At 34.8% G+C, this 144,179-nt stretch overlaps 3 protein-coding genes, 1 non-coding gene and 1 pseudogene across 4 annotated transcripts; 4 read left to right on the top strand and 1 right to left on the bottom strand.

The window, feature by feature from the left end:
• Positions 1-63,169: 63,169 nt before the first annotated feature.
• Positions 63,170-85,813, top strand: LOC131170695 (cysteine-rich receptor-like protein kinase 10; annotated as a pseudogene).
• Positions 85,814-97,575: 11,762 nt separating this feature from the next.
• Positions 97,576-99,344, top strand: LOC131170367 (cysteine-rich receptor-like protein kinase 10). The gene is made up of 5 exons (XM_058129418.1): positions 97,576-98,377; positions 98,506-98,640; positions 98,724-98,887; positions 98,995-99,216; positions 99,294-99,344. Exons 1-5 carry the CDS (start codon positions 97,576-97,578, stop codon positions 99,342-99,344), a joined length of 1,374 nt encoding a protein of 457 aa, XP_057985401.1.
• On the top strand, positions 98,967-100,938 carry LOC131170697 (cysteine-rich receptor-like protein kinase 10). The gene is made up of 3 exons (XM_058130396.1): positions 98,967-99,531; positions 100,037-100,187; positions 100,292-100,938. The coding sequence occupies exons 1-3, from the start codon at positions 99,443-99,445 to the stop codon at positions 100,622-100,624; spliced, it is 573 nt and encodes a 190-aa protein (XP_057986379.1). The 5' UTR covers positions 98,967-99,442; the 3' UTR covers positions 100,625-100,938.
• Positions 100,939-102,490: 1,552 nt separating this feature from the next.
• On the top strand, positions 102,491-104,608 carry LOC131170699 (cysteine-rich receptor-like protein kinase 10). Its single transcript, XM_058130399.1, has 5 exons — positions 102,491-103,306; positions 103,498-103,635; positions 103,755-103,876; positions 103,988-104,198; positions 104,370-104,608. The coding sequence occupies exons 1-5, from the start codon at positions 102,514-102,516 to the stop codon at positions 104,606-104,608; spliced, it is 1,503 nt and encodes a 500-aa protein (XP_057986382.1). The 5' UTR covers positions 102,491-102,513.
• A 17,143-nt stretch (positions 104,609-121,751) lies between these two features.
• LOC131170872 (small nucleolar RNA R71) lies at positions 121,752-121,858 on the bottom strand. Its single transcript, XR_009141637.1, has one exon. It is a non-coding gene; the product is annotated as a small nucleolar RNA R71 (small nucleolar RNA).
• Between the last annotated feature and the right edge of the window lie 22,321 nt (positions 121,859-144,179).

Below are 144,179 nucleotides of genomic sequence, written 5' to 3'. Positions count from 1 at the left end.
TCATGAAAAAGAACTGTTAAGTCAGTCAAATAATTAGGTCAGGGAACCAGAAGAAATATTGGATTATTTGCAAACCGGGATGAACCGGCGAGGGGTGATTTGGTCAATTGACCCCGAGAGCTGACTCCTGACCTAACTGTCAAATAAAATCGGAGAAAAGAAAATTTCGGAATCGAGAATTAAATTAAAGAACTAATAAAAAAAAATAAATAGAAAAAAAAAGAAAGAAGATGGAAAAGTCAAAGTGATGACATCATGCATGATGTCATAAAGGCTTAATTGATTTATTTTGTTAATTTGGGAATTTTGGTCTTCCTAAGACATAAAAGAAAAGAAAAGAAAAAAAATATATATAATAAAGTCATCTTCTTCATCAAAAACGTGACTCTCTCTCCCTTACCCTCTCCCTCACCCAAAACCTCCATTAAAGCTCATTTTGAGCTTGATCAAATCCCTAATTCCACCATAGAAAAATTAGCCACCATAGTTAAAGCTTATCTAGGCAACTTGAGAAGAGGATTGAGCAAGAAAGAAAGAAGGAAAATTTGAAGAAAAGGAGGAAGAAAATTTTGCTCAAGGTTGGTAATACAAGCCTTAATTTTTCTTTGTTTAATTAGTGTTTATATGGCATTAAGAGCTTGTAAATAACCTTAAAATGAAAAAAAAATGTGGGGAAGAACAAACTGAATTTTGGGGCAGCTTGAGAGGAGTATGGTTTGCATGAATATGATGCAATTGAATGAGTTTAGAAACCTTACTTAGTTAAATGATTAACATTAAAATCATTAGAAGTAGTTAAATGCAAGAGTTAGTGAGATTAGGGTTTCAAAACTAGGGTTTATGAACCAAAATTTGGAGAAATGCATAAATTACATGTTGGACCTATTGTGAAGTGAAATAATGGTCAATTATGACCAAATAACTTGTGTGGGAATGATAGGAATGAAAACTAAATTCGGAGGTAAATGGTCATGCTGCTGGCAGCATGACCAAACCCACTTTGAAGGACCAAAACTCAAATTTTACAAGTCCAATTGATATGCCACCAATTGGAGATGAAAATAGACATAAAAGAGCACAATTTTCATTAAGGAACCATAGCCAAAAACTGACCAAAACTTGGTGAAACAATTGACCAAAGTGAGTTGATAGCAGGCTGCCACTACACTAAGCTGACCAAATGAACAGTAACTGTTCATTTGGTCATAACTCGAGCTAGGTAGGTCAAATTGATCTGAAATTTTACCAGCAATTAGATATGATATAGACCTAAAACTTTCATGAAGAACACCAACCCAAATTAGGCCATTAACTCATTCAAATCATTGAGCAAAGTTAAAATTACTGTACTGAGATTCTGCAGATTTTTCATTGAGCAGCAATGTTTGGATGGCTATAACTCTTTCTAGGAAACTCGGATTTAGGCGATTCTTGAACCGATGGAAACCTAAGACATAGTAGAACATTTCATCTGAAGAAAGTTAGACCAAATTATGAACTTAACTTGATCAAATTACTGACCAAAGTTGGACCAAAAATCTGCCAGCACCTAAATTGCAGTATGAACAGTGCACGTGAACAGTAAACTTATTTTGGCCATAACTTGAGCTACAAAACTCCGATTGGGGTGATCCAAAAATGAGAATACCCTTAAGACAATAAGGAACATTTTCTATGAAGGAAGTTTTGTCAAATTCCAACAGTAGATCGACCAATGGAATAGTGCAACTTCGGATCACAAAACCGAAAATTGGCAATTTTGCCAAAAATGACCTATGCTTTGAAAAAGTGACCAAAACCAACAAGTTTAATGAACAAAATGTGGTATGTGGGTGAAGTTGGAGTTCCCATACCTATTAATCCTTAGAAAGTCAATTATTTGACTTAAATAGTGCAGTGAATAGTAACCCGAAACACAAAATTTCGAGAACGTTGAATTTAACACGTTAGAAATAGGTAAATGCGAAGTTAAAATTTATTTTGGGATTTATGTTAAGTTCTAGTACTGAAACATTGTAAAATTTTGTGTTTCAGTTGAAAAGAATATCGGGAAGGAACCCGAGGAAACGAGTCGAGGCTAAGGGACGACTCGCTTGAGGTTTGTGCACAATAAACCCTATTTAAACATTTTATCCTCGAAAAATTGATTTATTACGCATTATGAATTTATGAACTTTTGTGTTGCCACCTTGTGATCAAATTGTAACTTTGGAAATTGATTTGATTTTTGTATGCAATATTTGAATGAAATGTTTGAAATGGATTTTATGTTCACACTTAGCATGACAGTTACTTATTATTCCTCCTCCATTTATGGGGTTGAGATCGTTTATTTTCCTCCCTCTCTGGCTTGCCAGTTGAGGTTGTAGATCGGATGAGTACTCATTAGCTAGCTAGCCACCTCCCTCATTGGTTTCGATTAATGGGGTTGAGATTGCTTTGTCGTGGTGTACAACACGGCATTGATCGGAAATTTTGTGTCATGGCTTAAGTTGTGTACGACTTTGGCAACACTGTGTTTACGCAATTGTTTGACTAAACTGTTGTTTAATATATTATTTGACAAAATGAGTTGTTATGAGCTTTGATATTTGGGAAATGTGATTGTGAAGTATTCAAATTATGTTTCATCAATAAATGATTTATGTATCGCATTTTAAAGTTTTATTGTGCACCACTGAGTATGTTTATACTCAGCGATAGTTTAATTTCTATCGCAGATAAGAGCAAGGAAAAAGCAGTGAGTCACATCGAGTTGAAGATCACATCAAGCTTTTGTACGGGTATTGTTTTATACCCTTATGGTTATTTTGATGTAAATACTGTAATGTCATAAGTATTAATGTAAATTGAGCAGTTGTAAATAAATTGTAATAATATTATTTTGGGTTTGTTTCTGTAAATTTAATATTTGTAAACATGAATTTTCTACTTTATGTTTTGTAAATGAAGATATTAAATACTTTGAGATGAGAAATCTTGATTTGTATTGTGAAATTATTTGAAGTGCCTTGATTGAGTTGATTTGAGAATTATTGGTGGTTGGGAGTTGTGAAATATGTTTGGAAGTGCTTTTTACAGGTATTTGAAGAACTGGTTTCTCAAAATACAGAGGAAACTCTGTCAAAATTTTTATAAAATTTGCGACAAAATTTGAATGAACAAAAATTTTTACTAGTATTTAAACTTTGAATAAATGGTTTTTAATTCTTACCAAAATGCTCACCACTTCCAAAATGTAAGAAAATTGTTTTAAAATCCCTTGTAGGGTACTTAATGAGTTATCGGTAGGTGAAGTTCGGTAGTTCATTAAGTATTCTACGGGAGCATGCTATGCCTTACAGAGGGGTAAGGTGTGACATGTTTTAGTGGTATCAGAGCCTGGTTTTGCAATAAATTTTGACTATGCATGTGAATATTTCTCTGATAAGTACAACTGCTCAAGTGTCTTTAATTGATACATATGACGTATTTACATCATAAATATGCACTAACGGAGGTCAACCTCCTTGTGTTTGATCTCAGGAAGTAGAAAATTGTGAAAAACGGAATGGAAGGAGGAGATCATTCCGAAGAACAATCTGTTGAGGCTGAGGTTCAAGGGGAAGCCCAAAGACTCTGAGAATGTGAGTGGGTCAGCCACTCCGGCTCATGCTCCAGCACCGCAGTTTCCTGCTCAATTTATGCAGCAGATGGCTGCCTTCTTTCAGCAAATGGCGGGTAATGTGCCACCCCAAGCTCAAATGCCAAGATTGCAAAGACAACCACATTTCTCACTTCTCGGAAGATGAAAAATTGATGAAATTTGGGGCCACCGAGTTTAAAGGTACTGTGGATCCACTGGAAGCAGAACAGTGGTTGGAAAGAATGGAACGAGTTTTTAGGAAGCTGCAGTGTACGGAAGAACTGAAGTTTGAGTATTATGTTTCCTTGTTGCAAGGGGATGCGTTTGAATGGTGGAAGACCATCCCCCACAGCCTGGTTGAGCCACTGTCGACATGGACAGACTTCCCGAGGGAATTCAGCGAAATGGGTTCCGATGCATATGTGGATATGAAGTTGCAAGAATTTTTGAGTTTGAAATAAGGGAACCGAATCAGAAAGGCAGTATGAGAGAGACTTCTCAAGGCTAAGCCACTATCTTTGGAAGCTTAGTCTCCACCCCTGAGACAGATGCAAGAGGTTTGAGTCCGGCTAAGGCAGTCCGAGAATGCAAGTTGTGGGTTTCAGACATCGAATTTTCTTGAATTGATCTCACAAGCCTTGGAATTAGAAAGGATAGAATCTGAAGGGGTGAAGAAGGGTTCACAAGAGAAAGAGAAAATCAAAAGATTATCAACAAACATCCGAAGTGGTTCGGGAAGAGGAAACAGTTTGGGGATCTAGCTCCGTAGAGGCAGAGGCAGATTTTTCGGCCAAAGACCACCCTGCAGTCACAGACCACAGCACCCCGAGGATCTCTATCGGTCCGGTGTGAAACGTGTGGTAGAACACATGGTGGGGTTTGTTTCAAGGCTACTGGTGCATGTTTTAACCGTGGAGGAAGCGGACATTTCGCTAAGGATTGCACTAGTCCGCGCCGGTCTGGATCTTTCACTACATCCAAGGATCACCAAGTCTCTGCACCTGCAGGGTCACGATCACCGCTAGAGGCAGAGGCAGGTAGGGGTCCCGTAACACCCCGAAGTCGAGCACTGTTAACCAGCCAGTATCCAGTGGCGCACCAGTTAGAGTATATACCATGCGTCAAAGGGAAGAGGCTGAAACATCAGATGTTGTAGCTGGTAATTTCTCCATCCTTGACAAAGATGTGCATGTGTTATTTGATCCTCGGCTCCACACATTCGTATGTTAGTGCTAGTGTGATGTGTTCTACTACTATTCCAGTGTGTACCAATGGACTATGATGTGTTAGTAACTAGTCCATTAGGCCGAGGTCGTGGTAAATAGGTGTATAGAGATCGCTTTGGTGATCCAAGGACACACTTTTTGTCGATTTAATTGAAATGCCCTTGAGATTATGACATTATCTTGGGCATGGATTGGTTAGCTGTGCATCACGCCATGATTGGTAGGCGAAGATAGTCACTTTTGGTCTCCCTTTGTATGGTGATGTGGTAATACACGGGAGAGGCATTTATCGCCATCAAACATCATTTAATTTGCACTAGCCGTAAAAATGATTAGAAAAGGGTGTGAGGCGTACTTGGCACATGTGATAGACACCCAAGTGGGGAGTCCAAAGATCAAGGACATTCCTATCAGATGTGACTTTCGGATGTGTTTCTGATGAATTTCGGGATTACCTCGAGAAAGAAAAGTGCGATTTGAAATTGATGTTATGCACGGTGTGGACCCAATCTCCATAACGCCATACGAGAATGGCACCGTGAGAACTAAAAGAATTGAAAGTGCGATTGCAAGAGTTGCTTGATAAGGGCTTCATTCGCCTAGTGTGTCACCTTGGGAGCGCCGGTGTTGTTTGTAAAGAAGAAAGATGGCACTCTCCGCTTGTGTATTGATTATCGGCGGTTGAATAAGGTGACAATAAAACAGATATCCATTGCCCGTATTGATGATTTATTTGATCGGTTGAGGTGCGGTATGTTCTCTAAAATTGACCTGAGATCAGCTTATTATCATCTAAAAGTACAAGAGCAGAGTATTTCTAAAACTGCCTTCAGAACCCGCTATGGCCATTATGAATTCCTAGTCATGCCATTCGGGTTAACCAATGCTCCGGCTGCTTTTATGGATCTGATGAACACTATCTTCAGACCATACCTCGACCAGTTTGTTGTGGTATTTATCGATGATATATTGGTCTATTCGAGGAATGCAGAAGAGCATGATAAACATCTGCGGATTGTACTACAGACTTTGAGGGAGAAACAACTATATGCCAAATTGTCGAAATGTGAATTTTGGCTGAATGAGATATCCTTTTTGGGGCATGTAGTATCAGAAGAGGGCATTAAGGTAGATCCTAGCAAGATTGAAGCTGTCCTTAATTGGAAGCCACCCAGAAATGTCACAGAGATTCGCAGTTTTCTGGGGTTAGCTGGATACTACCGTCGATTTGTGAAGGGATTTTCCATGTTGGCATCTCCATTGACCAAGCTGCTTAGAAAAGATGTGAAATTTCAGTGGACGGACAAATGCCAGCAAAGCTTTAATGAATTGAAAAGATGTTTGACAGAGGCTCCAGTCCTGACTTTACCTACTCCGGGTAAAGAGTACACAGTTTATAGCGATGCTTCTCACAATGGGTTAGGTTGTATGTTGATGCAAGATCGAAATGTTATTGCCTATGCATCACGCCAGCTAAAACCACATGAGAGGAATTATCCAACACATGACTTGGAGCTTGCAGCTATTGTGTTTGCTCTTAAGATCTGGAGACATTATTTGTATGGGGAGAAGTATTACATTTACACAGATCATAAGAGTTTGAAGTATTTGGGCACCCAGAAAGAGTTGAATTTGAGACAGAGGAGATGGTTAGAATTGATAAAAGACTATGATTGTCTGATAGACTATCAGCCAGGGAAAGCTAATGTTGTGGCTGATGCCTTAAGTCGCAAGACTATGGCAAGTCTACGGGTTACTCCTTTGTCTTTGGTACATGAGTTAAGATCATTGCATGCCAGCTTAGAGGTTAATGATGATGGGCAAGCAGCAGTTGCATGGCATGTACAGCCAGTGTTGATTGATCAGATTAGAATGGCTACTCAGAATGATCAGAAGTATCAGAAGCTGTTGGGAGAAGTCCGGCAGGGCAAGAAACCAGAGTTCTCAGTTAGAGATGATGGTTTACTGCTACACCAGGGCAGAATATGTGTTCCTATTGATGTTGAATTGAGGAAGATCATTTTGAAGGAAGCACATGAGTCTCCTTTTGCCATGCACCCTGGTGGCACAAAAATATATAAAGGGTTAAAGGAGCATTACTGGTGGATGGGTATGAAGAGAGATGTGGCAGAGTTTATTTCTAAATACCTAACTTGTCAGCAAGTAAAGGCAGAGCATCAAGTACCCACTGGGTTGTTACATCCGCTACCAGTGCCGGAATGGAAATGGGAAAGAATAACAATGGATTTTGTAATGGGACTTCCGAGGACACAGAAGAGTCATGATGCAGTTTGGGTCATTGTTGACTAACCAAGTCCGCTCATTTTCTGCCGATCAATGGACTACGCTTGGACAGATTGGCCAGTTGTACATCGATGAGATTGTGAGATTGCATGGAGTGCCGGTATCTATCGTATCGCAGCAGATCCTAGGTTCACTTCTAGATTCAGGGTAGTCTTCAGAGAGCCCTAGGAACTAGATTGAACTTCAAGATCGCATTCCATCCACGCATGCATGGCCACCGAGAGGGTAATTCAGATTTTAGAGGATATGCTACGGGCTTGTGTGATTGAGTTTGCGGGCAGTTGGGATACACACTTGCCTTTGATTGAGTTTGCTTACAACAACAGCTACCAATCAAGCATTGGTGTAACACCCTCCCGGTAACCACTCCGTACATCCTACTGTTCCGGTGACCGGTGTCGGTCCGGACAGCTAGAACGTCCGGAAAAATATTTAAACTAAAGTCAGGAACCAAAATTAACTCAAATATTAATAAGAAAAATTTAATAAAAATTTTAGAAATAAAATACAACCAAGTAAACCAAGCGGTGCCCAAGCGATGGGTAATCAGGAGGAAGTTGCTTTCGCAACGAGGAGCCCTAGACCTGGGGGAAAAATTATAAAATAATTTTTGGGACTCCAGAGAAGGGTTATTAAGGTTTCCATGGAATTAGAATGCCAAGAAAATACCTAGAAAAATTTTTCAATCGGTACAGACAATTTTGACCTGTTAAGCCAAACGGAGGGCATTTTGGTCATTTCGCCTTCAGAGGTGATTTTTGGCCGACTTGTCCAGTTAAGTAAATAATTATTATGACCCAAAATATGAATAAATATTGCTAAAAATTAAATTGAAATGTGGTAGAAAAGAAAAGGAAAGAAAAATGAAATAAAAAGCCAATTTTGACATAATGTGATGTCATTAACATACCCCCAACCAATCAAAATTTGACAAGCCTTCTTAAACCACTTAAAAGAGTCAAAATGAAGACCAAAATCACTAAAATTTCCAGCAGCCCTCACCTTCACAAAGAGCTCACCCGTAGCTCTCAAATCCCATAGCCAAACTTCCATTGATTTTCAACCAAAGCTTACTTTCTTCCTTCATTTCACCACTAAACCCTAACCCCTTTCATTAAACCTTGACCATATCACTTGGAGAAGCTCTTGGCAGCCAAGAAGAAGAAGGAAAGTGAGGTTTAGAAGCTTGGAAAAATCTGCCCTAAGTGAGGTTAGTGCATATATGAAGTTTAAAACTCATTAGTTCCATGATCTATGCTTGCAATGAATGAAAAATTGTGAAATAATGAAACAAATCCATGTGTATCTCTACCAAGAATTTAGGCAGCCCTATGGGAGATTGAGGTTGATTGTTTGATAAGCTTAGAATGGTTGGAAATCATGGTTAAAGTATTAACATGCATGGAGACTTAAGTAAGTATGTTAATCAAAGTGTATGAGTAAATTTAGTTGAACATTAGGGTTTAGGATGGTGAAATTGTGAATTAGCCTTGGAAATGGTTAGAGGACTTTTTAATGGTCAATTAGTGACCATTTTAGGTAGGTTGACCCTAATTAGAACTGAAAAATGGGATGGAAAGGTGAAGGTATAAACTGCCCTATGGACAGCAGCATAGGGACTGAAATTTCAGTCCCTTTGCACTGCCATAACTTGGGCAATGGTAGTCCAATTGGTGTTTGGCCATTTGGACATGAAACTAGGCTTATAATGGCACATTTTTTCTGAAGAAAGCATGCCCAAAAGACCAAAGCAAAAGGGTCAAAACCCAGCCACAATCCGGAACCCTGAAACTGAATTCTGCAGAATTTGCCAAATGAACAGTAACTGTTCATTTGGCCATAAGTCACTGTAGATTTGGTCATTTGGTCTGAAATTTTTACAGCAACAAGTTAAGACATAGACAAACAACTTTCATGAAGGAACCTACCCCAAATTATGGCCAGAACCCATTCAACCAAGTGACTCAAGTCACTGTTCATGCACTGTAGATATGGTAAAATTCTGCAGACTGCATATCCGGGCAGCTTGGGTTTTTGAGCCATATCTGGAGCTACAAAACTCCAAATGGAGTGATTCAAAAAAGGAAATTCAACTAGACAAAATAAGGAACAACTTTCATGTTTTACATTTCTTCAAATTCCAACAGTAACAGTGTCCAATGGAACAGTGAATTTAGGGCACCAAAACTGAAATTTTCTGCTAGTGTGGGTTACACTTTGAAATTGCAAAAACACTTAATGCCAACAAGTTTTAAACACCAAATGTGGTATGTTGGGAGTGCCAAAGTTGATGTACACATTTTTATGCTAAAAGTCAACATTTTTGTTGACCAATGATGAATAGTAACACCAAAAAAGTTGAAATTCACAAATTGACGAATTTAAGAGTTTCAAATGCCCTAGTATACCTAACAAGATTGGTTTGGATAGTTTGGCATGCCAATAGGGTTCAGTTAGCAGTACTGCACATGGCAAAAATGCCATTCTGTGATTTCATGGCTTTTAGCCATTCTGACTTTGTATTGAGACTTGGCCTTGTGCCGGATATTATTTACACCTTGTTAGTCGCTACATTTGCCTGGGTGATACATATGTGACCGATGGTGTGACGGCCCGAGGTACTAGGTACCCAGTGCCAGTTTACCCGTTATCCAGTCCAGTCGCCTAGTGTAGGTTACTTGGGCAACCAAATGAATGAAATGAACCAAGTTACTAAATTAATGTATATATAACCATACTAAACAAATGAATCATACACATTCACTATATATTTGTTTTCTTGCTATTTTCTTTTATTTTATTATTGCACCACTAAGCATTATTGCTTAGCGCGTTGCTTTTGCCACGCGTAGGTACTGGAGATCCTGATCGTGAGCCCAGTAGACCACAGACTGGGTGAGTCCATCCTGCAGTTCTGCACAGTGTCCGTGTCACCTCGTCACCTGCAGTGCATTGGTAGGACACTAGATGTCATTTTGTCATTTTGTAATTAAATTTTTATTTCTCATATGTATTTGGGATTTATGTAATGTATTTTGAGCTTTATGTAAATAATAAAGATTTATGGTCATGTATGGTATTAATTTGAGTATTTAATGGTTGTTTATATATGAGAACCCTGAGAAAGGGATGTTTTGAGAAATGAAAAGGTTGTTGAAACCTGAAACTGAAAAATTGTTGAGATCTTGATATTGAGTTTTGTGATGATATTGGAGTTGAGAATGAATGAAATTGTATATTGGAAGTGTTTTTAACAGGTTCCGAAGAACTGTTTTCTCCATTTTTAGCCGGTACTCCGCCGGATTTTCTTTAAAATCTTCGGAACCTCAAATGAATAATACTTTTGATAAATGGCTTAAATAAATCATATTTCATAAATTATCTTCAAAAGCATGATACAAATTAAGTACGGTATATTATAGTGTGCCAGTACACAGTGTGGCCTTACTTACTCGGGTATACTGTACACGGGTAAGGGGTGTCACAATTGGGATGCCTCCATATGAAGCTTTGTATGGCAGAAAATGTAGAACCCCGTTGTGTTGGGATGATGTGGGTGAAAGAAAGATGATCGGACCCGAAATTGTTCAACAGACTGAAGAGAAAATCAGGGTGATCAGAGATCGACTTAAAGCTGCATCAGACCGTCAAAAGTCCTATGTTGATTTGAAAAGAAGGGATATTGAGTATGCAGTGGGTGAGAAGGTTTTCCTCAAAGTTTCTCCTTGGAAGAGAATTATGAGATTCGGCAGAAAGGGGAAACTGAGTCCTCGTTTCATTGGGCCATATGAGGTTCTGGAAAGAGTGGGTCCTTTGGCTTATCGTTTGGCACTACCTCCAGAGTTGGAGAAGATACATAATGTCTTCCATGTGTCTATGTTGAGGAGGTATCGATCAGACCCATCTCATGTACTACCAGTAGAAGAAATAGAAGTGAATCCAGACCTCACATATGAAGAAGAACCCATAAAGATTCTGGCTTATAAGGTGAAGCAGCTACGGAATAAGCAGATACCATTGGTAAAAGTGCTGTGGAACCATCATTGCACTACCGAACTTAGGGGTGTTACAATTCATGTTGAATAGAGGGATTTAATATCCTAGTAAATTATTTCCATGAAAATGTGGTGATTGTGCACTTAAATTGGAGATTGACGAATTGTGGGACACTTTGGCATTGTAGAACATTTCGACAGCCTTGGGACACTTTGATAAATGTATGAGTTCATGAAGGTATTGGCAGAATATTGACATTGAGGATTGATGGATATGTATATAGATTGGTTGTGTAAAGTGTATGTAAGAATGAGTAATATTTAGGTGTATATGTGATTGTACTTAGGCTTTGTAAATTTGAGTTTTAATTGGTGTATTGAGGATAATTGTAATATGCCCAAAGTGACTTTAAAATGAAGTGGTATATGGTTTTGGTAATGTACCAAAACAGAATTGGTAAGGGAAGTGGACATATAGCAATTAAATGTGTAATGGATACATGTATAAGCAAGGTAATTAAGGGCAGTGTGCATTTTAGTCAATAACTCTAAATGTGTAACTCCAATTGGTATGAGACTAATTGGAGGTGAAACTAGGCACAAAATGTGCCAACTTTCATTAAGAAAGCATACCAAAATTCTGCTTGCAAGGTAGCATAAAAAATGACCAATTCGGATTAAGTGCAAGTGAAACCTGAAAACTGACCAATTGGGCAGCAGTTAGTGTTTAGGCCATAACTCACTCAAAACAGGTCCAATTGACCTAAAATTTTGACCATGAATATTTAAGACCCATACCTACAAGTCTTATGAAGACACCAAAGCCCAGAAATGACCATAAGCAAGTCAAACAGCTTGCACAAGTTCGGGTCCAAAAACTGGCCGAACCAAAGTTGACCAAATTGACCTAAAATGACCTAATTTGATGCCATTTGACCAGCAATAGTAAAATGACCATAACTTGGTCTACTTAACTCGGAATGACCTAAAATTTTGGCCCGCGTTCCATAAGACATAGATCTACAAGTTTGTAGTTTCGACTGAAACTCGAAAATCAAGGGAACTAGGTCGTCCGGCTAGGTCAATCTAGTATCCCGGAATCCAGCAAGTTGCATTAAAATGCACTAAACAAGGAAATGAGTTTGGTAAAACGTACCAACCCTAAAATGCCATCGAATGTGACATATTAATAACGTTAAAACCTAATTTACCTAGAACGCATCGAGGGTCGACATATTAGGTTGACTAAGTAAATATTTGAATTCAGTGAATTACTTATCGAACATTATCATTAGAGACAATTTAATTTTGTACTGAAACACTTCAAATTGTGTTTCTCAGTTACCAAAGACTCAGGGAAAGGGAAGGAAACACTGAGTCCAAACCAGGAGACAGTTATCAGAGGTTTGTACACAACTAGTTTTTAACTGATTTTGTTTTGAATATTTCATATGATTAAATGACATATTTTTCTTATGCATTATGTTCAGCAAGCATTGGATTTAATTCAATGATTATTGAAATTGATATAGTATGTATGAATTTAGCTTTGTGAAATGGTATTTCCACAAGTATTAAGCATTGTTATGGATTGAATAAATTATGTTTTGGAAAATTGTGATAGAAAATGTTTTGAATTGTGATGGTAATTTTCATGAAAAAATGCAAATTTATGATTTGAATTGTGATGAGCATAAAAAATTATTGGATATTGAAATTGAATTTGAATCGAATTATATTGTGAATTATGCTCACTAAAAGGATTGTGATATTATTTTATATCTCACTATAGATGCTTGACTAGGTTATTACCCGTCTCTCTCATTTGTTGAGAAGACAATGGAGTTAGTTGTGTTTTGATTACCATGGTACGTGCATAGGCTTAGATTTTCCTCTGATTTGAGGTTAGATCTAAGTTTATTTTATCGTTATGGCCCTTGCGGAAGATTCATTATTGTGATGGTACTGTGCACGATGATTCGACCTCCCCGACCATAGGGAGTTAGAATCACATCGAATATGGCCCTTTCGGATTAGTCTTGCATAGTTAGTGAGATAAAGATTGATTTTTGAGATACAAAATGGTTTTTGAGATACATAATGACTTTTGAGATACAGTATGATTTTTGAGATACATAATGATTTTTGAGATACAGAATGGCTTTTGAATGGTAAAGAATTGTGATTTCAATTATGGTTTATGTATAATTGATTTTGTTGGAATTACTTAAATGGATAGTCAAGATTTGATAAATTGAATTTTGTGATCAAAGTCATTTATACAAAGGATTTACATTATTGGCAATGAATATTTTGAGTTGTGAAATTTGATGAGTATTCAGATTTCTAAATTATTTACTGTAAATTTTGTCAATATATATTGTATTATGTTTTAAATTATAGTTGTGCACCACTGAGTTCACCACTCAGCGATAGCTTTGTATGCTGTCGCAGGTAAGAAGAGCATAGAGCAGTGAGTAAATTTCTTTGAGGACACTTTTAGATCAGCTCGAGGTATATCCTAGGTATACCCATGTACATAGGTTTTGATGTAAGCATGTAATAATATGTATGTAAATTATTTGAGTAGTTGTATAAAAACTCTTGTAAAACATTTTGGTATGTAATTAAATGTAAATTATTGTAAATATAAATTTGAGATTTCATTTACTTGAATAGTTTTGTATTATAAATTTTGAGTCTTGTAATCAATGAAATGTTTCTTTATGATGAGATTAGTTTGAAAATGAATTGATTGTTTATTGAGAATTGAATTGTGAATTGAAATGAAGTTATTGGAGTTGTATTTGAGAAAACATATTAGGAGCATTTCTTTGCAGGTTTTGAAGAACTGTTTTCTCAAAATACAGCCGGCACTTTGCCGAAATTTTGAAAAAGATTTTATAACACCAGATTTTAATCGATTATTTAAATTTCACGAAAATTGTTTTAAAATCTCTTGTAGTATATCTAATGGGTTATCGGTAGGCGAAGTACGGTAATTTATTAGGTGTACTACGGGATCATGTTACATCTTACAGGGGAGTAGGGTGTGACACACAAGGCCAACGGGCAGGCTTTCAAAGCCAGTAATAAAATTAGGCATAATGGCCAATAGACAGGTATATAACTTGTAGAATAATCATATCAGACATATTTTTTCGATCAATGATTATTCATGTAAGCAATACTTGAAGGAGCGGAAGCGTGAAAAACACAAGTTTCTACCATTGAATTCAAAAATTTTCACCTAGGGTCACATGCATCATGCAAAATTTATTTTTATCTATTTGATTTCAATGATAAACAATATATTAAAACTCTTTTAATATGTTTTTGGATCTGTATTTGCCATTTAAGATTTTAGAATTAATCAGATTAATTTTAGAACCCTAGATTAGATCAAGAACAAATACACTAACCTCTTGATACACTGCAGCATATTTGTACCTTTGGGATGCATCTTTAGGACACCAAATGTTGTCCCTTTAGCTTGTCCACACCAAGTTTACCTATGGCAGCCCTTGAACAGCTTCTAAAGCTTTTTCTATTAATTAAAAATCAAGTTTTGCCTTTTAAGATATTAAAGATGTAAACAGGACACTAGAAACAATTTCCAGTATTTTTAATTCAAGAGATTGTTTGCTAATCTCTTGGAATAGATGAGAGAAGATAAAGAGAAGAGAGAGTCTCTTGGGTGGTGGCACCAAGGATATTAGCTGCTGGTTGTGTTATTTTTTTTCATAACAACACTTATATAGGTAGGTCAACACATAAAACCCTTGCCACATGTCACCTTCTGATTGGTTCTAGGTTTAATTGACCCAATCACATTGTGCCAAGTGTCAAACCTATATTTAATCTTAATTTTAATCATCTTAAATGATTAAAAAACATTTGGTAAGCTTATGTGTAGTGCCATGTGTCACCATCTCATGGTGCCACATGTCACCCTGTGAAATGACCAAAATGCCCCTGTGTCTTAATTTTGAGTTCTCAACCCAAAATAATTATTTCTCTTCTTCTAATCAATTTATATCAAATATAAATTAATTAACTAATCTGTATTAATTAATTTCTCATTAATTAAATTCATATTTAAACACTTTAAATATAAATTTAACTTATACTATACATCCAATAACCTAGATTTGGTTTCGAGTCATGCTAGGGACTTTGCAATCTAATTGCAAACCAAACCTATTTAATTAATCAATTAAACTCTTTAATTAATTAATTAAATCATATTTAATTAGGTGATTACTTGTGTATGTGTGTGACTTACTAGGCTCATCACTAATTAGCAATGAGACATGATATCAACTCTTAATATCATCAGAACTCTTTCTTACCATAAATGATTTTTATGCACCTCATAGACCATGGTTAATACCTAGCATAGCATGCCATGGCCACCCAATCAGTAATAAGGTTTACCTTAAATGAACCTTTAAGCATATATTACCATGCACTAGAATTTCTCTATTATAAAATCCCAACTCAAGCTGGAGTCATGGTTTATGTCAAACTCCATTTGCTATGAATATTATGTTCTCTTTTAATTCCAGTTCTTGATTAAAAAGTTTTTCTCATCAGAAACTCTTTCTATATAAATCTATCTATCCTGGCCAGGAACTTGAAACATCAAGAACAATTAAATGAACATAGGATTTTATCTCTATTTACTTAGAGAAACTGATTCCATCTTGATCAACACCTATCTCCATATATAACTAGTAGGAGCCAACACATGCCCATATACCCATACACAGTACAAGTATGAAAGCAGTATCAAACTCAAACCACCTATATATAAGATAACTGTGCTATCTCAGATCTAAAGATTATATGCACTGATATGATTTATGACAATGCATTGATAAGAGTAAACTCTATGTGCTTGTCATAAGTGTCACTGGTTCGGCCTACTTATCATTTATAAGTGCCTATCATGTTTGTCATATGATATGAGACTCACCATTCCATCTTATTTATATCTCATATAAATAACTTGGGAACAAACATGAATACAATCTTTCTGGATAAGTCATGTCCTTATTATGAAGTATCCTCGATTGTGAACTTATTTATGATACTTTGTGCTAGAAATACTGTCACTCATATTCTTAACAACTTAAGAATAGAATTTCTAACAAAATATCAATGGACCTTTTCTATTACACTTAAATATATTATGTAAACGGAAAAGTGGAAATGCCTTTTATTAATAAAACATGTACAAGATACATACTAACTGATATGCTCTAGGGCATACTACTAACAATCTCCCACTAGCACTAGAGCTATTCATTATAATATCTTAGACCCATCTTCTCAAGATGTCGGTCTAGCTGAGTCTGTGACATAGGCTTAGTGAATGGATCAGCTGAATTTTTAGCTGATGCTATTTTCTGCATGGCTACATCGCCTCGCCCAACTATTTCTCTGATAATGTGATAGCGCCTTTCTATGTGTTTGGATTTCTAGTGAGACCAGGATTTCTTATATCCAAACAGCTTCCTTTGCAGCATCTGATGCAACAATATACTCAGCCTCAGTAATGGAATCTGCAGTCGTGCTCTGTTTGGAACTCTTCCAACTGACTACACTTCCATTACAAATGAACATAACCTAGAGATAGACTTTCTATCATCGATATTTGATTGGAAATCAGAATTAGTATAACCATCCAATTGCAAGTCTCCACCTCCATATATCAAGAATAAATCCTTAGTTCTTCTCAAGCACTTAAGGATATTCTTGACAGCTATCCAGTGTTCCAAACTTGGATTGGATTGATATCTGCTAGTCAAACTAATAGCATATGCAATATCCAGCCTAGTACACAACATTGCATGCATTAAACTTCCAATAGCCAAAGCATATGGAATCCTGGCCATCTTATCTCTTTCTTCAGGTGTCTTTGGAGACATCTCTTTAGAAAGATGGATACCATGTCTCACTGGTAACAATCCTCTCTTGGAATCAAGCATGTTAAACCTCTTTAACACCTTTTCCAAGTATAGACTTTGGGATAAACCAATTATTCTTTTCGCTCTATCTCTATAGATGCGAATCCCAAGAATATAGGTTGCCTCCACTAAGTCTTTCATGGAGAATGTATTTGACAATCATATCTTTACAGTTGTCAACATACCTGTGTCATTACCCATCAACAGTATGTCATCCACATATAAGACAAGGAAAGTGATAGCACTGTCATTAACCTTCTTCTATAGACATGGCTCATCCTCATTTTTTATAAAACCAAATGATTTAATGGCTTTATCAAAATGGATGTTCCAACTCCTCGAAGCTTGCTTCAACCCATAAATGGATCGCTTTAGCTTGCATACCTTGGAACCATCTTGGGATTCAAAACCCCTAGGTTGTTCCATAAAAATGTTTTCTTCAATGTATCCATTGAGAAAAGCTGTTTTGACATCCATCTGCCAAATCTCATAATCATAGTATGCAGTTATTGCTAATAGAATCCTAATTAATTTAAGCATGGTAACAGGCGAGAAGTCTCCTTATAGTCGACTCCTTGCCTTTGGCGAAACCCTTTCGCTACTAGCCTTGCCTTATAGGTCTCTACCTTTCCATCAGAACCAATTTTCTTCTTGAAAACCCATTTGTTCCCTATAGGTACAATACCTTCAGGTGGGTCAACAAGATCCCAAACTTGATTCTTATACATGGAATCAATCTCGGATTTCATAGCATCAATCTATTTTGAAGAGTTTATATCTGATGTAGCTTCTTCATAGGTAAGTGGATCATCTCCATGATCTACTTCTTCATGAGTAGACAACTCTTGTTCTTCTTCATGAAGAAAACCATATTTCACTGGTGGCTGAGATACCCTGGTTGTTCTACGAGGAATAGCTATAGATGTTTCATCAACGGGTGTAGGTTGACTAGATGGATCTATATCCATCTGATCTGTTGGTTGGTCAGAATTCTCCAATTCTAACTCTATTTGCCTTCCTTTGCCTCCTTCTTGAACAAATTATTGTTCAATAAATGTAGCATCTCTACTTATCACAACCTTTTGTGACGTGGGCAAATAAAAATAATATCAAAAACTATCTTTTGAATATCTAACAAATCGACTCTTTTCTGATCTGGTTTCCAATTTATCAGTGTTCAGCTTTTTGATATAAGCTGGACAACCCCAAATCTTAACATGCTTAAAACTTGGTTTTCTTCCATGCCATATCTCATAAGGTGTGGAAGATACTGATTTTGTTGGAATCCTATTCAGAATATACAAAGCTGATTCTAATGCAAATCTCCAAAAGGAGATTGGCATATTAGTGTAGCTCATCATACTATGTACCATATCCAATAGGGTACCATTTCTCCTTTTAGATACACCATTCAGCTGTGGCGTTCCTGGAGGAGTCAGCTGGGAAACAATGCCGTGCTCTCTCAAGTATTCATCAAATTCAGTACTCAAATATTCACCTCCACGATCTGATCGAAGAGCTTTAATACTCTTTCCTGTTTGATTTTCTACTTCAGATTTAAATTCTTTGAACTTTTCAAAGGATTTATGTTTGTATTTCATCAAATACAAATACCCAAACCTTGATTTATCATCAGTAAAGGTAATAAAATAATGAAAGCCACCTGTAGCCATTTCTTTAAATGGACCACATACATCACTATGTATTAGCTCTAAAATATTTTCTGTAATACCCCTAAGTTCGGTAGTGCGTTCCACTGCTCCGGTGACCAGTGTCTGTCCGGACAGCTAGAATGCCTAGAACTATATTTAAATATTAGTGAGGGGACATAGAATAATGAAATACAAGAAAAATAAAGGAAAAATAATAGCAATGAAATGTAACCAAATTAAATGAGCCGAGAACCTTAGCGATGGGTGACCGCACCGGAAAGTCACGGCGTGGACCGTTGACTAGCCCAGGACCGCAGGGAACTCTGGAAAATATTTTTAGGACTTAAATAAATGTCTATTGAAGTATAAATATCATTAGAAATATCAAAGAAAAATTAATTAATTAGTACAAAGAAAAATGAGAAATCGAGAAAACGACAAAACTCGGTGTTACCGAAAAATCGGAATACAACCCGAACAGGGGCATTGTGGTCATTTGACACCCCGAGTTGTCTTTTGACCTAAATGTCCATTAAAAATACATGATATTACACTTGGAAAATGTCATGAAAAATTAAATTGGTGGTACATAAATTAAATAGCAAAAATTAGGAGTTAAATGTGGAAATTGAAAACTTAGGATTATTTTAATGTTAATTTAGATTAGTGGAGCACTAAGTGGAGTATAAAATGGTGCTAACGGACAAGAAAGTGCCACCTTCACTTCTTCTTCCTCATTTTCATCTTCAAGCGGAATTCATTCTCAAACAAAAACCTCCATTGCCGTCCATAAGTGAACCTTCATCCACCCATGATCCATCCATGGAAACCTCAAGCTTCCTTCACTAAAAGTTATCCATACACCTTGGGCAGTAGATAGGCAGTAAGAAGATCAAGTTTTGGTGAAGTTTTAAAGAGTTTCCAAAGTGGTAAGTAGGTATTTTTGATGCTTGCTTCATTAAAGTTTGTGTGGGTGTTATGGGTAGTTGAATTGTGGAAGGAATTTTGGAGTTTGATGTTTTAAGGGAGATGTATATTTTTGGCAGCCATGGAAACTCCTTAAGAACAGTTTATCCTTGCTTGTAAATGGTAGATTAAAGGGTTGATTAAGTGTTTGTGTGTGTAGGAATAAATTGGGTGATGTATATTAGATGTATGTGAATGTATACTTGATTTTGGAAGCTTGGAAAGCAAATTGATGAAGACTACAATTCGAAAACTTAAAGTGTATATCAAAAAAATGTTATTTCATGGTTTATGGAATTGTATGGTTGAATCATGGTACTTGTTATGGTAGCTTGTGTATGTGTATAAGGGTTTGAGTTTGGACATGTAAATGAGCTAGGTTATGTGGTTAAATGGTTTGTAATTTGAACTTGGAAAATTATGGACTATAATGTGCATATTGAGTGTGGTTATAAGCTGTTAAAATGACCAAAAATGTGTTGTGAAATGTGTTTATGTTATGGTACAAAACAGAAATGGCATGAATGTGTAACTGAAAAAGTAAGTGTTAAATGTGTCCTTTGATGACTGATGGACAATGTGCAATAGGGCAGTGTGTGTTTTGGCTTAGAACCTTAAGTGTGTGGCTCCAATTGGTATGAGACCAATTGGAGGTGAAACTAGGCACAAAATGTGCCAACTTTCATGAAGGAAGCTTACCAAAATTCTGCTTGGAAGGTAACTTGAAAAATGACCAAATCCGGATTAGTGCATTTAAGGCCTGAAAATTGACTATTTGGGTAGCAGTTAGTGTTTTGGCCATAACTTGCTCAAAACAGGTCCAATTAACCTGAAATTTTTGCCATGAATAGTTGAGACATATATCTACAAGTCTTATGAAGACACCAAAGCCCAGAAATGACCATAAGCAAGTCCAATAGCTTGCACAAGTTCGGGTCCAAAAACTGGCCGAACCTAAAATGACCTAAAATGACCTAAAGTGACCAATTTTGGTACATTATGACCAGCAATAGTAAAATGACCATAACTTGGTCTACATAACTCAGAATGACCTGAAATTTTGCCCCACGTGCAATAAGACATAGATCTACAAGTTTGTAGTTTTGACCAAAACCCAAAAACTGAGGGAACTAAGTCATCCGGCTAGGTCAAATTGGTATACTGAAATCCGACAAATTGCAATAAAATGCAACATACATGAGAATGAATTGGGTAACATGTACCAACACTAAAAGGCTATTAAATGTGACATATTGGTAACATTAAAACCTAAATCACCTAGAATGCATCGAGGGTCAACATCTTAGGTTGACTAAGGAAATGATAGAATTCAATAATTAAGTATTAAGCCTTATTGTTAGAGACGGTTTAAATGAGTACTGAAACACTTCAAATTATGTTTCTCAGTTAGCAAAGACTCAGGGAAGGGAAAGGAAACACTGAGTCAGAGCTAAGAGACAGTTATCAGAGGTTTGTGAGCAATAGTTATTTCTTTTGAATTTTTCAATTGAAATAAATTATGATTATTTGTATGTTATTGTTTTAAATTGTGTTTGTGCACAATAGTTATTTCTTTTGAATTTTTCAATTGAAATAAATTATGATTATTTGTATGTTATTATTTTAAATTGTATTTGTGCACAATAATTTTGATTTCTTATTTTCTACTTAAAAATTTATTTGAATATTATAGTTTTAAATTGTGTCTGTGCACAATACTTTTATATTCACTGCTTGTACTAGAAAATTTATTTGGAGAAATAAGTTATGAATAATTTTTTATTGTTTTGGCTTTGAGAATCTTATTTGGAAATTATTGTGTTGCCTACTTTGCAAATGAAAATTTTGAGATAAAATGGGATTTGGGAATTGTATGAAATATTGTGATTTGGAATTGTTTTGATTCACACTTGGCATGACACTGTTATTATATTCCTCCCTCTTTGACTTATTAGTCTGGGGTGAGTGTGTTTATGTTCCTCCCTCTTTGACTTGTCAGTCTGAGGTGAGTGTGGATGAGTACTCATTATTTAGCTAGTTTCCTTCCTCATTGATTTCGATTATTGGGGTGAGTGTGTCTTGTCGTGGTGTACAACACGGCATGTGTGGAAAATTGTGTCATGGCCTAAATTGTGTTATTGATTGGTAACACTGTGTTATTCAGTTATTTGGACAAATGATGTTATTGATTGGCAAAACTGTATTATTCAGTTATTTGAACAAATGATGTTATTGATTGGCAAAACTGTATTATTCAGTTATTTGATCAAATAGTGTTATTGATTGGCAAAACTGTATTATTCAGTTATTTGATCAAATGGTGTTATATGAACTTTATAAATTGTGAAATGGAATTGTGAATTATTTGATTTATGAATTGTCAATAAAAGATTTATATATCGCATTTCAAATTGTTATTGTGCACCACTGAGTAAATTTTACTCAGTGATAGCTTTTCATTGCTGTCGCAGGTAGACAGACTGACAGGGCAGCAGACTAGGCTGCTAATGCTATATTGAGAGTTCATCGGGTATATTGAGTATACCATATTTTGCATTTTGTATTGTAATGTATATTCACTGTATGTATATAGTATTTTTGGTTTTGAGCAGTTGTAAATTAAAATTGTACATTAAAGTTATAAACTAAATTTGTAAATTATTTTGGTTTGTAAATATTGTGATATATTTCTTTTATCTCAGCTTTTGAAAATACTGAAAAATTACTGTGTATTTGAGTTGAGAAACATATTGAGTTGATTAAATGATGGAGTTTGAGATTGAGAAATATATTTGAAGTGCTTTTTACAGGTTTTTGAAGAACTGCTTTATTCAAAATACAAATGGCACTCCGCCAAAATTTTTACAGAAATTGTTAATTCTTCAAATGTGTTAGCTGTTTCACTTCAGTTCAAAATTTTTTTTACACCTGTAAATAGTGCTCACCACTGTAAAAAGAAGTAAGAAAAGTTTTAAAATCCCTTGTAGTGTATTTAATGGGTTATCAGTAGACGAAGTTGGTAATTCATTAGGTATACTACGGGATCATGTTATGCCTTACAGAGGGGTAGGGTGTGACATTTTCAGCTCTTAGTCCTTGTCCAACAAAGGGTGATTTAGTCATTTTACCCTAAAGGCAGGATTTACAAGTTGGAGTAGGTCCAAAACCCAATGAGGATAGAATCCCCATTTTCTCCAATTTTGCAATCCTATCTTCTGCAACATGACATAACCTTAAGTGCCAAATATATTTTGAACTTGAATTGGTTTTCATCATGGCATTGCATTCTTTTAGATCACTTGCATTCAATTTGTGTTTGTCATTATTATGTAAATAATAAAGACTATCATTCATATAACCCGAACCAACATATTTATTTCCAAAATAAATATTGCAAACATCATTTGTGAATTGAAATTCATAGCCATTTCTAGTCAAACTAGATATAGAAATAATGTTCTTAAAAGCATCAGGTACATATAAAATATTATCCAAACATAAAACATGTCCAAACATGTATAAAGATTTAGATCCTATGACTAAAGCTTCAACAGTTGAGCTTTTGCCAACCCGAAGTCTTATATCTCGTTAGTACAAGCTTCTATTATTGGCTATACTCTGGGCAGTTCCTATTTCTGTGCCCATCATTATGGTAGTGGAAACACTTTCCTTTTGCCTTTGTCAGCTTTGGTCTTCCCTATCTGTTTAGCTTATCTTCTTCGAAGGATTAGGAATCTGAGATTTCTTTTTCTTATTGCCCTTCTTCTTGTTGGACTTTCCAGCAAAAGAAGATGTAATCAAAGCTACCTCTTTTCCTTTATTGCTCGGCATATTCTTTTGGACAATAACCAGCATGTTGAGTAAACTAGCTAAGGTGCATTCCTGTTTAGTCATATGGAAATTTATCACAAAATTCCCAAATGACTCAGGAAGGGACTGAAGGATCAAATCCGCCTGTAGTTGGAAATCCATGTTGAAGTCAAGATGTTCCAACTGCTCAATCAGCCGAATCATCTTGTGGATATGATCCCCAACATTCTGTCCCTTAGACATCCTCATGCGGAACAACTGTCTAGATATATCATACCTAGCATTCCTGCTGTGCTCACTATACAACTCTTGTAGGTGAAGGAGGATCTCACTCGCACTCTGTGTAACATCCTCCCTATACGTGTTCTGTACATTCTATTGCTCCAGTAGTCAAATAATAGTCTAGGCAAGTCAGGATGTCTGGAACTACACTTCGGTGATAGTGAACAGAGATATAATGATGAAATAAATAAAAAGAAAATATAAGAAAAATCAAACAAAAATGAAAGAGAGAAAATGAAGCTAAGTTAAACGAGCCGGCACCACAGCGATGAGTGACCGCACCGGGAAGGCCGTTGCCGACCCCAGGACCACGGGGAACCCTCTGAATTTAATTTTGAGACAAATAAAGGTTTATTGAAATGTAATTGACACTAGAAATATCAAAGAAAAATTAATAAATTAGTACAAAGAAAAATAAAAAATCGAGAAACAGACAAAAATCGGTGTTACCGAAAAATCAGGAATATAACCCGAAGTAGGGTATTTTGGTCATTTGACACCTAGTGTTGCCTTTTGACCTCAATCTCCATTAAAAATTAAATGATATTACACTTTATAAATGTCATGAAAAATTAAATGGTGATACATTATATAAATAGTGAAATAATTGAGCTAAAGGTGCAAATAATGAAAGTTTAACTAATTAAACAATTAATTTAGAGTTAGTGCTCCACTAACTCAAGCCTTGGGACATTTATCTAAGCCATTAGTGGGCAGAAACCACTTCATCTTCAACCTTCCACAAACCAGCCGAATTTCCACCATGGAAGAACTCCATTGCCGCACCTTGCTCTACCTCCATGCAAGCATGTTCTAGCCATCCTTTCCACTTCTTTCCTTCATTAAAGCTTGCATACTCACCCTGGGGAAGATATCGGCAACAAGAAAAGCAAGATTTGGTGAAGTTTTGATAAGCTTCAAAAGTGGTAATTGTCCAAAACCTCTCCCTTGCTTTAGTAAACCTTGTGTTTAGGTTGAGGTGAGTATTTTGATGAAGAGAAATGAAAGAAATAGTGAGAAATGGACTTGTCCATTTTTGGCAGCCATGAACCTTTGTTGAGCTTGAGTTATTTTTACTTCTAATGAATGGAAATGAAGGTTGATTAATTCAAATGAAAGTTGTAGTAAGTTTGTATCTAAGTATGTGCATGTAGTGTTTGAATTAAGGGTGTGAAATGGAACCTTGATGCCTTGAGCAAACTGCCATATTTGGCAGCCCCTAATAGCATGAATTTGTGTGTGAACATGTAGTTATTAATGAAATTTGCTAATGTTAAATTGTGGGCAGCAAGTGTAAGTGATATTGAAGTATGATTATGTTGAAGTGTATGTGTAATATTGACATTGAGATATGTTAAATTTTGGTGGAAGTGAATGTTGAACTTAATGGTGAATTGTGTGCATTGAGCACTTGAATATTCTGCCCAAAATTGTTGCTGGAATTGTGTACAATATATATATATGGAAGTGTTATTGATTGAATATTGAAGTAATGAGGAGGAGAAGGAATATCAAATTGGAAGTGTATGTGCTTTGTGCAGGTTGTATATTGAAGGCAGTACATAAATTAGGCCATAAGTGCCAAACTATGAATCCAATTGGTATGAGGCCAATAGGGGGTGAAACTAGACACCAAATAGGCCAACTTTCATGTAGAAATGTTGCCAAAATTCTGCCTAGAAACTGACCTTAAAAATGACCAAATCCGGATTAGCAACCTTGCAACCCAGATTTTTGACCATATGAACAGTAGTCTTTGGGATGACCATAACTCACTCAAAATAGGTCCAATTGACCTGAAAGTTTTGCCATGGTTAGTTTAGACATAGATCTACAATTCTTATGAAGACACCAAAGCCCAAAAATAGCAAGAACCAAGTCAAATGGCTTGCACAAGTTCGGGTACAAAAACTGCCGAACCAAAAGTGACCTAAAATTGACCAAATTTTGCACTAAAGGTGCAATCTGTCCAGATTTAGTAAATTGACCATATCTTGGTCTATACAACTCAGAATGACCTGAAATTTTGCCCCGCATGCAATAAGACATAGAGCTACAATTTTGCTTCTTTGACCAGAAGCTAAAAACCAAGAGAAATAGGACTTTAAGCTAGACCAATCTAGCATACAAAAATTAAGAATTTGACATTTTACATACAATGATGCTTGAAGCATTTTGGCAATGAATGCCAACTTGTAAAAATGGTAAATTGCACTATATTGGCAGCATATTGAGATATAAATTGTGACATATTGATGCTAGAAACAACTTATCCATATTACCTAAAAAGGTCAATATATGCATTGACTTGTGAATTATATAATAGTTAGTAAACTCCAAAAATTGAAGAATTAAACAATTAATTTATAATGTGCCCTAGTTTGCCTAGTTGACTAGTATGGATAGGTTGGCATGCCAATAGGATTCTGACAGCTGTTCTGTAAATGGCTTCATGCCATACTGTGTTTCTACGGCTTATTATGCCGCACTGTAACTTTAATAGCCTACGGCTATACATATTGTGTATTTATTCTTGGCTTATCGCCAGATTGACTATATGGCTTCTTAGCCACACTAATTGCACACCGGGAGACACTTTGTCACCGATGGTGTGACGGCTCGAGGTACTGGGTACTCAGTGCCAGTATATCCATTTATCTAGTCTGGTCAGTATATAGGCTACACGGGCAGTAATTCAAGCACTATTAAATTCAAATACATAAATCCAGTTTACTAACATACAGCACCACCAAAAATTCGTAAACACTTTATTTACTTTATTTTAGTGTATATTTCTTTATATTTGGCACCACTAAGCAAAATTGCTTAGCGTGTTGCTTTTGTAATGCGTAGTTATTGGAGACACAGCTGGGGAGCCCAGCAGACCTACGACCGGGTGAGACATCAGATCTACACAGGAGTCCAGAGTCATCTGCACTGCATTGCATACATGGTAGGACTTAGGATATCTTGTATTTTGTACTTTTGTTGTATATTTGAAATTCGGCCCTGTATTTTGTAATGTTATGAAAGCTCTAAAGTTTGTAATATTTTGTACATATTAAATAACATGGAGATTTTCTGTATATGTTTGAATTATTATGGACTGTATTATGGAACTGTTTAATGACTGTAAAAGTCTATTAACTTTACTGAGAAATAGAGTCTATGAAATATTTGAGATTTTGATATCATCATATTAAACTGTTTTCAACAGGTTTGGAAGGACAGTTTGTCCTAAATATAGACGGCACCTTGCCAAATTTTTATTACCAGTCTTGAAACACTGATTTTATCAAAGTATGACAATAGTATCAGCATTATATGAATATTACATAAAAGACTTCTTAAAATCAAATTGAGTTTAAGAAATGAAATAATCACAGACTAGGTGTTCCGGCACGCCGTGTAGCACGCCTTGCTCAGCTATACTGTAGACGGGTGAGGGGTGTTACATTTAGTGGTATCAGAGCACGGTTTAGGCATTTCTGGACCTAGATAGATTGCACATCATGCATTGCATTGTAAGTGTTAAGATGACTCTAATGCAGATCTTTTGATTTGTTTTGTTATTTTGATCAGAATATGGACTCCACATCGAAGAGAGCGGTCGATGAGGAAGTGGAAAGTCATGCTCCATCTATGACTGAACCAGGAGACAGGAGGGAACCTGCTCCACCAGTACCAAATGCATCATCCACATTTCAGCAAATGGCTGAGTTCTTTAGACAGATGGCAAGAGTTATGCCACCACCACCACCTCCACATCAAAAATCTCATATGGAGAGACTCAGAAAGTTTGGAGCAGTGGACTTTCTGGGCAAAAGGGAAGATGATTCTGTCATAGCTGAAAACTGGTTGGACAGAACTGGAAGAGTCTTGAAACAACTTCATTGTACTCCAGAGCAGAATTTGGAAGCTGCTGTATCACTACTGCAAGATGATGCATACCAATGGTGGGATACAATAACTAGTGAGGTGCCACGAGCAGATAACTTGGGATTTCTTTCTCACCGAGTTCGTAAAGAAGTATGTGGGCGATGTATACTTGGAAGAGAAGAGAAGGGAGTTTATTACCCTACGCGAGACAAATGACAGGTGGCTAAATATGAAAGAGAATTTGTCGATCGAGCCGCTATGGGCGGGAAATAGTCCCTAATGAGGCAGAGAGATGCAAGAGATTTGAGGAAGGACTCAATGATAACATTAAAGTAATGATTACAGCCTTGGGGATTACAGAGTTTGCCAAGTTAGTGGAAGCTGCACTGAAGGTTGAAAAAGTTAGAATGAATGAGTAGAACAGAAGGGACAGACAGCAGAAAAGAGGTCAGGGTCAGACCGGTACATTTTCTGCCCCTAGTAAGAAATTCAAAGGTTCGCCTACTCAGAGTGTTAGTAGAGCACCAAGTCAGGGTCAGTCACAGAGGCCCAAATCTCAGTTTGCACCAAGGAGAGGCCAGTCCACCCCTTCAATGGCTAGCTCTCTAGGGACAGGGTACAGGAGACCAGCCCCAACAGTATCTGTTGCTTGCCCACATTGCCAAAAATGGCATAAGGGTGAATGTTGGAGGATGATAGGTGCTTGTTTTACGGTGTGGATCTACAGACCACCTAGTCCGAGATTGTCCACGAAGAACTGCTACATCCACTCCGGTATCAACTGATAGGCTCGCCTCCGGCTTCAACGGTAGAAGGTCGTAAGGCCGAGGCGTGATACTTCACGTAAAACCCGTGTTAGAGTGCGTGGAGAGAGCGTATGCGTAAAACCAGCCAAAGCCTATGCTATAAGGGCACAGGAGGAATAGGATGCTCCAGATGTCATCAAGGGTATGTTCCTCCTTTATAATACTTCTTTGCATGCATTAGTGGATCCTGGATCTACTCATTCATATATTTGTATCAAGCTGCCCGTAGAAAAGGGAATACCAGTGGAGGAAAGTGACCAAGACATCCTGGTCATAAATCCGCTAGGCCACAGTGTGGTAGTAAACAAGGTGTATAAGGGCTGTCCATTGAAGATTCAAGGGAAAGAGTTCTTAGCAGACTTAATTGAACTGCCTTTCCATGAGTTTGATGTGATTTTGGGAATGGACTGGTTATCCCATCATCAGGCAATAGTAGATTGTAAATTGAAGAGAATCTCTCTGAAAACTGCTGAAAATGAAGAAATAATAGTAGTGGGTGAAAGGACAGATTTCTTGTCCAATGTCATCTCAGCTACAGTTGCAAGGAGATGGTTGAGAAAAGGGTGTGAAGCCTATCTGGCACACGTGGTTGACACTAGGCAGGGTAAACTTGACTTGTCTGACATACCCACAGTAAGGGATTTCTCTGAGGTATTTCCTGAGGAATTGCCTAGTTTGCCACCAGAAAGGGAAGTTGAATTTGCTATTGAGATTATGCCGGGTATAGCTCTAATTTCAATTGCTCCGTATATGATGGCACCTGCTGAATTGAAAGAGTTAAAAATCCAGCTGCAAGAATTACTAGACAAGGGGTTCATACGCCCCAGTGTGTCACCTTGGAGAGCTCCGGTACTGTTTGTAAAGAAGAAAGATGGGACACTGAGGTTATGTATTGACTACCGGCAGTTAAACAGAGTAACAGTGAAGAACAAGTATCCGTTGCCTAGAATTTGGTTTGGTTCTGGGCAATATGGTTCTGGGCAGTTTTGTAACCTAATTTAGGCCAACAATTTGGTTTGGTTTAAGGCATTTCTGGGCTCTGTAGTCTTCATGAAAGTTGTAGTCCTATATCTAAGCTTTCCAATGGCATAAAAGTCAGGTCATTTGGACCTCTCTAGAGGGAGTTATGGCCAAATGAATATGTACTATTCATTTGGTCATTTTTCTAGGTTCATCATTTGGTCATCCAGATTGGGACAACAATTTGGTCAAGTTCTGGATAGAATTTGGGCATGGTCTCTTCATGAAAAATGAAGCATTTTAGGTCTAGTTTCATCTCCAATTAGCCTTATATCAATTGGAGCAACACGAATTCAGTTATGGCTCAAAATATACATGTAACACCCATTTGTATAGCCTAGTATATTTCACTGTTTCGGTGACCGGTGTCAGTCTGGACAATTAAGGGGATTAGAACCACACTTAAGACAACTAGATAAACCATAAACACAAATAATTAGTAATGTCCAATTAGTTAAGTATAAACAAGAAAAATAGAACATAAGAAGTTAAACGAGCCGAGAGTCACAGCGATGGGTGGCCTTCTCGGGAAGGACTGCGAATTCATTTTAAACTCAAATTTCGAACCGTAAAATGTGACGCTGCGGTCCTTAGGACCCTTATGAACACAGTGGAAAAGAGAAAATCATGAAAAAGAACTGTTAAGTCAGTCAAATAATTAGGTCAGGGAGCCGAAAGAAATATTGAATTATTTGCAAACCGGGTTAAACCGGCGAAGGGCAATTTGGTCAATTGACCTTGAGAGCTGACTCCTAACCTAACTGTCAAATAAAATCAGAGAAAAGAAAATTTTGGGATCAAGAATTAAATTAAAGAACTATTGAAAAATTAAAGAAAAAGAAAAAGAATAAAAATGAGACTTATTACATCATGATGATGACATCATATACGATGTCAAAATTAATTTTAATTTTCCAACCTTTTTGACCAAGTCAAATAGCTAAATAATTACAAAAAAAAAAACAAAAGGAAAAGAAAATAGGATTATGACATCACCCAAATGACATCATGCATGACATTAAAAATAAATTCTATTTAATTTAATCTTTGACCAAGTCAATTATGTGGCATAAAAACAAAAATTCAAAAAGATTTTTTTTCACTTCTTCTTTTTCTTATTCCCGTAGCTCTCTCCTCTTCCTCTCTTCTTATTTTGTTCCACCATTAAAGCTTAGATTTAAGCTTCTTAAACTTTAGATTTCACCCCCTAATCCTTGAGAATAATTATAGAAACCATTAAATTGACCCTCAAGAAGAAGATTTGGAGCAAGAAATTAAAAGAATTTGAAGATTTGAGGGAGATTGAAAAAGCTTCAATTAAGGTAAGTTTCCTCTTTTAATTTGAATTTGAATTGAATTTTTAGTGTGAAATTGTGGTTAAACAAGATTTTAATTGCATAAAAACATGAAAAATTTTCATGTAGAGGGACTAAACTGATTTTAGGCCAGCTTGGTTATGAGGATGATTTGCATGAATTGAATGGTTTGAAAGGGGTATATAAACCTTAGTTAGTTGAATGACTATGGTTAAAAGCATGGAATCAAGTAAATGCAAAAATTAGTGTGAATTAGGGTTTGGACATTAGGGTTTAGGGACCAAAAATGTGAAGAAGTGCTAAATGATGTCTTTGACATAGTTTAAGGAAAGAAATGGCCATTTGTGACCTAATTAAGTGTGTTAGAAGTGTTTGAATCAAAGTCAAATTCGGATTGGGTATGCACCATGACCAAAAGTCAACTTTGAGAGCCCAAAAATGAAATTTTACAAGTCCAATTGATATGAGACTAATTGGGGATGAAAATAGGCACTAAATGACACAATTTTCATTTAGGAAGCATGCTCAAAAAGTGACTAAAACCTAGTGAACAAATTGATCAAAGTTGAAAAATTGCAGGCTGCCTCTGCACAAACTGACCAAATGAACAGTGTTTGTTCATTTGGTCATAACTCGAGCTAGGCAGGTCAAAATGACCTGAACTTTTACCAGTGATTAGATGAGATATAGACCTAAAACTTTCATGAAGAACACAAACCCAAATTATGCCATTAACCCACTCAAATTACTGAGCCAATTTGGTGACCTGAATCTGCAGAACTGCAGATTTGCCATATGAACAGTAAAGTTTCAATGGCTATAACTCTCTCTAGAAAACTCCGATTTAGGTGATTCTTGAACCGATGGAAACCTAAGACATAGTAGAACATTTCATATGAAGAAAATTAGACCAAATTATGGACTTAACTTGATCAAATTGCTGAACGAAGTTGGAATCAATAATCTGCCAGAACAAAATTTTGCAGCATGAACAGTAACCGTAATTTGGATATAACTTGAGCTACAAAACTCCAATTGGAGTGATTCAAAAAGGAGAATAAACTTAAGACAATAGGGAACATTTTCTATGAAGAAAGTTTTACCAAATTCTAACAGTAAAAGGACCAATGAAACAGTACAACTTAGGACTCCAAAATTGAAAATTTGGCAATTTTGCCTAAAAGACCTAAGTTTTGAGAAAATGACCAAAACTAACTAGTTTGGTAACCAAAATGTGGTATGTGGGTGAAGTTGGAATTCCCATACCTATTAAGCCTTAGAAAGTCAACAATTTGACTTGAATAGTGTAGTGAATAGTAACCCGAAACACAAAATTTCAAGAACGTCGAGTTAAGAACGTTAGAGCTAGGTAAAAGTAAAGCTAAATTTATTTTGGATTTATTTTAAGTTCTAATACTGAAACATTATAAAATTGTGTGTTTCAGTTGGAAAGAATACCAGGAAAGAACCCGAGGAACCGAGTCGAGGCCAAGAGGCGACTCGCTTGAGGTTTGTGCACAACGTGTAATTTTTGTAAATTATTTACTGCATATTGTTTTGAATGATTTGAAAAAGTGAATTGAGACATTATTTATGATGCTTTAATCGAAATTGTTGAAAGTTATTTTGTATATTTGAAATGACAATGTTTAGAAAATTGTTAAGATAAGTTTTGAAACTACAGTGTCATGACCATATATTTGAACACCTCACTAGCATGACTAGTGGGGGTAATTAGTTTCGAATTTTGATTCCTTCTCTGGAGAAGTGTTAAGGTGTGCTAGTTGAAGAGGATGTGAATGGATATCCATATATTTGAGCTAGCTAGCCTTGTGATATGATTTCTCTTTAGCCCCTGGCTATTGAGATTCTATTTGTTTCGAATGGCATGAACTAACTGTGGGTTTTATGAAATGTGATTTGATATTTCAAAATGAAATTGTTTGGGATTAAAATCTCATAAATTATGTTTTGTGTTTAACTCGCATGCTCAGTTCAAATTTTGAATAAATGTGATTTTATTTCTGCATAAAGATTATTTTAGTATGTTGTGCACCACTGAGTCCTAGTACTCAGTGATAGCTTCTATTGCTGTCGCAGATACAGAGACTAGAAGAGCAGCAGACTGAGCTGCTAAGGATTAAAGATCATTCAGCTTGAAGTTATCGGGTATAATTTATACCCTAATTATAAATATTTCTTTTGATGTATGTATTTCATATAAATGTATAGACATGTAAATGGATCTTGAGCAGCTTGTACAAAATTTATATGAAGTTTGTAATAAAGTTTAGTTTGTATTTCTTTTGATGTAAATTTTGTAAGAACGTATATAAATTGTTTTGTCTCTAATGAAATATGAGTGCAACTATTTTATTTAATTTAAATGAAATGTATTGCTAGTATTCTGAGGATTATTGAATTTTGGAAATTGAGAAATGTTGATTGTGAAATCTTGAGATTTGAGATTGATTGAGAATTTGAAGTAGTTATTGAGAAAATATTTTTAGAAGTGCTTTTTATAGGTATTTGAAGAACTGTTTTCTCAAAATACAGACAGAGCTCTGTCAAAATTTTTATAAAATTTGCGGAAAAATAAAATGGGCCAAAATTTCCAACTAGCTTTCAACTTAATTACATGTTTTAAATACTTATTAGAAATGCTCACCACTTATCAAAAATAAGAAAATTGTTTTAAAATCCCTTGTAGGGTACTTAATGAGTTATCGGTAGGTGAAGTTTGGTAGTTCATTAGGTATTCTACGGGATCATGTTATGCCTTACAGAGGGGTAAGGTGTGACAATACACTAGATTTTTAAAGTCTTAACCTGCATGGAAAATATACACTTCCAATTTTCATTTCCTCTAACTCCCAAACTACAAATTGACATTCATGGCACTTCTAACATCATCAATTCATCTCAACACAATCAAATTCCAGCAATTACACAAAGTCTCCAATAATTAAACTAAAACCCTAACTCCAATTTGTCAACCACAGTATACACATGCTATCACATTCTAATACATGAAACTTCATCATTCAATATATAACTTATATCTATTTACTCATCAACATCAAAAATTACCATTTACATGCGCAAAAGCATCAATCTTCCATATTTTCAAAATTGCCGAAATGAGGATTCTAAAATTTCTTACCATTGGCTTTCAATTTCATGTTATACTCACTCATTTCAACCTCAATTCAAGACTTAACAAAGAAAGGAGAAGAAAACTTGCACAAACCTTGAATGGAAAATTCTTTAAGTTGCTAAAACTTCACCAATCCTTTCTTTCTTGGCTGTCTATAGTCTTCCCAAGGTGTGGTGACTAATTTTTGTGAAGAAACTTATGAGGATTATGGTGAGAATGGGAGGGATTTAGAGCTTGGAAGAGAAAATTCCATGGAGGAAGAATGGAAGAAGAATTCGGCCATGAGAGAGAGCTTAGGAAGAAGATGAAGTTAGTGGATTAGATTTTGTCATCTTATGCTATTTATACTCTACTAAGATTTAATTTATTAATTTCAATCCTTAAAGTTTTAATAATTCTAATAATTCCCCCTTATGTTTCCTTTAATTACATTTCATATAGTTTCGTGTTTTCATGGGGATTTTCAAAATTTAAATATCACTCATTTTAATGGACATTTAGGTCAAAAGTCGACTCTAGGTGCCAAATGATTAAAATGCCCCTCTTTGGGTTATAGTCAAACTTTTCGGTAATACCGACTAAATCCCTGACCCAACGGTTCCTTTAATTTTTTATTATCTATTTCATTTTTATTTTTACCTGTACCAATTAACTAAATTTTTCTTTGACATTTTTAATGTCATTTGTACCTTAGTAAGCCTTTAATTAAGTCCCAGAAATTATTTCATAGGGTTCCTCGAGGTTTGAGATCGTCAACTGCCTATACAGTGATTTCCCGGTACGGTCACCCATCGTCGTGGTTCCATCTCCTTTAACCTAGTTACATTCATTTCTTTTATTTTCTCTTAATTTTTCTTTGTTTTTATTTCATCAATTTATGTCTCCTCACCCTAGTTTAAGCGTAGTTTTAGACATTCTGATTGTTCGAACAGACGTTAATCATCGAAATAGTAGAACGTACAGGCTACCTACTGTGAGGGCGTTACAAAGAGATACCTGAAGTGAACTAGATTAGCTATAAAATTTTATTTATTATGAAATGATCTAAAACATGAGAAAATGTGAAATAAAGAGATAAAAAGATTAGTAAAATAAATTGAACTTAAATAAATATTACAAATGCATCTTCTATGATACTACGAATATAAGTTTCAATATTTTAATTAATTTTGTATAATATATATATATATATATATATATATTACTGTGAAATTAAGAGATTAGTGCTTCCAAGAATGTCAAGAATGACAAAACATATTTAGTATTAAAATTCTATATGAAATCAAAATAATTTTTTATTACATGAATTAGGCTTTTTCATTTTCATCTTTATTTGTATATTATTTTCTTATTGTATTATTGCACCATTAAGCAGAAATGCTTAGCGCGATGGATTGTTTGCTGGCGTAGGTACTGAAGATAAAGTCCAGTGGACATTAGACTGGGATTTTGAAGTTTGAATCTGTAAAGTGTTCAAGGTTATCACCTCCTCAATAATGCATGTAAATAGGGCCCATATAGGTCATATCATGTATTTTGTATGTTATAAATATTTTGTATATTATAAATATTTTGTATATTATAATGTAAACTAGAAATTTGTACTTAATATGTATGTGATGTAAAATAATAGATTAGCTCTTTCATATGTAATTAAATTGTAAATAATGTAATTTAATGAAATATATATGAATTGAACATAAATGGAAATGCATGGAAATGAATATGAAATTGAAATATATATACGATATTCGAAATGATGAGATGAGTAAGATGAGTATGGTTGATATTTTTATTGTAAAATATTATTGAAATTTTCAAGCAGGTGAATAGTAAAATACGCCAAATGGCAATAGAATAGTGGAAACTCCATCAGTTTTTTCTTTGAAAAATAATTGATATTAAAATATAATGAGTTCAAAATTATTAAAAGAATAATGTAAGATAAGATAGAGTGCTCCGGTACCGAATGTAGCATACCTTGCTTGGCTACACTATAGACCGGGTAAGGGGTGTTACACATAGCACTCTAATAGTCAAAAAATCATCTCAATATCATCAATTTCAAGTCATCTACAAGATTCCCAAAGTTAGGTCAAAACCCTAACTTCAATGTTCATAACTCATGTAATTTCATACAATTTGATTTCTATCATATACAAACTCATCAATAACACTAACAAACCAATTAACTTCATAAAAAATCATCAAATCCCAACTCAATTCATGGCTGTCGAAATTTAGGGTTCCCACTTCTTAATGATCTTCTTTTGATTTCATGCAATTTTCACCTAATTTAGCATGCTTACCATACTTAGAAAAGAAGGGAAGTATAATTAGTGCACTAACCTTATGTTGACCCAACTTGGACTTGCCCAAAACTTCAATTTTCTAGCTTTTCTTGGCAGCCAATCACTTCTCCTAGGTGTGAGAATAATTTTTTGTGAAGGCACTTAGGATTTTTAGGGTGAGAATGGAGAGGAATTTAAGCTTAAAAGCTTGAAAATGGTGGAAGGAGTCTTCCAATGGTGGTTCAGCCAAGGTTAGGGAGGAAGAAGAAGACTTTGATAAATGTTAATTTGTCCTTAGTGTTTATATTTATCCTATGGTAATTCACAAAAATTTTTATGAGGTAATTTTAGCATCATGCTTAGGTTAGCATGAGATCATGCTTACATCATAAATTTATTCCTTTTTCTTTTCTTTTCTTTTCCCATTTCCATTGCATTTTTCATAATTTTAATTCATTTTTTGTGTTTTAACCTTTCTCACTTTAATTGATATTTAGGTTAAAATTCAACACTGAGGGTGAAATGACCAAAATGCGCTTCATTGTGCTTATCGGGTTATATTTATCTGTACTGATTGACTTAATTTTCTTAAATTTTGTTGACATTTTTAATGTCATTTAATCCTCATGAAACTTTCAATTTAATCCAAAATATTTATTTCACAGGGTTCCTCACGGGTCTGGGGTCGACAACTGTCTTCACAGTTGCTTCCCGATACGGTCACTCATCGCCGGAACCTCGGCTCTTTTAACCTATTGTCATTTCGTTTCTTTTATTTTTCCTCAATTTTTCTTGATCTTTATTCAGTCAATTTATGTCTCCTCACTCTAGTCTAAATGTAGTTCCAGACATCTTAGTTGTCCGAACAGACGTTAGTCATCGGAACAGTAGAATGTACAGACTACCTAAAGTGAAGGCGTTACAATTCTTTCCCTCTAAATAAAAATTTCGTCATCGAAATTTACCTGACATGAAGAGCTGAGGGAACTGCTGCCTCATCGTCTCCTCGCTCTCCCATATCGCCTCTTCTATGATGTGGTGTCTCCACAAGACTTTCACCAGTGGAATCCTTTTATTTCTGAGTTCTTTGATCTCTCGTGCCAAGAATCTGATTAGTTCTTCTTCATATGTCAAATCAGGTTGTACAATTATCTCTTCTGCTGAGATGACATGTGAAGGATCTAATCTGTATCTTCTGAGCATCGACACATGAAATACATTGTGGATCTTATCCAGCTCAGGTGGTAAGGCTAGCCTGTAAGCTACTGGACCCACACGTTCAATGACCTTGTATGGACTAATAAACCTAGGACTTAACTTACCCTTCTTGCATTATCTTAGCACTTTCTTCCAGGGCGACACTTTGAGGAACACCTTATCGCCAACCTTATACTCTATGTCTTTTCTCTTCAAATCAGCATATGACTTTTATCTATCTGAGGCAGCTTTCAAGTTATCTCTGATGAGCTTTACCTTTTCTTCAGGCTGTCTCACCAAGTCTAGGCCCACTATTTTATCCTCACCTAACTCTATCCAGCATAAGGGAGTCCTGCATCTCCTCCCATATAACGCTTCATATATAGCCATCTTTATACTGGCTTGGTAGCTATTATTGTAGGCAAATTCTACCAGAGGAAGATACTTCTCCCAACTTCCTTTAAAATCAATGATGCAGCGCCGAAGCATATCCTCAGCACCTATCATATAATTCATGTCATGTCATTACTATCATTTCTTTAACATCCATAACAAGTTATTGAGTTTTAAGAGTTACCTGAATCACCCGTTCTGACTGTCCATCTGTCTGAGGATGAAAAGCCATACTAAAGTGCAATTGAGTGCCTAATGACTCCTGTAGTTTCTTTCAAAACCTTTAAGTAAATCTCGAGTCTTGGTCACATATGATCGATGCTAGCACTCCATGTAGCCAGACTATCTCAGCTATGTAGATCCCTGTTAACCTCTCCAGTGAGTAATCGGCTCTAATTAATAGGAAGTGAGCTAATTTTGTTAATCTATCCACAATCACCCATATAGTACCATGCTTCTTCTGTGTCAATGGCAGCCCAGTGACAAAATTCATGGTGATGTGGTCCCATTTCCACTAAGGTATGGATATAGGTTGCAACAATCCTGATGGAACCTGATGCTTAGCCTTAACCTGCTGGCATGTCAAACATTTTGCCACAAATCACGAATCTCTTTCTTCATTCCAGGCCACCAATAATGTGCCTTCAAATCATGATACATCTTAGTACTTTCTAGGTGGATAGCATGGAAGCTACTGTGTGCTTCTTTCAGAATATTCTTCTTTAGTTGTTCATCTCCTGGTACACATATTCTACCTTTATAATGTAAGCACCCATCTCCTTTCAACTCATAATCAGTCTCCTTCCCCTCTTTAATTCTGCTCATAATAGTCATCAGCTTTTCATCCCTTATTTGTGCTTCCTGAATTTGCTGTAGCAAACTTGGCTTTACATGCAACGCAGCCAAAATAGTTCCATCTGGAGCTAAGGACAAGTGAACATTTAGTGCTCTCAAAGCCATTATGGACTTCCTGCTTAGTGCATCAGCCACTACATTTGCCTTCCCAGGGTAGTAGTCTATCACACAATCATAATCCTTAAGGAATTTAATCCATCTCCTCTATCTCAAATTGAGTTCCTTCTGGGTTGGCAAGTACTTCAGACTCTTGTGATCCATGTAGATGTAGCATTTCTCTCCATATAAGTAATGCCTCCATATCTTCAATGCAAATATGATTGCCGTCAATTCCAAATCATGAGTTGGGTAGTTCTTTTCGTGTGGCCTTAGCTATCTAGAAGCATAAGCAACTACTTTCCCTTCCTGCATCAGAACACACCCAAGCCCATTATGAGAGGCATCACTATAGATCACATAGTCCTTCCCTGATTTTAGCCATGTCAACACTGGTGCCTCTATAAGCATAGCCTTTAGCTTCTCACAACTGGCTTGACATTTGTCATTCCAGTCAAATTTGGCATTCTTATGTAGCAACTTGGTCAGTGGAGTAGCTATAAGGAAGAATCCCTTCATAAACCTCCTATAATATCCAGCTAACCCCAAGAAGCTTCTGACCTCTGTTACATTTCTGGGAGGCTTCCATTCAACTATTGCTTCAATCTTCTTTGGATTTACCCTGATCCCATCTGCTCATACAATGCGTCCAAGGAAAGATGTCTCATCTAACCAGAAATCACACTTGGACAGCTTGGCATATAACTGCTTTTCTTGCAGTGTCTATAATACCACTCTCAGGTCTTCATCATGTTTCTCCCGATTCTTAGAATACACCAAGATATCATCTATGAAGACCACGATGAACCGATCTAAGTAGGGATGAAAGATGCAGTTCATTAGGTCCATAAAAGCTACTAGTGCATTCGTCAGCCCAAATGGCATCACTAGAAACTCATAGTATCCATATTGGGTCCTGAAAGCAGTTTTAGGCACATCTGCCTCCTTTACCCTCAGCTGGTGATAATCTGATTTGAGATCTTGCTTGGAGAATACACCGGCTCCTTCAGTTGATCAAACAGATCATCTATCCGTGATAAAGCATATTTGTTCTTCACAGTCACCCTATTTAGCTGTCGGTAATCAATACAAAGTCGAAATGTACCATCCTTCTTTTTCACAAACAGCACCGGTGCTCCCCAGGGTGACACACTAGGGCGTATGAAACCCTTATCCAGTAACTCCTGTAATTGAACTTTTAATTCTCTCAGTTCAGTAGGTGCCATCCTATATGGAGTAATAGAAATGGGTGCAGTACCAGGCATAACCTCTATAACAAACTCCACCTCTCTTTCTAGCGACAAACCCAACAACTCTTCTGGAAATACATCCGAAAAATCACATACAGTGGGGATGTCCTGTAAACTCGGGCTAGTCTTCTTAGTGTCAACCACATGTGCTAAGAAAGCCTCATAGCCCTTCCTGATCATTTGCCTGGCTGCAGTGGCTGATATGATAATGGAAAGACAACCCGTTCCTTCAGCTACAACTGTAATCTCATCCCCATCTACTATCTGTAATGTAATCCTCTTCAGTCGATAATCTACCATCGCCTGATGATGTGATAACCAATTCATTCCCAGTATCACATCAAATTCGGGGAATGGTAGTTCAATTAAGTCAGCCGAAAACTCATAACCCTGTACCCTCAGAGGACAACCCTTATAGACCTTCTTCACCGTGACACTATGGCCTCAAGGGTTAGTGACTAATATGTCCAACTCTAACTCCTCTATCTGTACTCCTCTATCAACTGGTGGTGTAATGCACACATAAGAGTACGTGGAACTAGGATCAATCAAAGCATAAACAGATAAATCATAAAGAGAAAAAGTACCCCAAATGACATATGCAGGATCTGGCTACTCTCGAGCTTTCATACCATAAGCACGGGGTGCTACCCTGGCCTCCTGCCTCTCAACAGTCTCTGTAGTAGGCCTCTGTGATGTACCAGTTATATCGGGCCTCGTAGGTCTTCTACCCCTCTGTGTTGCTAGGGTATACCTCTCTGTTGGGGATGGAGCAGTGGGAACACTCCTCTGTGGACAATCCTTTAAAAAGTGATATGTAGATCCATATCTGAAACATCCCATAGTTAATAATCTTCACTCTCCTCGGTGGCTCCTCCCATAGTGTGTACAGGCAGGTATCAGGGCTGATCCTCGTGTCGCTGCACCCAGAGAACTACCAATTAATACACTTGACTGTCCTCCTCTCCTCAGAGTAAACCGAGATCTCTGCCTCTTACCTCAACCTTGGGTCTGACCTTGAGACCCCTTAGACTTCTTACTATCAGTAGCTAATACACTAGACTGGCCCTATCCAGAACCCCTCTTACACTGTCGGTCTCTCCTGGACTGCTCCTCATCTCTAACTCTCTCCACATCAAGAGCTGATGCTACTAACAAGGAGAAGTATGTGAAGCGGTGAGATATAACTATTAGTCGAATATTGTCATGTAGTCCATCCTCAAACCTCCTGCATTTATCAACCTCTGTGGGCATTATCTCCTTTGCATATCTACTAAGTCTCATGAATTCCCACTCATATTCGAAGACTGTAAGCTGCCTTTGTCTCAATGCCAGGAATTCTCTCCTTCTGGCCTCTAAGTACACATGGCTAATATATTTCTTTCTGAACTCAGCCAAAAAGAGATTCTAGGTGATCTGTGTAGGCTGTACCACTCTCGACACTATCACCCATCACTGATACGCATCCTCCTGAAGTAGTGACAGAGCACACTCCAACTGCTGCTCTGGGGTGCAGTGTAGCTGCTGCAATACCCTCTCTATCCTCTCCAGCCAGTACTCCATAGCGGCTATGTCATCCTCCTTCTTACCCTTAAAATCAACGGCCCCATATTTCATTAGTTTCTCCAGTGGGGACCTCTGTACTGACTGTGGCTGTGGAGGTGGTGGTGGTGGCTGTGGCTATACAGGTGGTGGTGGCTGTGGCTGTGGCTGTGGAGGTGGAGGTGGCTGTAGCTGAGGTATGGCTCCAGTAATCTAGCGGAGCATTTGAGTCATTTGCTCTAGGAAGGCCTGCTGTGCTCTACCCACAGCACCACATGATGACTCTACTCTACTACGTCACTCCTGACTAGGAGCAGGTGCGGGCGTATGAGACTCTACCTCCTCCTCAATCGGTCTAGGAGACCCGTGCTCTGAGGGATCGAATGCCATCGATCCTATAAAACAGATAAGACAAAAGATCTGCATTAGTGTCACCTCGACTCTAATTAAAGGCCCATGCATGTTGTGCACACTATCTCTTTTTCTCTATCTAGGTCTAGGACCGCATAAACCTTTGCTCTGATACCACTAAATGTGACACCCCTTACCCGTCTACAGTGTAGCTGAGTAAAATTTGCCACATTCAATGCCAGAGCACCCTATCTTATATTGTCATGTACATTGTTAATTTAAACTCCATTTATTCATGTTATCCATATTGTGGAATTTTTTTTTTATAATTTTTAATCAACTTATTTATTTTTATGGAGACCCGAACAGAGTCTCCCCTGTTTTATTAACGTTTGGTGGGTTCCACTGTTTACCTGTTAAAAATCAGTTTCATATTCAATCTCATATATTCATGTGTCACATCATAGCTCATATAATTTCCAAGAAAATATTTTTCATTTCATTCACATAAAATTCATATAGAAGGATTTACAACTTATTTACAATCTCAAAATTTAATTACAATTCTCATTATGTACAATAATCAAAAGTACAAAATCTAAATACATGGGCCCTACCAAAATGTTGACTAAAGAGGTGACTCTCAGACTATGGCAGATCTGATTAACTCTCAATTAGAGCACTACTGCGGCTGTTGCGGCTGCTGCTTCTGCTGCTACTGGTGGTGGTCCCTAGTACCTACTGAAGGAACGGAAGAGTGAAAAACACAAGATTATACCATTGAATTCAAAAATTTTCACCTAGGGTCACATGCACCATGCAAGATTTATTTTTATCTATTTGATTTCAATGATAAACAACATATTAAAACTCTTTTAATATGTTTTTAGATCTGTATTTGCCATTTAATTTTAGAACCCTAGATTAAATTAAGAACGATTACACTAACCTCTTGATGTGCTGCAGCGTGTCTGCGCCTTTGAGATTCGTCTTCAGGACACCAGATGTTGTCCCTCTAGCTTGTCCACACCAAGAACACCTATGGCAGCCCTTGAACAGCTTCTAAAGCCTTTTCTATTAATTAGAAATTCAAGTTCTGCCTTTTAAGAGATTAGAGATGTAAACAGGACACTAGAAACAATTTCTAGTGTTCTTAATTCAAGAGATTGATGGCTAATCTCTTTGAATTGATGAGAGATGAAGAGAAATAGCTTGAGAGGCTCAAAGTGGCGTGACAATTGAGAGGAGAGGCTGCTGGTTTTGTTTTCTTTTCATAACCACACTTAAATAGCCAGGTTAACACATTAAACCCTAGCCACATGTCACCTTTTGATTAGCTCTAGGTTTAAGTGACCCAATCACATTGTGCCAAGTGTCAAACCTATATTTAATCTTGATTTTAATCATCTTACATGATTAAAAAACATTTGGCAAGCTTATGTGTTATGCCATGTGTCACCATCTCATGGTGCCACGTGTCACACTGTGAAATGACCAAAATGCCCCTGTGTCTTAATTTTGAGTTCTTAACCCAAAATAATTATTTTCTTCTTCTAATTAATTTAAATCAAATATAAATTAATTAATTAATCTCTATTAATTAATTTCTCATCAATTAAATTCATATTTAAATACTTTAAATATAAATTTAATTTATACTACACATCCAATAATCTAGATTTGGTTTCAAGTCATGCTAGGAACTTTGCAATCTAATTGCAAACCAAACCTATTTAATTAATCAATTAAACTCTTTAATTAATTAATTAAATCATATTTAAATAGGTGATAACTTGTGTATGTGTGTGACTTACTAGGCTCATCACTAATTGGCAATGAGACATGATATCAACTCTTAATATCATCAGAACTCTTTCTTACCATAAATGATTTCTCTAAATCATTTTATGAACCTCATAGACCATGGTTAACACCTAGCATAGCATGCCATGGCCACCCAATTAGTAATAAGATTTACCTTAAATGAACCTATAATCATATGTTACCATGCACTAGAATCTCTCTACAAAAATCCCAATTCAAGCCGGAGTCATGGTTTATTTCAAACTCCATTTGCTATGAATATTATGTTCTCTTTAATTCCAGTTCTTGATTAAAAGATTTTTCTCATCGTAAACTCTTTCAATAAATCTATCTGTCTGGCCAGAACTTGAAACATCAAGAACAATTAAATGAACATAGGATTTTGTCTCTATTTACTTAGAGGAACATTCCTTCTTGATCAATACCTACCTCCATATATAACTAGCAGAGCCAACACATGCCCATATACCCATACATAGTACAAGTATGAAAGCAAGATCAAACTCAAACTACCTATATACAAGATAACTGCTATCTCGTGTCTAAAGATTATATGCATCGATATGATTTATGACAAAACATTGACAAGAGTAAACTCCATGTGCTTGACATAAGTGTCACTGGTTCCGCCTACTTATCATTAATAAGTGCCTATCATGTTTGTTATATGGCATGAGACTCACCATTCCATCTTATTTATATCTCATATAAATAACTTGGGAACAAACATGAATACAATCTTTCTGAATAAGTCATGTCCTTATTATGAAGTATCCTCGATTGTGAACCTATTTATGATACTTTGTGCTAGAAATATTGTCACTCATATTCTTAACAACTTAAGAATAATATTTCTAACAAAATATCAATGGACCTTTTCTATTACACATAAATATATTATGTAAACGGAAAAGTGGAAATGCCTTTTATTATTAAAAATATGTACAAGATACATACTAAATGATATGCTCTAGGGCATACTACTAACAATCTCCCACTAGCACTAGAGCCATTCATTACAATACCTTAGACCCATCTTCTCAAGATGTCAGTCTAACTGAGCTTATGACAAAGGCTTAGTGAATGGATCAGCTAAATTTTTCAGCTGATGTTATTTTTCTGCATGACTATATCGCCTTGCCCAACTATATCTCTGATAATGTGATAGTGCCTTTCTATGTGTTTGGATTTTGGGTGAGACCTTAGTTCCTTAGCTCAGATGATCGCTCCATTATTGTCACAAAGGTAGTGGAACCGCGACTCAATGGAAGGAACTACTGTAAGTTCCTCACGAACTTCTTTATCCAAACAGCTTCTTTTGCAAAGATTCGATGCAAAGAATATACTCAAATTTCGATGAGTGGAATCTGCAATGTGCTCGCTTGGAACTCTTCCAACCGATCGCACCTCCATTACAAATGAACACATATCCAGAGGTAGACTTTCTATCATCGATATCTGATTGGAAATCAGAATCAGTATAACCATCCAATTGCAAGTCTCCACCTCCATAAATCAAGAATAAATCCTTAGTTCTTCTCAAGTACTTAAGGATATTCTTGACAGCTATCCAGAGTTCCAAACCTGGATTGGATTGATACCTGCTAGTCAAACTAACAGCATATGCGATATCCGGCCTAGTACACAACATTGCATACATTAAACTTCCAATAGCCAAAGCATATGGAATCCTGGCCATCTTATCTCTTTCTTCTTGTGTCTTTGGAGACATCTCTTTAGAAAGATTGATACCATGTCTCACTGGTAACAATCCTCTCTTGGAATCAAGCATGTTAAACCTCTTTAACACCTTTTCCAAGTATAGACTTTGGGATAAACCAATTATTCTTTTCGCTCTATCTCTATAGATGCGAATCCCAAGAATATAGGTTGCCTCCCCTAAGTCTTTCATGGAGAATGTATTTGACAACCATACCTTTATAGTCGTCAACATACCTGTATCATTACCCATCAACAGTATGTCATCCACATATAAGACAAGGAAAGTGATAGCACTGTCACTAACCTTCTTATATACACATGGCTCATCCTTATTTTTGATAAAACCAAAAGATTTAATGGCTTCATCAAAACGGATGTTCCAACTCCTCGAAGCTTGTTTCAACCCATAAATGGATCGCTTTAGCTTGCATACCTTGGAACCATCTTGGGATTCAAATCCCCTAGGTTGTTCCATGAAAATGTTTTCTTCAATGTATCCATTGAGAAAAGTCGCTTTGACATCCATCTGCCAAATCTCATAATCATAGTATGCAGCTATTGCTAATAAAATCCTAATTGATTTAAGCATGGCAACAGGCGAGAAAATCTCCTCATAGTCTATTCCTTGCCTTTGGCGAAACCCTTTCGCTACTAGCCTTGCCTTATAGGTCTCTACCTTTCCATCAGAACCAATTTTCTTCTTGAAAACCCATTTGTTCCCTATAGGTACAATACCTTCTGTGTGGGTCAACAAGATCCCAAACTTGATTCTAATACATGGAATCAATCTCTGATTTCATAGCATCAATCCATTTTGAAGAGTCTATATCCGATATAGCTTCTTCATAGGTAAGTGGATCATCTCCATGATCTACTTCTTCATGAGTAGACAACTCTTGTTCTTCTTCATGAAGAAAACCATATCTTCTTGGTGGGTGAGATACCTCGTTGTTCTACGAGGAACAGTGTAGATGTTTCATCAATGGGTATAGGTTGACTAGATGGATCTATATCCATCCGATCTGCTGGTTGGTCGAATTCTCCAATTCTAACTCTATTTGCCTTCCTTTGCCTCCTTCTTGAACAAACTTGTTCAAGAAATGTGGCATCTCTACTTATCACAACCTTTGTGAAGTAGGCAAATAAAAATAATATCCAAAACTATCTTTTGGATATCCAACAAATCGACCTCTTCTCGATCCGTCTCCAATTTATCGTTGTTCACTTTTTGATATAAGTCGACAACCCCAAATCTTAACATGCTTAAGACTTGGTTTTCTTCCATGCCATATCTCATAAGGTGTGGAAGAAACTGATTTTGATGGAATCCTATTCAGAATATATAAAGCTGATTCTAATGCAAATCCCCAAAAGGAGATTGGCATATCAGTATAGCTCATCATACTACGTACCATATCCAATAGGGTACGATTTCTCCTTTCAGATACACCATTCAATTGTATGCCTCGGAGGAGTCACCGAGAAACAATGCCATGCTCTCTCAAGTATTCATCAAATTCAAGACTCAAATATTCACCTCCACGATCCGATCGAAGAGCTTTAATATTTTTCCCGCTTGATTTTCTACTTGTTTAAATTCTTTGAACTTTTCAAAGGATTCATGTTTGTATTTCATCAAATACAAATACCCAAACCTTGATTTATCATCAGTAAAGGTAATAAAATAATGAAAACCCCCTCTAGCCATTTCTTTAAACGGACCACATACATCACTATGTATTAGTTTCAAAATATTTTCAGCTCTTAGCCCTTGTCCAACAAAGGGTGATCTAGTCATTTTGCCTTGAAGGCAAGATTCACAAGTTGGAGTAGGCTCAGAGCCCAATGAGGATAGAATTCCCATTTTCTCCAATTTTGCAATCCTATCTTCTGCAACATGACATAACCTTAAGTGCCAAATATATTTTGAACTTGAGTTGGTTTTCACCATGGCATTGTATTCTTTTAGATCACTTGCATTCAATTTGTGTTTGTCATTATTATCCAAATAATAAAGACCATTATTCATATAATCCGAACCAACATATTTATTTCCAAAATAAATATTGCAAACATCATCTGTGAACTGAAATTCATAGCCATTTCTAGTCAAACTAGATATAGAAATGATGTTCTTAAAAGCATCAGGTACATATAAAATATTATCCAAACACAAAACATGTCCAAACATGTAAAAAGATTTAGATCCTATGGCTAAAGCTTCAACAGTTGAGCCATTGCTAATCCGGACTCTAATATCTTGAGAACGCAAGTCGCCATCGCTTGCTAGTTCCCGCATATCATTAGAAATGTGAGAACTGGCACCAAGATCTAAAACCCAAGTCAGATGAACTATAAGTATCATCGAATCTAAATAACAAGATATGGACATACCTTCCGAAGGTGTATCCTTCTTGTCCTTCGTAAAAGCAAGATACTCGGGCGGTTCCTTTTCCAAAGGCCCATCCTTTTGGCAGTGGAAACACTTTCCTTTGCCTCCATCGCCTTTAGTCTTCCTTTCTGCTTAGCTATTTTCTTGAAGGACCAGAACTGAGGTTTCTTTTTCTTATTGCCCTTCTTCTTGTTGGACTTTCCAGCAGAAGAAGATGCAACCAAAGCTACCTCTTTTCCTTTATTGCCTGGCATATTCTTTTTGGGCAATAACCAGCATGTTGAGTAAACCAAATTAAGGTGCATTCTGTTTAGTCATATGGAAATTTGTCACAAAATTCCCAAAAGACTCGTGAAGGGATCAAGGATCAAATCCGTTTGTAGTTGGAAATCCATGTTGAAGTCAAGATGTTCCAACTGCTCAATCAGCCGAATCATCTTGTGGACATGATCCCCAACATTCTGTCCCTCAGACATCCTCATACGGAATAGCTGTCTAGATATCTCATACCTAGCATTCCTGCTTTGCTCACCATACAACTCTTATAGGTGAAGGAGGATCTCACTCGCACTCTGCATGTTCTCATGTTGCTTCAGAACTCATTACTCATGGAAGCAAGCATGTAACACTTAGCTCTCATATCATGCTCCTTCCACTTGTCCAAAGTTTCATGTTCCTCTTGTGTGGCCTCTGGAGGTAAGGGATTAGGAACATTTGAATCTAGAACATATCCTATATGTTCAAGGTTCAAGACAAGTTTCAAATTTCTTAGCCAATCGATGATTAGGTCCTGTCAACCTATTGTGATCAAGTATGCTTGCAAGGATATTGGATGGTGGTGGTTGTTTTGTGCTCATTTTTATCAGAAAATTAACTGCAGAAAATAACTAGATTAATTAGTAAATGTATCATGTAATTAACCAAAATGATTATGGTCTTTTAATCAAATTGGTCCTCCCACTAACTTAGCGAATCCTACACTTCCAAAGTAGAAAACGGAAATCCTAGTTGGATGGATTTCTAGTGGGTGATTGAATTCTTATAATTCTATTGATCATCCTCAGGTACATCCATTATTGGAATTACAATAAACTATAAGTGAGCAACTCCTTGCCCATCACATCTCATGTGAGGTTCAATCATTTACCTAGCCCCTAATGCTCAAAATCTCAGGTACATCCATTATTGACTTATCTTGCATTAGTTAAGTTGATCCCATTGAGCAAGAATTATGCAAATAATTTTAATGTCCTCAGGTACATCCAATATTGGCCACCAAACTATTTACATATTTACAACATCTCATGCTTAACAATTATTCTTAAGAAAATCTCTTAAATTAATTGCATCTCATGCAACTATTTAAAATTTCTTAAAATAATTGCCCCAATGGAGGGCTTATGTTATAATTACTTTAATTATAGCATTTCCAACTTAATCATTTGTTTGGAAGATTTTATAGCCATCCTAATTACTATTAAGGTCTCACTTTGCACATTATCCATTTAGCATGCATATATCATATAATTGCATACATTCCCATACATCTCATGCATTCATGGATAAGCAGTAAATATGGTATGATCTTGGACTTTCTAAGGGATTCAATTCTGAGCCACCAAGAATTGAATCAGGGCATTCCTAGGTGCATTTCATTCATTCATTTTACAAGAGTTGCTGAAGGAGTACATAATCAACACTTGATATTGAATTCCTCCCACTGGTCCCACCAATGCTCTTGACCTCCTTGAACTTCTTGCAATCCAATATTACATAGTAATCCTTGGCATACCAAGGCGAATTTACAAGAACTTAAATAAATGAAATTACAATCCAAAAATATTATAAACTTAATAATACATGCCCAAAATAAATTAAAATAAATTAATTAATTTACAATCCCAAAGAAACATAAAAGAAATAAATCCAATCACATTGGTAGTCCATGATCATCCATCATGCATATCACTATTTAACAATTAAATAAAACATACATACTTAAATTAAATTGAATATCTCATATTCAACTTAAAAATCCAGATTTGAATATGATTCAAATAAATTTAAAAATTCAGATTTGAATCTCATTCAAACAAATTTAAAAATTCAGATTTGAATCACATTCAAACAACTTCAAAAATTCAGATTTGAATCACATTCAAACATTTTTTAAAAAAATCAGATTTGAATCACATTCATATATTTTTTAAAAAATCAGATCTGAATTTTATTGAATCAAATTTAAAAAATCAGATTTAAATATGATTCAAACAACTTTAAAAATTCAGATTTGAATCACATTCAAACAACTTTTAAAATTCAGATTTGAATCACATTCAAACAATTTTTAAAATTCTGATTTGAATCATAATTTAATAGTGTGATTAAAACAACTAATTAAACACTTTAATTAGTCAAAGAATAGGCCTTAGATCATACAACAATTGCAGAATTAAAAGCCAAACCTTGAACCACCCAAGGAACCATTGTTGCCGCCACCAATGGTGGCTTCACCATGTGTGCCGCCACACCTCATGATCCAACCAGCAATGAAGCTCTTGATCTCATGATCAAACACACAATTAAATTATATAATCAACAATCTAAATGGCAAATATAGTGGCTCTGATACCAATTGAAGGAACGGAAGCGTGAAAAACACAAGATTATACCATTGAATTCAAAAATTTTCACCTAGGGTCACATGCACCATGCAAGATTTATTTTTATCTATTTGATTTCAATGATAAACAACATATTAAAACTCTTTTAATATGTTTTTGGATCTGTATTTGCCATTTAAGATTTTAAAATTAATCAGATTAATTTTAGAACCCTAGATTAAATCAAGAACGATTACACTAACCTCTTGATGTGCCGCGTGTCTGCGCTTTGAGATTCGTCTTGAGGACACGGATGTTGTCCCTCTAGCTTGTCCACACCAAGAAAACCTATGGAAGCCCTTGAACAGTTTCTAAAGCCTTTTCTATTAATTAGAAATTCAAGTTCTGCCTTTTAAGAGATTAGAGATGTAAACAGGACACTAGAAACAATTTCTAGTGTTCTTAATTCAAGAGATTGATGGCTAATCTCTTTGAATTGATGAGAGATGAAGAGAAATAGCTTGAGAGGCTCAAAGTGGCGTGACAATTGAGAGGAGAGGCTGCTGGTTTTATTTTCTTTTCATAACCACACTTAAATAGCCAGGTTAACACATTAAACCCTAGCCACATGTCACCTTTTGATTAGCTCTAGGTTTAAGTGACCCAATCACATTGTGCCAAGTGTCAAACCTATATTTAATCTTGATTTTAATCATCTTATATGATTAAAAAACATTTGGCAAGCTTATGTGTTATGCCATGTGCCACCATCTCATGGTGCCACGTGTCACACTGTGAAATGACCAAAATGCCCCTGTGTCTTAATTTTGAGTTCTTAACCCAAAATAATTATTTTCTTCTTCTAATTAATTTATATCAAATATAAATTAATTAATTAATCTCTATTAATTAATTTCTCATCAATTAAATTCATATTTAAACACTTTAAATATAAATTTAATTTATACTACACATCCAATAATCTAGATTTGGTTTCAAGTCATGCTAGGGACTTTGCAATTTAATTGCAAACCAAATCTATTTAATTAATCAATTAAACTCTTTAATTAATTAATTAAATCATATTTAAATAGGTGATAACTTGTGTATGTGTGTGACTTACTAGGCTCATCACTAATTGGCAATGAGACATGATATCAACTCTTAATATCATCAGAACTCTTTCTTACCATAAATGATTTCTCTAAATCATTTTATGAACCTCATAGACCATGGTTAACACCTAGCATAGCATGCCAAGGCCACCCAATTAGTAATAAGATTTACCTTAAATGAACCTATAATCATATGTTACCATGCACTAGAATTTCTCTGTTACAAAATCCCAATTCAAGCTGGAGTCATGGTTTATGTCAAACTCCATTTGCTATGAATATTATGTTCTCTTTTAATTCCAGTTCTTGATTAAAAGATTTTTCTCATCAGAAACTCTTTTCTGAATAAATCTATCTGTCTTGGCCAGGAACTTGAAACATCAAGAACAATTAAATGAACATAGGATTTTATCTCTATTTACTTAGAGGAACAGATTCCTTCTTGATCAACACCTACCTCCATATATAACTAGCAGGAGCCAACACATGCCCATATACCCATACATAGTACAAGTATGAAAGCAGTATCAAACTCAAACTACCTATATACAAGATAACTGTGCTATCTCAGGTCTAAAGATTATATGCACTGATATGATTTATGACAAAACATTGACAAGAGTAAACTCCATGTGCTTGTCATAAGTGTCACTGGTTCGGCCTACTTATCATTTATAAGTGCCTATCATGTTTGTTATATGGCATGAGACTCACCATTCCATCTTATTTATATCTCATATAAATAACTTGGGAACAAACATGAATACAATCTTTCTGGATAAGTCATGTCCTTATTATGAAGTATCCTCGATTGTGAACCTATTTATGATACTTTGTGCTAGAAATATTGTCACTCATATTCTTAACAACTTAAGAATAATATTTCTAACAAAATATCAATGGACATTTTCTATTACACATAAATATATTATGTAAACGAAAAAGTAGAAATGCCTTTTATTATTAAAAATATGTACAAGATACATACTAAATGATATGCTCTAGGGCATACTACTAATACCTACGCGATGGAAAACCAACGAGCCAAGCGAATTGCTTAGTGGTGCATAATTTAAAATAAAAATAACTAAATAATCAAGAATAATTACTCTATATATAATTGCATAAATTTTGGTCATTTACATATTTATTAAACTTTGAAAATAATTAAATTTATCAGGATCTTTTTTATTCATTTCTTTCATATTTTATGTTATTAAATTCATATCAGTGCCCAAGTAGCCTATAACAGACTATAAAGGCTGGATACATGATAGTATATTAGTTAGACAGCCATATGTCTACCATATATATATCTGTCATATCTGGCACAAGGCCAGCGGGCAAGCACTAAAGCCAGAAATTATATCAAGCACCATGGCCGACGGGCAGGCATAAAGCCTATAGAATAACCATATTAGACAGATATTGTCTATTAATGATTATTTCTATGGGCAGTACTGCTATCTATAGTCCCTAATTTGTATACCAATTGATCCAAGCTACATACATAAGTCTAGGTATACATTGGATAAATAAATGTTATTAATTATTCATAGTTTTATCATTTTATGTTAATTCGTAGTGGGAAAATAAGTCCCACATACACATTCATGCCACTTTTTATGTTTAATAATTCATTAAGGTTAATTCCCTATCATATATCAAGTTATTTCTTGAACCTTTCTTTAGGTCTAGAAATAGTGTCTTAACTTCACCTAGCTAATTGGTCAAAATGTAACCACTGTTTGGCTACACTTCCTTCATGGAAGTTGTTCCTCTATGTTTTGCCTTTATTTTCCTTTTTGAATCATGTCATTTGGAGTTTTAGAACTCAAGTTATGGCCAAATAACCAAAACTAGTTCATTGCCTCGTTCTGGTTCCAGAACCAGACAGATTCTAGAGTCCAACTTTGTCTAATTATTTGGGCATATTACAGCCACTTTTAGGCCTAATGTTTGTCATAAGAGTTGTTACCCTATGTCTTAGGATCACTCAGATTTAAGATTTACAATTTTTCAAGTTTTATGGGATGAGTTATAGTCAATTAACTGGCCTGGACTCATATATCCTGTGCCTTCAGGATTCTAGATTCAGGTTAGTGGATTTGTCTCCTATTTTAGGGTCCTTAAGCTCAAAATTTGAGGAAAGTCTCTAAATAAAAGTTGGAGCCCTATTTCTTAGGTTTCTAGAACAATTTGGCTCATCCCAATTGGAGTTTTCTACTAAAAGTTATGATATAGTCAAGTGATTACTTAGTTCAATTTCAGGTTTTGGCATGTTGAATTGACCTAGCCAATTGACCAAGTTTCATCTGGTTCTGGGTTTTGGTCAAAATATCAAAATTGTAGTTTTAGGTCTTATAGAGATTTTGGCTTTGGTGTCACTATATTTGCAGTTTTGTGGACCAAGTTCTGGTATTTTTACCAAAACTGATCGGATAGGTTTAAGTCCAGAATTTCTGGGCAGATTTGGTTTTGGCAGTTTTGACAAGCTAAATTTGGTTAGCAATTTGATTTAGTTATGGTCAGAATTTGGGTTTCTATTCTTCATGAAAGTTGTTCTACTATGTCTGAGCTTTCCACGGGTCTAAGAATTAGGTCATTCTGACTTTTCTAGAGTAAGTTATGGCCATTTTAACATTTACTGTTCATTTGGTCATTTTCCTAGGTCCCAAAACCTACATGAAAATTCAGCAGTCCCTAATTCAATTTCTCCCAACTCCCAAACTTCAATTGACATTCATAGCACTTCTAATAGTCAAAAAATCATCTCAAAATCATCAATTTCAAGTCATATACAAGATTCCCAAAGTTAGATCAAAACCCTAACTTCAATGTTCACAACTCATGCAATTTCATACAATTTGGTTTCTATCATATACAAACTCATCAATAACACTAACAAACCAATTAACTTCATAAAAAATCATCAAATCCCAACTCAATTCATGGCTGCCAAAATTTAGGGTTCCCACTTGTTAATGATTTTCTTTTGATTTCATGCAATTTTCACCTAATTTAGCATGCTTACCATACTTAGAAAAGAAGGGAAGTATATTTAGTGCACGAACCTTATGTTAACCCAACTTGGACTTGCCCAAAACTTCAATTTCCTAGCTTTTCTTGGTAGCCAATCACTTCTCCTATGTAACACCCTCACTGTAGCAATTCCGTACATTCTACTGTTCCGGTGACCGGTGTTGATCTGGACAGCTAGAACGTCTGGAAAAATATTTAGACTAGATTGAGGAGTCATAAATAACTCAAATAAGTATAAGAAAAATTAAGAAAAAATTTTAAAAATAAAATACAACCAAATTAAATGAGCTGGTGCCCTAGCGATGGGTAACCCAATGGGAAGTTGCGGTCCTCTCAACTAGGAGCCCTAAACCCGGGAGAAAATTCATAAAATAATTTTTGGGACTCCAGAGAAGAGTCATTGAGGATTCTATGGCATTAGAATGCCAAGAAAAGGCTTAGAAAAATTTTTCAATCGGTACACACAATTTTAGCTCGTTAAGCCAAACGGAGGGCATTTTGGTTATTTCGTCTTCAGAGATGATTTTTAACCAACTTGTCCATCTATGTAAGTGAATTATATGACATAAAATATGAACAAATATTGATGAAAAATTATTTAAAAATGAAAGAAAAGAAAATAAAAATAAATGGGATTTATTTCCTAATGCTTATGTAAGCATGAGGTAATTAAAGTTTATGGCCAATCAAAATAAAGAAGCACAATTAAAATACATTAAAAATAGAGAAAAGGAGGCATAATTCTAGAAAAAACAGTAGCCATTCTCTTCTTCTTCAAAACGTCCCACACTTTCTCCCTCACTCCTCCATTAACAAACTTTCCAAAGCTTCCTTTCCTTAGTCCTCTCTCAACAAAACCCTAAATTGACAACATAAAACCTTGATATTTCAGCTTGGTGAAGCTTTTGGGAGCAAAAAGAAGTGACAAAGAAGAGCTTTTGTAAGCTTGGAAATTTACTTCATTAGAGGTTAGTGACTAAACTTGCCTTTTCTCTTTCAATTTATGTTGAAGGAGTAGAATTGAGTGTAAATTTACAAAGAAACTTAATAAATATCATGTGTATGCCCATCCCAAATTTTTGGTAGCCTTGGATGTGGTAAGGTTTTGAGGATTTCATGGAACTAAAATGGTAGTATGGCTGCCCTTAGTATTAGTCTCTTGAGTGGAATAATGAAATGCAAGTTAAATGCATGAATTGAGAAGGTTGAGTTAGGGTTTGGGTATGAAAGTGAGACTTTGATCATGCAATGGTAAAAGTAAGTTTCAATGGTCAATTAGTGACCATTTGGTTATGTGTGAATGAGAAATGAAGTGATTTGTTTTGTGGGAATTGAAGTTAGTGTTGTTGCCCTTGGTGACCTACAGGACTGGGCATGAGTCCAGCAGGTTTGGGCAGCAATAACTGGAGTTGTAGAGGTTCAATTGGTGCAAGGCCAATTGGACATGAAACTAGACACAAAATGGCACAACTTTGGTGAAGAAACTATGCCCAGAAAACCAAACCAAGTTGACCTAAAGATTGCCCTAATCCGAGTGACCTGCATTCTGCCTGGGCAAAATGACCAAACAAATAGTGTTTATTTATTTGGTCATAACTCAGTGTAGAAAGGTCCAATTGACCTGAAATTTTACTAGAAAATAGCTGAGACATAGACCTACAACTTTCATGAAGAAACCTAACCCAAATTTTGACCATAACATGTTCAAAAGGTGACCTGAAGTCACTGCACAAAACACTGTAGATTTGGTCAATCCAGAAAATCTGGGAAGTTGGCAATCCGGCCAGTCATGGTATTTAGGCCATAACTTGAGCCATAAAACTCCAAATGGAGTGATTCAAAAAAAGAAATGTAACTAAACACAATAAGGAACAACTTTCATGTTGACAACTTTGCCAAATTCCCACTGCAAAAATGACTAATGGAACAGTAAATACAAGGCTTGAAATCTGAAAATTTTGAACAACTAACACTAAGCTTAGAAATGGTATTGGCAACCAATACCAACAATTTTAGAATGCAAAATGTGGTATGTTGGGAGCATTAAAACCAATGTACCTATTGTCTGTGCAAAAGTCAACATTTTTGTTGACTAATGAAATAAATAGTAACACCTAAACTTAAATTTCAAGAATTGTATAATTTAAGAGTGTAACATGCCTTAGTACACCTAACAAGATTGGTTTGGATAGGTTGGCATGCCAATAGGGTTCTGTTAGTAGTACTGCATATGGCTTCATGCCATTTTGTGTTTATGGCCTCACGTGCCATTCTGTGTTATAATAGCCTTAGGCTATGTTGATTGAGTTGTTGTACTTAGGTTTTATCCCTGATAATTATTACAGCTTATTAGTTGTTCTGTTGCACACCGGGAGACATAATGTAACCGATGGTGTGATGGTCCGAGGTACTTGGTACCCAGTGCCAGTTTACCCATTTATCTAGTCCAGTCAACTAGTATGGGTTACTCGGGCAATGAAAATAAATCTTATCAAATTTTAATCGAATAATACTGCAATAAATGCCAAAAATTAAGTCTACCTAAAATGCAAACATACATTCTGCATATTTATGTTATTTTAGTTATTTTATTATATATTGTCACCACTAAGCAGAATTGCTTAGCGCGTCACTTTTGCCACGCGCAGGTACTGGAGACATAGCTGGGGAGTCCAGCAGACCTCAGACCGGGTGAACTTTCATATCTGCACACAGAGTCCAGAGTCACCTCACATTTGCAGTGCATTGGTAGGACATTAGGTTACTTTTGGTATTTTGTATTTTGTAAACTTTTGTAATGTATATTATAAACTCATGTAATTATGCTTTGATGTAATTATCTATGAACTATGTTCAGTAATAAATTTGAGCATTTCTTATTGAATTGAGTATGATATGAAACGAATTGAATTTTGAGATATTGAAGTCATTTGAGAAATTGTTGAAAATATGTTGGTGGTTGACTGAGATTGAAATTATGATTATATTGGAAGTGTTTTTAACAGATTCAGAAGAACTGTTTTTTCAATTTACAGCCGGCACTCTGCCGGATTTTCTATAAAATTTATGGAAAATTCAGATTAATCAAAAATTGTAAATAAATGAATTAAAAAGGGTAAATTGTAATGAAAATATGAATTGGTGCTCTGGCACACTGTGTGGCATATCTTGCTCGGCTACACTGTAGACAGGTAAAGGGTGTCATATCCTAGGTGTGGGAATAATTTTTTGTAAAGGCACTTAGGGATTTTAGGGTGAGAATGGAGAGGAATTCAAGCTTAAAAGCTTGAAAATGGTGGAAGGAGTCTTCCAATGGTGGTTCGGCCAAGGTGGGTTAGGGAGGAAGAAGAAGACTTTGATAAATGTTAATTTGTCCTTAGTGTTTACATTTATCCTATGGTAATTCACATAAATTTTTATGAGGTAATTTTAGCATCATGCTTAGGTTAGCATGAGATCATGCTTACATCATAAATTTATTCCTTTTTCTTTTCTTTTCTTTTCCCATTTCCATTGCATTTTTCATAATTTTAGTTCATTTTATGTGTTTTAACCTTTCTCATTTTAATTGACATTTAGGTCAAAATTTAACAATGAGAGTGAAATGATCAAAATGCCCTTCATTGTGCTTATCGGGTTATATTTATCTATACCGATTGACTTAATTTTCTTAAATTTTCTTTGACATTTTTAATATCATTTAATCCTTATAAAACCTTCAATTTAATCTAAAATATTTATTTCATAGGGTTCCTCGTGAGTCTGGTGTCAGCAACTGTCTTCACAGTCGCTTCCCGGTACGGTCACCCATCACCGGAGCCTCAACTCCTTTAACCTATTGTCATTTTATTTCTTTTATTTTTCTTTAATTTTTCTTGATCTTTATTCATTCAATTTGTCTCCTCACTCTAGTCTCAGTGTAGTTCCAGACATCCTAACTGTCCGAATAGACGTCAGTCATCGGAACAGTAGAATGTACGGACTACCTAAAGTGAGGGTGTTATAATATATATATATATATACAATTTTAAATTTTAAATTCTTAATTCTATTTTTACCATTTCTTTTTTAATTTACAAGTTTTATTTTGAAAAATAATTTCAAGTTATTTTTTCTCTACAATTCCGTAATATTTGTATTATTTTAAGTGTCATGACCCAAAATTTTGTGTCACGACTGGCACATAATTTAAGTATTCTTAAATAATGCACTTCTTATCAGAGTACCTTGAATAAATATATTGTCACTTACTAACCCCAAAAAAATAGATAAAATCCAAATAAATAAAACACTGAATAAACAACATAAATATCCCATAAGTAAACTGCGGAGTCTCTACAGATTTCAAATAAAAACTTAAACTATCGCAATAAATTTTTTATTCAATAAAATCATACTCATGCTATCAAAATCATTAGTAAAACAATTACATAAAATATATAAAAAAAAATTATTCAAATAAATTTTATGGTACAATACACGAGGATGATGATACCCTACATCTGCAAAGACCAGATGGTAAGCGTGCTACCAGATATTAGATATTTTTCTCCTCTTTCACAGATATCAATGCATATAATACTAATGCAAACCATAAATTGCAATGATGCATGAATCAACAATGCAACCTAATACCGTGATAGTCCACACGGTGGGGCCAAATAACATATATAGATACTGGGCATAGGTACCAATTCAAAATAGAAAATCAATTTGTACAAATCAATCAAAATCAACAAAAAAATTTCAGATAGCAAATAATAACTGATAGTGCAATTTCAACAGTTTATTTCAATAATTTCAGAGAGTCAATAAGATCAAATTAATCTCAAATAAATTTAGTGTAACACATCAGTAAATTTTATAGTCCGATATCAATCAATATAAAGATATTAAAGGCCTGTTCCCAGAATCCTAATGGATCTAATGCAAAGATAATTGACAAAATCAATTATTTAATCAAAATCAGAATAAAATTCAATAATAAATAAAACTCTAGAAAATCACATGTAAAATAATTATTAAAATATTGATTTAAAATTTCATTTAATAACAAATTTAATGCTAAGAAATTTTAAAATGGACTAAAACGGTGTCATGTACTATAATTACCACTCACCTGAAACCTCCAAAATAATAGCTAGATTCAATAAAAGAGAAACAATTTTAGCTGACAGATTGAATATTCGAATCTCCTACATATTCAAAATATAGTAAAAATTTGATCAACTAAACTAATATGACAGACCCATTGAATATATTGAAAAAAAATTTAATATATACATTTTCAGTCGGATGAAACAAGGAAACATACTATATATATATATATGTGTGTGTGTGTGTGTGTGTGTGTGTGTGTGTGTGTGTGTGTGTGTGTGTGTCTCACAGTAATCATGATTAACCCAATTAAATATCAATGGTCAAAGAAAAAAAATTAATTTCTAGAGTAGTTGTAACAATTCAAGGAAAGAAAATAAAAATCAAATTCACCCATTATTGAACAAAGAAAGGGAATTTTTACCTTGAAAACAGAATCCAAGGTAGTGAATAGAGAAGTAAGAATTTAGGGATTCTCTGTGCACATCAGATTATAAATCGTAAAAAAATATATATATATATATATATATAACAATAAATGAAAGATAATAAAAATATATGTTGAGAGTATTTGGTAGAAAAAGAAGGTAATAAATAGGTTTTTATGAGATTACAGTTTAGCAGAAATAGATGATTAGAGTATATATATTTCAAGAGTTCTATTAGGTTTAAAATTGTGATAAGAGTTATTATTGAACTGGGTTGTTCAGATTACAAATATATATTTAATTTCAAAAATAATATATATATATATATATATATATATATATATATATATAATTAAATAAATAAGTAGGCCATCCAATAAAATATTCTTTTTTTTTTTATACTCAACTCAACTCAACTAAGCCTTTATCCCAAAAATTTGGGGTCGGTTATATGGATTCGCTTTCTCCACTCTAAATGATTTTGGATTAAATCCTCAGAAATGTGTAATGCTTCTAAGTCATATTGTACTAGTCTCTTCTAAGTCAATTTAGGTCTACCCCTTTTTTTCTTTCTATCATCTAACCTAATGTGCTCTACTTGTCTAACTAGAGCCTCTGTATGTCTACGCTTCACATGACCAAACCACCTTAATCTCCCTTCTCTCAACTTATCCTCAATTGGCACCACTCCTACCTTTTCTCTAATACTCTCATTACGGATTTATCTAGTCTAGTATGGCCACTCATCCACCTTAACATTCTCATCTCCGCAACTCTTATCTTAGACGCATATGACTCCTTTAGTGCCCAACACTCACTACCATATAACATAGCCGGTCGTATGGATGTATGATAAAATTTTCCTTTCAACTTATTAGGAATCTTGCGATCACATAAAACTTCCATGGCACGTCTCCACTTCAACCATCTGGCTTTAATCCTATGACTAACATCCTACTCACATCCCCCATCTACTTGAAGGACTGAGCCGAGATATTTAAAGTGATTACTTTGGGACAGTATGTAACACCCTAGGCAAATCCCACATCGGCAAAACACGGGAGAGATGCTGGGTTTATAAGTTGGAGGTTCGTAACCCCTAGTAACGCATTTTAAAACCATGAGGGCTTCGGCCCAGAGTGGACAATATCACTAGTGGGCCGGGCAATTACATTTGTGGTATCAGAGCCGCTCCGCGTGCAACGTTGAGCGATGGTGGGGCAAACCTCAGCAAGGACGCTGAGTTCCATAAGGGGGATGGATTGTAACACCCTAGGCAAATCCCACATCGGCAAAACACAGGAGAGATGCTGGGTTTATAAGTTGGAGGTTCGTAACCCCTAGTGACGCGTTTTAAAACCGTGAGGGCTTTGGCCCAGAGCGGACAATATCACTAGTGGGCTGAGCCATTACATTTAACGAACCACCAACTTATAAACCCAGCATCTCTCCCATGTTTTGCCGATGTGGGATTTGCCTAGGGTGTTACACAGTACCACTCCATCCAAACTAACTCCTTCCCTATCACCAGTTTGGCCTTCACTGAACTTGCAATGTAATGTTAACTTGTACTGTTTAAGGTTAATAAATGATCATTTCTAAGAGACAGTGGCTCTTGTTGGAAGTTATCATTTATTCCTTTTCATTGTTCTTATAGGAAATTTGTTGAGTTTGAAGGAAGAAAAAACTAAGAAATTTGAGAGAGATTTATGCTAGAATAAGTAGGAGAAAGAAAATCATAAATTCATCACTAAAATAGAGGATTTACATGTACAAATTCAAAGATTTTTTTCTTCCTTTTGTTCCTCATTTTCTTAACTCTGTCAAACTCCCTTTCTAGCTCTCTCAAATTTCCAGTAGCAACTCTCTTCCTTTTTATAGGGAAATTTTGCTTTCTTTTGTAAACTAATGCCATACTTGCACCATGCTTAGGTATGGCTCTTTTCTTTACTTGTGCACATAGAGTTTTACCAACTAAGTCTCATCAACTCCAACACTCCTCCTTGATAAGATTTTTGTTGGAGCTGTGAATTCAGTCAAGTCTTCAAGTATCTTCCATGTTCTGATTTGTTTGGTTGTCTTGGAGCTCATCTCTCCAAGTTTGGTGTTGTTGTTTTGCTTTGATGGAGCACTTTTCTCCATGTTTGTTGTTGGTGGAGCACATCTCTCCAGCTCTCACATGGAGCCTTTCTCTCTAACAATTCTTGGTTGATTTTGTGGTGCACTTTCTCACCATGATACTCATCTTCTTTCTGATGCACTTTCTCATTATTTTTTCCTTCTTTTGGGTGCTCTTACTCACCATTATTCTACTTTTCTGGTGCACTATTTCACCAGAACAGTTTCTTTCTTCAAAACAAAATTTCTTCTTCTTAGAACAACCTTCCTCCTATAGGCTATCATGGGCTTGCTTAATTGTGTAGCTATTGTCATCTCATTCTTGAGAAAAACAAACTCTAACAGGTGCCTCAAGATTAAAAAGCCCTGATACCATTTGTTAGGTTTGAAAGAAAAAAAAATTAAGAAATTTAAGAGAGATTTATGCTAGAACAAGTAGGAGAAAGAAAACCATAAATTCGTCACTAAAATAGAGGATTTACATATGCAAATTCAAAGTTTTTTCTTCCTTTTCTTCCTTATTTTCTTAACTTTGTCAAACTCCCTTTCCAGCTCTTTCAAATTATCTCTGCTCTCTCAAATTTCCAGCAGTAACTCTCTTCATTTTTATAGGGAAATGTTGCTTTCTTTTGTAAACCAATGCCATACTAACACCATACCTAGGTGTGGCTCTTTTATTTACTTGTACACATAGAGTTTTACCAACTAAGTCTCATCAACTCCAACAAAAGTGAAGATTTATCTACTTGATATTTCTCTATTTACACAGGAAAAAGCAGCATCTCAGCTATTACAATTATAGCCATTATTGCTCTAATTTCTATCTCTATTGTGCTATTTTACATGGGCTATTGTTTCCTAAGGAAAAGGGCAAGACGAAAGTCCGATACTCTACTGAAAGATGGTAAAGTAATAATTCAATTTCTTCTACCAATTATGGAATCATAATGTTCTTTATGGTTTTGTTTTTTCCTCATCCCAGAGAATTCACAAAACTCAATTAACATTTCCTTCTTTTTTATGTAAGTGGAAATGAAATTTCAACTGTGGAGTATCTGCAATTTGATCTGAGTATAATAGAAGCTACTATAAATAACTTCTCTTATGATAACAAGTTAGGTGAAGGTGGTTTTGGTGATGTTTACAAGGTGAGTAATTAGTTGTTTAATGATTGTAAATTTTATGAATTTTAAGTAGTTTGGAGAAGGGTCTAACAATTCATGGATGTAAATTCCCAGATCACACTTCCTAATGGGCAAGAAATAGCTATGAAGGGACAATCTATAAGCTCCGTGTAGGGAATTGAAAGAGAAAATCATGGAAGAGTTGAGAGAGAGCAAAAAATGTGGTGAAGGAAGGACATGTTTTTCTTTTTCCATTATAGAGACTAAATAAATTACAAAAGTCAAAAGTTTGCTAACCAAACCTCCATAATTTAAAGAAGTTTGTCTTTCAAACTTAAACTTCTCCACTCATTCTAAATTACCTCAACTAATATAAACTAATACAGATATGAGGGAGAAAACACATTAAAATAAAAACAAAATATCTTGAAGACAAAATAATTTCGTCACTAACACTTGTATTAGACAGAGAACACAGTACACTAGACAGTATGCTAGATACACTATCACAGATAGCATGCTAGATTTAACACTCCTCCTTAATGCTAGTGTTGCTATAAACACAAAGACATGATCTGAGGTATTCAAACCTCTGCTTCTACAATGCCTTAGTGAAAATATTTACTGTTTGCTCCTTTGTTACGCAGTGCTTTAACAAAACCTCACCTTCTCTTTTAGCTTCTCTAATGGCATGATACTTAATCTTAATGTGCTTAGTTCTGCCATGAAAAACTAGATTCTTCCCCATTGCTATTGTTGACTTGTTGTCACAAAGAATTTTTGTAGGATAAAGTTGCTAAAATCCTAAATCAATCATAACTTTTCTGAACCATATTACTTGATTAACAACTGCAGATGCAACCACATACTCTACTTCAGTAGTTGATTGTGCCACCAGGGATTGCTTCTTTGTTCCTAGCAAATAACTCTTGATCCAAGAGAAAAATAATAACTAGTGGTGGTCTTCATATCCTTAACTAAACCAGCCCAATCACTGTCAAAAAATCCAAGTAACTTGACTTTGACAGATCTTCTATAAAGAAAACCATGATCAATGGTGCCATGAATGTATCTTAACACTCTCTTGGCTGCCTCAAGATGAATCTAAGATGGAGCATTCATAAATTTTGACAAAATTCTTGTATCATACATGATGTCAAGTCTAGAAATTGAGAGATAGAGCAATGAACCAATCATGCTTCTATAAATTGATGCATCAGCTGGCTTAGAATCATCATTTTTTTGCAATTTTTCTCCATGGACAACAGGCGTGCTAACTGGTTTACATTTACTAAAATTGAACTTAATAAGAAGCTCCCAAGCATATTTTTTCTGAGAAACAAAGCATCATTGACTTGTTTGACAAATTTCCATGCCAAGAAAATAGTATATTTTTCTAAGATCATTCATTTCAAAAACTTACTGCAACTTCAATCTAAAATCTTCAATTAAATTCTGGTTGCTTCCAGTCACTAACAAATCATCCACATACAAGGAGACAATAAGAATTTCATTACTTTGATGTTTCACATACAAAGTAGCTTCATTTACACTTCTTTTGAAATCCAAGTTCAGCAAATAGCCATCAATTCTGGAATACCAGGCCCTTGGAGCCTATTTAAGGCCATAAAATGCCTTTTTCAACAAACACACATGATTTCTTCCATCATTGAAGCCTTCAGGCTACTCAACAAGGACTTGCTCCTTTAAAAAACCATTCAAGAAAGAAGATTTGACATCAAGTTGGAACACTTGCCACCCTTGACTAACTGATAATGCAAGAATTAATCTAATGGTGTCAAAACCTGCAACTAGAGAAAAAATTTCAGAGAAATCCACTCCTTGTTATTGAGCATATCCTTTCACAACTAATCTTACTTTATGCTTGCTGATGGTGCCATCTGAATTTAATTTCAATTTTCCTATCACTTGCTTGTCTGCTAGTCTAGGAACCAAAGTCCAAGTTTCATTCTTCATGATCATCTTCAACTCCTCCTCCATTGCAACTTTCCACTCAGAAATCTCCAAGGCTTCACTCACCTGAGCTAGTTCAACTAAAGCAATGTTGCATCTCTTATAAATTTCATCTAATAACCTGGTTCCTCTTGTTGCAAATTCATCAACAAAATCTTCATCAATTGTAGTTGGAACTACAGGATGTTGGATACCATATTTAAAAACAATTTACTGTTCTTGAAAATTAGTTTGTTGATTTTGAGCAAGTTCCATCTTACTCCAATCGCACTTATTTTCTTCATCAAATTTGATGCTTCTACTAATATACACCTGCTGAGTGATGGGATTCAGAACTCTATAGCCTTTTGACTCATTGTTATAGCCAACAAACACTCCCTTTTAAGCTCTTTGATCTAACTTGTTTTTCTTTGCTTCAGGAACAAAAGAATAGCATATGCTGCCAAACACTTTGAGGTGAGTAACTAAAGGTTTAACTCCAAACCAAGCTTCATATGGAGTCTTGCCATCCAATGCTTTAGTAGGCAACTTGTTTTGCAAGTATATTATAGTGTTTACTACCTCAACCCACAAAATCTTTGGCAACATTTTTCAAACAAGAGACACCTGGCCATTGCAACGCCCTCACCGTAGGTAGTCTGTATATTTTACTGTTCTGACAACTAATGTCTGTTTGGACAGTCAGGATGTCTGGAACTACACTTAAACTATAGTGAGGAGGCATAAATTAATGAAATAAATATTAAAAAAAATATATAGGAAAAATTTTGAGAAATAAAATAAAATTTAGAGAATTTATTAATTGGATAAAATAATAAAAATAACCCGATGAGCACCATAAAGGGCATTTTGGTCATTTCACCCATAGAGGTGAATTTTGACCTAAATGTCAAATTAAAATTAGGAAATAAAATAATTAACATAAATTAAATTTATGAATTTGAATTTAGAAAATGAGAAGAGAAAAGAAAAGAAAAGAAAGGAAAAGAAAAGAAAAAAAAAAGCTTATGGAAATTTTAAAATTTAAAGTACACAATAGAATATATATATATATATATATATATATATACACACCCATTAGAAGACAAAAGCCACCAACTCCATCTTCTTCTCCACTCTTTCTCTCTCTCTTCTTCTACATGGCTAGCACCCTTGTCCCCCATTTCCTCCATTGTTGTCAAGCTTCTAAGCTTGATTTCCCAAGCTTTCACACACCAAAACCCATAGCACCCTTCACAAAAAATACTCCCCACACCCTAAGGAAGCTATAGACACCCATTGGAAGCAAGACAATTGAAGTTAGGGAAGCTCAAGTAAGGTTAGTGCACTAATCCTTCTTCTTCTCTTTATTAAACATGAAAAGCATGTTTAGCCAAGCATAAATATTATGAAAACAAAAAGAAAATCTTGAGGAAAGAACCCTTGAATTTTTGGCAGCCATGGAACTTGAAGTTTGTTGCCTTTAAGTGATGAAAAATGGTTCCATGAGAATGTGTGATGAGTTGAAATGTTTGGGAGTTTGATTGTGTAGTGTTTGTATACATTTGAAACTTTGGAAACTAGGGTTTGTGTAAATGATTGAGAACCTTGTGTAAATGCATGAATTTGACCTACTTGAGATGAGATTGATGCTTATAGAAGTGCCATATATGCTTATTTGGAGTTTGGAAGAAGGAGGAGATTGAAATTGGGAGTGTGAATTTTCTGCAGGTTGTGTTGTTGTTGAATCCAATAGCTTTTTATTGCCATATCTCCCTTTGTGTTGCCCCAATTGGCATGAGGCCAATTGGAGGTGTTTTGGGACATCCAAACCTTCATTTTTTAAGGAGGAACCCTGCCTAAATTTTGTCAAAATCATAACCAATTCTCTGCCCAAACCTGGATGACCAAACACTGAAACCTAAAAAATGACCAAATGAATAGTACATGTTCATTTGGTCATAACTCTCTCTATATTGGTCCAAATGACCTAAAATTTACATCAATGGAAAGCTTAGACATAGGGATACACTTTTCATGAAGACCACTTAACCCAGTTTTGCCTTTAACTAAGTCAAATTGTTAACACAAGTTGGGTCACTAAAACTACCAACCCAGAAATTGTCTAAAATACTGTTCCTTTGCTGTGCTTGACTAGTTTTGGCAAAAATGCCATAACTTGGTCTCCAAAGCTGAAAATTAAGTGAAACTAGTGCTAAAAGTTTTATAAGACATAGCACAACAATTTTTATGTTTTGACCAAGCTCTAGAAACCATTGCATCCTAGGGAAAATATTAGCCAAAGTTAGGAATTAAAATCTGGAAAATGTTAAGTTGAACCCAAAATGCCATTTGATACCCGTGTGTTCATTTGGCCATAACTCCCACTAGGAAATTCTATTTGAGATGTGCCAATATAATTTGGAAACATGATACTTAGGGCTACAACATTGATTCAGACACCTTTACCAAATTCTAAGTGTAAAGACCCTAAAAAGAGGGACAAACATACTGCCCTGAAGATTGACTATTACCTTTATAGGATTAAGAGTCCAGGTAAATACATTGACTATAACTCACTATACCAAGCTTGAAAAATTATGAAATTGTACCTGGGAGTCCCTAAGACATAGAGGAACATATCTTGTGAAGGAACCTAAGTGTAAAAATGACCATAAAATGATCAAATGACTAGTCAAAGTTTATTGACCAGGAATTGTAAATTCTGAACAGCTTAGAGGCAAAGGGACCAGTTATGGTATTTTGATCACAACTTGAGTTCTACAACCCCAAATTCAGTGATTCAAAAACTGAAATTCAAGTTTAAACATATAGGAGCAATTTTTGTGAAGGAAGTGTGACCAAATAGACATTCTAACCTAGTCAAATTCCTAGATAAAGATAACACATCAAAATAAACCTAAAGAAAGGTTCATGGGAAGAATGCTATACATGGTGATTAAAATACTCATAAGGCTAATTAAATATTAAAAATGATTTGAATATGCAAATTGGGACTAATGTCCTATTAATATGAAAATAATGGTACCACTAAACAGTACCAGAAAATAGTAACAGTGAATAGTGCTAAAATAATTAAAAATGTTTAATTGCCCATAGTATACCTAGACTTATATGTATATAGTTGGATCGATTGGTATACCAATTAGGGACCACAGATAGCAGTACTGCTTACAGAGCAAATCATGAACTGACAATATATGTCTGATATGATTATTCTACAGGCTATATGCCTACCCATTGGCCATTGTGCCTAACTTTATTTCTGGCTTTACAAGCCTGACAGCGGGTCTTGTGCCCGACAGCTGGCCTCGTGCCTGACAGACGTATATTGGACAGACATATGGCTATCTAACCAGTATACACCCATGCATCCAGCTTTTATAATTTGCTATAGGTTTCTTGGGCACTGATAAAAATTAATTAAGACTTAAAATACAATAAGTAATCATAAAAGATTTCGATAATGTTAATTGTTTCCAAAGAGCAATAAAAATGTAAAAGACCCAGAAATCATGATTTACATATATTAATTCAATTGTTTAATTATTGTTATTATAAATTATGCACCACTAAGCATTATGCTTAGCGCGTTGGTTTTCCATCGAGTGGGTACTGAAGATCAACAGCCGCCATAGTAGTGTTCGGACAGAGTTCTGACCAGATTTGCCACCGACCAGAGTCACCTCACTAGTCTTTTGTATTTTGATAGGGCCTATGTATAGACTAGTATTTTGGTTCATTATGTCTAGTCATGATGTATTTCATTTTGGACTTGTAATTAAACTTGAGATTAAAATGAAAACTTGTTATTTATTATCTATGAATTTCTATATGAATGCAATAGATGATACTTCATTTTGAGATCTCATAAATAATTGTAAATGATATGATATAAGAGAATATGATATGGAAATGTGTGAAATGAATATGGACATGTTAACAGGTGATTAGTGGAATCTCGCCGGATGCTAATAAAATAGGGAATGCTCTGTCCGGGTTTCCACAGAAATAAGATATATATAAAAAAAAAAAATTTACACATAGAATACATGTTTTAAATGACATCATAAGTTTATAATAGATATGATAAAACAAGATGGGGTGATTCGGCACTAAATGTGGCACTCATCGCTCGCTGTACTATAGACGGGTGAGGGGCATCACAGCCATGTCCATAACTAACCTATTCTTCCTCTCACTCACACCATTTTATTGAGGTATGTAAGTGATAGTGAGCAGTGGTGAATGCTAGCCTTCTGCAAATACTCTTTGAATTGATTATTAGAATACTCAGTTCCATTGTCATACCTCAAGATCTTGATCAATGAACCAGATTGAGTCTTAGCAAAGGCTTTAAACTTCTGGAACATGCCAAAAACTTTAGATTTTAGCTTGAGAAAATAGACCCAACAATATCTACTATAGTTATCAATAAACAATAGAAAATATTTGCTCCCATTATAGGAAGATGTGTTCCTTGGTCCACACACATCAGTGTGAATCAATTCCACCTTGGTAGTGGCTCTCCAAGCTTGATCAACTAGAAATGAAGGCTAACTAAATTTTCCAAATTGACAGGCTTCACACACACCATAATCGTCAATCACATGTGGCATATTAGCAACTAAGCTTTTGCTTTCAAGTAACTTCAATGTTTTGAGATTGATGTGACCAAATCTCTTATGCCTCAAAGAAGTTTCAACATTATGAGTAAAACAAAATTCAATCTAAGTGTTTTTCTAATCCAAAGGAAAACTTCTACCACTCATTTTTACTGTAAATAACTTCACACCAGTAGGACTACTAACTTCACATGTTCTATCCTTAAAAACTAGTGTGTAGTTTTTATGAAGCAATTAACCAACTGATAGTAAATTTTGATTCAGGTTAGGAACATAAAGAACATAAAAAATTAGCTCAATACCTGAAAAAGTTTGCAACATAATAGGTCCTTTCCGTTTGACATCAATAAGTCTACCATCACTAATTTTTACTTTTGAAGAATAACCTCTATCCAAGCTCTTGAAACTCTTAAAGTTCGCTGACATGTGATGTGTACAACCACTGTCAACAAGCCAAACATCCTTAACTTCAATTGAAACATCACATTTGTGAATTTTAGTAGCAACAAGTACATATTTTAGAATTTTTAATAGCTTGGGCAGGCTTAGCATGCTATTGTTGTTGTTGATTCTGATTTACTGTGCAGACACTCTTAGTATGACCAAATTGTCTATAGATTTTACACTCAGCTCCAAGTCTAAACCAGTAATAGTTCTCTATGTGATTATTCTTCTGACAATGAGGACAAGGTGGAAAGTTATCAAATCTTTTCCCTTTCCTCTTATAGTTCTTCTTGTTCTTGTATTTCTTATCAGATTGCTTGTTCTTGGATCCTCCTTCATTTGATTTCAATTTTTGAGCTGCAACCAGTGCCTTCTCCCCTATAATTTCTTCTTATTTGCAAAGCCTTCCTCTGTTCAATAGCTTGCAGAGCATTGGAAAGCTCAGTCAAAGTGATTTGAGACATATCCCAAGTATCTTCAAGTGAAGAAATCTTAGCTTCAAATTTTTCAGGCAGAGTCACCATCACTTTCTCCATAATCCTCTTCTCTTCTAACTCTTCTCCCAACAACCTAATTTGATTCATAGTTTTCATCACCCTGTCAATGTAATCCTTCACCTTCTCAGTATCTTTTATCCTTAGCAACTCAAATTCTTTCCTCAAATTGAAGACTTGCATTTGATGGGTTTTATCAGACCCTTGAAACTCCACTTTCAGCATTTGTCAAGCTTCATAAGCAGTGTCACAAGCCATGATTCTTGTGAAAACTGAATATGATATGGCTGCATGGATTTAGGACATTGCTTTTGGAGCTTTAGCAACTTCATCTTCATGTTGCCTGATCTGATTTAGAGTTGGATTTTGATGTAATGGAGGTGTTGCTCAGTTTGCCTCTACATACTGTCATAATCCCAAACCTTTGAGATAGGCTCACATCTTCATAGCCCAAACATGGTAATTTTCACCATTAAAATGAGGAGGTGATAGAGTGGTGCTGCCAGAAGCCATTTGAGATGGGAAAAAACTTCAACAAAAAGAGTGATTAGTGGTTTATTTGGTGGTTTCTCACTGGTTTTCTCCCAAACTCTCTCACGGTCCCTCAAGATCATGGATGGTCTGATTGTGACACCCCTCACCCGACTACAGTGTAGCCAAGCAAGGCGTGCTACATTCGGTGCCGGAGTACCCTATCTTATCTTACTTACTTTTAAATAATTTTAAAATTCATTATCTTTTAATATCAATTATTTATGTAAGGAGAAACTGACGGAGTTTATCCTATTCTAATACCGTTTGGCGTATTTCACTATTCACCTGCTTGAAATTCAACAATATTTTCACATAAAAATCTTATCAATGCTAATCATAATTATCTCATCAATCATTCTCATAATTATCTCATATTTCAAATGTAACACCCCTCATCCGATTACAGTGTAGCCGAGCAAAGTGTGCTATATTAGGTGCCGGAGCACCCTATCTTAGCTTACTTTATTCCTTTAATTATTTTCAAGTTATTATCTTTTAATATCAATTATTTTTCGATGGAGAAACTAACGGAGTTTCCGCTATTTTATTAACATTTGACATATTTCACTATTTATTTGCTTGAAATTTTCAATAATATTTTAAAATAAAATCTCATCAATAATTCTCATAATCATCTCATCATTTCATGCATCATCATTTCTGATAGTGTCCATACATTTCGATTCTTATTCATTACCATGCATATTTCATATATAAAAAATTTCAAATTTCCATTAATTACATAATTTACAATTTACATAATACACAAATTAATTACAATTTTATAATTTATATTTCAACATGATAACTAATTGTAAATACATAAAATAACTTTTGTGAGCCCTATCTACATGCATTGCTGAGGAGGTGACAACTTGAACACTTCTGACACTTCTGCAAATCTGGACTCTAAAAATCTCAGTCAAAGTACCTGCGTGAGGAAACAAATCCATCGCGCTAAGCATTGCTGCTTAGTGGTGTAATAATATAACAAGAAAATAACATACAATAAAGAAAGAAATGGATCAAAATTGGGATACTCTGGAATTTGATCTAATTTCATATAATACTTCTAGTATTAACTATTCTTTGTTCTAATTTATTCCTCTTTAGAAGGCTCAATTCTTTCATAATAATTAAATTTTAATATCGTTCCAATTCATTTTAATTCTTTCTAGCATTTTATTAATCTTTTTCTTTGATGATTTTGAGCCTCATTTTATTGTAATCATTTTTGTTCTTTATCTTGATATTTAATTTCCTTGCTCCTTTAATAATCAATTCAATTACATTTATACTTTTCCATGCCCAAGTAACCTATACAAATTAACTGGATTGGATAAATGGGTAAACTAGCACTGGGTACCAGGTACCTCGGGCCGTCACACCATCGGTCACAATGTGTCTCCCGGTGTGCAGACAGAATGGCTAATAAGCCATACAAATAATAAGGCATAAAGCCAAGTATAACATCATAATCAGTATAACCATAGGCTATCATATCACAGAATGGCATGAAGCCATACGCAGTACTGCTATCAGAACCTTATTGGCATGCCAACCTATCCAAACCAATCACATTAGGCCTACTAGGGCATATTACAAAATCATTTCTCGAATATTTGTACTTTACATGTAGGGTTACTATTCATTTCATTAGTCAACTAAAATGTTGACTTTTTCATAGACAATAGGTATATTGGTTCAAATATCACCAACATACCACATTTTGCATTCTAAAGTTGTTGGCATTGGTTGTCAATTTCATTTCAAAGCTTAGTGTTAGTTATTCACAATTTTCAGATTTCAAGCACTAAGTTTATTGTTCCATTGGTCATTTGTACAGAAGGAATTTGGCAAATTTGTCTTCATGAAAGTTGTTCCTTATTATGTCTAGTTACATTTCATTTTTGAAATCACTCCATTTGGAGTTTTGTAGCTCAAGTTATGGCCTAAACACCATAATTGGCCGGATTGCAAAGTTTCCAGATTTCCTGGACAGAACCAATTCTACAGTGTTTTGTACACTAAATGTAGCTCAGTTTTTGAATATGTTATGATCAAAATTTGGGTTTGGTTTCTTCATGAAAGTTGTAGGTCTATGTCTCAGCTTTCTGCTGGTAAAATTTCAGGTCAAGTGGACCTTTCTACACTGAGTTATGACTAAATGAATAAACACTATTCATTTGGTCATTTTGTCCAGGCAGAATGCAAGTCACCCGGATTAGGACAATTTTTAGGTCAACTTGGTTTGGTTTTCTAGGCAGGGTTTCTTCACCAAAGTTGTGCCATTATGTGTCTAATTTCATGTCCAATTGGCCTTGCACCAATTGAACCTACACAACCCAAGTTATAGCTGCCCAAACATGCTAGACTCATATCCAGACCTGCAGGGCACTCAAGGCAGCACACCACTTTCAATTTCAAGGCCACAATTACTTCCAATTTAGGGTCAAACTTCATCAAATGGTCACTAATTAACTATTAGAACTCCAATTAACCATTCAAACACAATATCTCCAATTTTCATACTTACCCTAATTGATCAAATCTCATTCTCATGCAAACTCAAAAAAAAAAAAAAAATTCAACTCCATTCAACTCCAATTCATATGTATACATTAATTGACATTAATATACAAACTTAATTACAACTAAACCATCCAAACCCTAACCTTCTCTTGGCTGCCACAATTCATACATACTCCTACATGAGTGTTTTATTCAATTTCTTAATAATTTCTCATTCACTTTAACTTCCTAACATGGAATAAGAAGAGAGATGTAAGAGTTAGCACTAACCTTTTTGAAACCAAACTTGAGCTTGTTATTCTTCAAGATTCCTCCTAGAACCATAATAATCATAATCAATTATAACTTCACTTTCCCAAATTAAATATCCAATAAAAATTCAACAGCATTTTCCCTTAAATTGGACTAAACTCCTATCATAAATCTCAAATCCACAAACCATTAATACCCAATTTGGCAGCTTGTGCATTCAAATTTATATATAATGATCTAACCATCAGATAAATCTCAAATTTTAACCATATATTCAAGACATCCCTATACAATATCAGTAAAAATTTTAACATCAAAAAATTCTAGATCATGAGATATCAAAATATTCATTCAACCCTTCAAAATCTGAATTTTTACAGAAATCAGTCTTACTCAGACAGCTCATGCAAAATAATTTATATCTCATAAACCACAAGTCTAAAATTCACCAAATATTAACACAACAGCCTCAACATCCCAAATATCATTTGTACCAAATTTCATAATTTTATAAGCATTCTAACTATTTATTTTTCTCAAATTTTAGTAGCCAAAAATCAGAATTCAATCTGCAGACAGCCTGTGTTCAACAATATATTTCTCCAAATCCAACCGTTGAACAATCACCGAATTTTAACCATAACTTTCACACATACATACCTCAAACATATCCAAAAATCAACCGTAGCAGTTGAGCCAAACTCACCTGGACGAAAGAGAAACATGCTGCCCCTGCTGAACCTCTGTTTCTGCTACTGTTCATCTCCTTCTCCTTCTTCCTTTCTTTCTTTCTTGTCCCTTTCTCTCTCTTTCTCTCTTGATTCGGCTAATTTGGGGAAGATGAAATAGATTTCTTTGTTTTTATCTCATTTTTACTTCATTTTTATCCCTTTTATTTTTTTTGTCAAGTGGTGATTGGGTGGGAGTGTTTTGTGACATAAGCATGAGGTCAAAATTACAATTTTAATTTATTTTCTTTTCTTTTATTTTCTACTCAATTTCAATTTAATTTTTAGCAACATTTATTCATATTTTATGTCATAATAATTATTTACTTAACTGGACAAGTTGGCCAAAAATTATCTCTGAAGACGAAATGACCAAAATGCACTCCATTTGGTTTATTGAGCCAAAATCGTCTGTACCAATCGAAAAAATTTTCTAAGCCTTTTCTTAGCATTCTAAAGCCATAGAAACCTCAACGACTCTTCTATGGAGTCTCAAAAATTATTTTATGAATTTTCTCCTAGGTTTAGGGCTTCTAGTTGCGAAGACCGCAACTTCCCACTAGGTTACCCATCGCTAGGGCACCGGCTCATTTAACTTGATTGTATTTTATTTCTAAAATTTTTCATAAATTTTTATTATTATTATTTAAGTTATTTATGACTTCACTCTAGTCTAAATATTTTTCTAGACGTTCTAGCTGTCCGGACCGACACCAATCACCGGAACAGTAGAATGTACGGAATTGCTACAGTGAGGGTGTTACATCAAATCTCATCCATATATTTCAATTTCATAATCATTTCCATACATTTCCATTCATACTCAATTCATATGTAAAAATTTTCAAATTACATAAATTTACATGATTTATAAACTAATTACACAAGTTCATAATTTACATAATATGTAAAATACATAAAATAACTTGTATGGGCCCTATCTACATGCATTGCTGAGGAGGTAACAACCTTGAATACTTCAGATACTTCTGCAGATCAAAACTCCAAAATCTCTGTTTAATATTCGCTGGGCTTTACCTTCAGTACCTGCGCGAAGGAAACAATCCATCGCGCTAAGCATTGCTGCTTAGTGGTGCAATAATATAACAAAGAAAATAATATACAAAATACAGATGGAAATAAAACTTGGTTCAGATAATTTAGATCTAATTATGCTTTAATAAGGTTTCTAAAATTTAATATCCTTTCTTTTTTTTTTATCATCAGTCCAGTTCATTTCAATTCTTTCTAGCATTTTTATTAATCGTTTTTTTTTTTTTATGATTTTGAGCCTCATTTTATTGTAATCATTCTTGTTCTATATCTTGATATTTAATTTCCTTACTTCCTTTAATAATCAATTCAATTACATTTATACTTTTCCATGCCCAAGTAACCTATACAAATTGACCGGACTGGATAAACGGGTAAACTAGCACTGGGTACTAGGTACCTCAGGCCGTCACACCATCGGTCACAATGTGTCCGCGGTGTGCAGACAGAATGGCTAATAAGCCATAAAAGTAATAAGGCATAAAGCCAAATATAACATCATAATCAGTATAGCCATAGGCTATCATATCACAGAATGGCATGGAGCCATACATCATACGCAGTACTGCTATTAGAACCCTATTGGCATGCCAACCTATCCAAACCAATCACATTAGGCCTACTAGGGCATATTACAAAGTTATTTCTTGAATATTTATACTTAATATGTAAGGTTACTATTCATTTAGTTATTTAAGTCAAAATATTGACTTTCTCATATATAATAGTTATATAATTTTTAATCACATAGATTTACCACATTTTGGTTCCCAAAAGTGTTGGCATTAGTTGCCAATCCATACTTCTAACCAATGGAAAAAAAATCAAAAATTTTATTTTTGGGTGCTAGAGTTCATTGTTCCATTAGGCCATTCTACAGTGAGAATTTGGCCAAGTGTTCTTGATCAAAGTTATTTTTTATTGTGTCTAGTTATATTTCACTTTTTGATTCACCCCATTTGGAGTTTTCTAGCTCAAGTTATGGCTATTTCACCATAACTGGTCGGATTGCTTCTACCCAGAATTTCTGGGCACTTTTTGGTTCTGCCAGATTTTATAGTCCAACTTTGGCTACCAATTTCATTTAGTTAAGTCTCGAATTTGATTTTGTGTTCTGCATAAAAGTTGTTCTAAATTGCCTCAGCTCTCCATTGATATAAATTTCAGGTCAATTGGACCTTTCTACACTAAGTTATGACCAAATGAATAAATACTATTCATTTGGTCATTTTGCAGGGACAGCATATTGGTCACCCGGATTAGGTCAATTTTTAGGGCCACATAGTTTGGTTTTCTGGGACAGGTTCCTTCATCAACGTTATTGCATTTTGTGTTTAGTTTAACCTTCAATTGCCTTGCACCAATTGGAGTTAGCTAGCTTGACTTATAAACCCAAAAGCACACTGGACTCAAAGGGTCCGGAATGCACACTTAAGGCAGTCTAATTCTTTACATTAGTTAATGTCACCAATCACTCCATTTTCAAATTTTCTTTCCTTTTAACATCCTTCAAAAATATATTTTAAAGTCTAATCCTCTCAACTATGATTCTAAACTCATTCTTTAATTAAAATAAGTTAATAATTAACACACTTCTAATTCAATATAGAGCTTCTAGCTCATAATATCACATTTCTAGAGAAAATTCTAGCTCTTTAACATTTATGATAGACTAAAATCCCAAAACTCTATTTATCAACAAGTTCCAACTAATCTTTTACTTATGTCCTAGAAGTTACTATTCACTTAACCATTTCCATTCAAAGGTTGACTTTTTTATTTATAATAAATTTGTGGAGCCTAAGTTCACCAAAATACCACATTTTGCATTTTATTTTTGATGGCATTGATTGCCAAACTCAATTCCTAGCCTCCTAGGCTTTATTTCAAAATTTCAGAAATTGAGGTTTAAATTCACTGTTTCATTGTACCTTGTTACAGTAAAAATTTTACAAATCTGTCTTCATAAAAGTTGTTCCTTTATATGTCTTCTTTAATTTCATTTTTGAATCATGTCAATTGGGCTTTTAGAACTCAAGTTGTGGTCAAGTAATCATAACTGGTTCACTTCTTAATTCTAGTTCCTTGACTAGGTAGATTTTGTAATTGCACTTTACAAATTTTATTAAAAAAGTTGCAGTCACTTTTAGGTCTAGTGTTCTTCATAGGATTTGTTGCCCTATATCTTATGGTCACTCAAAATTTTGAATCACAATTTTTCTAATTTTGTAGAATTAGTTATAACCAAATCACTGGCCTGGACTCAGGTACCCTATGTCTTCAGGGTTCCAGTTCAGGTCAGTGAATGCAAGTGGATTTTTAAGATTCTTACATTCATAATTTGAAGAAGGTTTCTAAAATAAAGTTAGAGCCCTGTGTCTTAGGTTTCTGAAAAGGTATGGCTCATACTAAATGGAGTTTTCTAGTGGAAGATATGCTATAAACACTAATCCGGGGTCAGATGAAATTGGGTAAATTTCCAGGTTTGGATGTACTAAGTTCTTTTAAGCATTTGACCTAATTCCTTTGGGTTCTGAGTTTTGGTCAAAAGACCAATATTGTAGGCCTATGTCTTATAAAATTTTTACCATTGGTTTCATTGCATTTGGATTTTTATAGACCAAGTTACGGCCATTTTGCCAAAACTAGTCAGGTGGACTTTAGTCCAGGAAATTCTGGGCAGAATGGTTCTGGTCAGTTTGGTGAATTCACTTAGGCCAGCAATTTCATTTGGTTAGAGACATTTATGGGCTTGGTGTTCTCAATGAAAGTTGTAGTCCTATGTCTAATCTTTCCAATGACACAAAACTCAGGTCATTTGGACCTGTCTAGAGAAAGTTATGGCCAAATGAATCATTTGGTTAATTTTCTGGGTTGAGTGTTTGGATTTCCGGATTGGGACAGTAAATTGGTCAAGATTTATACAGAATTTAGGCATGGTTTCTTCATGAAAAATGGGGTATTTTGAGTCTAGTTTCACCGTCAATTAGCCTCATACCAATTGGAGTCACACAATTTCAGTTATAGCTCAAACAAGGCACTGGACTCATAGGTCCGAATTTCCTGCAAAGAACATGCGCTCCCTATATTCATTCCTCCTTACTCCCAAACTATAATTTGTCATTCATATCAGTTCTAAATCTCATCAATCAGTCTCAATTTGATCAATTTCAAACAATTTTATAAAATCCTCAAATAGTTAGGTCAAAACCCTAACTCAAGGTTTCAAGATCAAGCGTACTCATTCCATACAACTTTTAATACATAACAACTCATTAAACATCATCACATACTAGTTTACATCCATAAAAAGCATCAAACTCCAATTAACCCATGGCTGCTGAAATTTAAAGTCCTATGTATCCAAGGTTTTCTTTTCACTTTCATAAAAATTTTGACTTAGTTTGATTGTTAATAACTATAAAAGAAATGAGGAAAGTCTTATAGTGCAATAACCTCTTTTGATCAACTTATTGAACTTGTGAAAACTCCAAAATTTCTCCTCTCTGTGGCTGCCTAGAGCTTCCTTAGGGTGTGTGGATGAGTTTTAGTGAAGGTGACTTAGGTTTCTGGGGTGAGAAAAGCATGGAAATTGAAGCTTTTAAGAACAAAAAATGGAGGAGCATGGGTGATAAGGGAATTCGGCCATGAAGAGAAATAAGGAAGAAAGAGCAAAATTTTGGTTAATTAAATCCCTTTTTTAACTTTTATAATCAGGCTTGTTGCTTTATGATTGGCTTAGAGGTTTTTAATGACTTTAATAAATCAAATTTACCTTCATTACTTTTCTACTCATTTTTTAATTAAATTTTTAGCAATATTTATTCACATTTTATGTCATAATAATTATTTACTTAAATGGACAAGTTGGTCAAAAATCATCTCTGAAGACGAAATGACCAAAATGCCCTCCGTTTGGCTTATTGAGCCAAAATCGTCTATACCGATCAAAAAGTTTTTCTAAGCTTTTTCTTGGCATTCTAATGCCATAAAAACCTCAATGACTCTTCTCTGGAGTCCCAAAAATTATTTCATGAATTTTCTCCTGGTTTTAGGGCTCCTAGCTGTGAAGACCGCAACTTCCCACTGGGTTACCCATCGCTAGGGCAACGGCTCATTTAACTTGGTTGTATTTTATTTCTAAAATTTTTCCTAAATTTTTCTTACCATTATTTGAGTTATTTACGACTCCTCACTCTAGTTTACATATAGTTCCAGTCATTCTAGCTGTCCGGACAGATATTGGTTACCGAAACAGTAGAATGTACGGGCTAGCTAAAGTGAGGGTGTTACACTGATACCACTTGTAGGGAATTGAAAGAGAAAATCATGGAAGAATTGAGAGAGAGTAGAAAAAGTGGTGAAGGAAGGACATGTTCTTCTTTTTCCATTTGCGGAGACTAAATACATTACAAAAGTCAAAAGTTTGCTAACCCAACCTCCATAATTTAAGGAATTTTGTCTCTCAAACTTAAGCTTCTCCACTCATTCTAAACTACTCCAACTAATATAAATTAATATAGATATGAGGGAGAAAATACATTAAAATAAAAACCAAATATCTTTAAGACAAAATAATTTAGTCACTAACACTTGCATTAGACAGAGAACACAGTATACTAGATAGTATGTTGGATACACTGTCACAGATAGCATACTGGATTTAATACTCCGGACAAGGGGTAGTGGAATTTAAAAGTGAGGTGTTATTATTAGCCAAGCTTCAACACAAAAATCTTGTGAAGTTGATTGGATTCTATTTGGAAGGAGAAGAAAGGATTCTTGTCTATGAATTTGTTCCCAACAAAAGCCTTGACTACTTTCTTTTCAGTAAGGATCTTCTTAACATATTTTGTAACGCCCTCACTTTAGGTAGTCCGTACATTCTACTGTTCCGATGACTAATGTCTGTTCGGACAGCCAAGATATCTGGAACTACACTCAAACTAGAGTGAAGAGGTATAAATTGATTGAATGAAGACCAAGAAAAATTAAGGAAAAATAAAAGAAATGAATTGCAAATGAGTTAAATAAGCCGGAGTCACAATGATGGGTGACTGTACTGGGAAGCGACTGTGAAGATATTTGCTGACCCCAGACTCATGAGGAACCCCATGAAATAAATATTTTGGATTAAATGGAAGGTTTTATGAGGTATAAATGACATTAAAAATGTCAAAAAAAATTTAAGAAAATTAAGTGAATCGGTACAGATAAGTATAACCCGATAAGCACAATGAATGGTATTTTGGTCATTTCAACCTCAGAGTTGAATTTTGACCTAAATGTCAATTAAAATGAGAGAGATTTAAAACACAAAAAATAAATTAAAAACATGAAAAATGTAATGGAAAAATGGAAAAGAAAAGAAAAGAAAAGAAAAAGAAATAAATTTTGAAGTAAGCATTACATCATGCTCATCTCATGCTAACCTAAGCATGATGCTAAAATGATTTCATAAAAAATTAAATCTAATTTATCATAGGACAAATATAACATAAGAGGAAAAACTTCATTTAATCAAGAGTCTTCTTCTTCCCTCTTTCATCTTGTTGGCTGAACCACTCCATGAAAGCTCTTCCTCCATTTCTTTCATCTCAAGCTTAATTTTCTTATCTTCGTCTCTATATTTTCTCAAAACCCAAACACAAAAATTTGCTAATTGATCTTGGTGAAGATATTGGGAGCAAAAAGAAGTGGAAATAGTGAAGGTTTAGCTAGCTTGGGAATCTCACAAAAGAGGTTAGTGCACTAAACACATTTCTTTCCTTCTCTAAGTATGATTAGTATGGAAAATTGAAGTAAATTTCCATGAAATCAAAATGAATACCATGAGTAGGGGAAGCCCTAATTTCAGCAGCTTTGGAAAGTGTGATGAATTGATAGTTTTGATGGTTTTGAGTTGGTTAGTGATGTTGATTGATGAACTTATATGCATTAGAAGTTGAATTGCCTTGAGAATGCTTGAGATTGAAACTTTGAGTTAGGGTTTTAACCTAACTTTGGGACTTTAGTGTTATTACTTGAAATTGGTGTTGTTGAGATTATTTTTTGCCTATTAGAAGTGCCATGTATGGCAATTGAAGTATGGGAGTTGAAGGAAATTGAAAATTGGGAGTGTGTTTTCATGTAGGATTTCTGGACTAATGAGTCCATCATCTTTAGACAACCATAACTTGAATTGTGTTGCTTCAATTGGTATAAGGCCAATTGAAGATGAAACTAGGGTCAAAATTCCTCATTTTTCATGAAGAAACGATGCTCAAAAACTGTCTCCAAATTGACCTAAAAACTGCTTGAATTCTGCTGACCATATCCTAAACCCAGAAAAATGACCACATGTTCATTTGGCCATAACTTTCTCTAGAAAGGTCAGAATGACCTGATTTTTATACCATTGGAAAGTTTAAACATAGGTGCACAACTTTAATGAAGAACACAGAACCCAGAATTGCCTTTAACCAAATTAAATTGCTAGCACAAATTAGGTCAATAAAACTGTCCAGAACTAAACTGCCCAGAAATTCTGAACTTAGGCATACCCGACCAGTTTTGGAAAAAAGCCCATAACTTGGTCTACAAAATTTCAAATGCAATGAAACTAGATCCAAAATTTTTATAAGACATAGGTCTACAATAGTAGTGTTTTGACCAGAACCCAGAACCCAAGGGAACTAAGCCAAATTGCTAGAACAATTTAGCACATCAAAACTTGGAATTTGACTAAACTACCATTTGACCCCAGAACAGTGTTTATATCATATCTCCCACTAGGAAATCCCAAATGGGATGATCCAAACTGTTCTAGAAACCTAAGATATAGGGCTATAACTTTGATTTAGAAACTTTGCTCAGATTTTGAGTGTAAGAACACTGAGATGGGAGACAAATCCACTGACCTGAACTTGGAATCCTGAAGGCACAGGGTACCTGAGTCCAGGCTAGATAATTTGCTATAATTAATTCTATAAAACTTGAAAAATTGTAATTCTGAAATCCAGGTGATCATGAGACATAGGTTAACAACTTTAATGAAGAACATTAGGCCTAAAAGTGGATGTAACATGTCCAAATAATTAGGGAAAGATTGACTCCAGAATCTGCCTGGTTCTGGAACTAGAGTGAGTTAAGGAATCAGTTATGGTAATTTAACCATAACTTGAGTTCCAAAACTTCAAATGACATGAATCAGAAAGGAAAATAAAGACAAGACATAGAGGAACAACTTCCATGAAGGAAGTGTGGCCAAACAGTGGCCACATCTTGACCAATTTGTTAGGTGAACTTAAGACATCAAATCTGGACCTTAAGAAATGTTCATAAAATGACTTGTTATATGATACAAAGCTAATCAAAATGAATTGTTAAACATAAAGGTGACATGAATATGCATGTGAGACTTATATTTCCCATCATAATTAACATGACAATGTTATTAAATACAACTAGCACATAATATGAAACTATAAATACTTAATAATATTAATTTGCTCAAAGTGTACCTAAACTTATTTATATAGCATGGATCGATTGGTATACCAATTAGGGAATACAGATTGCAGTACTGCCCACAGGAATAATCATTGATAGACAATATATGTCTAAGATGGTTATTCTACTGGCTTTATGCCTGCCCGTTGGCCATTGTGCCTGATTTTATTTTTGGCTTTATGCCTGCCCACTGGCCTTGTGCTTGACATGACAGATGTATATATGTTAGACATACGGATGTTTAACTAGTATACTCCCGTGTATTCAGTCTTTATAGTTTGTTATAGGTTACTTGGGCACAGATATGAGTAATAATTCTTAAATTTAAATAATTACATAAAGAGATCATAGATATGAGCAATAAGATTGAAAATAACATAAATGAACAATGAAGATCTTAATAACTTACTTGCTCCCAAGATTTCATAAAATATGTAAATGACTTAGAAATTTATGAAATTACATATAGAATAATTATTTTAATTGTTTAGTTATTTTTCCTTTATTTTATACACCACTAAACGTTATGCTTAACGCGTTGGTTTTTCTATCGCGTAGGTATTGAAGAGCAACAACAGCATCAGCAGCATCAGCAGCAGTAGTGCCTAGACAGGATTTTGACCAGATCTACTACAGTGTAGGTTGTCACCTCAACAGTCCATTTTGGTAGGGCTCATGTATATTTAGATTTTGCATTTTGGTTATTGTATATAAGTAAACGATGTAAATCATTTTGAGTTTTAAATAAATTGTAAATTGTTGTATATGAATTTTATATGAATGGATGAATGAAACTTATATTTTCTTGAAATTGTATGAGCAGAAATATTATGATATGACATATAAAAATATGAGATAGATATGAAATTGTTTTAACAGGTAAATAGTTTACACCCGCCAAACACTAATAAAACAGAGAAGACTTCGTCTGGGTCTCTACAAAAATAAGATATGAAAAAAAAAAATTTCTACACTGTAGACGGGGTGAGGGATGTTATAAATTTCCTTCAAGATCTTCAAAACATATTATTATGTGTATTGAATCTAACATTCAGGTTTGACTTAAATGTTTAATTTCATGGATATGTAGACCCTGAAAAGTAGGGACAACTGGATTGGGAAAGATGTTACAAAATCATAGGAGGAATTGCTAGAGAGTTTCTTTATCTTCATGAGGATTCTCGATTTAGAATTATACATTGCGACCTTAAAGCTTGTAATGTTTTGTTAGATTAAGATTGAACCCAAAAATATCTGACTTTGGTATGGCCAGAATTTTTATTTGGAGCTGATCAAAGAGACAGAAATACAAGCAGAGTTGTTGGGACGTTTAGCAAGTTAATTTACAACTTTTCTTGTTTGCTCTGCTTACTCTAGATTTATTAATTCTACAAAAACATTAATAGAGTGAGAAGAAAGCATCATATTCATGCTCTTATCAATTCCATTACAGAAAATTCAAGGTTAGCTTCTTCATATCAGCATATATGCTCTAGTGTGTTTTAATTAATTATTTGATATGCTCTGTTCAGCAAAATATTTACAAGCATCACTTAGGTTATTTTTGTAATTATTGCAAGGTTCATCAAAGAAATTTTGTTGTCCTTGTACCAACGTCGCTCTGTCTGTGTTGTCTTTAATGGATATGCGTCTCCTGAATATGCAATGCGTGGACAATTCTCAGTCAAGTCAGACATGTACAGCTTTGGTGTCTTAGTTCTCGAAATTTTAAGTGGAAAGAAGAATAGTTCTTTCTATCAAATAGATGGTGCTGACGACCATGAAAGCTATGTGAGTATATGAGGTTTCCCCCTTTCTCATAATCAAGTGAAATTAGATTAAACAGAAGCCTAAAGTAAAGCTAGCTGCAACTACATGGACATAATTACTTGAACTTTTGCAGGTATGGAAACACTGGAGAAATGGGACACCTTTGGAATTGTTGGATCCAGTTTTGATAGATTCATATTCAAGATATGAAGCCTTAAGATGCATCCAAATAGGGTTGTTATGCGTTCAGGAAGATCCAGCTGACAGACCAACGATGGGAAAAGTTGTTCTGATGCTCAACAGCTATTCTGTTACTCTTCCAGTGCCTCAACGGTCAGCATTTGTTCTCAACAGCAGATCAGGGCAGAGCTTCACATTGATGGCAGTGGAGTCAGATCAATCTACTAGCAAATCACTACAATGGTCTGTTGATGAAGCATCAATCACTGAAGTATATCCTCGATAGTAACAAGATGAGAATTCTCGAAAAATAAACTAATGGAATGTCACTCTATAGTTGCAGAATGCCATCATTATATCTCTGTATCCTTCTTCTGAAAACATAGGACATGTTTTCTGAATAATAGAGGATCTCTAAGCTAGGTGATCAAGTTTCAAGAATCTTCCTACTATAGCAAAGCCCGTTAACTATAGTGCATTTACATATCCATCAAAGCAATTGTATTTATATTAAAAATTAAAATCTAAATTTATCTTAAAACAATTTACATCTAATTTGAACATAGATAAAAAGAGAGTGATCGAAAGAGGAATTATTGGATATGATCTATTTTAGGAATTATTGGGTGCACTCAAATTATTGATTCTTTTTCTTTCCCATTTTTTATCTACTAAAATTGTTGCTAAACCAGTTGCTGCAGTTTGAATGGTTACATTTAATATATTTTAATTATAAAAAATTCAAATAATAAAATATTTTTTTAATAATATGTAGAATAATATTTTTAAAAATATTGTTTTTAATTTCAAAATTCAATACCATATGGACTTATTGAACTGAAGTAGATAAGTATATATATATATATATATATATATATATATATATATATATATATATATATATATATATTTCAACATAAAGTGTTGTTTGTCAATAATGGAATAGAACCTGAATGGATAAAAATAGCAATTTATAATTTATTATTATAAAACACAATTTTGGCTAAGGTTAATTATCATTAGCCATAATGATCTACGTAATTCAATAATTAAATATTTATGTATAAATTATAAAACACAATTTTGGCGAACGTTAATTATCATTAGCCATAACGTTCTACGTAATTGAATAATTAAATATTTATGTACATTTTTTTATTCATAATTATATTCAATAAAAACTTATAATTTTATAAAAAAAAATCTTGGCATAATCCAAAATTTCCTTCTTTACTATTTTCAAGTCTAATATTATTAAAAATAATTTTAACAATAATTAATTATTGCTAATGATTTTTTTTGTGTTTTAATTTTAAAAAATTACCCATAATTCTATCCATGGTACAACACTACCATTCAGACTGCTAATGAGTTTTTTTGAGTTTTTTTTTCGATCCCATGAGAATTGGAATTAAATATCAAAAACACAAGCTCATCCTCGTATTATTTACTGTTAAATTAAAATATTATTTAATTAATTAATACAAAATAAAATAAATTTACAAATGTGATCTAAGGCAAACAAATCACATATTACAAGTCAATAATGATAAATATTAGTGAAATCTTGACTTCACATGAACTAATCCAATTCAATTTTATTTGATTGATAATTCACTTTTAATTAGCTAATAAAGAAAAATAATCCTAAATTATTTTTATATTCTCTCAAGTCACACCAAACGTATTAATTAAAACCTACTAACTATCTCCCAATAGAAATAGCAAATCTAATTAATTGATTAACTCTTGGATCAATCAATTAAAATTCTACACAAGTCAATTTTTTTGTTTTCGCTCTAACTATTATTCTTATAAAATTTATTATTATTTATAAATTCATAATTTTTTTTCAGTATTAGTTATGAATTGACAAAAATTAATACGTAAAAATATTAAATACAAACAATAAATAATTACATTGATAACGAAAATCAAATCAAACAAATTAAAATAAATCTCGGACGACATCAAAATCCTCTAAATAAAAATTCAGTTTGACATAATGAAAAAAATCAAAACCCAATTCATTTGATTCAACATATAAAGAATCCATCCTAAGAATGAAACTAAATATTTAAAATAAAAATAAATTGGGAAGAGAAATAAAACTCTAGCTAGGGCCTTCAAATTCTGTAAATGTCTCTCTAAAATCTTCCAGTTGTTCCTCTTTGAATTCCCATTCTCCCGCTGCTTTGTGAACTGTCGGCCAAAGATGCTCCTCTTGTACTTGTTATATTGAAGAATCCCATCTTGAGACCTAATTGAGCCCAACTTTCACGAGACAAAAGTCGAAATGGGCCTACATCCTTCAACTGCTTGGCCGTATTCATTTTTCGCGGTTTTGTGTCTTTCTTGACTCCATGGTCCACATTTTAAACTCTTTCTAATGCAAATGCACATGTTGGAGATGCCAAACACATGGCTTGAAAACCATTACAAAAAATTCATAAGAGGCACAATTTTTTTTTTAAGTGAAAATAAAAAGCTCTCGAGGGTAATGGTCATTATCCCTAGTCCGTGGTTAAACAGTTTTTCATTAGTATCTGATTTAATTCATTCCATAGAGAGACCTACCATCAAGCTATAATAAATTCTTGAAAAGTTGTAAGTATGAAATATCTGTAGTCGATTCACTCATCGCCTTAAGTGGAGATAATTTTTAGCCTCTATGCAGAGGTGAGAAATCGATCCGAGGTCTGACGCTTCTAACTCCCAAAACTTACCACTAAGCTACCATACTCGGTGATTCGTAAGAGACACATGTAATATAAACTCAACTCAACTAAGCCTTTATCCCAAGAATTTAGGTTCAGCTATATGGATTCTCTTTCTCCATTCTAAATGATTTTGGGTTAAATCCTCAGAAATGTGTAATGCTTATAGGTCATGTTGTACTACTCTCATTCAAGTCAATTTAGGTCTACCCATTCTTTTCCTTCTATCCTCTAACTTAATGTGCTCCACTTGTCTAATTGGAGCCTTCGTATGTCTACGCTTCACATGACCAAACTACCTCAATCTCCCTTCTCTCAACTTATCCTTAATTGGTATCACTCCTACCTTTTCTTTAATACTCTCATTACGGATTTTATCTAGTCAAGTATGACCATTCATCCACCTTAACATTCTCATCTCTGCAACTCTTATCTTAAATACATACGATTCATTCAGTGCCCAACACTCACTACCATATAACATGGTCGGTCGTATGGCTGTACGGTAAAATTTTCCTTTCAACTTATTGGGAATCTTGTGATCACATAAAACTTCCGTGGCACTTTTCCACTTCAACTATCTAGCTTTAATCTTATGACTAACATCCTCCTCACATCCCCCATCTACTTGAAGGATTGAGCTGAGATATTTAAAGTGATTACTTTGGGCAGTACCACTCCATCCAAACTAACTTCTTCCCTATCACCAGTTCAGCCTTCACTGAACTTGCAATGCATGTATTCTGTCTTCGTTCTACTTAACTTAAAACCCTTTGACTCTAGAGTACTTCTCCAAAGCTCTAGCTTTCTATTGACTCCTTCTCACGTCTCATCTATTAAAACTATATCATCTGCAAACATCATGCACCAAGGGATACTCTCTTGTATATGTTTCATTAATTCATCTAAAACTAATGTAAAAAGGTAAGGGCTTACAGCTGAACCTTGGTGTAATCCAATTGAGATAGGAAAATCTCTTGTGTCCCCTTCCACTGTTAGCACAATAGTAGTTGCTCATTCATACTTATCTTTTAATACTTGTATATATCTAATCGATACCCTCTTTTGTTCTAACACTCTCCATAAGACATCTCATGGAACACTATCATAAGCCTTCTCCAAATCGATAAAAACCATGTATAGATTTTTCTTCACGTCTCTATATTTCTCCATCAAGCTTCTAATGAGAAAAATCACTTCCATAGTTGAACGACCGGGCATGAAGCTAAATTAATTGGGAGAGATAGAAGTGTCATGATGTAGTCGATGTTCTACAACTCTCTCCCACAACTTTATAGTATGGCTCATGAGTTTAATTTCACTATAGTTTGAGCAACTCTGTATGTCTCCATTATTTTTAAAAATAGGTACTAAAATACTCCTCCTCCATTCATCAGGCATTTTTTTTTAGTTTAGAATATTATTAAATAATTTAATTAATAATGCTACTCCCATATCTCCCAAACACTTCCACAATTCAATTGGTATTCCATCGGGTCCACAGGCTTTACTCACTTTCATTCTCTTAAGTGCTTCATTTGCTTCTAAAGATATAATCTTTCTAATATAATTCACATTCTTTTCTATTGCTCTGTAGTTTATATTCACGCTATTACCACTTTAACTATTGTTAAAGAGATCATTAAAATATTTTTTTCATCTTTCTTTAATGTCCTCATCTTTCACCAATACTTTTCCTTATTTATTCTTAATGCACCTAACTTGATTGAGATCTTGATATTTCTTTTCTCTCCTCCTTACTAATCTACAAATATCTTTCTCCCCTTCTTTAGTTCTAAGTTTCTCATATAACTTTTTAAAGGTCTGCGTTCTTGCTTGACTAACTGCCTTTTTTGCCTCTTTCTTTGCTATCTTGTACTGTTTATATGCCTCATTATTATCACACTTAGATAATTTTTTATACCATTCCCTCTTTCTCTTCACTGCTTTTTGTACTTCCTCATTCCACCACCATCTCTCTTTTGAGAGTGGTCTATGTCCTCTAGACTCTCCAAGTACTTTTCTAGCTACTTCTCTAATCTTTGATGCCATTTATATCCACATATCATTGGCCTCCACATCCAGCTTCCATGCTTCAGACTCGAGAAACTCATTTTTAAACTTCACTTGCTTTACTCCTTTGAACTCCCACCACTTTATTTAAGCTACACTTTTTCTTCTAACCTTACTTGGATTGTTCCTAAACTTGACATCCAAGACCACTAACCGATATTGACTTGTTAAACCCTCTCCCGGAATGACCTTACAATCCTTGCATAGAGCTCTATTTGACTTTCTGATTAAGAGGAAGTCAATTTGGCTTCTATGTTGCCCACTTTTAAAAGTCACTAAATGTTACTCTCTTTTTATAAAGTAGGTATTTGCTAGTATTAGGTCGTATGCCATAGCAAAATCCAGGATACTTTTTCCCTCTTCATTTTGGCTGCCAAAACCAAAACCTCCATGAACATTCTCATAACCTTACCTATCACTTCCCACATGTTCATTCAAATCTCCATCGATGAAAATATTCTCTTTATTCGGTATGTTTTGCATTAGATCATCTATATCTTCCCAAAACTTTTGTTTACTCTCACTATCTAGTCCTATTTGTAGGGCATAAGCACTAACTACATTTATTATTTCTCCTTCTAGTACTAGCTTTATCTTGTTCCTCTCCTTTTTAGTAAACCACAGTTTGTACCCTGAATTACCCACTTTCTTGCTTTCCTCTCCTACCCATTTAGTCTCCTGAATGCAGGCAATATTCACCCTTCTTTTTTCCAAGGTATCCACAAGCTCCATTAATTTTCTTGTAAGTGATCCAACATTTTTTTATTAATATACTTATCTAATTAATTTTTAAAATAAACAATTTATATATTTTGAGATTGTTAATATCAATGTTAGCAATAAAAAAAATAACATAAAAAAAGCTATCAAGTGGGAGCTCCACATGGATCTCTTCACCGGCTAAGTTTGTAACAGAATTGGCTGGGCAAATATACGTCACAGTGAATGCCAATATTGTACATTGGTCTTTAACATTAAGAAAAATGAACATAGATTGTCTCTTCAATGGTTAAATGAAAAAACCTTGAGAAAGTTACATTTCAAAGTCTCTCCACCACCTATTATAATAATAAAAAAATATCTTTTCTTTTTTACCGATAACTTATTGTACCATACAGCTACGCGCATCAACATTGGACTCAACTTGGGAACTGCTAGGGTTTCTTGGAAACATAGGATTTTTAAAAATTGTCATTTTTATTTTTTATAAAAATAGAGAAAAATCTGTGCGTGTATAAGAGCAGATTAACTTTTGAATGTTGAATATACACCATCACTAATGATGGTGCTAGGTATTGACTTGAAGCATCCTTTACCCTCCGCGGCGAAGAAGCTTAAGTCTACCCAGAATTTTCAAGCCATTAACGTCATTGACATATTGCCGTGTGAAATTGGGTAGACATGGCGAAATAGAATCGCCCTTAGTTGTCATTACTTTATGCAGAAGGATTAATTCCACATTTAGGTATATACGTCCAATCAATTAACAAATGTCATCTTAATTAAAAAAATTATGGTTGATCCCAAATATGAATTTACAAAACAAAATATCTCTTGCTATCTTTAACTTTTAAAATATTTCATAACGTATCTTAACTCTTTTAAATATTTTGTGACATATCTTAACTCAAGTGAAAATAAAATTAGGATATTATTCAGATTTTAGTTAATAAATTATTATATTAACGTGATTAAATGTCACACTATTTAATTTAGGAATCTCAAAGATATTTTAATTGTACTTTATAAAAGTCGAAGTATATAATAAAATATTTTAAAATTTTCAATGCTATGAAATTTTTTTAATAAAAATTAAGTGTGGAATGAAATATTTGATCATTTCCTGTACATTTCTCTTTTTCTATGAGATAAGTACATGTGGGTCCACTTTCACTTGTGCCCCTTTCCATGGGTTGTCTTTTGCGCTCATTTTTCTCGCTTTCAGATTTTTGAACTTTCCAGTAATTGAACTAGGATTCATTCAACACAGAAAGTTAGAAACAAACAATAAGTTTGCTTTGAAAGGTCGGAAAATGGGGAGGCAAATCAAGAAGTATCAAATTTACGTATTTATCCCTACAGATATTTTTTTTTTAAAGAAAAATGAAAAAAAAAAAGTGAAGAGAAAATCATTTTAGTTTTATTTAAAAAAGTAAAGAGAAAATATAAAATTTTCTTCCTTTACAGCTTAAACCTTCTTGTTTTCTTTCCTCCATAATATTGTCACATTGCTTGGTTTCAAATTTTAAATTTATAATTTTTATATTCCAGCAAGTTTTCTATTTATATATATATATATATATATATATATATATATATATATATATATATATATATATATATATATATATAATGCATTCCATAAAAATATGAATTTTTATTTCACATGAGTAAGGCCTAAAGCAATTACAACAGAGGAATTTTTTGCTATTTAAAATGTAAAAATAAAAAATAAAAAATTATTAGATGTATTAAAAACATTAAAATTACACTCACAAATATGTGGATTTCTTACTACATTATGAAAATTGAATTTTATATATATTTATGTGAATAAAAGAAAATTACTTCTAATATATTTATAATTTGTACAAAAAAAAATTCTTACCAACGGGTGTTTAGTATAAGTGATTGGCACTCTTATCCCTTAAGCGAAGTTGGATATTTGATTCTCATGAATAGAGACGATACCCATTAAGAGTGTTTTATTCCTTAGTGGGCTAAGTTGGCACGAACAAGATTAGTCTTGGTCAATTGAATTTGGATGCCCTGTGGAATATAAAAAAAAAAATAAAAATAAAAAAAATCTTTATTTTTTTATTTGATTTATGCTCAAATTTAAATTAAAATTTTTTTTATTTATATCTAATTTATCATGAATCTAAGGCATGAGATGTGGCGATATTCATCTATTAAATATATAAATTTCACATATTTGTATTTTGATTCATAGCAGTTCAAATTTAGCAATAATTTCCCTTAAATTAGAATAATCGCAGCCAAGTTAGCCAAATCAAAATGTCACACCTTATCCCTGGTAAGGCATGACATGTTCCTGCAACATACCTAATGAATTACCGAACTCCACCTACCGATAACCCTTTAGTTATGCTACAAAGGATTTTAAAACAAATCATAACTTTTTATCTTATCAATTCTTTTGCGGAAAACTGCATGAGAATAGTTAAAATTTCATGTAAACATTCATTGAAAATAATGATAGACTAAATATTGCAAAAGTTACATTTTCATAAGTCTCAAAGTAAAATACAAAATAGTTACAAACTCAAAATGTGATAGCAATGCAATGCTTTTAAATACAAACTGCTCAATGTCCGTACATCCATACATATAGGTACAAAATACATCAAAAGGAAATTACAGGGGTATACCTACGATATATACCCACAATCAAAACCAAAATGCTGCTTCCAAATCTCTCACTCAGCAGCCTTCTCCTTTCCCGTTCCTGCGACAGCATAAAAAAATTATCGCTGAGTATATCACTCAGTGGTGCACAACAAATAACTTTAAAACTTAAAATAAAGTAAAACTTGTCAAGGCATAATAAATCATATCCTTCTTAAGCATGCAAACATCACAATAGTTCTAAGTTCATAAGAGCCATTTATTGGAATAACATTTCAATGAGAAATCACACTTCATAAATCACAATTCACAAAGCATTAGTGTTGCTAACATGAACACACGGTTCAGGCCATGACACAAAATTTTAAGATCAGTACCGTATTGTACACTACGGCAAAGCAATCTCAACCTCACTAACCGTTATTAATGAGGGAAGGGCTAGCTAGCTAATGAGTACTTATGTAGTCTTACCCCACTAAACGTTATTAATGGGAGACATAATCAATATCAATTATCAACCCCAAGTAGCCGTTACTACTGGGGAGTTTCGAAAGAGACTGTCATGCTAATTATGGTTTCAAAAATAGTTTCCAAAAATTTTCCACTCAATAATCACATTTATACACCAATAAACACATTTAAATTCATCATAATATTCATATAAAGGTGACAACACCCAAATTTCTTAAATGCTAGAGAAAAACTATATTTCAGTCAAAGTAAACTTGCTCAAAGCAAACTCATTCAAATAAACACATTCCAAACAATTTACAAGTTTAAAAACGAAGAAAAGGTTAGTTGTGCACAAACCTTCAATGCTCTCCTTTCTCTTTACTCACTATTCCTTGTCCGTCCTAACCTCTTTCTCAATTGAAAATACACAAATAGAATGTCTCAGTACGCATCTCAATTGCTGCCAAGAACTCATTACATGAATGTCTAATGCATCCCAAATTAGCTTTGTAAATTTTAGAGAGTTTTGGTTTTGGACAGCTTGGTGCCCTAATCTTTGAACCCAATTTTTGCCTAGTTTCGATCATAATTTGATGAGGTATTCTTCATGAAAATTGTTCATCTGGGTCTTAACTTTATTTTCCTTTTTGAATCGCCTAATTTGGAGCTGGGTAGCTCAAATTATGACTAAAACACGGTTACTGTTTACGTTACTATTTACCCTACAGTTTCAGTTCTAGCAGATTTAACGATCCAACTTCGTTCAGCAATTTGATCAAGTTAAGTCTATAATTTGGTCTAATATTCTTCATAAGAAATGTTCTACTATGTCTTAGGTTTCCATCGGTTCAAGAATCACCTAAATTGAAGTTTTCTAGAGAGAGTTATGGCCATGCAAACTTTACTGTTCATATGATTAATCTGCAAATTTCCAGATTTTCTACAGATTTGGTGATTCAATTTTGCTTAGCAATTTGATTGGGTTAAGTCCATAATTTGGCCTTAATTCTTCATATGAAATGTTCTACTATGTTTTAAGTTTCTATCGGTTTAAGAATCACCTAAATTGGAGTTTTCTAGAGAGAGTTATGGCCATGCAAAGTTTACTATTCACGTGCCTAATTCTACAGGTTCCAAAATTTTGTCTCCAAGTTCAAGCCAAGTTTTAGGCAATTTCTGGGCAGTTCTGGGTTGGGTCTCTTCATGAAAATTCTAGTCCTATGTCTTAAGTTTCATTTCCAATTGGTTTCACACCAATTGGAGTTGTGTAGCTCAATTTATGGGCTATCAAACACACTGAACTCAGTGTGCAAATTCTGCCCTAGGTTCAAATTTTCATTTCTTCAATTATTCCCACTAACCAACCTCAATTCACATTTAATTCACCCAAAATGACTATAATTTAGCATTGACACATCAATGGCACTTCCTAGCACAAACCCCACAATTTTCAAACACCAAAGTTTGCAATTTTCCCTAATCCTACCATTTCATTACTTCCATTCATCAACCCAATGTCAATTCAAACTAAATAAACCTCAAATGATCATAATTTAACACTACACACCCCAATTTCACTCTCTAGCACCAAAGCTCCAATTTTCTCATGAACCCTAATCTCCCATAATTAAATTTATACACATTTCATGCAATTTCTTTGCCCTAATCATGTATACTACTTCAACTAAGCTTAATCTCATCATCAATTTTATTCAAAGACATCAAACCCTAACTTTTCTCCAATTTGGCCAAAACCCTAGTTTAGATTCCACACATGTTTTCTTTCATTTTCTTATAAAATTTCATCATAATCTAACTTAATTTAAGGTTTGTATAACTAACTGAGCATTAAAGAACTTACCTCATGATGACTTCCTTCCAACTCCCCAAATCTTCAATTTTCTTCTAATCTCTTGTTTCCCCTTTCTTTTAATCTCTCAATCAAAGATCTCTTTGATGTTTATAAATTAGATGGAAAACTCATGAAAGATAAGTAAGGGATTGAGCTTGGAGGATGGGTGCCTATGGAGGAGGAAGAAAGAAGAAGAAAGAAATAATGAAAGAGGGAGAGGGGAGGTGGGGCGGCATGAATGGGAGAGGAAGGGAGGGTTTTGTATTCTTTTATACCTATTTTATTTCTTTTAATTAACAATTGAATTTAATTATCAAAAGCCCATAAGTCATAATTTTAAATTTTGTTTTAATGAAAATGAAAATTTAAGTTTTCACTTCTTAAATTTCCCCTTACACATTTTTACTTGAATTTTTCCTCAAAAATTTATTCATAATTCAATTTATTATTTTCATTTACTTAAATTGACATTTTGGTCAAAAATCAACTCTTAAAGTGAATTGACCAAAATGCCGCTTATCGGGTCATAATCTCTCTTTTACAATATACCTGGTGAGTCCTTATATTTTTGGGTCACTTGAATTTTTATTGTGTCTATCTCAATTAATTTTCTATTTATTTTTGGTCCTCAATGTGTCTTTGAATAGTACTAATCACGGACAAAAAATGGTATTATTCATAACTCATAGGTTCGGGGTGTTACACAAAATCTTCATGTGTGGCCGTTGTGGGGTTTATAGTTATTAAACCCACATCAAACTAAATGTTTGAACCAATGAACTGGTGAATTGGCTATCAAATCAATCTAGGTTTATAATTAAACTAGATAAGAGAGTGACCTAGCATGATCCTGTCAACTCGGCGGTTGAATCAGTGAACCAGTGTAACCCAATTGACCTGACCAATTCAATTATTCAATATAATCTCTCTTTTATATATATATAATTTTTAGCATAAATAATTGAACTCAAAATACCATAAAATGTTTTTAAAATCAAAATCAATTGAACTAATTAAGTAACTATGTATTTTTTATTTCAATATATTTATTTTTTAATATATACTTAATATTTCATAAATATTGAAAAAAAAATTATACATTTAGAAAATTTTTTATGCATTATATTACTTAAATATTTTTATATAAAATTTAAAAATACTATTAAAATGTATTAAATATAATTTAATAAATATTAAAGTCTTATTTTAAATAATTAAAATTTAATTAATTATATTTATTTATTTATATTAATTTGTGTTATATTTAATTAATTTTAATTAATTTATATATTTAATTAATTTTTAATAACTCACTTATTGAACCAGTGATCCATTCACTCATTTCTTTGCCGGCTCAGGTTTCGGAAGGGGTTTAATAACACTGGTGGGGTTGTTTATGCTAGAATTTGTGTACATTTTGTTTTTTAATCCTCTGAAAAAAAACAAAAAAAGTGGCATTCTCAATGTCATCCATGGCATGACTTACTTCCCATATTAACATGTATATAATGAAATTCATATATAAAATATGTGGCGTTCTGAGTATATATATGTGTAAAAGAACGAGTAAACATGCTCATCAAAATGCGTGCTCTTACATTATCCTTCATAATCCTACTCTCCTTGCTGCTAAGCCTTAGCATGACAATTGATGCACAGGTCACTTACCGTTATCATATTTGCACAAACTCAACTACTTTCACCAGAAACAGCACCTACCAGGACAATCTAAATGTCCTCCTCATTTCTCTGTCCTCCAATTCAACCATTAGCAATGGGTTCTATAACACCTCTACCGGGCAGAACCCTGACAATGTCTATGGCCTCTTTCTCTGCCGTGGTGACCTTAGCACCGATATTTGCAAAGATTGTGTCACCTTGGCCACCCGAGAAATTGTCCAACTCTGCCCCACCCAAAAAGAGGCCATAGTATGGTACGATGAATGCTTACTACGTTATTCAAACCAGTTCATCTTTTCCCGTATGGCCCAAGAACCTGTTGTTTACTTGCTCAACTCACAGAATATAACAGATCAAGGACGTTTTAACGAGCTATTGATGACCACTATGGACGTTACAGCTTCACAGGCCGCAAACACTTCGTCAGGTGCTAAAAAGTTCGCAATCAAAGAAGTGAATTTTACAGAGCGTCAAAACCTCTACACCCTTGCGCAGTGCACGCCCGACCTTTCTGTTTCTGATTGTCGTCAATGTCTTCAGACAGCTATGTCTCGGTTGCCAGGTTGTTGTAGTGGAAAGCAAGGAGGAAGAGTCTTAGTTCCAAGTTGTAATATTCGGTATGAGATATATGTGTTCTTCAATGAAAGTGGTGTGGTGCTTTCTCCTCCCTCTCCTCCCTCTCCTCCAGGTGCAACAAGACCACAAGGTACAAGTTGACTTATACTGTTTAAGTTTAATAAATGATCATTTCCTTGGGGCCAGTGGCTGTTGTTGAAAGTTATCCTTATAGGAAAGTGACGATATTATCTACGTGATATTTCTCGATTTAAGCAGGAAAAAGCGGCATCTCAGCTGTTACAATTGTCGCCATTGTTGCTCCAATTTCTATCTCTATTGTGCTTTTTTGCGTGGGCTACTGTTTGCTAAGGAGGCGGGCAAGAAAGAAGTATGACGCTATACAGGAAGATGGTAAATAATTATTCAATTTCTTCTTCTAAGAATGGAAGCAATGTTCTTTTTTTATGGTTTTGTTCTTTGCTTTTTTTGCAAAGAATTCACTGAACTCAGTAAACATGTCCTTGGTTTTTATGTAGGTGGAAATGAAATTTCAACTGTGGAGTCTTTGCAATTTGATCTGAGCATAATAGAAGCTGCTACAAATAACTTCTCTGATGGTAACAAGTTAGGTGAAGGTGGATTTGGTGCTGTTTACAAGGTGGGTAATTATTAATAAATTAATGATTATAAATTTTGTGCATTCTAAGACAATTAATCTAAGTAGTTTGGAGAAGGGTCTAACAATTCGTGGAAGTAAACTCCCAGGGCATACTTCCTAATAGGCGAGAAATAGCTGTGAAGAGACTATCAAGAAGCTCCGGTCAAGGGGCAGTCGAATTTAAAAATGAGGTGTTATTGTTAGCCAAACTTCAACACAGAAATCTTGTGAGGCTGATTGGATTTTGCTTGGAGGGAGAAGAAAAGATTCTTGTCTATGAATTTGTACCCAACAAAAGCCTTGACTACTTTCTTTTCGGTCAGTTTCTTGTAAACATATTATTGTGTGTGTTGTATCTAACATATGCAGACCTGAGTTAAATGTTTGATTTCATGTGGATATGTAGACCATGAAAAGCAAGGACAACTGGATTGGGAAAGACGTTACAAAATCTTAGGAGGAATTGCTAGAGGGTTTCTTTATCTTCATGAGGATTCTCGACTTAGAATTATTCATCGCGACCTTAAAGCTAGCAATATTTTGTTAGATGAAGATATGAACCCAAAAATATCAGATTTTGGTATGGCCAGAATTTTTGGAGTTGATCAAAGTGAAGGAAATACAAATAGAGTTGTTGGGACATAGTAAGCTAATTTAAAACTTTTCCTATTTGCTCTGCTTACTCTAGATTTATGAATTCTGCCAAATCATTAACCTTCTGTTTGAAATTTAAAATTTTATAAAAATTTCATTCAATTGATTTTGTTTTAATCAATTCTTTTAGAATAAAAGAATTTAATTCTTTTTAACTTAAAAAAAATATTTTCACAGAAATGAAAATTAAATATTATTATGTGAGAATTCAATTAAATTCTTTTCTAACAAATAATTTATTCCAAACAAAGCATAAAAAAAAAAAATGAAAAGATAGCATCATATTCATGCTCTTATTAATTCCACTCTAGAAAATTCAAGGTGAGTTTCTTCATATCAGCATACATGCTTCAGTGAGTTTTAATTAGTTGATATGCTCTGTTCAGAATAATATTTACTAGCATCAATTAGGTTGATTTTTTTAATTATTGCAAGGCTCATTAAGAGAAATTATGTTGTCTTTGTACCAACATTGCTCTGTCTGTTTTGATTTAGTGGATATATGGCTCCTGAATATGCAATGCATGGACAATTCTCAGTGAAGTCAGACGTGTACAGCTTTGGTGTCTTAGTTCTTGAAATTATAAGTGGAAAGAAGAATAGTTCTTTCCATCAAATAGATGGTGCTGACGACCTTATGAGCTGTGTAAGTATGAAGTTTTTCCCCTATGTCATAAAATGAAATATGATTAAATAGAGGGCTAAAGCTAGCTGCAACTACATGGACATAATTACTTGGAACTTTTGTAGGTATGGAAACACTGGAAAAATGGGACACCTTTGGAAGTGTTGGATCCAATTTTGATAGATTCATATTCAAGAAATGAAGTCTTAAGATGCATCCAAATAGGGTTGTTATGTGTTCAGGAAGATCCAGCTGACAGACCAACAATGGGAACAGTAGTTTTGATGCTTAACAGTTATTCTGTTACTCTTCCAGTGCCTCGACAGCCAGCATTTGTTCTCAACAGCAGATCAGGGCAGAGCTTGACACTGAAGGCTTTGGAGTCAGATCAATCTACTAGCAAGTCAGCGCAATTGTCTGTTGATGAAGCATCGATTACTGAAGTATATCCTCGATAGTGACAAGCTGAGATTTCATCAAAAATAAACAAATTGATCTTCACTCTATAGTTGCAGATTGCCATCATTCAAGGATCATATTGTATTTAAATCCTTTTTTTTAAAGCACTGGAAATGTTTTACTTAGAGGAATTCTCAGCTAGGTGATCAAGTTTCAACAATCTTCCCAACCAAAATTGTACTGAAATACCATATCATCAAATAGCAATTTATTTCTCTGAATGCAGAATGTAACCAAATAGAAATTGCCTAGCATTTTCCGGCAATTTACAGAGCCAAACATTTTTCAATGTGAATTCTTAAGGGGTAATAGTCCAAAAATACAAGCTGTAGAATATGTTTACGCTTCGGAGAAATAATACTGTGCAAAACCCCAACTTGGAAATTTTGCTAGGAATTCTTGGAAACATAGGATTTTTAAAAATTGTCATATTGTTATAAAAATGGAAAGAAAATCTGTGCATGTGTAAGCGTAGATTAACTTTTGAATGTTGAATAGACATTATTACTAATGATGGGGCCAGGTATTGACTTGAAACATGCCTTACCCTTCACGGCAAAGAAGCTTAAAGTCTACCATGAAAATTTTAAACTATCAATCCAGCTTTGATATATGGCCCTGTGCAGACATGGTGAAATGGAATCGCCCTTAGTTTTGTCATTTCTGTAAGCAACGCAGGCTTTTTTCAACAAACAGGTAATGTAAGTAATAAGTACAGGTGGGTGAGATGAAAGTCGTTAGCACTTATGTCCCTTTCCAATTCCATGGGTCGTTCTTTGCTTCCTTCTTCTAGCTTTTTGATTTTTCCATTAACTGAACTAGGACTCATTCAACCACAGAGAAAGTTAGAAGCAAAAAATAAGTTTGCTTAACGGGAGGCAAGTCAAGGAAGGTTAAATTTACGTATTTATCCCTATATATATATTTTTAAGAAAAGAAAAATTAAAAAGTAAAAAAAAATCAATTTCTAGAGTTTTATTGAAAAAAAGTAAAGAGAAAATAATCAAAATTTTTCCTCCACTGTTTAAACCTTCCTGGTTTTTTTCCCCCTCCATATTATTGTCACACTGCTTGGTTTCAAATTTTAAATTTATATTTCAGAAAGTTTGCTGTTTACACACACATATATATATATATATAGGCCTAAAGCATTTAGAACAGAGGTATTAAATTTTATTTTTGTGGGTGCAACTTTTTAATATTATTTTATAATTTAATTTTGCTATTATAAATGTAAAAATATTTATTAAATTCATTCAGAACACTACAAATGAAATTAGGATACTTTTCATGTTCTGATTAACATATCGTCATGTCGCGCTATTGGAGTTCACATTTTTTAGTGTTTGAAGATCTTAAAAATATTTTAATTTTACTTTATAAGAATTGATATCTTGAGATTTTTTGACAAATTCAGGGTAAAATAGTGTATTTGATCAAAATTAAATTCTAATGTGAGTGAAATAGCACAGTTTTTAATACATTTTATAATTTATAAAAAAAAATCATATTTATTTTTTTTTTAATTTCCACTCAAATTTAAATTAGAAACTTTATTCTATATGCTAACAATACCTAAAACATACATTATCCCTTTTTTTTTTTAATTATGTATTTGTGTTTTTAATAAATCAAAACTAGTCAATAAGAAGACGCAGTGAGCCAACTCAAGATCTCCACGTGTGGCCGTTGTGGAGTTGCTCACGCTAGAATTTGTGTCGGCCCCGTTTTTTTTTTTTTTTTTTTTAATTTTTTTCCCTCCGTTTGAAGGAAATTAAAAAGGTTATTCATGACAAGGATAACGCCTACCAAAAGCCAATATATATACACACACAAAACCTGGGAAGTAGAGCTTTCCGGTTGTCCCCCAACAAGAACGAGAGGAAACATGCTCACCAAAATGCATACTCTTGCATCCTTCATACTCCTACTCTCCTCGCTTCTCAGCCTTAACATTACCACTGAAGCACAGGTCACTTACCGTTATCATTATTGCACAAACTCCACTGCTTTCACCAGAAACAGTACCTACCAGGATAATCTAAATGTCCTTCTCTCCTCTCTTTCCTCCAATTCAACCCTCAGCAGTGGGTTCTATAACAGCTCTACTGGGCAGAACCCTGACAATGTCTATGGCCTCTTTCTCTGCCGTGGTGACCTTAGCACCGATGTTTGCAAAGATTGTGTCACCTTGGCCACCCAAGATATTGTCCAACTCTGCCCCACCCAAAAAGAGGCCATAGTATGGTACGATGAATGCTTACTACGTTATTCAAACCAGTTCATCTTTTCCAGTATGGCCCAAGAACCTGTTGTTTACTTGCTCAACTCACAGAATATAACAGATCAAGGACGTTTTGACGAGCTATTGATGACCACTATGGACGATACAGCTTCACAGGCCGCAAACGCTTCGTCAGGTGCTAAAAAGTTCGCAATCAAAGAAGTGAATTTTACAGAGCGTCAAAACCTCTACACCCTTGCGCAGTGCACGCCCGACCTTTCTGTTTCTGATTGTCGTCAATGTCTTCAGACAGCTATGTCTCGGTTGCCAGGTTGTTGTAGTGGAAAGCAAGGAGGAAGAGTCTTAGTTCCAAGCTGTAATATTCGGTATGAGACATATAAGTTCTATAATGCAACCGGTGTGCTACCTTCTCCTCCAGGTGCAACAAGACCACAAGGTAAAGGAGAATCTATTAATTATAGTTAAGAAGCCTGGCCAATCTACTTGGTCTGTCATAAATTACTCTAAATGAAGGAAAATGATCCATAACCTACTCTGTTTATATAATTAGATTGAAATTGAAGATCAGTTAATAAGGTGATATGCCCAATAAATAATTACCCTGAATCATGCATGTTTGTTCTCAAGCAGGAAACAGCGGTGTCTCAAAAGCTACAATTATAGCAATTGTTGCTCCAATTGCTGCGTCTATTGTACTCATCTGCATGGGCTACTATTTACTATGTAGACGGGCAAGAAAGAATTATGGCTCCATACGGGAAGATGGCGGTAAAGAATCATAAATTTCTTTTCTTAGAAAAAAAAAATAATCTCAGTGTCTTTTTATGTGTTTTGTAAAAGAACTGAATCAATTAGTTATGTGCTTGGTTTATATATATCTGCAGCTGACAGTGAAATTACAACAGTCGAGTCCTTGCAATTTGATTTGGGTACAATAGAAGCTGCCACAAATAATTTCTCCAATGATAATAAATTGGGTGAAGGTGGATTTGGTGAGGTTTATAAGGTAAGAGATTATTATTATTATTGTTATAATTAATGATTTTGCATTCAAAAAAGAGTGCACACTAACTCAAAAGAAAGGGTAAGAGACTGTCTAACATAGGTAAGTTCTCAGGGTAGATTCTTTAATGGACAAGAAATAGCCGTGAAGAGGCTGTCAAGAAGTTCTATGCAAGGTGCAGAAGAATTTAAGAATGAAGTCATGTTGGTAGCCAAGCTTCAACACCGAAATCTAGTGAGGCTGCTAGGATTTTGCCTTGAAGGGGAAGAAAAGATTCTGGTTTATGAATTTGTGCCCAACAAAAGCCTTGACTACTTTCTATTCGGTCTGGATCTTCTAAATAATTGACTAATTGTCTTTTATCATGATTCATGAATACGTAATTCCCATAGTTAATGATATGATCTTGTTTCTTCTAGATTATGCAAATTTCTTCTTCTTCTGAATTTAACATCCCTGCAATTTTGTTTGGATGTTTGATCTCATAAATTTGTAGACCCTGAAAAGCGAAGGCAATTGGATTGGCCAAGGCGTTACAAGATAATAGAAGGAATTGCTAGAGGAATTCTTTATCTCCATCAGGATTCTCGCTTCAGAATTATACATCGTGATCTTAAAGCTAGCAATATTTTATTAAATGAAGATATGAATCCGAAGGTTTCAGATTTTGGTATGGCTAGGATTTTTGGAGTTGATCAAACTCAAGGAAATACAAATAGAATTGTTGGAACATAGTAAGTTAGCAATTTTCATTTTTCTACATACTTTAGATCATTCAATAATTGTCAAACAAACATTGGAAGAGAGGAGAAAAAATGATCATCAATGGCATACCTCCCTCAATACTCAAAAAAACAAAAAAAAAAAAAAAATCGTTAATTAATCCTTATGCAGGATCATGTATAGCTGAACTCTTCATTTACTCTATCTGCGCTGCTTGTAAACAGTGGATACATGTCTCCGGAATATGCAATGCATGGACAGTTCTCTGTCAAGTCAGACATGTACAGCTTTGGTGTCTTGCTTCTTGAGATTATTTGTGGAAAAAGAAATAATTCTTTCTATCAAACGGAAGGGGCTGAGGATCTCGTCAGCTATGTGAGTATAAAGTTCACCCCTCCCCCCTCTTGCTAAAGTATTCATCTTCATCCCCACCAGGCAATAAATAGGAGAAACAGAATCTGTGGAAATAAATATTTCAACTTTTGCAGGTCTGGAAACAATGGAGAGATGAAACACCTATGGAAGTACTAGATCCAGTTCTGACAGATTCCTATTCAAGAAATGAAGTCTTAAGGTGCATTCAAATAGGCTTGTTATGCGTTCAGGAAGATCCTGCTGACAGACCGACAATGGCAAAAGTTGTTCTCTTGCTCAACACTTACTCTGTTACTCTACCAGTGCCTCAACAGCCAGCATATTTTCTCCACAGCAAATCGGGGCAGATTATGCCAATGAAAGGGTTGGATTCGGAACAATCTAGTAACAAGCCTGTGTCATGGTCTATCGATGAAGGATCAATTACTGAAGTATATCCTCGTTAGTGAATGTCATCGAATTTTTCTTGGAGGTAAGTGATAGAATACATTAACAGACTCGATCATGTGATGAAAACTTTTCTAATTTCAAATAACAATTTCAATCATCAGTAATTTCATCTTGTTATTATTTTTATTACACTGTATTACAATACAACATGACCTTTTTTTTATTTAAATTAGAAGAACTGCAAATTTTTATATTTTGAATTAGTTCAAAATATTATTCAATCTCTAAATACTCATCAAATTAAGTCGACTTGAATTTAATTATTTCGAGAATATTTCATCGAATGGAGTTAAAGCTTAATAGGCAAGTCAAATTTCAAGTTTTAGAATTTATTCTAACTGCTTCACTCGGCTGATTACATCACTAGGCATTATTCGTCAAAAGACAAGTCGCTTTCTGTTTTCGTAATGTCCATCCGTATCTTGTTAAGTAAATGGCCCTCTTGTTCTTGTACACAAACGTCATGTGCGAAAAAATGATGGATTTAAGCACTTAATGTCCGATAGCACTGTCATGAAAACGACAAAATGAGAGTCGAATATATATATAACTTTGAAATCATTACTATTTATATAAAAAGGAAATAGAAATTTTTGAATGAAAAATTAATTTAATAATAAGAAAGATAATAGAAAAAAAAAAAAAAAAAGATTACAAAGTGGATATGGGACTAAAAAAAAAAATTCAATCAACTAATTTTTTAAAGGAAATTTTTACTTATAATTGTTTTATTTTGAACTCAAAATATAAATATGTGAGATCTATATATTTAATAAGTAAATTTTATACATTCATAATGGACCAAATTTATTTTTCAATTGATATAATCCCATTATATATTTGAAATTGTCAAATTAAAAAAAATAATCATAATAACATTTAAGGAATATAAAACTAACTTCATAAAAAAGACATTTGCCTGAACTATGATATCACAATAGATTACTTCTAAGCATAATATACATACACAATATTATAACCAAATTGGAGTTAACTTATTCAATTCATCCCATAAACTACTTCTTATTAAATAATTGATAACATTATATTACATTACTTCAACCAAACATAGTCTTAAAACAAGAAAAAAAAAATGATTAAAGTTACTGCCAAGCTCCTTTATTTTTGTCGTGGTTCTAACTCTGAAATTGAACACCGATTAGCAGAGAGTTGGGTAGAGCGGCTTTTGGATTGAGTAGCCGACAGAGTTTATGTATGTTGGCTATACATAAGATGTGCAGGTTTTGATAATGCTGGTAGACCAACTATCAAGCTGTAGATGAGTATGTGCATTGAGGTTGTGAGAAACCCTATGATGAAAAATTATATGACTGTAAAATGTAATTGGAGACATGAAATTGAATTATTAATTCCATGGCATGATCTTGAAAAAAAAAATAATGTGTTTTTTGGGAAATGAATTTTATTAAATTTAAATAAAATTTTATTTTGTTTAAATTTAATATGGGTAGTTTTTAAATTAACCTAATTAAGCTTAATTAGGTCCTATGGGCCTAAGAAAGCCTAGTTAAAAATTTTAAATAGGACCCATTTAATTTTTTTTTTGAAAATTAAAATAAGAAAATGTTTTTTTCTCTATCTCTCTCTCATACAAACTCTCTCTCCCTCTTTGGCCCCACTCTCTTCCTCACTCTCTATTAGTGCAACCCCTTTCCCTCTCTTCCCATTGGTTGGAACACGTCACCCATATCCCGGTCTCACCCAAATTCCTCAATCCTAGTTATTTAAGTTATCTGAACCTTATCACACTAGGACTTCAAACCCTACCATACCTCTTCCTCACTCGCTATTAGTGCCTTCCCCTTCTCCTCTCTTTCTATTGGTTGAAACACCTCATCCATATCTCAGTCTCACCCAAATTCTATAATCCAGTTGTTTAAGTTATCTAATCTTTATCACCATAGGACTCCAAACTCTATCACACCTGTCTCCCAAAACTCTATAAATACCCTACTGGAAAAGGAAAAAAAAAAAAGGAGGAGGAGAAGACAAAAAAGGGGGGAGACAAAAAAAAATTTAAAGAAAGGAATAGTTAAAATTCTTTTAGTTCTTCTTTCTTTCTAGCGATATTTCTTAAATGTTAGTTCTTTTATTTTCTTTTCAAGATCTATGCCATGTAATGTTTAATTCTATATTCCTTATTTTTAATTTATTTTATATGTTCATATAGATCATGTAATCGTGTTAATTTGAGGGGATACACAACTCTGCACATATTCAGTTTTTTGTCTCTTATATTTTTATTATTTATTGTTTTCTTCTAAATCTGTAAAAAAATTGAAAAAATTATATTCTTATCATACACACAATTCTATTAATTTTAGGCTCAAGAATTACTAAAAAAGCTTTAATATTTTATAAGTTATGGCTATTTGAAATTAGGGTTTCTGTAAAATCTAACTTGTAGGATATCCGATTTATAGAGTCCATATCTCCCTTGTTTATTAATATTTTTGTGTAAATCTGGTGTCTAAAATTAAGTTTAGAATCTTGTGAATCTTTTCTAATTAGTTTCGCATTCATATCTATTATGGTTGGTAAGTTATGAATTTTACAAAAAAGTAGTGTGATTCTGGCATTAGGAAAATTTACGATTTGTGTAGATCATTTGGCTAGGGTTTTGTTTAATCTATGAATTTTATGATGTTGTATGATGTTTTGGCTGTCTTTTATAATTTTTTCATGATTTTTAGGTGTGTCTAACTATTTTTAAAAAATCAATTTCTTACTACCGTCAATTTGCTAGAATATGAGAATTGTATATTTATGTATGTTCTTGTGTGTTCTTAGGTTTAATTGATATTTGATCTATTTTTCTATGTTTTTTTAATTCAAGAGGTGTTATGAACTATTTAGATCATGTTAAAAGACTTAGACCATTAGTTAGTTGTAGTTGATTAAGAATTTTAACTCCTTTAGGAGACTAGAGCTAGAATCCAACGTGAATTGTTATTAGTATTTTCTTATTTTCTTTGTTTTCTTTAGTTTTTTTTTATTACAAATAAAATTGGTAAGTAGCCCTAAGGTAAGTACCAAAGAGGGCATTTGCGTAGAGCTTATGTGGAGCTAAACAGGAGTAAGTCAGGGATATCATTGTCATACTAGAAGAGAAGACCCCTTTTTTAAGAGTAGCTTACCCCAATGACAACTGCAATTACTAACAAGTAAGTAATCCTAAATTTCTAGAATAACCATTGGCATGAAATTGTAGTAATAATAGGATTTTTATTTGATAAATTAAAATTAACTTTGTTTTTAATTTAACTGACTTTTGCTTGTAATAAATTTAAATAAATACTTTGTAAACTAAAATTAATCTTATTTATAAATTAAACTAACATTGGCATGTAAAATAAATTTAATTTAATACTTGATAATTGTAAAATAAATTTATATGTTAGAAATCTTTATTAGGTTGTGATTATTTGGGCCTTATGTGATATTAAAATAAATTACACATGTACATAATTAACTTAGTTCGATTATCCTTAGGGTAACTTGGTGAAAATTAATTAATTATGTTGAATAGAAACTTAGGATTATTTGAAATTTAATTTGTTTGTAAATTAAATTCTCAATAATAAATTAATTTTAGTGATCTTGTAAATATCATTTAAATAATTAGCAACCCCATAGATAGGAATTACTTGTACATGAAAATTGTTTGTAAACAACAATCCTTTTGTGAATTACTTGCATGTGTAGAATTAGAATTGCATTTTTAGGATAAAATTTAATAAAGAAATAATAAACAAGACTTCTAGAAACATTAGTAAAGGACTAACACTCAAATTAACAAGGTTAGACCAGGCGTAAGGGGTGCCTAACACCTTCCCCTTACATACCCACTATCCCAAACCTAGACATTGGACTATGGTAATGACAGTTGTGGAAACTCAGCAAGGAGTAAGTTGCCATCCATGACCCTCGAAAGAAACACTGAATATGTCTCAGTTTTTACCCGGGTGGCGACTCCTGTCTATCTATGCCTTCGTGGCATAAATCCTTAGTACCGTGGTAGTATTATGGGAAGATGATACTTACCAGTAGTTTGATTCTATTAGGATTGTATGAAGTACATGTCTAGAAAATGCTGTCTAAGGAGGTGGTACTTAAATGAGACCATTGTGACTTCACCATCTTTCCTGGGCATTATTTGGTGCATTTTATATAATTCTAGTGGATGATATTTCGCCTCACGCCCCCTTGCCTCTACAGTTTGGCGACTCCACTGGGGATTAAATGGATAGTTACTCCGACATGTTTTTATTAGTCTAATACTATTCCTTTGTTAAACTTTTTGCATTGCACTACACTATCACACGGATCACCCTGACCCTTTTTAGCCCCGCTGGTACTAGCTAAGGAGACCATAGTTCCACTCGAGCTATGACAAATTGGTGAGTGGTAGCACCTCATGCCCGTACCTTAAAGTACATAAAAGAGCCACAGCTCCGGCCGTTGTGCTTAATGGACAAGCTCTAGCATGGGTGACCTTTTTCCTACCCGATGAAGCCCATGAGCCATAGATTTCAGCCCTAGGTACCTCATAGATTTTTGTTGTGCTAGATTTATAACCATACTGTTCAAACTATAAGTTCTAGTGGTAGTTGAGATGAACCTAGGCCTATGCATAAATCCAATGTGTGTATAGGCCCAAGTTCATTTTAAAACCCATGTTAAGCAAGAGGATGCTTACTTATGGTTAAACTTTAAGGATATAAATCATTTGTTTGTGAAGGAAAGGTCGTTCTGGACCACCCCCTGTTGGTGCATTTAGTGTACTGTAGCCTAAGATAGAATTTTTTTTCTTACCCTACACGTGAGAGTTGAAGGTATAAAGGGGTGAAGATTCAGTTCTGGAGACATTCTTTTTTGTTTTTTATTCAGTCTTTGGTTCGATCTTGCTTCATTTTATACAGTTTGGTTTTGGTTCAGTTTCGGTGCTATTGGTATGGTTCGGTTTTGGTTTTGTAAAAGTAAAGGCAAAAAAAGAAAAAAAAAATGGTCCATTCATGCATTACATTCATGTACATAGCATACCTAGGTTAACCCTTAAATCCTATTTTTTAGCGCAAACATAGCCTCAAAACACACCAAAGAAACTTCCAATCATGTCACTTGGGTTAGAGAAGGGAAGAGACTAGTAAGGATTTCACCTGCACTACTTAAGAAGGAAGAAACTATGGCCGTGCTTGATGAAATATTGAATGCCAAGATGTTTGAGCTAGAAGAGAAAATTGTGGTCAACTTTAGAGAGAGGCCTCGAGGTAGGCCAATTAAGTGGCATTAAAGTTATTGAGGTTCAAATTGTGTCTCACACCCCAAGGAGATTTTTCCAATTCAGCCAACCCTTATCCGAAGTTTTGGAGCGTCTTAAAGCTCAAGACCTCCTATAGCTCTTAGCACCCAGACCACTACCAAATCCACTCCTACCTAGCTATGATATCAACCAATGTTGCCAGTTCTACCAAGCCCATAATCATGACACCGACTAATGCTTTCAACTTAAACATGATATCTAAGGCCTAATTGATGCCAAAAGGATAATTGACCCATAAAATCAACCAAAAAGCCCCATGCCTAAGCAAAATTTTCACCTACACCAGGTCTCTACATGATCTCCATCACCCTAAATAACCCTAACAGAATTATTGACTTTATCCAACCCATCCAAAAGCCCAATGAACCTATCTAACCCATCCAAAAGCCCAGTGAACCTCAGTTTATAATGGTTGTTGACATTTGTTATAATTCTAGCTATGATGAGGGTCCTTTGGATGTCTAGACTGATTTTGATGAGGAGATAGTTGCATTACAACTAGATGGTTCAGTTTCACTTGTGTCTGATTTTCAAATTATTGGGATCTATGAAAACTAGATGGATCTAAAAGTGGCTACTATGAAAAAAGGGATGAAGTTTTTTTTTTAGCATAGGCCTAGGAGAAAGTATAAATGGTCTAGTGACTTTTCTTGAGATGAAGGGGCAGATCACAAGTCATAGTTTGGGCTATGAGCCAACAGAAGAGAAAGAAGAGCCAAAGCCTCCTAAGTTCTTGAAAGAGGGGGCAATTACCTTGACATATGATTAGGGGTTACCACATGTGAAAGAATTAGAGCAGAAAATCAGCACCATTGATCTAAATACTACATGAAAGCCAAGCACCTAAAGCTACACCCCTAAGTTTGAGTCTGTCTTTTATAATGCTCACGGTAGTGATACTAATTTTTCCATTTCTGATATACTTGATGCTAATTTTAAGGCGAAGATCAACAATATGACTAGTCCCTCTGCTTACTTGTTTGATGTTTATTCTAATGGGTATATGCATGGCATTCATAATCATTTAGAATCAGTTTCTATTAATGCATCAAAATCGATCTCTATTAATTTGGGTGCACCAAATAATCCTAAAGACATTAAGTTAGCTGAAGATTTAACCTAAGAAGAAAGAGATAAATTTATAGCCTTGTTAACAAAGTACCAAGAAGCAAATACCTTAAGCTTAGAATCAGATGGTAGATTCCCAAGCCACACTGGTATCCCCATAGGAAAAGAGAAATCAAAAGTTAACTTAGCTAGTTATCCTAATGAGGAGTAAAATTCCGTGCTGTGAAGGATTAGTAATAGCACATGTGGACCTAGAGGGAGAAGGAAAATGGTATGAAGACATAAGAAGGTCTCTAGAAGTGAGAGAATACTCACAATAAGCCAACAAAAGAGATAGAGCAACAATTTATAGATTAGCCACTCAACTTACTTTAGCTGGGGGTAATTCTACAAACTCTTATGTGTGATAGAAAAATAGACTGAGTAAATAATGAAAGAAGTACATGCAGGAATGTGTGGTCCCCATATGAATGGAAAGGTTTTAGTTAGGAAAAAATATTGAAAACATATAAGGATTGGCCTGAAAAACTCCCTTATGTTCTTTAAGATTATCGTAGTACTGTAAGGACATCCACAGGGGCAACCCTATTCTCTTTAGTGTATGGGACTAAAGCAATGTTATCCATTAAGTAAGAGGTCAGATCCTTAAGAATGATGCTAAAAGTTAAGATCCTAAAAAATGAGTGGACCTGGAAGAGATATGAAGAACTAGCTTTGATTAATAAAAAGAGAATGTGAGCCATGTATCATGTGCAGGCTTATCAGAGGAAGATAGCTAGGGCCTTTAATAAGAAGGTAAAGCCAAGAAAGATCAAAGAGGGAGACATGGTTTTGAAACAAGCTCGGCCTGTCCCTTTTGATTTAAGAGGAAAGTTTAACCCAAGCTAGGATGGTCCATACATAGTCAAAAAGATCTTGCTACTGTAAGAATATTAGACTTGGATGGGAATGAATTTCAAGAACCAGTCAATTTAGACAAGCTCAAATAGTACTTTGTGTGAGACAGGCCCACTAGGCTGAAAACCTACAGAAGGCAATCTAGGCAAAAGTAAGGGTCAAAGGAAAAAAAAAAAAAGAAAAGAAAAAAATTCTAGATTGAAAACCTGCAAAAGGTGGTCTATGCAAAAGGAGAGATGAGAGAAGATCTGGATAGAAAACCTGAAAAGGCCATTCAGCAGGCTATAAAGCTTATTTCTAACTTTGGAAAGTTGAAAATTTAGCAAAACTAAATGTAAGAAGGAGTAATGGTGTACCTGAATAAATAAAGAAATTTTTATTGCATTAACTAGGAATAGGTTTTATTTAATTATGATTGTAAATGTTTGTGTCTTAAGAGATATATCAAATGATTAGGTAATTGAACGACATTGTTTTGATTTAATCTATTTCTTGTGAGCATGACAGAATAGGTGCTTGATATGAATGCCCTGACAATTGTCCAATTTCAAAAAAAAAAAAAAAAAAAGAGAAAAAAAAGGAGCTCGCTAGGTGGAAAACCCAAAAGGTCCGCTTAGCCAAAAGTTAGAGCAAGCCTGCTGAGATGAAAACCCAAAAGGGCATTTCAAGCAAAAGTTAGGGCACAAAGAATGGAGTTCATGGAAGAGAAATGAGACAAGGCAGAAACCATGGGGGGAGAGAAGAAAAAGAAAAATCAGAGGGAAATTGTATTGTGACCTTAAGGAAGTCTTTTTTGGTAAACAGTTCTTCTCAAAAATTTTGAGGTTATAAGAAAGTTTTTACAAACAGAGGTCCTCCAGAGGACTAAGTTTTTTTAGAATCTCTAGCAAAATCAGCATGCCCATGATAGGAAGTAGCATACAAGAAGCACAAAAATCACAAAAAGTGTTCTGAGACCTAGTCATCCCAATTTTTTCAAATCATAAAATAGATATTTTTTTGTAATTCCTTAGACGTTGTTTAGGGCATATGGCATAGTTGTGCTTGATATGAATGCCCTGGCAATTGTCCAATTTCAAAAAAAAAAAAAAAAAAAAAAAAGGAGCTCGCTAGGTGGAAAACCCAAAAGGGCTGCTTAGGCAAAAGTTAGAGCAAGCCCGCTGAGATGATACCCAAAAGGGCATTTCAGGTAAAAGTTAGGGCACAGAGAATGGAGTTCATGGAAGAGAAATGAGACAAGGCAGAAACCATGGGGGGGAGAGAAGAAAAAGAAAAATCAGAGGGAAAATGTATTGTGACCTTAAGGAAGTCTTTTTTGGTAAACAGTTCTTCTAAAAAATTTTGAGGTTATAAGAAAGTTTTTGCAAAAAGAGGTCCTCCAGAGGACTAAGTTTTTTTAGAATCTCTAACAAAATCAGCATGCCCACGATAGTAAGTAGCATACAAGAAGCACAAAAATCACAAAAAGTGTTTTGAGACCCAGTCATCCTAATTTTTTCAAATCATAAAATAGATATTTTTTGGTAATTCCTTACACGTTGTTTAGGGCATATGGCATAGTTGTGTAAGGCGTAGAAGAACACGCATCAACATGTCACCTGTAGGTGTGTAAGGCATAGAAGAATATGCATTACCACAGTTTCAAGTGTCGAACTACGAGGGGGTTTGATTCTTCCTCAAGATAGCGAGGGGGATACGTAGGTAGTTTAGGACTACGGTCCTCAATACGAACCCACAACATTTCAAGACTGATATTTCTGGTAAGTCCTTAGACGCTGTTTAGGGCATATGACATAGTTGTGTAAGGCGTAGAAGAACACGCATCAAGATGTCGCTTGTAGGTGTATAAGGCGTAGAAGAATATGCATCACCACAGTTTCAAGTGTCAAACTACGAGTGGATCTGATTCTTCCTTAGGATAGCGAGGGGGATACGTCGGTAGTTTAGGACCGCGGTCCTAAATACGAATCCACAACATTTCAAATCACACAATTGCCATTGTTATGAGACCGTAGCTAGTCTCATAACACAGAGTGTATCGATAGAGCAAGATGCACTCGATTTTCACATAACACAGTTATCACGGTTATAAGATCGTAGCTAGTCTCATAACATAGAGTATGTCAACCGAGCAAGATGTACTCGATCCTTATAGCCAATGTTTCATAGTTATTAGAATATTGAGTTTTACTTTGACAAAACTTGAGCAATGCTTTCGCATTGATTTCAACTTTCGCCAAAATGGAGGGCAAACTGTAGACCCTTATTTTGTGATGAGTATGTGCATTGAGACTGTAGGAAACCTGATAATGAAAAATTATATGATTGTAAAATGTAATTGGAGGCATAGAGCTGAATTATTAATTCTGTGGCATGATCTTGAAAAAAAAAATAATATGTTTTTTTTGGAAATAAATTTAATTAAATTTAAATAAAATTTTATTTTGTTTAAATATGGGTAGTTTTTAAATGTACCTAATTAAGCTTAATTGGGTTCCATGGGCCTAAGAAAGCCTAGTTAGGAATTTTAAATAGGACCCATTTAATTTTTTTTTTGAAAATTAAAATAAGAAAATATCTTTTTCTCTATCCCTCTCCCATACAAACTTTCTCTTCCCCTTTGGCCCCACTCTCTTCTTCACTCCCTATTGGTGCCACCCCTTTCCCTCTCTTCCCATTGGTAGGAACACCTCATCCATATCCCAGTCTCACTCAAATTCCTCAATCCCAGTTGTTTAAGTTATCTGAACCTTATCACATTTGGACTTTAAACCCTACCACACCTCTTCCTCACTCCCTATTAGTGCCTTTCCCTTCCTCTCTCTTCCTATTGGTTGAAACACCTCATCCATATCTCAGTCTCATCCAAATTATGCAATCCAGTTGTTTAAGTTATCTAATCTTTATTACCATAGGACTCCAAACCCTATTACACCTCTCTCCCAAAGCTCTATAAATACCCTACTGGAGAAGGAAAAAAAAAAGGAGGAGGAGAACACAAAAAAAAAAAAAATTAAGAGAGGAATAGTCAAAATTCTTTTAGTTCTTCTTTCTTTCTAGCGATATTTCTTAAAGGTTAGTTCTTTTATTGTCTTTTCAAGATCTATGCCATGTAATGTTTAATTCTATATTCCTTGTTTTTAATTTATTTTATATGTTCATATAGATCCTGTAATCATGTTTAATTTGAGGGGATACACAATTCTGCATATATTCAGTTTTATGTCTCTCATATTTTTATTATTTTTCGTTACTTTTTGAATTTGTCAAAAAAATTTGAAAAAAATTATATTCATATTCCACTCGCAATTCTATTAATTTTAGGCTTAAGAATCACTAAAAAAGCTTTAATATTTTATACATTATGGCTATTTGAAGTTAGGGTTCCTGTAAAATCTAATTTGCAGAATACTCGACTTGTAGAGTCCATATCTCCCTTGTTTCTTAATATTTTTGTGTAAATCTGATGTCTAAAATTAAGTTTGGAATCTTTTGAATTTTTTCCCATTAGTTTTGCATTCATATCTATTATGGTTGGTGAGTTATGAATTTTATAAAAAAGTAGTATGATTCTGTCATTAGAAAAATTTACGATTTGTGTAGATCATTTAGCTAGGGTTTTGTTTAATCTATGAATTTTATGATGTTGTATGATATTTTGGTTGTTTTCTATAATTTTTTTTTACAATTTTTAGGTGTGTCTAACTATTTTTCAAAAATCAAATTTCTTGCTACTATCAATCTGTCAGAATTTGAGAATTGTATATTTATGTATATTTTTGTGTGTTCTTGGGTTTTAATTGATATTTGATCTATTTTCTGTGTTTTTTTAATTCAAGAGGTGTTATGAACTGTTTGGATCATGTTAGAAGACTTAGACCATTAGTTAGTTATAGTTGATTAGGAATTTTAACTCCTTTAAGAGACTACAGTTAAAATCCAATATGAATTGTTATTAGTATTTTCCTATTTTCTTTATTTTCTTTAGTTTCTTTATTTTTCTATTACAAATAAAATTGGTAAGTAACCCTAAGGTAAGTACCAAAGAGGGCATTTGCGTGGAGCTTATGTGGAGCTAAACGGGAGTAAGCCAGGGATATCATTGTCATACTAGAAGAGAATACCCCCTTTTAAGGGTAGCTTGTCCCAATGGCAACTGCAATTACTAACAAGTAAGAAATCCTAAATTCTAAGAATAACCATTGGCATGAAATTGTAGTAATAATAGAATTTTTATTTGGTAAGTTAAAATTAACTTTGTTTTTAATTTAACTGACTTTTGCATGTAATTAATTTAAATAAATACTTTGTAAATTAAAATTAATCTTGTTTATAAATTAAACTAACCTTAGCATGTAAAATAAATTTAATTTAATACTTGATAATTGTAAAATAAATTTACATGTTAGAAATCTTTATTACGTTGTGATTGTTTAGGCCTTATGTGATATTAGAATTAAATTATACATGTACATAATTAACTTAGTTCAATTATCCTTAGGGTAACTTGGTGAAAATTAATTAATTAGGTTAAATAGAAACGTAGGGTTATTTGAAATTGAATTTATTTATAAATTAAATTCTCAATAATAAATTAATTTTAGTCATCTGGTAAATATCATTTAAATAATTAGCAACCCCATAGATAGGAATTACTTGTGCATGAAAATTGTGTGTAAACAACAACCCTTTTGTGAATTACTTGTGTGTGTAGGATTAGAATTGCATTTTTTAGGATAAAGTTTAATAAAGGAATAATAAACAAGACTTTTAGAAACATTAGTAAAGGACTGGCACTCGAATTAACGAGGTTAGACCAGGCGTAAGGGGTGCCTAACACCTTCCCCTTACGTACCCACTATCCCGAACCTAGACATTGGGTTATGGTAATGACGGTTGTGGAAACTCTGCAAGGAGTAAGTTGCCATCCATGACCCTCGGAAGAAATACTGAATATGTCCCGGTTATTACCCGAGTGGCGACTCCTGTCTATCTATGCCTTTGTGGCATAAATCCTTAGTACCTGGTAGTGTTATAGAAAGACGATACTTACCAATGGTTTGATTCTATTAGGATTGTATAAAGTGTATGTCTAGGAAATGTTGTCTAAGGAGGTGGTACTTAAGTGAGACCATTGTGACTCCACTATCTTTCCTGGGCATTACCTGGTACATTTTATATAATTCTAATGTATGATATTTCGCCTCACGCCCCCCTCCCATAACAAGGTTTGGTGGGTGATCTTGGGTTGATACAAAACAAGGCAACATTGTTTTGTGATAGCCAGAGTACAATACATCTCACAAAGAATCAGATGTACCATGAGCGAACTAAGCACATTGATGTTAGATATTGCTTCATTTGGAACATTGTATCTTAGAGGATTTTAGTTGTGCAGAAAGTCTCTACACATAATAATCCAGCAGATATGATGACTAAGGGAGTTCCAGTAAGCAAGTTTAGGCATTGCCTAGACTTGGTTGGTATTTGTAGTGCTCAGCAGTGCTCTTGCGAGGGCATATGGCAAGACAGAGTGTAACGCCCTCACTTTAGGTAGTCTGTACATTCTCCTGTTCCGATGACTAATGTCTATTTGGATAGCAAGGATGTCTGAACTACACTTAAACTAGAGTGTAGAAACATAAATTGACTTAATAAAGACTAAGTAAAATTAAAGAAAAGTAAAATAAGAGAAGTACAACTCAGTTAAACAAGCCAGGGTCTTGGTGATGGGTGACCATACCAGAAAGCGATTGCAGAGACAATTGCCAATCCCAGACCTGTGGCGAAACCCTGTAAGATAAATAATAGGACTAAATTGAACGCTTTAGGAGGTTTAAAAGGCAATAAAAATCTCAAGAAAAATGCAAGAAAATTTAGTCAATCAGTACAGACAAATATAACCTGGTAAGTCCAACGAATGGCATTTTGGTCAAGTCACCCTCAGTGATGAATTTTGAATTAAATATCAGTCGAAATAAGAGAGAATAGAATATTGAAAATATATTAAAATTATGAAATTATGTATAGAAATGGGAAAAGAAAAGAAAAGAAAGAAAAACAAAATTATTGTATAAGCATGACATAATGGTGACTTAATTAAAATTTTTAGCCAATGATAATTAGACAAACACACATAAATGAAGACAAATTTGACTAAAATTAATTAAAAACCACTCATCTTCTTCTTGAACCTCCCATGGCCGAATTTTTCCTTGAGTTCTCTCCTCCATTTTTTTTTCTCTCTCAAGCTTGATTCTTCTTACATCTCACCCCAAAAAACCCTAAGCCCCTTCACAAAAACTTGCTTTTACACCTTGAGAGAACTAGTGACAGCCAAGAAAGAGAGAAATATTGGAGTTTTTATAAGTTTGAACACCTCTTGATAAAGGTTAGTGCTAGTTTCTCTTCTCTCTCTCTTTATTCTATGTTAAGAACTTAATTAGAGTTGGAAATTGCAAGGAAAATGAAATAAAATACCTATGTATCAACATCATGAATTTTCGGCAGCCATGGGAGTAAAAAAAAATTAAATGAGTTTTAATGAAATAATTTGGTTTGTTAGTGTTATTGATGAGGTTGGATATGGTAGAAATCAAATTGAATGAGAATTTGCATGAGATTGACATTTTGAGTTAGGGTTTGATCATAAATTAGGGCTTTTATGAAATTATTTGAAATTAGCAAATTGAGATTGCTTAATAATATTTAGAAGTGCTATGTATGTAATACACTTAAATTGTATAGATGTTTTTAAGCACATTTACATTCTATTTCATAGCATTTAAGCAAGTATTTTCATGCATAATAGTTGATTTCATTAGTTTTCGTAATTTCTATAGTAAAGCCCTTAATTCCATATTTTCTGCATCATTTCAGGTGTTTGGGTGAAGCTACAGAAGTATAGGAGTGCAAGAAGAGCTTGGAGAAGTCAAGAGATAGAGAATTGCTGCTGATACAAAGTACACAAGTCATCTAAACCAAGCCCCAGACCTGTATAAATCTCTGCCAGAAGAAAGCCAAGAGAATCAATGAGAAACACAAGTACACGGGTCATGTAATTAGACCCGTGTAATCTGCAGGGACCCGTGTAAGTCTCTGCCAAGTGTAAGTTTGAAGAAACTTATGGGAACAACAGTACACGGCCCATGTAATCAGGCCCGTGTAGTTGGCATAGACCTGTGTAACTTTCTGTGCCAAAACAAAACCACGCGATTCTCCTCCAGCAAGTTACACGGCCCTACATTGCTGGACCCGTGTAGTGACACACAAGCCGTGTGCTATGCTACAGCCAGTTTTATAACTCAAATTTCCCTCCTGTTTTCGGATAGAAACGAGACTCCTAAGGCCCTTTGGGCTCAGAGCAACCTAACCCTAGAGCAACCAATATAAATAGAAAAGAAAACATCAAAAGAGGTTTGGCATAAAAAAGATGACTGCCGCGGGGAGACTACTAAAGGCTGCTGTTGTCGGGTTCCGCATCAGTACCAAAAGAAGTTCTCCAGGTGAAGTTCCACAAGATCAAAGCTACACAAGAACAAAGCTGCAAACTATCTTCGGTTTTCTTAGTTTCATCCCCCTAGACAGATTCCTATTGCTTTATTTCTTTACATGGTTTTCTTTTTATTGTCTTTACTTTTTATCATGATGTTTGCTGAACTCACCATGAGTGAGTAGTTTCCTTATTCTGGACTTAGGAGAGTAATGCTTGTAATTATTATTATGGATGAACATTAAGTTTTATTTACTGGATTTGAGATTCGTTTCTTGATTTAATTTCTTGTGATCCTAATGCATGCTATGTGATGGTACCCACTTAGACATGATTGTAGATGTTGATTGAAGGACTGAAAGGTGAAGATTAACATTAAAAAATCAAGATCTTGAACCTAGGAATTCTGACCTAGACATAGGCTGATACCTTGGTGGAACCTAAAAATTGGTCAAAGGTCTTAAAGGATTTTAATTAATTTGATCACTACGAAAGTAAGGTTTGAATTAATTAAAATACACCCTAGATGCCTTGAGAGAGGATTTAGGATAACTTAAGGCTAATTTCTATTAAAGAAAATGAACCTCAATTCAGTAAATAAACGAGATAATATCCCTAATAAGATTCAAGTGTGAAATCTTAACTCCAGGATTGTTCCAAAAATAGATTACTTCATTTTAAGTTTACCATTCTAGTGTTTAAAGTTAACGAACTTCATTCCCTAAATATTCGATAGCCTAGACAGTCAAAATTACTATATAGATTGGTACTTGCTAAATAAAGGTCCTCGTGGAAATGATACTCTACTTATCACTTTATTACTTGTTAGAGATCTGTGCACTTGTGGGGTTGTAAAATCAGGCAAACAAGTTTTTGGCGCCGTTGCCGGGGACTCTTTGGTATTAGTAATATCAAGCGATAGGCAATTTAGCTGATTTAGGCAATTATATTTATTATATAATTTTATTTTACTGGTTATATTTCTCTTCTTTTCTCTCAAGTGCTCAATCTGGTATATGACCAGAATAAGGCCAGAAGAAGAAATGTTGGACTGTGATCCGGAGATAGACAGAACTCTAAAAGCCATTAGGAGGGAAAGGAAACATCAAGAGCACGGTCAAGGAGATCCTGAAATTCCAACCATGGGAGATAATAATGACAGATCGAGACTCTTGAGAGATTATGGAGCTCCATCTGTCCAAGGATTTTAGCCCAGTGTCACTAGACCCACAGTGGAAGCCAACAACTTTGAATTAAAACCAGCATGGCTCCAAATGATTTTACAAACGCAGTTTGCAGGTTCGCCTACAGAAGACCCACACTATCACCTCCAATGCTTTCTTGCCCTATGTGATACATTCAAGATGAATGGAGTGTCTGATCAAGCAATAAGACTCAGAGCATTCCCATTCTCCCTTCGGGATAGAACAAGGAAGTGGTTACTTTCTCAATCAGCTGGAACATTCACTACTTGGGAGAATCTCTCTCAAGCTTTTCTAGCAAGGTATTTTCCACCTGTAAAGACTGCAAAACTAAGGCTTGAGCTCAACACCTTCAGACAAAAGGAGGGAGAATCACTCTATGACGCATGGGAAAGATATAAAGACCTACAAAGAGAATGTCCACACCATGGTATAGAAGATTGGCTATTAGTGCAAAACTTCTATAATGGGTTACTACCCTCTCTAAGGAGCACAATTGATTCAGCTGCAGAAGGTGATCTAATGGAGAAAACAGTGCCACAAGCACTTGAACTTCTAGAAAGGGTGGCATACCATAACTATGAGTGGTCAAATGAAAGAGGAAATGCAAGAAAAACTGCAGGGGTACTAGAAGTAGACACTCTAAGCATGATAAATGCTCAATTTGATCAGCTCACAAGGAAACTCGAAAAGATGCAAGCTAACGCAGTAGGTACAAACAGTCAACCTGAAGACAGCTATGGAGGAGGATACGTGAGTTCAGAATACAGTAATTTCAATGAACCCTCCTTAGAACAGATGAACTATGTGAATAACGGAGGAAACTTCAACCAGAGGCAGTCACACAATCCATATTCGAATACTTACAACCCTGGATGGAGGAACCACCCAAATTTCTCATGGTCCAATCAGTAGAACTAGCCAATAAATAAGCAACAAGGGTACAAACCACCAACACCCCCTAGATTTTAGAACAGAGGACAAAACTTTGCACAGTCATCACTACCTCCCCAACCTCAACAACCTGAACTGAAAATGGCTATGGAAACCATGATGGAAGGGTTCCTAGTAGCTCAACAACAACAAACTGAATTGATTAAACAGCTGACTTCCAGAGTGGACCAACTTGCTACTCACAACAAGATGCTAGAGAATCAGATCGCTTAGCAAGCAAGCTCTTCAAGTAAGGCTGCTGGCAAACTGCCTAGCCAACCAGAAATGAACCCAAGGGAGCATTGTAAGGCAGTTACACTGAGGAGTGGGAGAACTCTAGTACAACCAGAGGTAGAACCAACAGAGGAAACCATAGAAAAATCTAAAGACCAAGCAGAGAAAAAGGAGGAAGAAGCTAAGAAAGATCAGGAAGAGGAGGCAAGGAAGACAAAGAAATTACCAGAACCATACCAGCCTACCCTACCTTTTCCTTAGAGATTTCAGAAAGCCAAATTGGACAAGCAATTTGGAAAGTTTTTGGAAGTCTTATAAAAGCTTTACATCAACATCCCCTTCACTGAAGCACTTTCTCAGATGCCATCCTATGCCAAATTTCTTAAGGAAATTCTGTCAAAGAAGAGAAAGCTAGAAGACTATGGAACAATAGCTCTAACAGAGGAATGCAGTGCCATACTGCAAAACAAACTGCCTCCAAAGTTGAAAGATCCAAGAAGCTTCTCCATACCTTACCTCATTGGTGACAAGAAAATAGATAAGGCCTTCTGTGATCTTGGAGCAAGCGTCAGTCTAATGCCTATATCAATATGCAAAAAGCTGGAGATCGGGGAACTAAAACCAACAACAATCTCATTGCAATTGGCTGATCGATCTGTTAAATATCCTGTAGGAATACTGGAGAACATTCTAATCAAAGTGGGCAAATTCTTCATTCCAATGGATTTTGTTGTCCTCGAGATGGAAGAAGATGTTAAAATTCCTATCATCTTGGGAAGACCATTCTTGGCAACTGCTGGAGCCATCATAGATGTCAAAAATGGGCGACTAACTCTCAAAGTAGGAGAAGAAGAAGTGAAGTTCAACTTGTTCGACACAATGAAACACAAATTTGAACCTAATGAATGCTTCAAAGTTGACACAATTGACGAACATGTTGAAAAGGAATTTCATGAGACACATCCTAAAGATCCTCTTGAAGCATGTATTGTGCACAACCACACAGTGGATGATGAAAATACAGAAATAGCAGCCTGTGTATAACAGTTAATAGCCTGTGTATAACAGTTAGCAGCTCATCCACTCCTACCATTAGCTAACGCTTCTAAGATGGAGGATTTGAAGGAGGAATAAACTGAAGGTAAGCTCCAGGAAAATGCCAAATAGGTAGAGTTTAAACCTCTTCCCTCCTCACTAAGGTATGCATTTCTGAACTCAAATTCTAAATATCCTGTTATAATTAATGCTAGCCTATCTAAATTAGAAGAGGAAAAATTGCTAAGAGAACTTAGGATCCATAGCAAAGCCATAGGGTATAAGATAGAAGACCTAAAGGGAATCAACCCTTCAATTTGCATGCATAGGATACCCATGGAAGAAAATAGTAAACCCACAATCGAACACCAAAGAAGACTTAACCCCAACATGAAAGAAGTAGTCAAGAAAGAAATTTTAAAACTATTAGATGCATGTATCATATACCCAATCTCTGATAGTAAATGGGTTAGTGCAGTACATGTAGTTCTTAAGAAAGGTGGGACAACTGTTATCCAAAATGCAAGCAATGAACTAATCCCTACTAGAGTAGTCGCTGGTTGGCGAATGTGCATAGACCATAGGAAATTAAACGGTGCTACTAGAAAAGACCATTTCCCTCTCCCCTTCATTGACCAAATGTTAGAAAGATTAGCGAAACACTCTCATTTCTGTTATCTAGATGGGTATTCGGGATTCTTTCAAATTCCTATTCACCCAGAAGACCAAGAAAAGACAACATTCACTTGCTCCTATGGAACATTTGCATATAGGAGAATGCCTTTTGGTCTTTGTAATGCCCCTACTACCTTTCAAAGATGCATGATGGCTATCTTTTCTGATTATATTGAAGATATCATGGAAGTTTTATAGATGATTTTTCCGTCTACGGAACTACTTTTGATGATTGCCTAACTAATTTATCTAAGGTGTTACAAAGATGTGAAGAATCAAACCTGATCCTAAATTGGAAAAAATGCCACTTTATGGTAAGGGAAGGCATAGTTCTAGGACATTTGATATCAGAGAGAGGAATTGAAGTAGATAAGGCAAAAATCAAGATCATTGAAAACATGCCACCACCAACATCAGTCAAGGGAGTGCGAAGCTTTTTGGAACATGTAGGATTCTACAAAAGATTTATCAAGGACTTTTCCAGAATAGCTAAGCCACTTACTAACTTGTTAAGTCAAGATGTTCCCTTTGATTTTGATGAAAATTATCTTATTTCCTTTAACAGGATCAAAGAAGCCCTGATATCAGTACCAATAATGCAGCCACCTAATTGGGAGCTACCATTCGAGGTTATGTGCGACGCGAGCGACTTTGCAGTTGGAGCAGTGCTCGGGCAAAGAAAGGATAAAAAACTCTATGCTATTTATTATGCTAGCAAGACATTAGATGATGCGCAAATCAATTATGCCACTGTCACACCTTACCCCTCTGTAAGGCATAACATGATCCCGTAGTATACCTAATGAATTACCAACTCCGTCTACTGATAACCCATTAAATACACTACAAGGGATTTTAAAAACTTTTCTTACTTCTTTATAGTGGTGAGCACTATTTACAGGTGTTAAAGATTTTGGTGAACTGAAGTGAAACAACTAACTCATTTGGGTTATTTAGAATTTCTGTAAAAATTTTGGCAGAGTGCCATCTATATTTTGGACAAAACAGTTCTTCAGAAAACCTGTAAAAAGCACTTCCATAATTTTCCAAATCTCAATTCCAATACATTTCTCAACACAACAATTTATCAACTCAATTCCATAGAAATTTTTCAAAGCCTGAGATAAGGAAATATAATATAATTTTTACAAGTCAAATAACTCATAATTAATTTACAACTTCAAGGTACAATTTGAATTTACAACTGCTCAAAATCAAAAACAAAATGTACATACAGTGTCATACATTACAGTACAAAATGCAAAATACTGGTATACTCATTATACCCAAAAATCTCTCGCTGATGGTACTAGCAAATTAATCACGCCTCTATCTGTCATCTACCGCGACAAAGAATAAAAGCTATCGTTGAGACAATGTCTCAGTGGTGCACAACATTAACCAAATACAACTTTAAATCACTATTCGATCAAATAACTGAATAATATCGTTTTGCAAATCAATAACACAATTCGATCAAATAACTGAATAATATCGTTTTGCAATTCAATAACACAATTCGATCAAATAACTGGAGAATACAGTGTTGCCAATCAATATCACAATTTAAGCCATGACACAATTTTTTTCGTACATGCCGTGTTGTACACCACGACAAGACATACTCACCCCAATAATCGAAATCAATGAGGGAGGAAGCTAGCTATATAATGAGTACTCATCCACACTCACCTCAGACTGGGAAGTCAAAGAGGGAGGAACATAATCACACTCACCCCAGACTAATAAGTCAAAGAGGGAGGAATATATCACACTCACCCCATAAATGGAGGAGGAACATAGTAACAGTGTCATGCCAAGTGTGAATCAAAACAATTTCAAGTCACAATATTTCATACAAACCATAAATCACATTTTATCTCAAAGTTTCCATTTGCAAAGTTGGCAACACAATAAGTTCCAAATAATATTCTCAAAACCAAAACAATAAAGAACAAAATCAATTAAAAACTAGTTGTGCACAAACACAATTTAAAACAATACAAATAATCATAGTTTATTCCAATTGAAAAATTCAGAAGAAATAGCTATTGTGCACAAACCTCTGATGACTGTCTCCCTGGTCTGGACTCAGTGCTTCTTTCCCTTTCCCTGAGTCTTTAGTAACTGAGAAACACAATTTGAAGTGTTTCAGTGCTAAATTAATTTGCCTCTAACGATAATGTTCGATAAACAACTCACTGAATACCTTTATTTGCTTAATCACCTAATATACCGACCCTCGATACGTTCTAGGTAAATTAGGTTTTAGTGTCATTAATATGTCACATTCGATAGGGTTTTAGGGTTGGTACGTTTTACCAAAGTCATTTCCTTGTTCAGTGCATTTTAATGCAACTTGCTGGATTCCGGGATACTAGTTTGACCTATCCGGACAACCTAGTTTCCTCAGTTTTCGGGTTTTGGTCAAAACTAAAAACTTGTAGATCTATGTCTTATTGCACGCGGGGAAAAATTTCAGGTCAATCCGAGTTAAGTAGACCAAGTTATGGTCATTATACTATTGCTGGTCAAATGGCATCAAATTAGGTCAATTTTAGGTCAATTTGGTCAACTCTGGTTCGGCCAGTTTTTGGACCCGAACTTGTGCAAGTTGTTTGACTTGCTTCTGGTCATTTCTGGGCTTTGGTGTCTTCATAAGACTTGTAGGTATGGGTCTTAACTATTCATGGTTAAAATTTCAGGTCAATTGGACCTGTTTTGAGTGAGTTATGGCCTAAACACTCACTGCTACCCAATTGGTCATTTTTCAGGTCCTAATTGCACCTAATCCGAATTGGTCATTTTCTTAGGTCACCTTGCAAGCAGAATTTTGGTATGTTTTCTCAATGAAAGTTAGCACATTTTGTGCCTAGTTCCACCTCCAATTGGTCTTATACCAATTGAGGTTACACATTTAAACTTATTGGCTAAAATGTACACTGCCCTTGGTTACTTTGCTTAACACACATCAATTACACACATTTACCTTGCAATATGTTTACTTCCCTACCAAATCTGTTTTGGTACATTACCAAAAACACATTCCCCTTTACATTAACATCATTTTGGGCAGATTACAATTATCCTCAATACACCAATTAACACTCAATTTACAAGTTCTAAGTACAATCACATACACACCTAACCATTACAAATTTTTGCATATACTTTACACAACAAGTTCATATACATATCCATCAATCCTTCTATGTCAATATTCTGCCAACACTTCCATGAATACATACATTTATTCAAGTGTCCCCAAGCTGCCGAAAATCTTCTTCAACACCAAATTGTCCTACAATTCATCAATTCCCATCCAAGTGCCAAAAATCACCATATAAATATGAAGTAATTCACTAGGTTTATTAAATCATCATAACTAACATAATTCTCATCAAATATATGTACAATTACTTCATCAATACATGATTACATGGCTGCCTAAAAATGGATATCTCAATACTCTTCAAACTTAAAAATTTCCTTCACAAAACCAACACCCATAACATGTATACAAAGTTTATCAAAGAAATCTTCAAAAATGCTAACTTACCTTATGGTTGGAGCTTATTAAACCTTGCTTAAACTTCTTAAATTTGGTATCAAACTCTTCCTTGTGATGTGTAGACAAACTTTAATGAAGAACCCTAGGTGATTGGAGTTGAAATGGAGGAGTGCATGGAGCTTGATTGAAAAATGGCCATGGAGGATTTTTCTTCTTCAATTCGTCTAAGTTAAGGGAGTGAGGAAGATGAACATTCTGCTGGATATAGTGGACTTACACCTGCCCCATTATGTGTTTATCATATTCCTTTAGTGGCCCACTCACTCAATTTTAACTATATAATAAGCTTACATGTTTTATTTACACATTTTTCACTCCATTTTGGCTATTTACTTTAGGTACCACTAAACTAATTTTTCATTTTATTTTCTAAGTGTAATATTATTTATTTTTAATGGACATTTAGGTCAAAAGATAATTCGGGATGTCAAATGACCATAATGCCCCTGTTCGGGTTGCATTCCCGATTTTTCGGTAATACCGGGTTTTGTCTGTTTTTCTATTTCTCACTTTTCTTTGTACTAATTATTTAATTTTTCTTTGACCTTTATAATGATATTTATTCTTCAATAAGGGTCTATTTAAGTCCCAAAAATGTTTTCGTGGTTCCTCGCACCAGTATTAGTCAACGGTCCACGCCGTGACTTCCCGATGCGGTCACCCATCGCTAGGGTTTCCGGCTCGCTTAACTTGGTTACTCTTCTTTGCTATTATTTTTCCTTTGTTTTTCTTGTATTTTCTTTTCTTGTATTTCATTATTTATGTCTCCTCATTCATATTGAAGTGTAGTTCTAGGCATCCTAGCTGTCCAGGCAGCACTGGTCACCGGAGCAGTAGAACGCACTACCGAACTTAGGGGTGTTACAGCCACCACAGAAAAGGAATTCTTAGCAGTGGTATTTGCAATGGATAAGTTCAGATCTTACCTCATTGGGTCAAAAGTCATTGTCTTTACAGATCATGCTGCAATCTGATACCTTTTGAACAAGAAGGAAGCAAAACCAAACCTTATTCGATGGATCCTACTCCTACAAGAACTTGACCTTGAAATAAAGGATAAAAAGGGATCCGAAAATGTAGTAGTCGATCATCTTTCCATACTAAAATTGGAGTACATGGAGGACTTCGAAGATTTGCCAATTGATGATTCATTTCCTGATGAGCAATTACTTGCATTCTCCAAAGCTCTATGGTACGCTGATTTTGTTAATTTTCTTGTATGCAGGATACTGCCTCCAAACATGACTTATCAGCAAAGGAAGAAATTCTTACAGGATGTAAGATATTACTTATGGGAGTAACCTCTACTATACAAGAGATGTAATGATGGGCTGATAAGAAGATGCATACCAGAGGAAGATATGGAAAGTATCATTTATCACTGCCATTCATCACTATATGGAGGACATTTCGGCACCACAAAAATTGCAGCAAAAATTTTGCAAGCAGGGTTTTACTGGCCACATCTGTTTAAGGATGTAAGATCCTTTGTGCTAGGTTGTGATCAATGCCAAAGAACAGGTAACAGTTCAAGAAGGAATGAAATCATACTGAATGGTATACTTGAGATAGAATTGTTCAATGTATGGGAAATAGACTTCATAGGCCCATTTCCCTCTTCCAGTGAAAACAAGTAGTCTGGTTGGAGTTGATTATGCATCAAAATGGGTAGAAGCAATTGTGACACCAACCAACGATGCTAGAGTAGCCACAAGGTTCCTTAAGAAAAATATTTTCATAAGATTTGGCACACCACGAGCAATAATCAGTGATGGAGGAAGTCACTTCTGTAACCAACAATTCGAAACACTACTAAAAAAGTATGGAGTGACTCACAAAGTGGCCACACCTTATCATCCTCAAACCAGCGATCAAGTAGAAATCTCAAACAGGGAACTGAAGCAGATTCTGGAGAAAACTGTAAACAGATCCAGAAAGGACTAGTGCATGAAGTTAGACGATGCACTTTGGGCATACCGCACTACATATAAAACCCCAATTGGCACAACACCCTTCCGTCTAGTTTATGGAAAATCATGTCATCTCCCTGTTGAACTTGAGCATAAAGCTTACTGGGCAATTCAGATCTTAAACTTCGACCTCAAAGCTACTGATGAGAAAAGGGTCTTACAACTGAATGAGTTGGAAGAAATCCGACAGGATGCATACGAAAATGCCAAAATCTTCAAGGATAAAACCAAAAGATGGCATGACAGGCGTATAGCAAGGAAAGAGATGAAAGAAGGAGATCTTGTCCTCTTATTCAACTCTCGATTGAAACTCTTTCTGAAAAAGCTGAAATCAAGATGGTCCGGACCTTTTAAGGTCACCCAGGTATTCCCACATGGAGCAGTAGAGGTATGGAGCGAAACCTCAGGCGCACTCAAGGTCAATGGGCAGAGGCTGAAGCCTTACTTTCAGGGAGAACCCATAGAAACAGGAGTCAATTGCACTCTCAATCCTCCTATTGACAGACCATAAACAAGCAAAGTCTAGCTAAAGACTATAAACGAGCGCTTTTTGGGAGGCAACCCAAAATTTTTATGAACTTTTCTTCTTTTCTTTTTTATTTAATATTGAATTTTTGTTTCGTACTCATTAGCATTTCATTTTGTAAGATTTTTGAAAAGGGAAATAGAGATCAAGAGAGGAAGAGAATCACCAAGTCAAAACCACAAAAGGGAAAATTGAACAAAACTGGGGAAGTAACTCTATTGTTAATCTTTGCATCCATTTCATGTGTTATGATGATAAAATTTTTCATTTGCCAAAGATTTGAAAAATCAGAAAATTACATGGGTCATGTACTGGTTTTAGACGCCCCATGTAACTTTCTGAAAGTCCATAAATTTCATGCAATTTCAACTCTTCGGGAGACAGAAAGTTACACGGGTCCACATCCCAATTTACATGGACCGTGTAATGTCTCTAGCAGAATAACTTAAAGAGAGGAAGTACACGGCCCTCCTTGAATTTTACACAGGCCGTGTAACATATCCAGTAAAGCAACCTGAGAGACAGAAAGTTACACGGGTCCCAGAGCTCATTTACACGGGCCGTGTACTATGACAGATTTTGAAAATTGCGGGTAGGAATTCACACGGCCCTACATGTCGGGACCCGTGTAGTGATACACGACTCATATATTTCGTCACAGCCGCGATTCCTAGAGCGCGAAACACGTGAAATGAACAGTCCTAACGGCTTTTTAAATGCACCCCTAGCATTAAAACCCTTCATAAACACAAAACCCTTCATCTACTCCCTTCCTAGCCTATAAAAACCTCTTAAATCTCATCTCCCTTCACCAAAATCCTACTCTTCTCCTTCCCAAAAACACATCCATGGCTCCTGCAAAGAGATCTGTAAGAAGGACCGACTCTTCTTCAAGGCAAAGAGGAGAATCCTCACCTTCTCCACCCCAGCCTCCAACCCAACGCCCAAGAACGAGGGTAGCCACTCCCCAACCATCTCAACAAGCCCCCCACCGCAACCACAGCCACAACCCACTCCACAACCAGCTCCACAACCCGAAATCTCTATTCCTTGGGGATTTTGAAATGATGCCCACAAAGCAATGTGCACCCGACTTCATGCTCGAAAAATACCTTCACCAAATACATGGATTTTCTGCTTTTGGAGCAAATCGGGTTGCAAGAGGAAATCAATGGGCTACTTGATAGCATTGGGTGGACAAGTTCGCCCAACTCCAATTTTCGGCCTATAAGGACACAACACTGGAATTTTTGGGTAGCTTCAAGGCCAACTTATGGCCCACCGACAGGGAGGACAGGGGCAGAATTGAGTTTCACCTCCTTAGTGTCGACTGAGTAATGAACATGGATGAGTTTAATGCCATCTTCGGCTTTGACAGTGCCGGCCACCAAGAGATCCCAAGGAACCGCTTGCTATACAATAACATCAACTTTTGGGATTCCATTGCACCGAACATAGAGCCCTACAACTCTAGCAAATCCAAATCAATGGGCATCACTAGTCCAACACTGCGATATATGCACCGATTCGCCGCCCACACCATCATGGGCTGTGGCGACAGCCTTGGCGTTGTCAACGCTAGCGAGCTATTTTTCCTATGGTGCATGATAACTAGATAACGCTACAGCACTGGCTTTTTCCTGTGCAACCATCTCCGACAGCTCTGCCAACGGTCTACCGGGCACATTGTACTTGGTGGCCTTGTCACCACTATTGCCCTCCACTTTGACTTCGTTCCAGGACATCACAGACTGCGCTTTGTTACTAGAATGTCGAGAATTGATCAAACTATCTGCATATCCATGGGAATATGTAAGAAGGTGGGCAAAACATGCTACTTGGTGGATGCAGAAGGAAACACCATCCCTCAGAGAAAGGAGGTAAGGGAGGGACCTGGCAAAACTTCACAGCCTCAAGAAGAAGGGCAAGGGTGGATGTTCGAAGAGTCCCCCATTCGAGTGCCCCCATACACACCACCACTGATAGATCTGGTCATCGCATACCTGCAATGCATAGAGACCACAATATACGACAGGATTGAGCTATCGAAGACAGCCTCCAAGAAGCACACAACAAGCTGGACATGCTAATGGACAAGTTAAATGAGGAGGAAGAGGAGCAAGGATCACCAGCATCACCATCATCATCATCAGAGGCCTTTTAGAGATAGGACTATAGGATAGGATCTTTATTATAATATCTTACATGCCCTAGTCCTAACTTGCAACCATAGGTCTCTTTTATTAACTTTATGTTCAAAAATTTTCCATGCTTAATAAATAATATGCTTCCTTAAAATTTTTGTACGTTTGCTTTGATTTTGTACATTATATTGACATTGAGGACAATGTCTGGTTTGAGTTTGGGGGGAGGGGGGGGGATACATTTGCACTTGCATATCATTACATGCACATCATTGCACTATTTAAATTCAGCTACATTATTCTTGTGTATCAAAATTTTTGAGAATTTTTGAAAATTTTTGGATTGTAAATTGTGAAACTTAGCACTATAACCAAATTTTTAGTAAGCTAATAATTGGACTCCACGGGATAGAGGAATGAACGTATCTAGATAGGCAAAAAGGGATTCTAACATGTTGTTTGTGAAGAAACTAATCTCTTTTATGGAACTAGACTAGTTAAACCTCTTCATAACTATTAATTTATCACATTAAACTTGTAAAATTAGGAGAACAATTTTTGAAACACAAGCAAACTTAAAAATTGCCTCACTAGCTCTAGAACATATCTCTTTGACCTATAAAAGTGAAATCCTAACATATGCTTGATGAAGAAATGATTAAGGCATTCTTTAATACAACCTCACTAAGCCTTAGCCACCCTTGATTAAAATATATATCCTTTGTAGCCAACTTGAAGCCTATGTTCATCCCTTAAAATTTATTGCTTACCCATATTATTTACCTAGCCCCTAACCTAAACACCTACCATACCCTTTTGAGGAAGCAAAATGCATAAAGAAAATGAAGAGAGGATGTGGAACTCAAAGAAGAATGTGAGTGTGTAATTGAAACCAAAGAAAATTTTGGTTTTCCAACCCAGCAAAAGCAATGAGTTCGGGGGAGAGGACAAAAAGGAAAAAGAAAAGAAGTTCCAAGATAAGTATCATGGAAGCATGCTTGGCAATATAAAAAGCCAAAAGCCTTTCCTCTCCACACAAAATATGTAGAAACGAACTCAGTATACTTGGATTTTATGCATACATGCTATCCTCATAATTGCATTCCCTAAAAACCTTTTCATTGGCAACCAAGTTTATCCCTCTAGCCCCATTACAACCCTTTTAAACACCTTTTAATCTTTTGAAAAAGCACATTCTACATTAGTGGAGATAGAAAATTGAGATATGCCTATGGAGTTAGAATTGAAATACTTCATCTCAATTACTCACGAAAGAGGCAGATTTGGGGGAGTTAGTGTTTCTTAATTCTATCCCGATAAAACAAATTGTTTGTGGCTTATTAATGGTCTTGTATAGAGGAATAATTAGTCGAAACACTATGAAACGAGGTGAAGTTCCAAGCAGGCAGCTATTAGAACCCTTATGCCTTGAAAAAGGGAAATTGGTATGAAGGTTAGAGGAGTTCAATTCTATGCTTATTAAATTGATGGTTGTATTCCTAAGTATCCCCAGAAATGTGTTTTAAATTAGAGTTTTGTTTTGCTTAAGGACAAGCAAAAGTTTGAGTTTGGGGGTATTTGATACACTTGAATTTTATAGATGTTTTTAAGCACGTTTACATTCTATTTCTTAGGCAAGTATTTTCATGCATAATAGTTGATTTCATTAGTTTTTGTAATCTCTATTGTAAAGCCCTTAATTCCATATTTTCTGCATCATTTCAAGTGTTTGGGTGAAGCTACAGAAGTATAGGAGTGCAAGAAAAGCTTGGAGGAGTCAAGAGACAGAGAATCACTGCTGATACAAAGTACACGGGTCGTGTAAACCAAGCCCCAGACCTATGTAAATCTCTGCTAGAAGAAAGCCAAGAGAATCGATGAGAAACACAAGTACACGGGTCATGTAATAAGACCCATGTAATCTGCAAGGACCCGTATAAGTCTCTGCGGAGCGCAAGTTTAAAGAAACTTATGGGAACAATAGTACACGGCCCGTGTAATCAGGCCCGTGCAGTTGGCATAGACCCGTGTAACTTTCTGTGCCAAAACAAGACCACGTGATTCTCCTCCAGCAAGTTACACGGTCCTACTTTGCGGGATCTGTGTAGTGACACACGGGCCGTGTACTATGCTGCAGCCAATTTTATAACTCGAATTTCCCTCCTGTTTTCGGATAAAAACAAGACTCTTAAGGCCTTTTGGACTCAGAGCAACCTAACCCTAGAGCAACCAATATAAATAGAAAAGAAAACGTCAAAAGAGGGTTGGAAAAAAAAGACGACTGTCGCGGGGAGACTACTGAAGGCTTCTGTTGTCGGGTTTCACATCAGTACCAAAAGAAGTTCTCCAGCTGAAGTTCCATAAGATCAAAGCTGCAAACTATCTTCGATTTCTTCGTTTCATCCCCCTAGACAGATTCCTATTGCTTTATTTCTTTACATGATTTTCTTTTTACTATCTTTACTTTTTATCATGATGTTTGCTGAACTCACCATGAGTGAGTAGTTTCCTTATTCTGGATTTAGGAGAGCAATGCTTGTAATTATTATTATGAATGAACATTAAGTTTTATTTACTGGATTTGAGATTTGTTTCTTGTTTTAATTTCTTGTGATCCTAATGCATGCTATGTGATGGTACCCACTTAGACATGATTGTAGATGTTGATTAAATGACTGAAAGGTGAAGATTAATATTAGAAAATCAAGATCTTGAATCTAGGAATTCTGACCTAGAAATAGGCTGATACCTTTGTGGAACCTAAAAATTGGTCAAAGGTCTTAAAGGATTTTAATTAATTTGATCACTACGAAAGTAGGGTTTGAATTAATTAAAATACACCCTAGATGCCTTGAGAGAGGATTTAGGATAACTTAAGGCTAATTTCCATCAAAGAAAACGAACCTCAATTCAGTAAATAAACGAGATAACATCCTTAATAAGATTCAAGTGTGAAATCTTAACTCCAGGATTGTTCCAAAAATAGATTACTTTATTTTAAGTTTACTATTCTAGTGTTTAAAGTTAACGAACTTCATTCCCTAAATATTCGATAGCCTAGACAGTCAAAATTACTGTGTAGATTGGTACTTGCTAAACAAAGGTCCTCGTGGGAATGATACTCTACTTATCACTTTATTACTTGTTAGCGATCCGTGCACTTGCGTGGTTGTAAAACCAAGCAAACAGTATGCCAATTGAAGTAAGAGAGTTGGAGGATATTGAAAATTTGGGAGTGCTTTCTTGTGCAAGTTGTGGGACTCAATGAGTCCAATTTGGTTTTTGATTTATAACTCAAATTGTGTAGGTCTAATTGGTATGAGGCCAATTAGAGGTGAAACTAGACCTAAAACACTCTACTTTCCATGCAGAAAATATGCCCAAATTCTGTCCAAAACTTGACTAAATTACTATTCCAATCCGGCTGACCATACCCTAAACCTAGAAAAATAACCAAATGACCTGTTCATTTGGCCATAACTTTCTCTAGATAGGTCCAAATGACCTGAATTTTATACCATTGGAAAGCTTAGACATAGGAATACAACTTTCATGAAGAACACAGAGCTCAAAAATGCCTCTAACCAAATCAAATTGCTAGCACAAGTTAGGTCAACAAAACTGCCCAGAACCAAACTGCCCGAATTTCTAGACTTAGGCTCACCCGACCAGTTTTGGCAACAATGCCATAACTTGGTACAAAAAATTTCAAATGCAATGAAACCAATGCCAAAATTTCCATAAGACAAAAATCTATAATATTGATGTTTTGACCAGAATCCAGAACCCAAGGGAACTAGACCAAATTACTAGAAAAAGTCAGTACATCAAAACCTGGAATTTGACTAAACCACCACTTGACCCTAGAATAGTGTTTATAGCATATCTCCCACTAGGAAATCCTAAATGGGATGAACTAAACTGTTCTGGAAACCTAAGAGATAGGGCTTCAACTTTTATTTAGAAACCTTTCTTAAAATTTGAGTGTAAGAACCCTAAAATAGGAGTCAAAGCCACTAACCTGAATCTGGAATCCTGTAGGCATAGGGTACCTGAGTCCAGGCCAGTTAATTTACTATAATTAATTTTACAAGACCTAAAAAATTGTAATTCAAAATTCTGAGTAATCCTAAGACATAGGGTAACAATGTCTATGAAGAATATTAGGCCTAAAAGTGGCTGTAACATGTCTAATTAATTAGACAAAAATAGACTCTAGAATCTGCCTGAATCTAGACCTAGAAAGAGATCATGAACCAGTTGTGGTTATTTGATCATAACTTGAGTTCTAAAACTTCAAATGACATAAATAAAAAGGTAAAACAAAGACAAAATATAGAGGAACAACTTCCATGAAGGAAGTGTGGCCAAACAATGGCCACACCTTGACTAATTTGTTAGACGAACTTAAGACATCAAATCTGGATCTTGAGAAAGGTTCATAAAATGACTTGTTATATGATATGAAGTTAATCAAAATGAATTGTTAAACATAAAAGCGACATGAATATGCATGTGAGATTTATGTTTCCCATCATAAGTAACATGAAAATGTTATTAAATACAACTAGCATATAATATGAAACTATAAATACTTAATAAAATTAATTTACCCAAAGTATACCTAGACTTATTTATATAGCATAGATCGATTGGTATACCAATTAGAGGCTACAGATTGCAGTACTGCCCACAGGAATAATCATTGATAGATAATATATGTCTAAAATGGTTGTTCTACTGGCTTTATGCCTAGCCGTTGGCCATTGTGCCTGATTTAATTTCTGACCTTATGCCTGCCCACTGGCCTTGTGCCTGACATGACAGATGTATATATGTTAGACATACAGATGTTTAACTAGTATACTCCCGTGTATGCAGTCTTTATAGTCTGTCATAGGTTACTTGGGCACAGATATATGTAATACACTTTAAGTTTAAATAAATACATGAAGAAAGTACTAATATGGGTATAATAAGATTGAATATGTAATAAATGAATAAAAAGATCCCAATAAATTATTTGCTCCCAAAGTTTCACAAATGTGTAATTAATTCAAAATTTTAGTAAATTTTATATGGGATAATTATTTCAATTATTAGTTATTTTTATTTCAATTATTGCACCACTAAGCAGAAATGCTTAGCACGATGGATTGTTTTCTCGCGTAGGTACAGGAGACTACCACCAGCAGTCGCAGCAGTAGACTCTACCTAGGATCTTGATCAGATCTACTACAGTATCAGTGTCACCTTAGCAGTCCGTTTTGGTAGGGTTCATGTATATTTAGATTTTTGCATTTTGGTTATTGTATGTAAGTAAACTATGCATATCATTTTGTGAATGTAAATAAACTGTAAATTACTGTATACAAATTTTATATGAATGTATGAAGTTTATATGAATGAAATAAAATTTATTTTCTTGAAATTTTACATGAGCTATGATATAATATAATGCCTAGAAAATTGATATGAGCAACGAGATGATGTATGAAAATATAAAAATGATGTGAAATTGTTTTTAATAGGTAAATAAGGAAACCTGCTATGCACTAATAAAATAGAGAAAATTTTGTCTGGGTCTCCATAAAAATGAAATGGGATATAAAAAAAAAAATTCTACACATTAGATAATATAAATAAATAGACATTAAATTAATATTGTATACGACAAGACAAGACAACGTGCTCCGGCACCGAATGTAGCACACCTTGCTCAACTACACTGTAGACGGATGATGGGTGTTACACAGAGTGTTTTGTGGTTATTTTTTTTTTATGATTGAGAGAATTCAAGCCAAGGGGAAGAATTGTTATTTTTATGGCTTAAATTTTTGGATATGTTTTTCATGGGCTCGAATTGGGACTCGATCTGAAAGTTTCATATTGCGACCCGATTGGGATAAAAAGTGAGATCTGTGATGGTATGGACCAGTATAAATATTGTAATATTCTACCCTTTGTGGTAGAGTTGTGAGATATTCGGGAAACACACTAGGGTTAGGGTTTGAGAGTTCTGATTGATTGTATCTTTCTCTTTTCATCATAGTGGAACTTTTTTCTCTTGTCTTGCCCGTAGACGTAGACCTTATGGTTGAAATATGTTAAATCACGTGTTATTCTTCTTCTCCTTGCATTATTGTATGATTGTGCAATTTATTTGTGTGCCTTAGATTTGCATACTTGTTATAACATAATTTTTCTATTTTTCTTTCATGTTACAATTATTATTAAAATGAAAACATTAATAAATAAATTAATAATGTGGATTTCAGGAATTCCAAATATGTAATGGTTGAGACTTGAATTTGGAACATATTCATATATGAGAAGCCTTTCATTTCCTTCAAAACAAAAACCCAAGGTCTAATCAAATTCCTATGTTGAAGCCTGGCCACTAGCATGACTTACGTTCTTAAAATCAACTTCTAGCTTAGAGTTTTTTTATAGCCTCTTTACTGTCATGACTTGTCCATCTGAAAGGACACCCTGACACATAATCATTGAACAAAGGAAGATATGCAAATCAATATGAATTGATGAATTTTGCTAAGCAACAGATATTCTTTCCCATACATTGTGGTTAAATTACCTTGTAAAAAGCACCGAATCCGTCTTGTCCAAGCTTATTATGACTAGAAAAGTCTTTTGTTGCGAGTCTGATAATTTTAAAATTGAATTTCAGGCATTCTTTGCTTCTATTTTCATCTAAATGTTCACGATATCAATGAAGAATTATTATGTACACATGTAACATGAACATAATTCAAATAACCATTTCACAAGATTCAAATTTTATTTGCTACCTTAAGAGCAAGGTTAATCATATAGAAAAATAATGATCTTTTAGTGAATCAAGGCTCTTGTTGGGGAAAAATCTTAGCTTATGATAAAAGAGCCAAAATTAGTTAGATGGTTGTGCCATGTGTATTCTCTGATTAGTAAAATGGTTAGAGAGTAATTAGAAGTTAGCTAATTAGTTTATATAGCCCAAGTAACTGATTACTGTATATATGAGCTATCAAGCTACTCTTCTTTAGTCACTTTTTCAATTCAATAAAGTTTCTTCTTCATTTTTCAATATGGTATCATAGCGGTTATATTTCTTGAAAATTTCTTCTAACTTTCTTCTTGTTCCTATCCCATCTTTTTGTTTTGAAAACCCTAATCTTGTACAAAGATTCATCAATGGTGAATTTCAATCGAAATATAGATCCAATGCAGAATCCTTCAAGTCCTTATTTCATGCATCCTAATGAAAATCCAGCCTTGGTTTTGGTTTCACTTGTGACACCCCTTACCCGTTTACTGTATAGCCGAGTAAGAAGTGCCACATGCGGTGCCGGAGCACCCTATCTTGTTTTAACATATTTATTGTAAACTTTTAATATTATTTAAAAGTAGTAATCCATGTGTAGAAAAAAATTTTTTTTTATAACTTATTTCTGTGGAGACCTGGACAGAGCCTCCTCTATTTTATTAGCATCTGGTGGGTTCCACTAATCACCTGTTAACATGTTCATATTCATTTCACACATTTTCATATTATATTCTCTTTTATCATATCATTCACAACTATTTATGAGATCTCAAAATGATGTATCATCTATTGCATTCATATAGAAATTCATAGATAATAAATTACAAGTTTTCATTACAATGTTAAAGTTTAATTACAAGTCTAAAATGAAATACATCATAAACTAGTAATTACATCATGATTAGACATAATGAACCAAAATACTAGTCTATACATAGGTCCTACCAAAATATAAAAGATTGGTGAGGTGACTCTGGACGGTGACAGATCTGGTCAGACTGTCAAGGCACTACTGGTGCTGCTGCTGTGGCTGCTCGGACTGGTCTCCAATACCTACGTGATGGAAAACCAACGCGCTTAGCATAATGCTTAGTGGTGCATAATTTATAATAACAATAACTGAACAATTTAAATAATAATTTTATATATGGCAATTTCATAATTTCTAGGTATTTTACATTTTCATTTCACTTTGGAATCAATTTATGTCACACCTTATCCCTTGTAAGGCACGACATGTTCCTGTAGCATACCTAATGAATTACCGAGCTCCACCTACCGATAACCCACTAGTTATGCTATAAGGGATTTTAAAACAAATCATAGCTTTTTATCTTATCAATTCTTTTGCGGAAAACTGCATGAGAATAGTTAAAATTTCATGTAAACATTCATTGGAAATAATGATAGACTAAATATTACAAAAGTTACATTTTCATAAGTCTCAAAATAAAATACAAATAGTTACAAACACAAAATACTTTAGTAATGCAATACTTTTTAATACAAACTGCTCAATGTTCGTACATCCAGACATATAGGTACAAAATACATCCAAAGGAATCACAAGGGTATACCTAACGTAAATACCCACAATCAATACCAAAATGTTGCTTCCAAGTCTCTCACTCGACAGCCTTCTCCTTTCCCTTACCTGCGACAGCATAAAGAAGCTATCGCTGAGTATATCACTCAGTGGTGTACAACTAATAACTTTAAAACTTAAGGTACAACACAATTTGTCAAAGCATAATAAATCACATTTTTCTTAAGCATGAAAACTTCACAATAGTTCTAAGTCCATAAGAGCCATTTATTGGAATAACATTTCAAATGAGAAATCATACTTCATAAATTACAATTCACAAAGCATTAGTGTTGCCAACATCAATACACAGTTTAGGCCATGACACAAAATTTCATGATCAGTGCCGTGTTATACACCACGACAAAGTAATCTCAACCTCACTAACCGTTATTAATGAGGGAAGGGCTAGCTAGCTAATGAGTATTCATGTAGTCTTACCCCACTAACCGTTATTAATGGGAGACATAATCAATATCAATTATCAACCTCAAGTAGCCGTTACTACTGGGGAGTTCTGAAAGGGACTGTCATGCTAACTGTGGTTTCAAAACAGTTTTCAAAAATTTTTCACTCAATAATCACGTTTATAAACCAATAAACACATTCAAATTCATCGTAATATCCATATAAAGGTGGCAACACCCAAATTTCTCAAATGCAAGAGAAAAACCATATTTCAGTCAAAGTAAACTTATTCAAAGCAAACTCATTCAAATAAACACATTTTCAAAAATTTGCAAAGCTAATTTGGGATGCATTAGACATTCATGTAATGAGTTCTTGGCAACAATTGAGATGCGTATTGAGGTATTTTATTTATGTATTTTCAGTAGAAAAAGAAGTTGGAACGGACAAGGAATAGTGAGTAAAGAGCGAGCACACTTAACCCTGAAGTTCTTCCAACTCTCCAGGCCATTCCACCAAAAGGGACAAAACCGTGAGGATTATGGTCAAAGCGGACAATTTCTCTAGTGGTTGAAGTCCGATCATTACAATTTAAATTATCAGGATCTTTTCTGTTTACTTATTATATATTCAGTCTTAATTAATTATTATCAGTGCCCAAGAAACCTATAACAGACTATAAAAGCTAGATACACGGGAGTATACGGGTTAGACAACTATATGTCTACCCTGTATACATCTGTCAGGCATGAAGCCAGCTGTCAGGCACGAGACCAGCTGTCAGGCTTGTAAAGCCAGAAGTAAAGTAGGCACAATGGCTAGTAAGTAGGCATATAGCCTGCAGAACAATCATACCAAACATATATTATCAGTTCATGATTTTCTCAGTAGGCAGTACTGCTATCTTTAGTCCTTAATAGGCATACCAATCGATCCAAACTAAATAAATAAGTCTAGGTATACTATGAGTAATTACATATTATTACATATTTATTTGAATGTTCATATCACTTTATAGTGGGAAAATAGGTCACACATACATCTTTCATGTGGTTTAGTGTTTAATAGCTTGTTAGGGTTAAATTCCCTACTATAAGATAATTTATTTCATGGACCCTTCTTTGGTTTTAGTTTTTGTATTACCTTTACCTATCCATATAATCAGTTTGTAGCCACTGTTTGGCTACACTTCCTTCAAGGAAGTTGTTCCCCTATATCTTATCTTTATTTTCCTTTTTGAATCATGTCAATTTGATTTTTAGAACTCAAGTTATGGTCAGATAACCATAACTGACTCATTTCTAGATTCTGGTTCCTTAACTAGGCAGCTTTTGGACTTAAACTTTACCTAATTAATGGAATAGGTTTCAGTCACTTTTAGTGTAATGCCCCTAAGTTCGGCAGTACGTTCTACTGTTCCAGTGACCAGTGTTGTCCGGACAGTTAGGATGCCTAAAACTACACTTCGATATGAGTGAGGAGACATAAAATAATGAAATACAAGAAAAACAAATGAAAAATAATAGCAAAGAAATGTAACCAAGTTAAACGAGCCGAGAACCCTAGCGATGGGTGACCGTACCGGGAAGTCGTGGCATGGACTGTTGACCAGCCCTAGACCGTGGGGAACCCTGGAAAATATTTTTAAGACTTAAATAGACACCTATTGAAGTATAAATACCATTAGAAATATCAAAGAAAAATTAATTAATTAGTACAAAGAAAAGTGCGAAATCGAAAAATGGACAAAACCCGGTGTTATCAAAAAATCGGGAATACAATCCGAACAGGGGCATTGTGGTCATTTGACACCCTGAGTTGTCTTTTGACCTAAATGTCCATTAAAAATAAATAATATTACACTTAGAAAATGTCATGAAAAATTAAATTAGTGGTACCTAATGTAAATAGCAAAAATGGGGAGTTAAATGTGGAAAAATGAAACTTTGAATAAATAAACAATTAAACAACACTTAGTGCTCCACCCACCCACCAAAGTGGACCACTTATTCATCAATTTGGACAGCAGATTCATCTTCATCTTTAACCTCTCAAACTCAGCCGAAACCAAGAAGAACAAACCTCCATTGACGCATGGCTTGAAAGCTCCATGCAAGTGTGATCCAAGCTCCTTTCTTGGCACTTCCCTTCACTAAAAGTTGTCCATACACCTTGGGCAATAGATAGGCAACAAGAAGACCAAGTTTTGGAGAGGTTTTGAAGAGTTTCCAAAGTGGTAAGTTTGTGTTTTTTGTTATTGCTTCATTAAAGTTAGTGAGGATGTTATGGGTACTTGAATTATGGAGAGATTTTTGGAGTTTGATGTTTAAAGGGAGATGTGTATTTTTGGCAGCCATGGAAATTCCTTAAGGGCAGTTTATTCTTGCTTGTAAATGGTAGACTAAAGGGTTGATTATGTGTTTATATGTGTAGGAATAAATTGGGTGATGTATACTAAGTATATTGTGAATGTATACTTGAATTTGGAAGCTTGGACATTAATGGAGATAAGTGTATGAATAGGCAGCTTGAATGGTGAACCATAAAAATATTATTTCATGGTTTAGTTTATAGAATATTAATGTTGAATTGTGGTACTTGCTATGGCAGCTTGTTTATATGTATGATGGTGTGAGGTTGGACATGTAAATTAGCTAGGTTAGGTGATTGAATTATTTGTAATTTGAACTTGAAAAATTATGTACTATAAGGTACATATTGAGTGTGGTTATAAGCTGCCAAAGTGACCAAAAATATGTTGTGAAATGTGTTTAGGTTATGGTACAAAACAGAAATGGCATGAATGTGTAATTTGGTAGGTGTTAAATGTATCCTTGATGAGTGATGGATA

The sequence above is a fragment of the Hevea brasiliensis genome, chromosome 11 (genome assembly GCF_030052815.1).
Source record: "Hevea brasiliensis isolate MT/VB/25A 57/8 chromosome 11, ASM3005281v1, whole genome shotgun sequence".
Classification (NCBI taxonomy): domain Eukaryota; kingdom Viridiplantae; phylum Streptophyta; class Magnoliopsida; order Malpighiales; family Euphorbiaceae; genus Hevea; species Hevea brasiliensis.
The sequence above is the reverse complement of the archived record's forward strand: the minus strand, read 5'-3'. Positions and strand labels throughout refer to the sequence as shown.

Coding starts and splice junctions, on each gene's coding strand:
- LOC131170367 (XM_058129418.1), top strand. CDS start 97,576: ATGCGTGCTCTTACATTATCCTTCATAATCCTACTCTCCTTGCTGCTA. Junction 98,641..98,723: donor TGACGCTATACAGGAAGATG/GTAAATAATTAT, acceptor TTTTTTGCAAAG/AATTCACTGAACTCAGTAAA. Junction 99,217..99,293: donor TTCTTTTCGGTCAGTTTCTT/GTAAACATATTA, acceptor GTGGATATGTAG/ACCATGAAAAGCAAGGACAA.
- LOC131170697 (XM_058130396.1), top strand. CDS start 99,443: ATGAACCCAAAAATATCAGATTTTGGTATGGCCAGAATTTTTGGAGTT. Junction 99,532..100,036: donor AATAGAGTTGTTGGGACATA/GTAAGCTAATTT, acceptor GTTTTGATTTAG/TGGATATATGGCTCCTGAAT. Junction 100,188..100,291: donor CTGACGACCTTATGAGCTGT/GTAAGTATGAAG, acceptor GAACTTTTGTAG/GTATGGAAACACTGGAAAAA.
- LOC131170699 (XM_058130399.1), top strand. CDS start 102,514: ATGCTCACCAAAATGCATACTCTTGCATCCTTCATACTCCTACTCTCC. Junction 103,307..103,497: donor AGGTGCAACAAGACCACAAG/GTAAAGGAGAAT, acceptor TTTGTTCTCAAG/CAGGAAACAGCGGTGTCTCA. Junction 103,877..103,987: donor GATTTGGTGAGGTTTATAAG/GTAAGAGATTAT, acceptor GTAAGTTCTCAG/GGTAGATTCTTTAATGGACA.